Source organism: Melopsittacus undulatus, chromosome 5 (genome assembly GCF_012275295.1).
Source record: "Melopsittacus undulatus isolate bMelUnd1 chromosome 5, bMelUnd1.mat.Z, whole genome shotgun sequence".
In the NCBI taxonomy this organism is placed as follows: Eukaryota; Metazoa; Chordata; class Aves; order Psittaciformes; family Psittaculidae; genus Melopsittacus; species Melopsittacus undulatus.
The window spans coordinates 49856464-49999052 of NC_047531.1; the positions used below are offsets into that span (position 1 = coordinate 49856464).

At 40.6% G+C, this 142589-nt stretch overlaps 7 protein-coding genes across 16 annotated transcripts in view; 3 read left to right on the forward strand and 4 right to left on the reverse strand.

The window, feature by feature from the left end:
- Positions 1 to 3904: 3904 nt before the first annotated feature.
- On the reverse strand, positions 3905 to 42620 carry TXNRD1 (thioredoxin reductase 1). Of its 2 annotated transcripts, XM_005150431.4 has the most exons (15): positions 42517 to 42620; positions 31652 to 31761; positions 29321 to 29443; positions 25697 to 25769; positions 25463 to 25582; positions 24658 to 24800; positions 24414 to 24529; positions 22371 to 22596; positions 20584 to 20676; positions 18936 to 19012; positions 17113 to 17269; positions 14211 to 14318; positions 11119 to 11214; positions 8786 to 8920; positions 3905 to 5568 (listed from the first exon to the last, which is right to left on the reverse strand). In XM_005150431.4, exons 1-15 carry the CDS (start codon positions 42584 to 42586, stop codon positions 5506 to 5508), a joined length of 1710 nt encoding a protein of 569 aa, XP_005150488.2. In that variant the 5' UTR covers positions 42587 to 42620; the 3' UTR covers positions 3905 to 5505. The 2 variants fall into 2 exon arrangements, with proteins under 2 accessions (XP_005150488.2, XP_030905777.1); XM_031049917.2 differs by lacking the exon at positions 42517 to 42620 and having other exon boundaries at positions 31642 to 31761.
- Positions 42621 to 52383: 9763 nt separating this feature from the next.
- Positions 52384 to 68479, forward strand: NFYB (nuclear transcription factor Y subunit beta). 4 transcript variants are annotated; one of them, XM_005150432.2, is made up of 7 exons: positions 52384 to 52508; positions 61841 to 61934; positions 62408 to 62538; positions 64377 to 64574; positions 66527 to 66605; positions 67764 to 67843; positions 68036 to 68479. In XM_005150432.2, exons 2-7 carry the CDS (start codon positions 61841 to 61843, stop codon positions 68066 to 68068), a joined length of 615 nt encoding a protein of 204 aa, XP_005150489.1. In that variant the 5' UTR covers positions 52384 to 52508; the 3' UTR covers positions 68069 to 68479. The 4 variants fall into 4 exon arrangements, with proteins under 4 accessions (XP_005150489.1, XP_030905852.1, XP_030905851.1 ...); XM_031049992.2 differs by lacking the exon at positions 52384 to 52508 and adding an exon at positions 52509 to 52536; XM_031049991.2 differs by lacking the exon at positions 52384 to 52508 and adding an exon at positions 52823 to 53854.
- A 14237-nt stretch (positions 68480 to 82716) lies between these two features.
- HCFC2 (host cell factor C2) lies at positions 82717 to 103271 on the reverse strand. 2 transcript variants are annotated; one of them, XM_005150433.3, is made up of 16 exons: positions 103099 to 103271; positions 100858 to 101006; positions 100302 to 100462; positions 98225 to 98433; positions 97657 to 97741; positions 96499 to 96602; positions 95708 to 95896; positions 94305 to 94490; positions 93804 to 93907; positions 92653 to 92815; positions 91466 to 91666; positions 90170 to 90240; positions 88798 to 88929; positions 87246 to 87431; positions 86712 to 86997; positions 82717 to 85660 (listed from the first exon to the last, which is right to left on the reverse strand). In XM_005150433.3, exons 1-16 carry the CDS (start codon positions 103262 to 103264, stop codon positions 85635 to 85637), a joined length of 2418 nt encoding a protein of 805 aa, XP_005150490.1. In that variant the 5' UTR covers positions 103265 to 103271; the 3' UTR covers positions 82717 to 85634. The 2 variants fall into 2 exon arrangements, with proteins under 2 accessions (XP_005150490.1, XP_030905940.2); XM_031050080.2 differs by having other exon boundaries at positions 82717 to 86997.
- A 1737-nt stretch (positions 103272 to 105008) lies between these two features.
- Positions 105009 to 120289, forward strand: GLT8D2 (glycosyltransferase 8 domain containing 2). 5 transcript variants are annotated; one of them, XM_031050031.1, is made up of 11 exons: positions 105009 to 105345; positions 105416 to 105499; positions 107351 to 107395; positions 108839 to 108934; positions 110242 to 110410; positions 111906 to 112023; positions 113605 to 113689; positions 116100 to 116212; positions 116840 to 117006; positions 118919 to 119031; positions 119721 to 120289. In XM_031050031.1, exons 2-11 carry the CDS (start codon positions 105496 to 105498, stop codon positions 119891 to 119893), a joined length of 1083 nt encoding a protein of 360 aa, XP_030905891.1. In that variant the 5' UTR covers positions 105009 to 105345; positions 105416 to 105495; the 3' UTR covers positions 119894 to 120289. The 5 variants fall into 5 exon arrangements, with proteins under 5 accessions (XP_030905891.1, XP_030905892.1, XP_005150491.1 ...); XM_031050032.1 differs by having other exon boundaries at positions 105434 to 105499; XM_005150434.2 differs by lacking the exon at positions 105416 to 105499 and having other exon boundaries at positions 119721 to 120288.
- A 588-nt stretch (positions 120290 to 120877) lies between these two features.
- On the reverse strand, positions 120878 to 131761 carry TDG (thymine DNA glycosylase). The gene is made up of 10 exons (XM_031049951.2): positions 131667 to 131761; positions 128845 to 128993; positions 127201 to 127430; positions 126648 to 126717; positions 125863 to 125998; positions 125701 to 125783; positions 125519 to 125613; positions 123527 to 123698; positions 123100 to 123228; positions 120878 to 122981 (listed from the first exon to the last, which is right to left on the reverse strand). The coding sequence occupies exons 2-10, from the start codon at positions 128936 to 128938 to the stop codon at positions 122848 to 122850; spliced, it is 1143 nt and encodes a 380-aa protein (XP_030905811.2). The 5' UTR covers positions 128939 to 128993; positions 131667 to 131761; the 3' UTR covers positions 120878 to 122847.
- Positions 131762 to 131866: 105 nt separating this feature from the next.
- Positions 131867 to 133448, forward strand: UQCC6 (ubiquinol-cytochrome c reductase complex assembly factor 6). The gene is made up of 2 exons (XM_005150436.4): positions 131867 to 132050; positions 133103 to 133448. The coding sequence occupies exons 1-2, from the start codon at positions 131943 to 131945 to the stop codon at positions 133196 to 133198; spliced, it is 204 nt and encodes a 67-aa protein (XP_005150493.1). The 5' UTR covers positions 131867 to 131942; the 3' UTR covers positions 133199 to 133448.
- A 2462-nt stretch (positions 133449 to 135910) lies between these two features.
- The window catches only part of HSP90B1 (heat shock protein 90 beta family member 1), a 10459-nt gene continuing 3780 nt past the window's right edge, over positions 135911 to 142589 (reverse strand). Inside the window, exons 7-18 of the mRNA XM_005150435.2 lie at positions 142202 to 142318; positions 141483 to 141599; positions 140698 to 140835; positions 140534 to 140611; positions 140383 to 140448; positions 139860 to 140129; positions 139379 to 139624; positions 138969 to 139105; positions 138496 to 138574; positions 138233 to 138388; positions 137604 to 137702; positions 135911 to 137231 (exon numbers count right to left, since the gene is read on the reverse strand). Coding sequence (XP_005150492.1) covers positions 137202 to 137231; positions 137604 to 137702; positions 138233 to 138388; positions 138496 to 138574; positions 138969 to 139105; positions 139379 to 139624; positions 139860 to 140129; positions 140383 to 140448; positions 140534 to 140611; positions 140698 to 140835; positions 141483 to 141599; positions 142202 to 142318 — 1533 coding nt within the window. The 3' untranslated portion in view covers positions 135911 to 137201. The remainder of the gene's footprint in view (positions 137232 to 137603; positions 137703 to 138232; positions 138389 to 138495; positions 138575 to 138968; positions 139106 to 139378; positions 139625 to 139859; positions 140130 to 140382; positions 140449 to 140533; positions 140612 to 140697; positions 140836 to 141482; positions 141600 to 142201; positions 142319 to 142589) is intronic.

Here is a 142589-nt window from a genome sequence, read left to right on the forward strand (position 1 = left end):
TTCCCACCATGGCTTCACCTTCAAAGATACTTCAGAGCATACCCAGCTGATGGATCATGTACATGTCTCCAGCCTAGTCAAGTCTAGCGCTTGCTTTGACAGGCGTTTTTCTTCTTTATCTTCCTAACTGAAAAAGCATGCATACACATACCCCAAAGTGTTTCCCATCTAGTGTCCCAGCCTAACAACTGCACTTTAATTGGTCTCAGACATTAAACTGAGCCCAATCACCAACTGAGCATAGAGTCATGCCTCATATACAATTTCCATTGTTTTCTTTTAACGTCGTGACTCAGCTGATAAATAAACATAGGTTGATACCCATCTGTCAGACCCATAAAAATAACACATTTAATGGGGTTAGAAGAATCTCTGCTTTGTTTCCTCCTCTGGCCCTGCAGTACGAGCTGCTCAGAGTGGTCCTGAGGCGAGGTTATCTATAGAGATAGCCTCAATAGGCTGCCTTCACCTGTGCCAGCCCTGGGACAGGTTCTGCCCATCAAACATCCTCCAGAAGTAACCCACAAGCTCTGTGTACCCCAGTAACCTCAGGGGGCCAGGTCAGTAGCAGATCAAGCCCCCATGGGGCAGGCACCAGCCTGACTTTAGGGCATTTGCATCCATGACTCTGGCCAGAGCACTGGGAGACACACACCTCTCACAGCTCACAAGCTATAAAATCCAGCTCAGGTAAGCTGAGGTTCTTTTTAACTCAGGAAAATGCTGTCCTAAGAAACAGCAAACACTTGTGCAAGCAGTATTACCCATCTGACTCCAGCTACCAAAAAGAAACCTTGAGGAATCTCACTTAAGCTATAAATAGGCAGTAAGCAGCAGCTTGGGTGTGCAGCGTTGAGTGACCAATGACAGTTTAACAGCATTATGCAAACACAGGCCATTAATTTAAGGTGGTTATTTTTAGCAGTTGTAGAGCTAAAAGCGGTACTTGTAGAGTCAAGATAAACACAAATACAGAGCGTGTGAGTGTCTGCATCCCCCTTGCTACTGCCACCACAGCACTGACCTGCCATGCCCTGTGCCACACACGGCTCCATCATGGGCCTCCTGCACCCCGGTGTAGTTACTACAAGTTGTGAGCTTTTACTTTCAGATACAGTGGTGGTGTTGAGACAACCAGGCTCCTCACAAGAGGGGGTTATGCTGCAACACCAAACAGTGTTCACTTATGTCATGCAGTTTCTCTCTTTGAGATCTTCCTTCTGTGATGTAGCAGCCCCAAAGTGTCACTCAAGGGAAAAATTGCCTGGAGAGACCCTAAGTCACCTCATCGCACAGTCCATATATATATATACACACACTTATAAATATATGTGTGTATATATATATACATATATATATAATGGAGCAGAAGCCAGTTTTCTTTTAACTTGGGAAGATCATCTCTGGGTCAAACCCAAATGCAAGTCACTGCTTCTGTTTGCTCTCCATTACACCATGTGGCACATGTGTGGCTCTCATCGTGGATGCCCTGATGCCCTGATTGACATTAAAAGGGAAATCAGATTCTTTGCCTAAATGTGTTACTATTTGGTTTTGAAAGCCAGTGATGGGAAGGGTGCCATTTACTCTGTGCCTAACCTAGAGTAAAACCTACTCTCAAGAAAAGAAGTAGTGGCTGAGACAAGTATACACAGAAGAAAGAAGCATCTAGGGTTTAGCAGCAGATTTTTCACTATGTCCCCAGGTCAGCTCCTGTTAAAGATGGGAATGGACATTTGGCTCAGCCTGTGGTGGCTAAGTGCAGCAGGGGATGGGCTCAGCAGCAGGGAATGCTCATGGAGGGGTCTTCCAAGAAAGCAATCACTTGCAGGCAACCAATGGCCACCCGACACAATGGGGGTCAGAAGTCACCGGTGGTCCTCAGCAAAGCTTTGCTAGGGGAAAGAAAGCCTTCCCTCTCTGACCTGATACATATCCCCCAGTGTGACAGCTTAGTTTGTAATTTTAAGAGGTAAAAATGCTGTGGAAGAACTCAGACAAGTCTGTAACTAGAAGATTTCACAGGAGAAGAGATGAAAAGGGCAGTTGAATGAAAAACAAATTGTATGAGGAAAGTCAAATTCTGCCTAATAAAGGCCCTCCTGCATCTCCCAAGCTCAGCAGTCTCTGGGGAGCCACCCTCCACAGACAATGTGGCAACTGCTGCCCTGCATTGTGCCTTCACCCATGGCCCCTCACATCTTCCCACCCTCTCTGATAAATGCCCAAGCCCCTTCTCCACTCTACTCCCCACCAGCAGCCCCCAAACCAAAACCCTGTGCTGACATTTTGTGCCTGCAGAAGGGAGACCAGTGGTGTGGCACATCCCCTGATGTCTTCTATTTATTAAGGTTTGATTTGTCTCTGGAGGCCAAACAGGCCTTGTCAAGAAAATAGTCTCACACCATCCTATGCAGAGGACAACTGAGCAATCTGAAAAGCCAGTCGTCAAAGAGATAGGCCTAGTGACACTTCCCTCTAGGCAAGGCTGCCGTATTACCACAAACATTTACACCGTATTTTGACCTGAGGGAAGACTATCAAGTCTTATGTATAAGATTCAGCCATCTGGCCCCTTCATCATCCTCTTGCATTTGCATGGTGTGCACCAGCAGTCACCCACCAGCTGCCACGTGGCATCACAGAGCAAGGGTCAACCTGCAGTGGTATAGCCAGAGACAGAATCATTAGAGAGCTTTGTGAGTGCAAGGTCCTCCCACAAGGCACAGCAAGAGACCTGCCCTACTGTGAAACCTCCAGCACCCACAACATCCTCAGGAGATCCACCTTGTCTGAGAGCTGGTCCTGCACCACGGCACAGTGCTGACACTACAGAGTCTCTGGACAGGCAGCAGGTCTTAAAGGAGGGAAGGCAGGATGCAAGCTGGGATACAAGACTTACAGGAAAGTTCGGATTGCTCCAACAACCCACACAGAGGGGACAGAGGTAAAATGGGAATGATCAGTGGCAATGGAGTTCCTTAGAAAGAGAAAAAGAAGAATTAAAAACCAGTTTTTGAGCTGTCCATGAAGTTCTAACTCCCTCCTAAAATCAGTGAAATTTGCTGCCTTTGCATCTGTAATTCCTTCAGGTGATTCTCACTTAAACTTTGATTAAGTTCCAAAAACTGTTAATAACTAATGAATACAAGCTGAATATAAATACCCTTTAACTTAACAAATTTTCTTGTATATGCTTCCAAAGCACAGATTACCCAACGGATGCTTAATTTGATCAAAGCATTAAATACTTTGCTTTGGCATTCAATGCATCGTGTGATGTTGTAATGTACTATGTATCATCATGCATAGACAACACAGAAATACACACCTGAAAACATTTTCCTTCTGGAGAAATAAAAGCTCTACACAAGAAAAGACTCACAATTTTAAAGTAAAAAATAAAAGTAATTAAACCCAACAATTACTGAACTACAAGCCAATAGGGTGAAAACACATGTTATTAATGATGACATGACCCACACGTGGGTCCAACCTTGCAAAGCCAAGCTCATACACGTCTTTAATCCCTACACTCCAGGATCTGACTAGCCTACAGGCTTGTCTGGAAATGCTGCTATCCACATGCTTGAATTAGAGCAGCTACCCAAACAGCTCAGGAACCCCTGGGTATCCAGAAATTGTATAGATGGCAGCCAGTGCAAATAGTGGAAGGCTGGTTTCCTGATTAGTTTCCTATTGTTAAGTATGCCCTTTTCAAATGTTTAACATGCAAAAATAAAGCACATAACATAACCCCAAGCCCTGCTTCTCAGAAATACCTACCTTTAAAATCCAGTGCAGCTGGGTTTATCAAGGTGCCCTCTTCTGGCCTTTAAAAACAAAAGCTGGCTTGCTGTCACCTGTTTTCTTTGCTTGGAAGAGCCATAAAAATGAGAATCTGTTTGTGCAAATATTCAATTTATTTAAGAAACTGGCCAGAAAATTGCTACCACAGACCATTCTTGATAACATACAAAACACGTTTAACAATCCTTCAGTTATGCATGAGTTTATAAAAATAACTTACAAGACTATTCTCAAAATCTCAGTAGAAATACAGGAATTCATTAACCAGGTAAAAATTTCGGCATAAAGCATTCTGCCCAGAGGGCCAGAGAGCTCACCCTCTATTCACACCGCCCGCACTAGTAAACTCCTGAGAACCATTTAACAAAAGTAACCTAAACCTTTCTGCTAAAACAGAGGGAAATGAAAGACCAGATCAATAAGCCCATTCATTTCCATTACAGAGAAGCATTTTTACCATTTCTTAATAAATATGTACGCAAGTTTATCCAACACAGGAGGAACATTCAGGAATCTGTTATTTCCCATGGAAACCTGTTTTGAAAGTCTTTTTTTAAATATAAATCAAAACACAAATGGAACTAAACACAGATTTTAGCCTGTATCTACATAGAATTTTCATTACAGGTTTTTGGAGCTGGGGTGGGAGGTTTGCTTGTTTGTTTGCTTTGGGGAGTGTTCTTTGGTTCATTGTTTTAATTCTACTGGCCCACTAATCTGAGGGGAAGTTTCAATACTGCTGTGCGCAAAGTGGCCAATTTAGAGCTGGAATGGTGCAACATATGATAGCTCACCCAGAAAGGAAGGGCTTATTCAGATTTAGTAAAGGTGTACAGAGCTCTTGGAAGCACAATTCATTCCACACTGGAATTGTGTCAGTTCCAAACTGGATTAATTATAATCACATAAGCTGCAAGATAAAGCTAAGGAGATCACGTCTGTGTTATAGGCATGGCTGCTACTTCCAGAAGGAAAAAACACAACTTTCTATATAATACAGCCTTAGTAAAAAGTATTTTCCTTCCTCACTAAGAACATTTTCACAAATAAATAGTTCTAAAATAAAAAGTCACAACTGAGTCAGTTCGAAGCCAAGAAATATGTTATTCTAAAAGGCACTAAACTCTCTTCCAAGGATATTTTCTTCCATAGGATCAAATATGTAGATGCAACTTCCCCTCCACAAGCATGTAAGCTGATAAAACACATGCTCACAAGGAGACCTTGCAACTGCTGTGTTATAACCTAAGTACACAAAGGCACTATACAACTATCTGAAGTTGCGGTCATTTTCTTGAGTCCAGAAGTTCTTTGTTCAAGTAAGAAACTAGAGAGGAATAAAACCAAACCAAAACAGTTGGGGTCCAGCTGTGCTAGCAGTTGTTCCATCACTGCCCACCAGACAATGCAGGCTTCAGGCTGTGACTTCATGAAAGCATTTAAATGCTCTGCTAAGCATCAGCTTGGCAGTCAATATTCCCATTGCATTGCTAATTGCCAGGCGATCACCGTAAGTGCCCAGCTCCCACAGTGCTCTTCTCCTTTGGATGACGCTCTGCTCAAGATCCACACATTTCTGCAGGAATGTCTAAGGACAACTTCTTCCAAAATCTTTCTTCTGAATTTCACAAGTCAAGTCAGACACTACGATGAAAGCCAGCCTCTGGCAATAACAAGAATGGGAGGTCTTTAACCTCAGCATCCAGACAAAAGGGTATTTTCACCAGAACGTTTAGTCACGGTCAGGGTGGTGAATATCTGAACAGAGAAAAAATAAAGAGAAGACCTTTAATATGGCTAAAATTTCTCCTTTTTTGGAAGATCAACTTGCACTTAATGCTCAAAATCACTGTCATTTCTTAAGGTAATAAAATAGGAACAAACCCAACACATTTAGACTCCTTGCCACTGAAAAGCAAACATACAAATACCCTTTCTTCTCTCAATTTGCTTTATAGCCTTCCTGTTACAGTGGAAAAGAAAGAATTAAGAAAATCACATGGCTTTATACCACCTTTTGTTTTAATGCTCCTAAGTGTTTACAGTGGGAATGAGCTCAGAAATAATAAACTCCACTCTTTACACCTAATGAGTAAGTGTCTTTATGGCTCAAAGATAACTTATTTGGAGGGAAAGTGAAGTTAACCCAAGGCTACAGCATTTGGAGAGAACATAAATTTTGTCTTTGTACCTTTCTAGATATTACAGAAATGTGAAACTGATTGGTGATGTAGGTATTATGTGGTATGATGTGGGATCTGTATCCTCTGGACAATAGTTAAGAAAACACTCAGTAAATCTATTTGGAAAAAGTCCAATCTTTACTGCTTTCAAGTCTCATTAAAGAAAACAACATATTCAAGAATAATTATTGTAAAATTGAAAGGTATCAAAATTCTAGAGGAAGAATTCTACAAGAACTTGTTTAATATTAGACCTTTACCATGCAAATAATTGCATAGCTTTGCATAGATATAATATAGAAAGGAAAAATTGAAATCAAAACCACATCTATCTAAATGGTTCAAAGTTGCAATAATTAGCTCTCATCAAAGCCATTAGGAAGAATAAACTTAGCACAGAATGAAGTACATACACATTTTAGTTATGCAAATAACACTGACGTATCTAAAGATAATGGGGATCTGAAAGCCCTCCAATTCTCCAATAGAAGCTTTGCTGCAGTAAGGCTGCTAGCAGCTCTTCAGAGAACATCAGTAAATGATATACCTATTCCACTTTCTATAAACAGGTAAAGCACTAAGCACTAATCAGGAAGACAAATACATGTCTAATATACATGGGAGAACAACAGCAATATATTCAAACTATACTGCATAGCTTGAGACAGTGTTTCTAACTCTTCAGTTCTGATCCACAGACTGACAATGTACGGGAATCTCCATTTATTATTATTTCACTCTGAAAGACAAAGATTAAAAAGTGCAAAATTTATCTGCTTTCTTCTTGGCCTGACTGCAAGCTCTGGGTGTGTTAGCCAGTCCAAGTGCCTGTAAGAATCGTACAGCTCCCTAACTCTAGGAAGCCAGCTGGTAGTCATTTCATAATTACTGGAAACATGAGGGTTTTGACAGATTTTCTTAGTTATTCAAATGAAGACAAAACCTTAGATCCAATGGGTGGAAAGCCATCATTAGCTAACTTGAAGAATCATCCCAGCTTTCAGAAGACACTTTCTCCTCATCACAGATGGTTGATTATAAATGCCTGTATTTAAAGCAGCGCAGTACAGTCAAGGCTGAGAGGTAGTTCTCTGCAAGGCTGAGCTCCTACCAACTCTGTGCTTACAATTATTTGTACTTTACCTTGCAAATATTCTGTTCAGAACTCGTTTTCTGCGGAATAAAATGCTGGTCAAATAAAAGAAGTGAAATCTGGACCCAATTTGTAAGCAGTGAGAAAAGGGACTCTCAAGTCTTACAGTCTTCTTCTAGTTGAATGATACCATGTTTCACAGGAGACTTCGTGCAACAAATTAGTACTTATGCCAGTGAAGATGTCAGCATCTGACCCTGCAACACTTTCCCTTTCCAGCTCAGGTCAGACTTCCTTTTCCTTAGCTTTTACATGGCCTCAAGACAAAAAGAATGCTGATAATACCCATCATTCTATTAATCCAGATATGTGCAGTCCTCACAGATTCCAAGCAATTGAAAAGCATTTTTTAAAATCAAGGAATACCATGTTGCACTTTGATTTTTGTTTACTGCTTAAGAGATTAAATTAAGTAACAGGCATAAAAAAAACCTTTTGAAGACTGGCACTAAAAAATGATCGCTGTTCCCTGGAGCTTTTAAACAGTGTATTTCTCCTGAGCCAATTTCTTCCTCCCCCACTCAAACAAATATGATTATCTGAAATTACCTCCCTAAATTATGTCTAATCATCATTCTATTCAGTTTCAATTTTAGCAGCTCAGATGTCCAGAATAAATTATGACTATCATCCTCTCTTCACACTGCATATGCTAATATCCCACTTGACTTCACAGGTTTGAATGCCTCCCTCAGAGTTCCCCCTACACAGGGCCCCTGCTAACATAAGAACCTGCTACCCCTTTTCAAGGGCTTCTAAGAACACTGTTAGATGATACTACAAAAAAACCCCACAAAACAGAATCTATGTTGTGGATGCTTTGAAGATGATTCAGATTGTTAGCAGTCCATTCCATTAATGCAGTTCATATTCTATTGCTTATACTGTATCACTCTGAAACACAAGAGAAGCAGACTTTGCTTCTGCAGAGCAGCATCCTGGTGAACTCTTGCAACACTTTGTACCTAACACAGAGATTCTGTACAGAGACGTACAAAGATCATAAACAGTTTGCAGGGATCCTCAGCTAATATAAACTGGTCCTAATGCTACTAATATCAGTGGAGCATCTCTGACTGACACCTGGGAGGAGTTGTCCCCCACCCACTTCAGAAAATTAAGCTCTTCATTAATGAGGAACAGCAAGATAAACACAAGAAGAAATGTTTTTGTGTGGCCTCATGTCTTCACTTCGAAAGTAAAGGAGAGATCTTTAAAAGGGCAGAACAGAAAAACTGTCCCCTTCCACAGCACCAGTTTGTGAGCCTATTTTGAGCACACTTATCTAAAAAAAATTAACTTTGACAACCACTTTAACTGAAAAGTATTTAAAGCCTTCCTAAATGGATCTTTTGAGTGGAAGGAAAATTCTGTACTTCCCAGCAGAGAGCACAATGGATTAGGGAGATCATAAACATCTCACAAATGAACATGGTAACAAAAAAAGCTTAAAATAATCCCAGATTAAACGTAAATGTTAGATTTCTAAATATTAAAACCAGATCCTTTCCTGTCTTTACCTCTCCCCTGCCTTCCCCCAGATTGGGAATTCTTTAATAGAGTTCTGCTATTTAGATTTCCAGCACCTTACTTCAAAACAGTAGCAAAGCTGGGCTATGAAGTGACTTCATATACTCACCTCTGCACACACGGGATGAATTCCTATGGTGTTGTCCAACTGTTCTTTTGTGATCCCACATTTCATAGCAGCTGCAAACCCTTGGGTGACTTCTCCAGCATTTGGACCAAGGACATGGAAACCAATGACTCGCTCCTGAGTGTCAAAGATAATAAAATACAAGCACAAGTCATGCATTCAGTTCTCTTTAGACAACATGTCAGGTTTTCTTACTCAGACTATATAATTTAATCAGCTCACAAAACATACCACAAATTAATGTAACCACACAAATGTGAACTATCAATTATTAACACCAACAGATGGGAAATTGTGGGTATAATTTTGTTCTCTGAAAAGGAAAAGGTTCAACTAAGAATCACCAACCAGCCTCCTTACAGTTTTGTGCAGAGGTCCTCCATTTACATCAGTGGCATACAAATTAAACACACACCATGTTCTATGCTTCATTATTGTGCATGTCCAAATTTCAAACCTGCATTTAAATTTTGCTCAGGTGAGCAATTCCACTCATTCCCACAGGCTGCTTGCCTAAGTATGGATGAGCACTTTGCATAAAGGTTTGCAACAACAGTGCCTATGTTAGGTGTGTATCTACTGAAGAACTTTCAGTCTGACAGGTGATTATAGGAGAAGGCCACAAGCTGAAGTTCTCGGTAACCAGATGTGGCAAGAACTATATTATAACTAAACTGATGTTTGCCCTGTGTTCCCTGTCATTAGGAGATAATATACCTAGAGACTGGCAAAGCAAACTGAAAGACATCCATTCCATTACAAGGAAGATACTATTGCTTCACACTTCTCATCTCTATACCATTGTTAGATTGAAAAATACATCAAATTGCATGTATATCCTCAGCAAACACTCAGCAGAACAAGCTGCACTGACTTGACCTGCTTTTCTTAAAGAAAAGCTTGCTTCTCTAAGAAAATCAAGTGTCTCTTAACAAATGCCAACTGCTGCAGGCTTTAGTGGCTTTCAGAGCATTAATCAGATTTTGCTGAGCATAGGTGTAGCCCAGTTGGGTATCAAGAGTTATCTGCTCTTCCCACTAAACATTACATGTAACAGAGTGTGGATATTCAGTACATCGAAAGGTTATTTTTCTTTCAGTAAGCCTGAGGAATGAGATTTACCACAGAGCTTATTTAAATAGGAAAAGCTATAATTAGGAAATAGCTAAATGGAATTATCCTTATTTTCCTTTAAAAACATGGACGTATGTAAAAATGAAACCATAGTAATGAAACTGAGGTAACTGCAGTTTCAAATAGTTACTGAACTATTTTTCATTCAGGGTAACTTTCAATTCTACCCCTAGATGTTCCAAATTCTCAGGTCAAGAAATGGAAACAAATTAATGGAACACTTTAAATCAACATTAAACCTTTTAGTTTTCTTCAGTAACTTTGAATTAGAAATACAAACATGGGTTGCAGACTACTCCAGAAAGAGGACATGGGCAAATCAGACAGGTTTGAAAATCTTACAAAATGGTGACATGTTGCTTAGAAAGACTGGAGGAAGATAAATGTATATCTAACAATAAAAAAAAAACCAAAACATAAAAATAGGTAAAATAGATCAAAATCTTTTTTAGGACTGGTAACTCTATGCCACTATCTTAACAGGAATACATTTTATCATCAAATTATGCTTCACAGTAACTGATATGATTAAAATCAACTGAATTTTTATTAAAAAGATAACGATCATTCAGAGAGAGGCACACCAATTCTTTCAACCAATTAGTGATTTTGCTTGTGCTTCAGAAGGTATTGTACATTTCCACTGCCAGGAAATTTTATGCTAGTCCAAGAATAATCCTGGCATTATCACCTTAAATGAGATTTGTGCGGCAAGATACATTAATCCTGTTAGAACGAACTCAAGAGTTTTATAGACACGTATGGATTTGCATAGGTTACAAGTTGTGATGGCTTCTGAGAGACCTCAATTTCAGAATCTCTCAGTCAAGGATGTTCCAGTTTGGTGAGGGAGAATAAGATAAACTTAAAACTTCTAAGCATTTTTACATGCATTAATTCACTCAATTTAAAAGCTAATGAACCATCTTAGACATATTTCTTACTTTACACATGTGGAATAAGTATCACATACCAACAGCAAAGGCAGAATTTTCTGTTTTACTAAGCATCATTTTTGTATCAACAAAAGTATCTCTATAAATATTTATCATATTTCAAAAGGTAGGAAAAAATAAATTCATGTTAATTTGTTTAAAATAGCATATTTATAGCTGTGGTACCAATAGTCCCTATGATGAACGTATAGCTGCTCTTTTCCTTGGAATAAAGGATGCACTTACACTGTCTTGAATATTGCAAATTATCTTTGCGTAGCATTTGTTGTTGTCTCTGGATGGCACAGTCCATTCCAGTGGCCAGAAGTGACTATGGTACACCTGTAAATACAACACAGGTTAGAAAAACAGTTGAGTAATTTCACAGCAGAGAACACGATCTTCCAAAACCCGCCAGATTATCTTAAATAATGAGCCATGCACATAGCATTTGGAGTATCTGACATAAGGGTGAGACTCCTTCCCCTTGACGAATGTCAAAGGAAACCTCTACAAAACAGGCACTAATGTCATCCAATAATTAAAAAAGAAGAAAAAAGCCGTAAGCATATTACACTTCCAGGATGCAGTACATCATGCTCTCATTAAACTAGACAATTACAAGCTTTCCTCAGAGAAGGCTGTATTGTGTCTGCTTCTACCTGGAACAAAGGCAAAGATACTTCTCAGAGCAGAAAAAGGGAAGAAACAGTCTCTGAGCCTGGGTTTAGGACAGATGAGATTATGTATCAGTGCAAAATGGAAAGCACATTAGAGAAACACCACCGCATATCCCTGTCTGCCCCAGAAAGCATCACTGGACAGATTCATAACTGCAAATAAGGCTGCTCGTACACCTGTACGGGATGTATCTCAGTAAATGATGGGGTGTTTTAAGGCACAGTTCTACCTGGAACTCCAAAGAGCTCTCACTACAAGCTAATCTCAAATTGATAACTATCTGAAATAATTTTTTAATTGCTCACAATTCCAGTAAAAAATAAGTTCCTTCACAAACCAGCAGAGCCAGTTTGATGTTTATCCTCATTAATGGGTTACAAAGCATTCATAAATATCATTATCTGAAACTGAAATTCATCAGGTCTGAATGACAGATGCAACTCGATAATCTTACTGAAGCTTGCAAAAGCCAATATGGTGACATGATAAAAAGGTCAGAATAAACTGAGTAAGTTCTTAACCCTCTCTTAGACACAAATGCTTCTGGATGCACATTTCGTAAAATGGCTCTGGAAATTCAAAGTGCGCTTTCTACAACAGAGTCTCATGTTTCACAATGTAACAGCAAGAATTTGACTTGGTTACAAACATTGGAATGGGTACATACAAACTTTGTGGGCAGAACTCAAGCCTTTTGCCCTGTAGTCAGGTTAATGGCACTTGACATGCTGCTGTTTGGAGTTATATTTACTTCTTTTCTCCACACTGCAATTTCAAAATGTAAACTGACAAAGCTAAGAGAGAGGCAAATTCTCAGCTTCACGAACCCCAACTTATCTGTGTATTTCCCCAGATAATTCTCCCCAGGTGATCTCTACGGAGCACAAAAGTTCAGTTTGTTGTCAGACGCCCTCTCCTCATGCTTCCTGTAATTTCTGTATAGTGCTTTGTAAGAACAGTCTCAGGCACTAAGTGCTTACATATGCCTAATTTCACTCTTGACCAGCAATGCCAGTGAATTAGAAGGGATTACTCATGTGAGTAAAATTAAGAACACAGAATCACAGAATCCCGAGGGTTGGAAGGGACCTCGAAAGATCATCTAGTCCAACCCCCCTGCAAGAGCAGGGTAACCTAGAGTACATCACACAGGAACTTGTCCAGGCGGACCTTGAATATCTCCAATGCAGGAGACTCCACAACCCCCCTGAGCAACCTGTTCCAGTGCTCTGCCACTCTCACAGTAAAGAAGTTCTTCCTGTTGTTAACGTGGAACCTCCTATGCTCCAGTTTACACCCATTGCCCCTTGTCCTATCACTGGATATCACTGAAAAAAGCCTAGCTCCATCATCCTGACACCCACCCTTTACATATTTGTAAACACTGATGAGCTCACCCCTCAGTCTTCTCCAAGCTAAAGAGACCCAGCTCCCTCAGCCTCTCCTCATAAGGGAGGTGTTCCACTCCCTTCATCACCTTTGTGGCTCTGCGCTGGACTCTTTCAAGCAATTCCCTGTCCTTCTTGAACTGAGGGGCCCAGAACTGGATGCAATATTCCAGATGCGGCCTCACCAAGGCAGAGTAGAGGGGGAGGAGAACCTCTCTTGCCCTACTAACCACACCCTTTCTAATGCACCCCAGGATGCCATTTGCCTTCTTGGCCACAAGGGCACATTGCTGTCTCATGGTCATCCTCCTATCCACCCGGACCCCCAGGTCCCTTTCCCCTTCACTCCTTTCCAGCAGGTCAACCCCCAGCCTGTACTGGTACATGGGGTTGTTCTTCCCCAGGTGCAAGACTCTACACTTGCTCTTGTTGAATTTCATCAAGTTTCTCCCTGCCCAACTCTCCAGCCTGTCCAGGTCTCGCTGAATGGCAACACAGCCTTCTGGTGTGTCAGCCACTCCTCCCAGTTTAGTGTCATCAGCGAACTTGCTGAGGGTACACTCAGTTCCCTCATCCAGGTCGTTGATGAAAATATTAAACAGCACTGGTCCCAGCACCGACCCCTGAGGGACTCCACTAGCCACAGACCTCCAGCTAGATTCTGTGCTATTGACCACAACTCTCTGCCTTCTTCCTTTCAACCAGTTCTTGATCCACCTCACTACCTGATCGTCAAGCCCACACTTTCTTAGCTTATCTATGAGAATGCTGTGGGAGACAGTATCAAATGCCTTACTGAAATCAAGAAAAACCACATCTACCGCTCTATGGTGATTTTAGTTTATAAAGCCAAGTGTTATGCTAATTTTTCCTGTTTGACTATACAGGGAGGTATGTGCCATCACCATGGCAAGGAATTTGCCACACTGTAGCTACAAAAAGCTCCACCCATTTTGACATTAAAGCCAACGCATTGCTTCCAGCACATACACAGCTTTAATTTGTCCTTAAGTATTTGCAGACACAAAGAAACTGCCTTCTATTTTTAAACCAAATATTCCACCTTCAAACCCTGTTTGCTAAAAATGGAATATATTTGCAATTAGAGCCATCGGAACTGGGGGCTATTTTTACAACATAGGAGATAAAAATGTACCTAGTCACCTCCTGGCTTACATCAGAGCACAGAATGCTGTTTAAATTGATTCTTGACGTTATTTTAAATTACAAATTGGGAACTTCAAATCCAGATGAATCGAAGGCATTTACCTCAATGTTTTCCTCCCCAAACTTCTCCACCGCAGCCTCTTCAGTATACCCACATGCTCCATACTCCAAAGGAGTGAATACAGTAGTTGGAACATTCACATAGTCACACTGTGTGGCATTTGAAACAAAACACAACACAACATCAGTAATAAAATCAGCACACTGGGTAAAAACTCAGCAGCCTGAAAGACAGGAAGGGAAGTTGGAACATTCATAATTCCTAAACAGAAGGACAATTTAAAGCCACACTGACATTAGTATGCATAGATTAAAGGAAGAAAAAATCCAGTGCCCTTTTTAAAAATGTATCAGATTGCAGGTTAAACAGGAGATAAAAAGTAGACTGTTAACTGCTTCTACAAAGCATGCTATTTTTAGCTGGGGATGATGCAAAGAAACCACCACCATCCAAAAAAACATCTTTTACATGAACTGTAGTCTAGGCAAGACCAAAGAACAAAAGACATGAGCTACAGCTATCTGGGGGCACAGCTAGAACTAGAGCTGATAGTGTGTGCCCAATCACATACCATGAAAGGCAAACACTGACCCTGACTTCACTGGGTCTTTAGAGTGTTCTAGAGGTTCCTTCTCTGGGCAACCTCTGGGCCTGACCCCCCCTCACTGTAAAGAAGTTTTCTCTTATGTTTAAAAGCAACTTTCCTGTGTTTCAGTTTTAACCCATTGCCTCCTGTCCTTGCATTTCATACTGTTGGAGTCTGGCTCCGTCTTCTTTACTCTATACCATAAACACACATTTATATAAGAGCCCCAAAGCCATGTCTTCTGCAGTGTATAAAAATTCCCAGCTGAGTCAGCCTCTCCTCTTATGTCAGATGCTCCAGTCCCTTAATCATAGTCATGGCCCTTTGCTGGACTTGCCCTGTCCCTCCTGTGCTGGGGAGCCCCAAACTGGACACAGAATCCACACTTGTTTCATCAGAGCCAAGAGGAGGAGCAAAGGTCACTTCACCTCTTCACCTGCTGGCAATGCTCTGCTAGGGTGCATCTGCAGGATGCAGCTCAGGATGTCACTGTTTGCCATGAGGGGACATTGCTGGCTCATGGTCAACTTGTCCTCCAGGCCTCCCTGAGGCTTCCTCTGCACAGCTGCTTTCCAGCTGGTGGGTCAACAGGCTATGCTGGTGCATAGGGCTACACCCCTGCCAGGGGCAGGACTTTGCACATATCCTTTCTGAACTCCCCAAGATCCCTGTCAGCCCATTGCTCCAGCCTGATGAGGTCCCTCTGAGCTGCAGCACAAACACTGGCTGCATCACTCATTTACCCCGAGTTTCGTATCGTCTGCAAATCTGCTGAGGGTGCACTCTGTCTCATCATTAATGAAATAATGAAGATGCTAAACAGTACTGGACCACGTATCCAACCCTGTGGTGTGCCACTAGTGACTGGCAATCAGCTGGTCTTTATAATGCTGGTCACAGCCCTTTGAACCTGGCAGTTCAGCCAGTTCTTAATGCACCTCACTCCCCACTTACCTCGCCTGTACTTCATCAGTTTGTCTACGAGAATGTTGTGGAGACACTGGCAAAAGTCTTTACCTGAGTCAAAGTAAAGAACATCCACTGCTATCCCCATATCCAGCCAATTAGTCATTTTGCCATAACAGACTAACAGGCTGATCAGCTCCATTTCATTTCTAGTAATTTTAATTTCTACAGATTTCAACTCTAATTACTTCCTTTGTGACTAGGGATCAACTAAGATGCTACTTACTATTCTTTCCCACCTATCTGTAACACTTCATTATGTTTTGTACAATCACCCTTTCCAGAATTGTTACAACAGCAATGCAAGACAGGTTCCTATCTAAGTAATTACTCATTCGTGGATTCACAAAGAGATGATGTTTTCTTTGGCAGCATAAAGATTTTCATACCTTGAGAGACAGTTATCTGGCATAAAATGTAAATTAAGACATATGCATAGAATTGCAGCGAGAAAATAATCTGGCTCCAGCTTAAATTTTGCCTGGCTGACATAATGACATTAGACACACTGATGCAGGATTCTGTTAATGCAATACCTGCCAGCCTAAAATAAACAACTCAATCAAGCTCTAAATCTGGCCAACAGCTGAACTTCATATGAATACAGCAGGCTCTAAAAGAGGAAAACCTTTATGCTCCTGCCCTCTGGTTATGACGGTAAAACAAGCTCTCACATCAGTGGTGTCCACATAACAGCTCTTTAAAGGCAGTCTTCTCCCAGTATAAAGTTAAGATGTAAATGAGTACCCATGTTACTCCCATTTGGACTAGCATAACTTGACTGAAACCTGCAATTGCACTGGTATGAAACAAACACTGAATTGATGAATTCAATCTCTCAGGTATAAATATCTGCTGACTTATGGGTACATTTCATCTTCCTTTGTGTCCCCGTTCAATTATAAGCAGAACTATATACTCTATTGAAAACACATGGATGAGAACTGAAAAAAATTAGTGGCAATAACACTGAAAATTAAAAGCATCACAAATCCCCATTGCACACTATTTAGGGACTGCACGTAGGTTTAGTAGACTGCCTATGAATTAGAGTTAAAGCATTTAGTGCGATGGCAATGACTGCTGACTTCTAGGGAAGGCAGTAGAGTTAAAAACAAGTTAAACAATCTCAGGTAATTTTATTACTCAGAGAAAAATAAAGCCTCTTAACAGAAAAAAAAAAGAGACTACTGCTTAATCCAGTAAGGTATTACTTTCTTCCTACACAATTAGCAGAACATATCTGCAGCAATATCTTTGCATGGGGAAAATTAAAGTGATCAAAGCTAATCCTTAAAAGCCTACTGAGTTTTTTATAAACAAGCAGATTTGCACACTGCACTTAGAAGTCCTAGAGCAATGACAGCATTTTGTGGCAATTAGGTCCTTACCTTAGTGGTTGCTCCAGCATAAAGCCTTCGAACTAACAATCTCCCTGCCTGGATTGCCACTGGTGTGAGCTCCAGCTTGTCCTGCAGTATATCTCCAATTGCATAGATATATGGCACATTTGTTTGCTCCTTATCGTTGACAGGAATTTTTCCTGTTCTGTAATTTGAATTAACAAGAAAAACAGTCTAAGTGTTCTGCTGTGAGGACTGGAGGTATAAATAACTCCAGCTAGGAGCCAGGCCCTACAGCTTTAAGAGGAAGACATGTATCTGAAGCATGAAGTAGAGAAGTCACATTCTCAGTCTTACAAACTTGGGAAAGAATGCAAAGCAGTGCAAATTTTAACAAAACTACAGGAATCTACACACTGGATAAGGCAGTAGCCTGTGATGTTGCAATTAATCTCCTGAATCAATTCTCTGGTGAGGTATAAATCCTTTCTTCAAACACCCTCTACTATCAGTTGAGCTGTGTACTGGCAACCTTGAAGAATGACAAGAGGAGACATTCTCCTGCTCGAGCTGTAGGACAAAAGAATTTCTCTACCACTGAAATTCCAATCCAGTAGCTGAAGCAGTTTCTATCAACTTACCCTTCAGGCTTTTACACAAACACAGGTCAAGCTGTTAGACACCCTACTTAAGGGACAGCCACCAAGCTTTTTAGCTGTAAGTGTGCTGACCTAATGGAAGTTTTAAATTATTAATATTTCCTACTTCATTAATAAATGAGATAGTGCTGTAATCTCTGCAGGAAACACGTGTAATAGGGAAACCTAAACAGACAGGCAGAGAAGCAGTCACACAGTTACATAATGGACCAGCAGCAATTCCTGTACTAAAATCGAACTTCCTCAATTTTGCTCTTGTTAACAAACATATGGTTTATGCTAATAATTTTATAGTTCATTCTATTAAGCTAGTAATAGGTGTCCTGATGTCAGAAAGGTGTGTACTGTAATACAAGACAAAATGGGTCTGCCAATTCTAAGTGGACCAAAATATCCACTTCAGAATATCTCAACAGTTCCCTTCAGCAACATCAGTCCCTGTGCTCATATATAAGCTACCCTTTACACTGTTTTTCCATAGACTACCAATTCCAGTTCACGGTCCTGTGTCTTTTCTTCAAAGGGAAGATCATCTAGGCCTCACTTGCCTAGAAGATGCTTTAGTTACTAATACTGAAAATATTACAGATAGCTCCACCCCCTGGTGCAACAGCCTCACTACACTGAACATAAAATGCTCCTCTAAAGGAGATGGGTATTTCCCAAAGCTTGCTCTAAGACAAGAAATAAACTCCTCCAAAACCTAAAACACATCACAAACTCCAACTGTGAGTTTAAGTAATGCTACTTCGACCTTGCATTTCAAAATAAGCATATAATAGCATTTTCATTAAAGTATAAATGAACCCCACCACGCCAAAAGCCTGTATGAACAGATCTCTGCCCCAAGAAATAGTAGACAAAAACAAGGAGATAGGATTAAGAGAGCACAAGGAACATCTGACAGATTCTAGAAAGCCCTGTCACTGAAAGAAGCCGAAACTGCCTTGTGAGCCTGGACAGAATGGAACAGACACTTTTGACTCCCAGCATTTAGGAATTAATATTTCAGTATCAAAAAAGCAAATGTGGAAGTTCTATGGCAGAAAATGCAGCCACCTGTTACACAGTCTCCTATCCAAGTCTATGCAAACAGGAAACAAATTTTTCCTCAAGGCATCTGAATGTCTATGCACCAGTACCATTGCACCAGTACCACTGCAACAGTGACACAAGCTCAGCAGTGAGTGGTATACAGACATCCGTTCTTACTTTTCATTGATAATCACTCCAACTTTGTCCAAACCAATTTTCCTTGTGCATGCATCTCTTCCAATTGCTAGCAGCACCTGCAAAACAGCAATGCCTGTTACTGAGTTTTTAAAACGTCAAAAGTGCATTATTTTCATGTGGCTATTATTTTCATTATATACTAAGGATTAGTATCTAAGGCTTGGTCACATTAAATATGAGTATGCTTATGACCCATTGTACATTCACAGACTTCAAGACAAGCCACACCACCACCATGACTTAACAATACCAGGTTTTAATGAGAAGATTAAATACAGCCAAAAAGCTTTTCCTGGAAAAACACCCTAAGAGTCTTCTAAACAAATTGGTTAGGGTCAGATTCTTTATTTCCTCAAACTTTTATACCATCGTGGTATTCCAGAACAGGTAACCCCAAAATGCTCTGTAAGGAAGGGTCTCTCAGCCAAGTCACTGCCAAAGAATATTATCTGTTGAATGTTATTTGAACATTTGCTCAGAATGATGACAGACCAGGTCAGATCCTTATCCATCCTGTCACCTTGGCTACCTTAACAAGCAAAACTAGTTCTAGCCTATACTGTCATAAGGAAAAGTGTTATATGCTTTGCAGCCTTGGACAACCGCACAGGTAACTAAGAACTGTGCTGAAGGACTTAAGAGATCTGTGTCGTCTTTTAGATAACAAAGTACGCCAGGTCTTCAGAGCTGAAGGTCTTAAATGCATCCAACACAGCTCATGGCTTCTATGAGGAATGACAGCACTTCAGTAAATAACAAACCAGATGTTTCCTTAATGAAAAGGATTTGCTAGCTAAAAAGCTTTCACTACTATGGACCAGGAAAAATAGTATTGCAACACTATGCAACAGCACTGCTGCTATTGTAAACTTTCTCATAATACTGTCCCTTAGATGCACTGGGGCATGTCCTTGTTTTGGAATGACTGGTGCTCTATACGGGTAAACGAGGCCACTGGCACATAGTATTTGCAATCTGAAATCCCAGGCTCACAAATGCTTGTCTTTATGTTTTATGCATATTTCCAAACAATTTATTTACATCTTACTTTCTTCTTCCTTTCATCATCAAGGTCTATAGGAATAAGTGGGGCGAGGGGTGATGGAAACAGTTGACCAAACTTATAATGACATCTCCATCTGCTGCAATTTTACTGTTTTAAAGTGTGCCAGGACTGACTTGCCACTGGGCTTTAGTTGTTTTAATGAAGATGCTGTGTCAACAACTGGTCTTAAGAAGACATGACAGCTGTTTGTTTAACTCTTGCATGGACCATTGTTTTGTGCTAACTCTAGAACATGCTTTAGTTACTATGAAAGCCATTACAAATCATTACTTCTGTTTTACGACAAATACCCCACTGGGGAAAAATCCTGCAACTGATTCCACATGACCAAGCTCATCAACATACCTAAGCTAAGAAACAGATCGCAAAAGCATGCAAGTGATCCAGCACCCGTGGATTCTGGGACTTTTGTCATATTAATTACCTATCGATTGTGTCCAATAAGTATACTGTAATGATTAAAATAAATAAAATTTAAACTATGGATAAAAACACCCCACAAAAATCTCAGCGTTAAATGGAAGGACCTTTTACATTCTGACATTTATAGACAGGACTCACAGTATTGTATTCCCCTTCAATTATTTCATTCCCCTTTGTGGACTTGGATGTAACTTTCAATATTCCAGGAGTTCCTTCCTTAATCTGCTCAACCTACAACGTTGAGAAGGGCAGGGCGGGACAAGAGGGACAGACAACAGGAAAAAAAGGAACAAAAGGTTTAGTTTCCAACAAATATATACAAACGTATCTTTCTGAAGCTATATAGGTGAGTTATATTTTGTCCTCATTACTACTGTCCTCAGCTACAGTCCTTCCCTTACCCTCCCCCAGGAAACAGAAAGGTGCCCACAAGCTTCCTACAGCTGGCTGTACATGTAAGAGAGATGAAAATGTGCAACACATGTCCAGGAAATTTTAGTGCTCTTTCTACAGATGAAAAAGTACTTTTCAACAGCTTCCCCAGTTCCTACTTCATATTCAGTATTCAGAGACGGAAAAAGCAAAGTTTCTGACAAAGTTCTAGTTTTCCCTGTCCTTTCTATATTTTTAATTTTAAAAAGCCTTCTGTACCATCCTACTGACTTTAAAGGATCACTGTTTTAAATGGCTCTTGTTCAAAGGCAGCATTATTTATAATAATTCATTTTCTGTCTTCAAGCATCCCAAGGAAGGGTTTTAATAAGCACAACATGCAAAGTTCCAAAACAGTGTTTGAAAGAGACAAGAAGACCTACTAAAAATATATCCAGCAATTTAAGTGTATGGATATTCTCAACTAGAAACAAGGCCATGTATTTTATTCCCATTGAAGTAATGTAGTGGAGGCACAGGGCAAACCACACAAAAGTGCATTTTGTGACTAGGGTGAGAGTGCTTTTTGCAAGGCACACCTGGAGAAGCCCACCTGCCAGTTAGTTGAAATGACCTGCATGTAAAAAAGCTTCCTTCTTTCTCATCCCCCATTAGAGCCTATAAAAAACTATGTCTGGAAGAAAAGCTAGATAATCATTCTTGCTTTTCATACAACATGGGATTTCTGCAATGTAAACATGAATCAAACCAAAGTCCCTTGAAACATCCACTTTCACACTCATAGAGATGGTCGGCCCCAAAGCGTGGCAACTGGCAAGAGTATTTTTTAAGCTCCTCTTGATAGTGGTAAGGGCAAAAATGAACAGTCTGCACTCAATTTAATGATTTAATCCCCAAAGCGTTAAACTCCATAACATGCTGGCTTAACACCAAATTGAAAATGGCTTAATACATTATTTCCCATTTCATAATAAATGAGCAATAATTATTGTGAAAAGACATTAAGAAAAATAAGCACCCTCTGAAGTCTTTGATAAGGTAATTTTACATTAGAAAAGCTCCAGAATTTATCTAATCTGCTTTTCAAACTGAATTTGCCTATACATAACTAGCTGCACGAGTACTCCTACCACATTCAACAAAAACTGAGCAAGTATTTAATTACTCTGCCAAGTAAAGGATACAGATGGATACTTCTAAACCCCATTTACTTCTCTGGATCGCCCACTGGTCCTGGGCACATAAGCAGTATTTGCTGGTTGGGAATTTGAGACCTAGCATGAAAGATGTGACTATTTGTGATGCACTGGCCCTGATCTTACAGGAAATTATATATTTGCTTAACTATGAGCCTGCAAGAATTCTCACAGATTTCAGGACAACTTTTGAATTTAAGTATATTCAACATTTGCAGGACCACAATAAGCAGGAGTAACAACGTTTTGAAGGCAACATATACTAATTCATCTAACAAAAGCAATGAATTCTGGAATCTCACAAAGATACAAAGTCATGCGACACTTGGAGCCTACCTTGATCGGCACAAACTCCCTAATAAAGTTGATTCCATGTTCTTCCATATATTCGCCAATTTTGTTTGCCATATCCTGGTCAAATCCTCTTAAGAGAATGGATCTCACCATTACAGTGACATCTAATCCAACACCAGCAAGGAATCCTGCACATTCCAAGGCAACATAGGAAGCTCCAACCACCAGGGTTTTCCCTGGACAGTAAGGCAGAGAGAAAAGATCATCACTGGCAAAAAAGGAAGAAGGGGAAAAAAAAGAGAAGAAAATTAGAGACAACCAAAAGGATGCATTGTGCTTCCTATTTATCTCATTTGTTTTCTGTAAGAATAGGACTTTATTCCTCTTACCCCTCACTAAAGAAACTAACAATTTAATTCTGGGGGAATTCAGCTGGAACACAATATCAGTATATGACAAATTATAAAGTTCTAATTAGGAGTGCACACACACACAAAAAAAGGAGTATGAAAATTTTCCATTGCCACAGAAATTGTCCTTTTTTTTTTCTCTTCCACAGAAACTTAGGACAAATTGTTAAAAAAAAGATAGGTTGGTTTCCTTGGGTTTTTTGAATGTGAGTCTTGCTTAAAATATATTTTCCTGCAAATTTTAGCTCCTAAGAGCTAAAAGGAAGAGGAAGGGGTTCACCTTTACGGTAAAAATACCATCTTCACTTCTTTGAAGACTTATCCTTTTGCTAAAGCATTATAAACAGTGCGAAATATGTACACACAATAAAGGAAACAAATGCAAGCTGCAGTAACAGGCAGACACAGAACTAGGAAATTGTGGAAAACATGTTTATGTGCTTGTTTTCCATTTTTTTCAACTGCTTACCAGGCTATGACAGTTCTACCATGCTTTGGACCTAGACTGTAAAGTCAGGGCTTCTCAAGGAAGCAGGGACTCATGAAGGCATCACACTTGCTCAGCAGGTATTTAAGCAGAGGTTAGCAATGCAGTTCTCCAAAAATTTCAGTCTAAACCAAGTGTCTCTTCTCAGCCCACAACAGCAAAGGCTAAACAAAGATGCTCTCTTGCAGTGTTGTAGTAGAATAAAATGTGATTGCGTAATTAATGGCTACATTACAGTTCCTATCCCGCAGGGAACGTAGGGACGAACACACAGACTGTCTCAATCTGATAGTTTAACTCCTGCATTTGTGACTCTTTGGCTTTAATGCTTTTCTAGCACCACTTTGCAGGCAATATGTATTATCTTTTACCTTTCATTTCAGCACTACTTATTAGAAGGGAAACATACAACATAATCCTTGTGAAATTAAAACACCATGCCAATTACTTATTTCATTGCTATAGGTTTACAAGCCCATAATTCCAATTTCTGATTCTGCATTAAGCAGCTTAAAAGTTAATCTGATACAAAAATACATTCCGTCTGTACATAGCTCTTGTTTTGTCAAAATCGTGCAAGAACTGATTTGCCTTAACAATTATGCAGACATTTGAAACCAGTTTTCCCAAAAGCTGAATTAACTTCTCTAAGCAGCTGGAAAAAAGACTGGGTTGAGTTTCAAGACTGCCCCAATGCATAAAGACAGATACATTTCTACTGGCTTCACAACATTCCCTGCTTTGCAACTCCTCCTTTCCTTGGTGTTTGAGCAAGGAGATTTCTTCCAAGCAGACTGTGCTCTTCATTATCTAAAAAACCTTCAGGATGTGAACTGAAAGGCCATAAGGAACAGAGAGGAAGTGGGTGTAAGGGTAACTGGGACAGAGCTGATGAATTAGTTTTATAATGGACAGGCACATGATTCATGGTCCTCTCAGTTACTGCTATTATCAGTCAGAGACAGAACCATCCTGGCCAGCCACCCACAATCCTGTGGTGTCTACAAGACACTAAAATTTTCTGTACCTTAAAATCTGTCTACAGCTGCTCTCCTGTGCTTACTTTCCCCTAAGTTACATAGGAAAGAAAAGCAGCAACCAAGCAGCCCTGCTCATGCTTCACCACTTTCTCTTACAGGTGAAGCATTTACACATGGTGAATGACTTCATACTCCTTCCTGGTATTACCTGCTAATGCAGTATTCCTTGTCTCCAGGTATACCCAGGTATCGTGGTCGTTCACCAGTGGCAATGAGAAATCTCTCAGCTGTGTACAGCTTCTCAACTCCTCTTTTATTTGTTGCCTGTGGACAAAGTATTAGTCCAAAGTAAGTATTTCACAGTCCTACCAAAGGAAAAATGATTTTATTTTAAAAGTATTTCTACTCATAAAGTACCACAGGAAGACCCAACAAGCATGGTTAGGGAGTACCTTAACTGTGTGTGGCCCGACAAATTCTCCATATGCATTCTCATATGTGACTTTTTTCTCTCTCAGAGCAACCCGATAGCCCCAGTTCAGTGAACCAACGTAATTCTGCACAGATTCTGTCATAGTCATCCAGTTGTGTTTGACTGTTAGAAACAAAAGAGAAAGGTTCATCTTTCTGTCTTCTTTTCAGTTCTTTTTGGCATATGGATTTTTTTCCTGGCCCAGTCACCTTTGTCTTACTTTCTTTTTCCATGGTAACTACTGAAATTCAAATAATTACACCAGTGTAGACAACATGAGAGGTCACAGTGTAACAGATATGACATAAGCCATGGAAAATTAGACTTACTGCATTATCTATAGTTTTCTATTGACACATGCATATTAGAGCCAATATAAAGTAAAATTCATCTTCTTATATAGTAGTGACAGCAACTGAGGGCAGGGAAAAGAAATTCTTGCCTGTAGTTATCAGGAAGTTTTAACAGTGGACATTCTGGGGTAAACCCTTAGATGTTGTGTTACATTTGAAACAGAGTAATACCTTACTGTTTTTATTCACACAGCAATCTTACCAAATACTAATGTGATCAGAAGCTATTAATAAATAGATCAAACGCTGCAAGGCAATGAACATCATGGCTTTAGACTTGAGAAGCACTTTGTTTCTCTGTAATCTCTCTGAAGTTGCCTCACATTGTTAAAGCCAGCAGATGCTGAATTGCAATGAGGACTTGACTGATTGTGGAACGAGCCTCTGTATTTTCAGCACAAATGACAAAACTGAAGTGTTCTCCTCCTTTACCTTCTTCTGGGAACTGCCATCCAAATTTACGCGAATCTTGCAAGGCCTGTCCCAGTAAAGCTGCCTGGTGCATCAATTTTTTAGGTATACAGCCCACATTCACACATGTTCCTCCAAGACCTGAGAGAAAGGAGCAGAATGTGTTTTTCATATCAGTGTTGCTTATCTCAAAGGAGAATCAGAGTCTCTGAGTAAAGCTCCTTTTTAGCAGGTTTACAATGAAGAGAAATTTACCCCATGAGTTTCCCAGAGGTGTAGGCGTGACAAAGTCCAGCACCATCACTTTCTTTTCGTATTTGGCAGCCTCCTGCAAAACAAATTAAGACACCTATCTAAATATTAGAGGTTAAATTTGGAGTAGATGATAACTTCATGCATTGCTGAAAAGCTTTGTGACTTTTAATTAAGTAATAATGAATGATTTGCAAGAACAGCCAGACAGTCATTAATCTTCTGAATTAATCTGTACACTCAGTAGGAAAAAAAGATGAAAGAAAAAAAAAATAGGCATTCAGTTTGCTACACAGCATGGCACCAGTGGATACGCAGAATACTCAGGAGTCAAACCCCCTCTTCTCCATCCTTTCAGTTCCTTCACACTACTTCCCAACATGCTATTTACTTTTTACATATTTAACCAATTCTTCATTAACCCAGTTTTCGCTTCAAAGATGGTTTCTCAAACATTGGTTTGAAACCACATCACACAATGACATGAACAGTCATGTGGTGAAGCATGACAACTGTATTCATCCAAACTTCTTTTCTTGTAGAAGGGAACATCTCATTTTAAGTACAATCTGTAGTTATCAGGATCAGCTTTTGCTCTTCAAGCTAGACGACCTGTGGCAAGTTTACTGCGCAGATTTCATCCAGACTAGAAAAGTGATAAGCTTATTTCATGTTACTTCTCCTGAGAAGTTTCATTAGCAAATCTAGAATCAATGTGTGTAAGTGGTACTGAGAACTGGGATTTTTATACTGATTCCATTGTTCTTTGTGCTTTTAAAGGAAAAGGCAAAAATCAACAGTAATAACTGGTACCAGAGAAAAACACTTACGTACTACATAGCGGAGAAACAATGACAATGGATTCCCCCGTGACATGCAGCAAAATAACTTTAATACCTAGATTAACCACAACTTTGCTGCATCACATGATGAGTTCTTAGACATGCAAGCAATGACAAGTAGAGGCACAGCATATTACCCTGAGGCCTTGGTTTGGGAGGAGCTAGGCAGCATTCAGCATTACTTTACCAGTAATACTTGTTAATCCAAACACCTGACAATCAGAATTTCAATTTGAAATGTATCTTACTTCACACAAAATACAAATCATATTTCAAATAATGCAGGTTGTAGACACCTTTTCAGTATGACACCTGCAGCTTTGTGCTGGATCTGCTTCTAATAAAGGTCAAAGTTGGTCACAAAGGTAACTTTTATCCATCAGTAGCACCTCTGAGAAAATCCCTCAGAAAGGTGCTTAGGGGACTGAGACATGTTATTAATGCTCCTTTATAATGAAAACTCTTACACACAGCTCAGAAGAGCTTTACTAGTGTTAGATAAGTTGAATGCATGGATTCTCAAGCTTACACTCAGCTATATGCTCACATAATACAGTACAGCATAGTGTTGCCACCTCAGCAGAGATCACAAGCAGATATAACCACTTCTGCAGAATGATATGCCCACAGTAACAAAACCTGCCCTGCAGGCTTTCAAACCTTACTGGGTTAAGTGCAGTGCTGCATGAGCACAAAAGGATTGCTTAAGGCTGAAGATGTCCTGTGTGAACTGATAGTAAAAGCCTAGCACTTCAGCCTGCCTCTGGAGTGGGTTGCACAAAGTCAGCCTGGCAACATTTGCACTCACTGTGGAGACACGCCTCCAAAATAACAACCTTGAGCACAATACAGAGAGGAAAAGGAAGACATGCACACAATGCTGCAGGTGGCATACTGAAAAGCACACATTTAATCAACCTAGATACACTGCTGCACACCTCAGTGTAGATATTTGGAAATTCATAAGAGTTGTGCAGTCATTGGGTTTTTTCCCCTTTTCATTTTTGCTTTTCAAAGCACTGTTTGTTAATTTACAAAAAAGATTTGAGTAAGTCTGAAGTTTATAGGTGCAAACCAGTTTCACTTCAGCTTCATGAAACTGATTTGAAATACACATATTACTCTTATAGTGACTTTATTGCTCTACCATCTCCTGCTCTACTCTACAACCACTTGAGAACGCTAATAAGCAATATACTTTAAATTCAGAACTGAAGGAATAAGGCATTTATCTTCCTAGCTACATACCTTTTCTGTCCCACAGCTGAAAAATGATGCAATAAACAACACTGCTGTAGCTGCATAACCTATGTATACAACAAAGCAGAGCAGTCTCCTTATGGAAACATCAACAGATGGCTTTTTATTATTGCAGACTGGATTTGCACGACTGCAAGATCCCTTTTACTAATAACTCTGTTCTGTGCTAAAACATCCCCATTCTCTGAAAACCAGTATTTGCCTCTCTTTGCAGGATACCAAAATTTTTATACGTCATAGAATCACAGAATGGTTTGGGTTGGAAAGGACCCTAAAGATCACCTAGTTACAACACACCCCCACCATGGGCAGAGCAATCACCATCCACTAGAGCAGGTTGCTCCCAAGCCCCGTCCAACCTGGCCTTGAACACTGCCAGGGATGGGACAGCCACAGCTTCTCTGGGCAACCTGTTCCAAAGTCTCATTTCCCTCATAGTGAAGATCTCTTCCATCCTACTCCATGATAACAGTGTGCCTATTGATGTGAAAGAAGTAAATTACTGGAATAGATCATGGACATACGGCATATTACAATCCACCACTCAGCACCACACTTTTCCATTATAATAGTTATTTTAAGGGACTGAGGTTTGGTGTGAATCCAATTCTATGCTGAAATAGTCTCCTCATTTTCTTTCACTCCTAATTTACTTCCTTCACTTCTTAAGAACAAAATAAATGCCTCCTGTCTATCTGGAGGAATAACCCAGCCCCAAGTCTTGAGCAAAAAATAGCATTATTTCTAAGAACACTGAATTCACTTCTGAAGAGCTCATTCTGCCACAGCAAGAAGAGGTGCAATATGCCTAACTACTGATGTAAAGGAGAGTTACTGTCTTACATTAAATTTCAGCAAGTTTAAATATCTGGGATAATGACAACCCTAAGAACTGGTATATTCTGCACTATTCTGGATTCTCTTAATTAACTCTAAATATGCTTCTAAAAGCAATACCCTAACTGAGAATCATAAATTATTTGGCTACAGACACGGAGTACCAGACCCTAGAAATGAAGGGTGAAAACCTAACTCTGCTGAAGTACTGGCAAAATCTCCATTTATGCAACTATATAAGCTCACAAATCACAAAATTTCCCTGGTTGTCAAGAGCTAAAACAACATGCACAACTATTTCTGAACAGCTACTGCTTTCAGATAAAACTAGAAACCTCCCAATGTTAATTTTGAATAGTTTTTAAAACTTTTTCAATTATGAGTTGAATTCTAATTCAACTACTAATAAACACTGTTGAGATACCTACCTGCTGTTTTCCAACAGCATCATTCCCATTAGTGGGGACAAAGTTTCATTCTATTAAGAAGTATACCATTTTTATGCTTTCCTTCTCCAAAACATAAGGAAAATACTACTTTAAAAATGGGGCTAACCTCAAAAGAAATCCCACTGATCACGTAGAAACATTATGTCCCTACAGTGTTAAAGATACCCAGATCCAAGATGTTGCAGATGTCACCCACCTACTTATAAGGCAAGTATAAATCTGTATTTTCTTTCTCATACCTTGGCAGCTGCCAGACCACCAGAGCCTCCACCAATGACAATGAGATCATAGTCGTAGGAATGCGGCACCACCGTATGCCCGTTCATTTCTTGCTGTTTTTGAAGACTGCCTTCCTTATATGCCTGAACACGTAAAATAAAAAGGATTAGGGAACAATGAAACACTACCCACAGAGCTCAAAAACTAGTATTTTCATCAGCAAATATTGTGCTAAGGGAACATAAGTGCATCTGAATTTACTGAGCTCTAGTTTTAATTAGCTTTTAAAAATTTCATCTTCTTAATTCAACCCTGAATAGCTCAGAACTTACTAGATACTAAACTATGATTTTTCTCAACTGTTGGAGCCCTGGGTTTCCTTGTAGAGCTTAGTTTTCCACATCAATGCAACTCTAGTGCCTCCTCATACTCCGTACTCCAGGTTGAGGTACATCTCTTCTGACACAGGCGTTCTACCGATTTATTTTGTTCTTTTCATCTGGCCTGGACTTTTCTAATTACTGGTTTTCCCCTCTTCCTGCATATATTAGGATGGAAACATGACAATTGTATACAACACTGTGATAATCTGCAATTACCAGTCTTACCAACTGAATAAACAGAACTGGATGAAGAAGGAAATTTCTGAAAACTACGTGTTTGTAACATGCCTGTGTTCCTTAGCGTGTTGGTTTAGCATTGTAACTAACTTCGGCATCAAATGGATCAAGTGTGATCACTACAATTTCACAAGAGATTTATTTTTTTTAATCACACGACTACCAGAGAAAAACAACCCACAAGTGCTAAAATGCATTTTGACAACTATCTGCCATGAAGAACACGGCACTGTCTTTCTTCATATACTCTTTCCAAAATGAACCTTTGTACTTAATTTGTGAAGCTCTGGTTTATCCGGCTTTTAGACCTTCAAGCCTTTGGAGTGGCTCTCAAAATTCTCAGTGCCTCTTTAACTGAAGGACAAGATTGGAATGAGTAAAAATCAGACTCCTCAGTTGGTGTAAATCTGTGAGTATCAACGAAAGCAATAACAAAACTTTCAGGACCAAAAAAAGTAAATTAAGAAATCCATAACTTAGTCACTCCACAAATCTGCTCATTTTTATTCAAGTGCTTCTATCTGCCTAACTAATCAAGTAGGACTTGATTCAGTTCTACTGGAATAGTCACGGCAAAACAAAGGAATGAAAAAAAAAAAACCACCCAAAACCTCAAAAAACCCACTGAAGCTTCCTTTCCATTTTAATCTTATTTTTGTTTTGCATTAAGCAACTTGGTGCTTAACCCATTCTACTGTCACCTTCCTCTGAGGTTGGATTATTCCTTCCTTCTCTCTAAGTATCTACCCTAGAGACTACTGCTAGCATAGACAAATATCCTCTATCCCTCCAGCAAGTTACACAGCAATGCCAGCAGAAGTTCAGTCTATGCATCTGCCTGTAGAAAGTTATATTTTAATAGTAGTTCATAACGCTGGGTAGGATGTTAACAGTAGAAACAAAACCTAGAAAACACCTGTGGCTGTTTTGAAAACCTCCAAAAATACCTCATCTTCCTTCCTCTTCTTTCGTTCCACCACCCAAACACATAACCCTACCACTGAATCTACTCTGCACTCAGTTCCCCTTTTTTCTAGTTTTCCAACACAGCCATTGGCCAGGCTTAAACTTCCTACTGAAGAGTAGGAGTCAAAAAGAAGCACATGTTGTATTATGATATGCAGTTTCACTTTATTCACATTTAGGGGCACAGAATCAGACAAGGTGTGCCATTCTTTCCCAATGCACATCTTGTTTGCCCAACGGCAACATCATGGTGTGAAACTTTAGTGTTGACTAAGTCCCATACAGTCATTAGACCCAACTACTAAGAATGGGATCTTTATGATGCATATAGAGAAACCACAACATCTACTCACAAAATTTGCTTCGATCACTACTTGTATCACGCTATTTCTTTTTTTCTTTTGAGAAAAATGCTTCCTGTTTTCACATGGATTAAGAAACTTCAGCTTTTATTCCCTACTGTTGGTTCATTTTTCATTAGCTTTTCATAATCATTCTTCATGAAAACACATTTACAGTTCAGATCAAAGTACATTACAGTCTTCCCCTTTGAAACCACCTCCCAGAATCCCGCTCCGGAGTGGCCACAAGGACAAGTTCCACGTCCCATTTACCAGGGAAAGTCGTTCATGACCACGATCCCATCCCCACCATGGATCTCCTCCATTCTTCTCCCAAGAACTACAATTTTAAAAAGAAAGCCTACAGTCTCATTATTTTTCAATGTCAAAACTAAATCAGACTTTAAAGCATACCTCCACCTACCTTTAAAGTTTTCTCATCCTCTTCTATTTGCTCCTCCTGTACAAAACCAAATGGCTGTGAACCTTCTGCCGTTACATGCCACTGCCCTTCTTGCAGCTTCTGTGCTCCCTCTGTGAAATAAAGAGTAAAATAACGTAGTGTCTGGACAGACTTCCCTTATAAAGACTGTGCTCCTCAAGGGAAACTGTCTGGGGGAGTGGCCTGGCACCTTCATCGTTTCCTCTTCAGCAGCATGCCTGTCTCGGGGAGCGTTTCCTAAGGCTACTGATGAGTCATTTGCAACGTTAGGATGACTTGCTATATTTTTCTTTTTAATAGAATCCCATACAAGAGTTGGCTGGAATTTCAGTACTTTCTGCCAATCTAACAGGCCTGGAACAAAGCAAGGAAATAAGATTTGCTGGGGCTAATCCTGAAACTTCAGTCTTAAAGCAGAATTATTGTTTATACCTTTCTTGCTCAGAAAGGGATTTTTTTTTTCATGCTGATCTGCTGTATTTTTTCAGTACTGTACTTTTTAAACCGAATTAAAAGGTTTTATTTTTCTCCTGCAATTAGCTCCCTGCAAACTTCTTCCTGTTCAATTTACTGATATGACTGTTTTTTCCATGCACTGTCCACCTAATTCCTGTCATACAGTATCGCTCATACTATGAAATCCTCTAAACAAATGTATTCCAAGTCTGCAAAAGATCTGTTTTGCCCACTGGTCATAGCTGATTTTATGTATGTATTGGAGGAAAGCTTAAGCATATTAGCAGAAAGTACATCTTTACACATAGAATCACAGAATGGCTTGGGTTGGAAAGAAACTTAAAGCTCATCAAGTTCCAACACCTCCCACCAGACCAGGCTGCTCAAAGCCCCATCGAACCTGGCCTTGAACATTAGTGACACTTTATTTGATATGGCATGGAAAAACAAAAAAAAGAAGAAAATCTAATATTTTATTGCAATCCATCATCATCTCTGCCTTCCTCCAAATAACTCTGAATTATCTTAAGCTGAATTTCCAATAAATGGGTCAGTACATGCTTGTACTTAATCACATACATACTTTGCACTGCACAACTAGCATCAATGAGCAAACTCTGGCACGTGCACATACTTAAACAGCCATACTGAATGCATATACATTCCTTGGGCAATGAGCCCGCAAGCCTGAGGAGCATTCACAGACACACACACACGCAGAAGCCTAAAGGCAGTCACTGAAAACTGTGCTGCAATTTCATCGTCTAAGATTTCTTCTCTGAAACTTGGTGATAAAATTCCTTTATCTTACAAAGGTCCTGGGAAGGGTACTTTGCTGACATTGGTAAAGGGGTTTGAAGATGAGAATTGTTATGCCATAGTTAATGTTAGTGACGGATAATAACTGGCCTATTCTAGCTTGAGGAAGGGATGTAGGAATTAATCTGTGTACATACACGTGTATATAAAGAGAAAAGTAAGGACACAGGTTTTGAATGCTGGTCACAATCTTCACAAAGCAGAATGTTTTTCTTCAGTATATTATCAAATATACAGTCCTGCATGTACCTGAAGCAACTGAAGCCTTGTATTTTTTTTTCCTGTAACAAGTCTGAACAACCTCAGGAATGTTCACCTAAAGCTGCATCTTCAGTGAGATAAAAATCTAGCCTTTTTCCAGCAAAGGTATTTATATAAACATCTCTAATTATTTTCAGGTAGGTCTGTGCTAGAAGTGCCAAGCTTTAATAATAGCCCCAAAACTCAAAGGCAACCTCAGGCAGATACTTGAAAGAGTGTGCATGCAGGTGCTGCAAGGGGCCTCTCCCTTGCTGGTTTGGGCAACATGCCACAGGCAGGATGACAAAGCAGAAAGTGCTCTGTGCGTCACATACTTGCTCTCCATAAAATTCTAGCCATTAACGGCAATTACAATAACCCGCACTCCTGATGAATCGATACTTCCCAGAAATCAATCAACAGACACCTTTTTGTAGTGTAGGAGAACCTGGGCCATGGAGCCATTCGGGATAATCCTCAGACATAATGGCAAGGGCTTTCTCTGTCCATAGGCATCAGTGTTACTTAAGCACATCTGCAGGAATTCACAACTACTGCAAGAAGATCCAGTGAGGCTCTTACCCTGCCCTAGCACCACCTTGGGTTTTGTTTATCGCAATCTAAAAGGTGGTAGCTGGTGAGTGCTATCTCCTCTATGACCTGCAAAGTGTTCCTTGATGTGGGGTGAACCAATCTAATCACTACTATCAAAAGAGGACAAGCCTAGCCTCTTCCACCACACTGGATTTTTAATTCGTGTTGCTATCTGTGTACTTGGCACCAGCTCTGGCAGCCAAAAGACCCTTTCATGAGCTAAACCAACTCACTAACCTAGGAGAAAACTAACCCAGGAGAAGAAAAGATGTGGAGTTTCCCACCAGCCAAACAAGCTCAGGGAAGGGCCCTGTGAGCTCCACAGCTGTTGTCAGGCAGAAGGCATATCCATACCAGACAGTAGAGAGGAAGGGGAGGCAGCAACATTTCTCTTCCTGGTAGCAGCAAAACTCCAGATTTGCTTAGCAGCTTGTTAAACCAGTGGAAAACCCCACCTATTTAGTATTTACCTGAATCCATTTCTGAAGCAGACTACACTAAGCCTCACTGACCCTTCTTGAGCAGGGAAAAACCCCAAAAACCAAACAGTGAAACAACTATGGTATTTTTAAACCATATCCTTCCTTATTGGGAGTGAGCTTCCTCACAAATCAAAGTCCTCCCTGGTACCAAGGCCTCTGAACTTTTGACTGTTGGTTGTGTAACTTTTGTCAGAGGGTCAAAAAGGCACAATCTATTTCAGAAGGCCTTGACCAGGCAGGAACATGACCAGCCACAAAAGCATAGAATAGCTTCATGAGCAGAACTGCTCCAGGATAAGAATTGCTTCACTCTGCAAAAACATCCACACAGGGATCCAACAGGCTGCCAAGACACAATGTGGGGAACCATGAAAAGCACCTGCCCTTCAACTATTTATCATGAAGGTCTGTAAGTGGCACTTCAAGGCAAATGTCTTCACTGATTTATCTAGATTTTCTGTACAACACAGGACACTATCAACAAGAACAAACTTCACATTCTTTATGTAAGTAAAAAATAGCTTTGTCTATTCCAGTAGTTCAGAAGATGTCCCCAAGTTTGTAATGCTAAGGAACAAGCATGTAATTTGCTTTACACCCTTACCTTCAGGCACCCAAGAAGTACCAGCTATTTCATATGATGATGAATGTTTACCTTACGCTCAAGTGAACTTTTTAGGTGGAGAAAGTTTCAGAAAGCTCTTCCTTCTCCTAGATTTGCTCATTTCTTCCTTTTCAACACAGGTCACTATTCCCTCTGTTGCATAAACTTAAACATTTGGAATTAATGGTATCAATTTGCCATTATATCATCCAGATTACAAGGGGGAAAAAGCCAAGCCTTTTAAATACACACTTCCAGCCTGGATCATGTAGACATCCATGCCAGAAGCTACCTTACAATCAGCTGAACTGACAAACCTGTGAAGGAATGGAAACCTGCAGCTTTGCTTACACACACAGCTCTTGCTTTGCCTATTGAACGGTCTTCATCTCAACCCAAGTTTTCTCACTTTAATCCCTCCATGCCACTGGGGGGGGAATAAGAGAGTGGTTGCATGGTGTTTCGCTGCCAGCTGGAGTTAAAACACAACACTCATCCTCAAATTCAAAAAAAACCCACCAAGCTTAAACACTGACAAGTAAAATAGTAAAGTGCATTTTCCTAAGAAATTGTCTTATGTTATTGCTTACATTTATTCAATGTGTTGCTGCAAAGTGCTTTAGTTTTCATTGCAATCTTGTTAATCCGCTCTTAATCATATCTAAGAGCTTAAGACTTCTTCCATTTAAATAAAGCATAGCTTGAATGGGATCAAGATATAATGCAGAATAACTTAATTTTGCCCTTACTTGAAACAGGGTATGCAAACAGAAATTGGTCAGCTCTGCTTTGGCACAGATTTCTGTTAACACAGTCCTGGACTGTAGTCCTTGGTGTTACTCCAAAACATCTATCTTCATGAAAACATAAATTCTTTTTTACCACAACTATTTGCGCATAAAAGGCATTTAAAAGCATTTTTATAACTGGCAACACATACAAAAGATACAAATTTTCTTCTGGAAACTTTTAATCCTAAGTGTCAAGCTCTTCAAGTCAGAGCAGAAAAACAGCCTCATCATTGTCAGCAAACCAAATGCAGTTAACATATTGAAAAGGCAGAAAATAACAGAAAGCTTTACAGTGCTGTTTTCTCAAAGGACTTAAAAATCTACTGAGAACTTTTAATCTAAGATCTACATAGCAGGGCAGGAATTACAAAACCAAGACAAGCCAAAAAAGAAACACTGAGGAATGCCAGATCAAACGAAAGGCAAACTTTCAAGTGACATTTGAGGGCCTGATTCAAAGCTCTCTATACTCAATGGAAAAGCTCCCACTAATAGGCCGTAAGTGACAAAATTCACACCTTTCAGGTCAATCTTCTAATAAACATATGACTATGACTAGGCAACATCCTCCAACCTGGAGCCCAAAACACAGTCTTGAGTGAAAAGCAATCTACCAAGCACCCTTGCATCCAAGAATGAGATTTGCTAATGTAGGGCAAGCAGCTCAAAACTGAAATACCTCATTCTCAGCTTCTATACAACCAGGCACTAAAGCTTATAACCTGTTGCATCTTGATAGTCTGCAAAATGGGTTCTGAAATTGGCCTCAGTTCCTAGCAAAAAAAGTAACTCCTACTTCCAGACTTCTTTTTAATTTTTTTTTCCTTTTCCAGGTATCCCTGCAGCTACCATGAAAGTCCAATCATAATATGAAAAGGTATTTTACTTCACTGATTTCAACCAGGGTATCACTGTACTCTTTGGCTTGTTATGAAAAGTCCTATAAGACCTGTTTCTGCCATAATAATTATGGAACTTGAGACCTCACTGCAACAAGGCCAGGCTTTCTCACAGACCTTCCTGGTCGTCCTATTGCCACCAAAGTCCTTAGCAGTATCAGACAATTGGTACTCGCCCTAGAAAGTCTTCAGCCATTACTCTTATGTAATTGTTTACAGCAAACCATATAGGAAATAGCCAGGTTGCTCTAATTAGCACTAACAGGGATGCATAACATCACATGCTGACCTCAAATATTTCTATAACATCTACGGTACAAACTCTATTAGCTTAAACAGATCAGGATATGTAAATTAAAGGTGAACTTCAGGCAGGTAAGGCTAAATTATTTAGGTATGTTTGACCTCTTCCATTTTTCACTTTATTTCATTGTGAACTAAGTTGACTAGGTTATGGAAAAACTTTAAAGTTTCTCTGTCTCTGGACCTGTAGTAAAAGCTGTCACAGCTCACACAAAGATTTAACTTTATGGAAAACATCATCTTACCATACTGATAATTTTAACACGGATTGTTGTCTATTCCCTTCAAAAGCTGCTGTTGCTTTTGGATTTACCCATATTATTATAATGCTTTGTCTAACCCAAATCAAAGCAAAGGAAGCTGATTTCTGGTATGACTACCTGTAGGTGTATCATGCTCACAGTGCCTTCCATACTGGCTCACCCTTCATTTGGGATGACCTGAAAAAGCCGAGCATCCTGCTAGTTTTTCTTCAAATTCCTGTGGCCAACACAAACCTGTGGCTCCCACAAACTGTGATTAATACTCTCATTATACATTTTTTTTTGTCTTTCCTGGTCAGCAAATAAACAACTCTCTGACAGAAGAAGGAAGTATCAGCAGCCACAACTGAACAAGTGTGGCACCTGAGGCACAGAGAGGTGAAGCAGTACTTAGCAGGGATGGAACAGGACCTCCTGGTGCTGGTGCCATTCATTAGTCCCCACTGCCGCTGACTACACCTTTATTGTCTCTTCCACAACTAAAGCCATTTACTCATTCCCGTACATCTCTTTGTAATCAGGGTTGCATTTGAGTCACAGAAAACATAAAAAAAAAGGTGGAAAACAGCTCTCACGTGATCATGTTTTTTGTCAAACAAGTCAGTATTATAAGAGAACGCAGTTAAAAGAAAACAAGCTTTTTGCAAGTTATCTCCAAGAATGGGCATGAAGTTTAAGGCAGGTATTGCACCATGGAAAGTACTTGGATACTTAGCTCAGAAGCCTGTGACTTTTTTCCCTGCTCAAGCAGGGCTTTTTTAAGGGTGAAGGAAAACCCACTCATTTTAGTCCAGAGTAATAAAAGTTCCTTGTCTCTCAAAAACAAAAGGATTTGGTCAGAACAATTTAATCCTGCTTGTAGTATCCCAGCAAAGAATGACACACCATTTCTATGAAATGAGCAAAACAGGGTAGCCTAACAGGACACACTGCCTTAAAAATTGTCTTGCCACTTCAGTGATACAACAAACCAATCTGGTACACACAGGTTCTGACAAAGGTCTAGCTGTAAACAGTTGTGAAAGATGGGTGGAAAACAGAAAATAATGCTACACTTCTGCGAGCGAGAATTGGAGATACACTTGCTTTGTGTCAGGCTGTGCAGTGGAGGAGTTAAGGAAGTTAAGAACTTCCTTGCCATTGTACTGGGGATGAAACACCATGGTGCAGGTGAGGTGACCATGGCAAACAACACTTTCTTCTCCAAGCAGCTGACTCAACAAGTAAAACAGGCAAGTTTGCTAGAGTAGAAGATGAAATGAGATGGTATCTCAGTTCACTATGTAAAAACCAGTTCATTAGCAGATCTTTAAGAAAAGCTAAGATAACACTAGGTGAAGCTATTATTATTTTCTATGGAAATATAAGTATTTGCATGCTTTACTTACTTCCTCCCTTTGCATTTGTATCTCATATGCAAATAAAAGTGCTAGGTCAGATACTGTCTTAACAGCCAAAAATTACCACCCAATCAACCAGTTCCAAAGGGTTTACCACAAATGAGTCCAACTACATAATCAACATTACAAGGCACAAAGAGTATATACAGGAAATGCAATATGCTAAGAAAGCAACAGTTGTGAGCTTTTTGGAAGAAAAACAGCAGATAAAACCAAATTGAAGATGAGGAAAAAGAGACGGTGTCAGATATAGCTTGGCAAGTTCGAGTATGGCTCTGTGAGGAAGACCTACACTGTGACACCACATTCAAGAAAGAAGTTACTTACAAGGACAGATGATGAAAAGCACTGGAAAGGAATTTCACAGGAAATACGAAAGATGCTACAGACTGGAAGGCAGCTGCATTACAACTGGCAGGTATAAAAAACATCAGAGGCGGCATCAAAGATAAAACTTTCTCAGGAGACAGGAGTGGTAAAGTGTACTCATTTTAAACCAGTGGAAAAAGAAGTTACCAATTCAGCACACTGAATAAGCCACAGTGTACAATTTTATCTGGAATTTTATCTGGCATAACCAAAACAATAGCAAGACACCCTATCAAAGGATGCCCACAATGGGCTTAACTGAGGAGCAACCTTCAGACAGGAACAAGCAGTGAAGTTTTATCTTCAAGGAAGTCTTGAAAATAGTGAAACCGTAACAATGGACTGGAAAAAGGGAGATGAGTACCATACACTGTTAGTGATAAGCACTGTTCCTGTTCACAGGAGAAATCAAGGGGATGGCATAACTGTGAACAAGGGCAGAGGAAGGACATGGGCAACCACAATGCCACCTCCAGGAGTCAAGTCCACTCTACTGGTCTCCACAAAGAGTGATATGACGCATCTGTTATTGTTACACCTGAGCAATTCACGTGCAAATTATATGGTCAAAACATCTGCAGGAAATACTGCAAAAATACAAATATTCGGGGCCTTATTACTCAGATACATACCTAAATGTCAACACAGCTTAATTACCACTGGTAATTAAGGACAGAACTAGGATCACCAAAGTTGAACCCTCTGTTATTCTACCTCACAGTTACACTGTTTTCAGAGGCTATTACATATAAGCACTAAAAATAAGGAGAGGTGATTTTAACAATGCTTTGTTAGCTCACTTTGCAGAATCCAACCCAAATTTAATTCCAGGCCCACTAGCGAGCATGTCCCAGGTGCCCAGTCCTGAAAGGAACAAAGCAACTTCATGCTTGAAAGTCTACTTGAACTTAAAACACAACTGCTCTTAAAATTTAACTAGTGTGAGGATCTGGAGGGAAGAAAAGCATCACTTGAGGTTATACCAAGGTCGAGTCCCACAGAAACAAACAATATGTTTTATTAAGCAAAAACTGCAACCTAGGCTACCTTAATTCTGCAGTAAAACACATCCATAATACTGAAAACCAAAGGTGTGTGGAGATAAATAAACAACAACAAAAAATAGTGTAAGCATTATGTTCTGAGTTATTACCAATTTTCATACCTTTACAGCTAAAAAATGTCATAAATACTGCATACGCAAAACGTAATTGTTGAAGTAAACTGAATGCTATTAGAAAATTGTAGGAAAACCTTTTTGAAAGCACAAGCTAAGGACAAAAGATCATATTTAACAGTTATGCAAAATATATGCAAGTACTTTATCTTCATGTTTTTACTTTTTCCTGTGCTAGCCACCATTTTCCTTGCCAGTTTTGCTCATTGACAGCTTCCCACCATTTGCCTTTTTAAATATTCTTAGATCTCACAGCAAATTAGTAACTCTGAATTTATTATTCTCATTGACAAAATGATGGAAGGGTGGAAATAGACCCAGAGAATAATTAAAACATTCTTACAGCTAGGAACAGACCAATTTCTTCCTTCTCCTACACACACCAGTTTAAATATGCTTTGTCCAAAAGATGTATGCAGATATTAAACAAATCCTACTGTCTAAATATGGAAAGGGGTTAATTTGAGATTGTCCATGTTTAAAACTCTGTTAAACAATGAGTGACTAGTTTATCTGAATTATATTTCAGTTTTAAAGTAAATTATGTATGTCTATTTGCATTTCTGTAATTATTTGGGTTTGTCTATTTAGCCTCTTCCATAGCACCCACAACTCATCTCTTGTTCTTGATGGATATTAAAATTTTTGACTTGTTCCTTCAGGGAGTGGGCGTTGGGTTACAGATAATAACCCACTGGTACGCAACCACCCCAGAGGCACAACTGCCTAGATGCTGAAATAAAAACCTTGACGTCACAGTTTAAACCAAGCTTCCTGGAGAACTACTTTAAGACGCTGCCAGAGCTATAGAATGGGCAGCAGCGAGTTGTAATGTCTTAAACTGAAGAACCAAAGATACAGCAGAGCATATAAAAAAGAACATATTGTTTGGACTTTGGTTTAAGTCATTTAGCCTAAATGAGTCAGCTTCACAGGGCTGAAAAAGCTCGTTAAGATGCAGGCTTCAGTTCTGAGTTTGTGTCAGCAGCATATCATTGTCTAGAGGAATCAGGTTTGGGTATAACTCCATTGCCAGATATACTGCCATGGAGCTCTGCCCCAGACTCTGTGCTCCCACACCTGCCTAACTTTCAGCATCTGATTTAAAGCTAAATCAGGGATTCCTAAATCATAAGGAAGCATTAGGTAAGGGGACTGTTGTGGGTTAACCCTAACTGGTCTCAGGGCTCTGCACTGCCCTGGAAGAGCAAGGACAACTGGCCTCTCTGGACAATTGTTTGAGAGTCTTCTTTTTGCCCAGTCCTTCCTGTTAGGGTCAAGGAACACCCAGTGATTCCCATGACAAGCTCCTGACTCAGGCTGGAAGATTTTATGTTGGTATAATTAAAAGATACTAAGCAATATGGAGCCATAACAATAAGCCTATTTCATTAGTTTTAACTGTTATAAGCCTCACCTTTGTATTTGCAGACTCCTGCTGTGCTTCTGCCTCACACAAATTCTTACTGCACAGGCATCTTTATTCTTTGTTTGCAAATTCTCTGACAATTTCCATTCTGCACAAGATGACTTAGAATATTATATCATACCTTAGAGCTACCAAGGTACTTTAGCTCAACGTTTTCAAATTATTTCATATACAAAAATATCTTTAAAAACAGACCCCATTTCCAAGGATCTTGTAGAGCTGAAAGCTACTATTCCTTCAGTAGTAGATACTCAACGAAATACTACATCCTGAGTGTTTTCACTTAGACAGAACTGCTGTACACCACCAGATGTAAGCACAGGTTAACATTCTGATATTCATTACTTCAAACTCATTATTTCTCTTTTTGTGCTGGGTCTTACAGAGCCAGTGAGAGCACAGTTAATACTATATCCAAGGAGCATCAGAGGCTGTTTTGACTCTAAAGTGGTGCAAAGCAGACAGATGAAACACAAACTTGCCAATTGCTGTTGCAACGACGTCTCGATCTTGGTAAAGAGACTGCCTGCATGCAGAGGGTCTTTCAGTTCCCACCTAACTCCCGATATTCTTCCCTCCTCGGCCATTGTCTCCCTCCAGGCACCCACTGCACAGCCCGGCAGAGCCCCTACCCTGACCCACACCACGCAGCACCTCCGCTGGCTGGTATCCGGGAGATGATCCGCACAGCCCTGAGCAGCCCCGCTGCCATCCATGTCAGCCTCAAATCAAGTTAAGTCAGGAGAAAAGACACCATCAGAGGTTGTGTTTGGGAACAGGTAACTAACACACAAGCTCGGGTCTGCGGTCACACCACCTTAAGACACATGAAAGTTGTTTTACACTGCTGTACTTCCATACCCAGAAGACTCAGGGGGCGGGCCGGCTGCGCCCTGCGCCGACTTCCCGAATGTTTTCACCGGGAAACTAAACTCTTCGTCCGCCCTCCCGCACCCGGAGCCCACCGCCCCGTTGCCAAGCACCACAGTCCGCCGGCAGCCATCCGTCCGCTGCCGCCTACCTGCCGGTCCCCGCCGCGCCGTGCCGGGAGCCTGCTGCACGGCTTTGCCCTTCCTCAAGACACTGCCCATGTCCCGCTTCGCGCACCGCCGCACCGCGCCCGCGCAGCCGAACCCCCCCTCGGCGGCGCCCCCTCGCGGCAGAGGCCGCCCCTGCCGACGCCCCCGGCTGGGCTCTGTCGCGATGGCAACGGACGCGGGAGGGAGCGCAGCCCCGGAACCGGGGCGACCCCTCGCGGTTGCCGGCGGCGGGCTAGGGCCGGCGGCGGAGCCCTGGCGGCACCGCGGGAGCGGAGCGGATGAGTTCTGCTGTCGCCTTCCGTGGCTGTGCCGTGAGGCGCGCAGGGAGGGCGGTGGCGGCGGTACGGGCGCTTCGGAGGGAAGGAGCCAGCGCGGAAACGCCCCCTGAAGGGAGCATTTTCTGCTGAGGAGCCGGAGCGAGAGACTGGCCCTCGCCGAGCGGACCTGCCTGCTGCTGGATGCTGGAGTTAAAGGAGCACCCGAGAGGTGGTTCAGAAATACTTACTTATCACAATTAATGGTTCCTACTATGGAATCTCTCTAAAAGAAAACACCCTAACAGAAGGATGCACTGTGTAAGACAAGTGCCTGACGAAGCTTATCACACTGCTCCCTTCTGGGCTCGGGAAGTTATCTGCACCCTTATTTTCCAGCGCTGCCCCAGTGTGGTGCCTTTCACACGAGGACATTGCGGTGTGCCTGCCAAGGAGGGTTTCTGATCTACACTGAAATGACCGGCAGGATAAGTGAAAGCCATGATCCTGTAAACCACCAACAAACTCACACACAAACATCTGGTGTCATTGCCAGCTCCAACTTGGGTGTTCCTCACTCTACATGTAAGTATGTGAGCTGTTATACCAAACATGGCAATCTATCTGATCCATATTCTCACTTATGGCAAATACTGACATTTGATTGAAAGGTTTGAAAAAGGCACTAAACCAACCATTACTGGTTTTGGTGGGGTTGTTCAACTTGGAGAAGAGAAAGCTCAGGGGAGACCTCATAGCAGCCTTCCAGTGCCTAAAGGGGCCTACAAGAAATCTGGAGAGGAACTTTTTACATGGGCAGGTAGTGACAGAACAAGAGTGAATGGATTTAAACTGAGAGAGGGTAGATTTACATTAGATACTAGGAAGAAATTCTTTACTGTGAGGTTGGTGAAATGCCAAAACAGGTCTGCCCAGAGGAGTTGGAAAGGACCTTAAAGCACATCCAGTTCCAAACCCTGCCATGGGCACACCTCCACTAGACCAGGTTGCTCAAAGCCCCATCTAACCTGGCATTCAACACTGGCAAGGATTGGGCAGCCACAGCTTCTTGGGGCAGCCCGTGCCAGTGTCTCACCTCCTATCCTACTAATGCTCTCAGTACAGGACCCCAACCACAGCAACTCTCGGTACACTGCCACAGAAGTAATAATGAGCAACAGTGGAGGAAAGACAGAAAGGGAAGAAAGAAAATGGGATAAGAACCTTGAGTCTTAAGGTTTAAGAGGTGTTGCCTCCTGTCGTGGTTTAAAACCAAGCCGCACAGAGCTCGTGCATTTGCTCCTCCCCTTGCTCCCCCAACTCCCGGAGAGTTAGGAAGGAGAATCCAAAGAATGTAGCCCCCACGGGTTGAGATAAGAACAGTTTAATAACTAAGGTATAACACAAATCACTACTGCTACCACTAATAATAATCATAGAATCACAGAATCATAGAATAGTTAGGATTGGAAAGGACCTCAAGATCATACAACATCTCACCAGCCACCGACCCATAACTCACCCCACCCTGCCCAACTGAGCACCGACCGATACCTCCACCAACCCCCGGAGTCCCAGCCCTTCCAGGTAACTCCCAGTTACATCCTGGGTATGACGTGCTATGGTATGGAATACCTCTTTGGCTAGCCTGGGTCAGGTGTCCTGTCTCTCCTTCCTCCCCTCTGTCCCTGGCAGATCATGAGGCTCAGAAAAGGCTTTGAGCAAACCAAACACCCAAGCAGTAACTCAAAACATACTTGCTATCAGCAACCGTTCTCAGCCCGAAAGTCAAAACACAGCACTGCACCAGCTACCGAGAAGGAGAAAAAATGACTGCTACTGCTGAACCCAGGACACCTCCCAGTCCTCAGCATTTTTGCAGAGGACTTCAATTCCAGTTTCTGTTGCTATATTAATCTTCCACTTTGCAGTAGCATCTCTGGTATCAGCTGGTGTTTCTAATATCAAACAAAACCCAAAATAACTGAAGACTGTAAGTGGAAAAAGTCTCTGAACTTACTGTGGGAATGATCACAGTGATTTTTGAAGTTACATCTTCAACACAGATATCTATAATAGCAAAACTTATTATGATAATTAAGATTAATAATTGTTATGGCCATTCAGAAACTGTTAGAGCTTCAGAAATAAAGTCATTGAAATAATCTGTTGAACAAGCTTAGGGAAGGAACTCTGTTCCACCAAACCCCATCTCAGCATTTTCATTACATGCAGACTACCAGCTGGCAATGCAGCCAGTCTGAGAAAAAACAAGTTTAAAAAACAAAGCACCTTGGAGTCCTGTTCCTTGTTCATAATGTTTCATTTTGCTTATTGTATTGCAATTACGTTCTAAACACATTTCCTTTCATTTAGAAAAGTATCTTAGACTGCTGTAGCAAAGATTCCCTGAAGCAATGGAAAAAATTAAGTCCTACGTTTGAGATGCTTCCTAAGTTTGAAAACCAGTGCATCCAAACCCCAGAATTACCCGGTCATGTAAAAGCACAGTCTTTCAATGCAGAACAGAACCTTAGTGCTGCATCTTCTCCTGAATCTCGGGTTCTGATCAACTTCAAGGGCCTATAAAACTTTCCTTTGTCTGATTTACTCCTATTATCTCACCAGATCACCCTTTCTCCAGTTATACATACTCCTTTATTTATTTTCTCCACAGAGGTCTTTTGTCTGCTCTCACACTATTCCCCAGATTAATTATTTTCTCTGGGCAGATCCCCAAAGTACCTGCCCTCTTTTAATTTAAATTTTGCCCAGAAATTACACCTTTTATGAGGCTTATGAAAAGCCAAGTACATCCATTCATCTTATGATTTATTCTAAGTTGTCTGAACCACATGAGGTCCAGAGCTGGACCACTGAAAAGTAAGCAGAATATGATCACAAGAAGAATGGAAAACGTAAGGAACAGGGTGGGGAAAAAACAGTGTATTCCAGTAATAAATAATGTGATCTCCTGATGCTTTCTCTGTATGTTACATACTTCTTTCTCAATCGGTGGCTCCATTTCCCTATTTAGACTCTTTGGGAGAGAGACTCTCTTCCTCTGTGTTTAGAAAATGCTTAGCATTCCAATTTCTGCTGCTGTTCTCCTCATAAATAATCATTATGCCTCCCTTCCCTGGTAGCAAGGACACACACAGAAGGGCAGTCATCAGGGTCATATCGTTGAAGGACATGCTGGATCCTCCAGTATCTTCCTGGTACAGATGCTAACTGGAACCCCTGTTGGGGTTAGAGACAAGTCTGCATACTGAAGTTACAAGGAGACTGAAAGCCTGTTTCAGTTGTATACCAAAGCACTGATTTAAATATGCTTTGGATTTGTTTGTCTGTTTTGCCTGCTGGTTCCATCTACATGAAAATTTAGTGCAGATCTTCAAAACTGCTGTGTTAAGAAAGAGGACAGCAAAGGCTGTCTCATTAGAAATACCTGCAAAGTCTTGGAAGCCTGTCATATTCTGTCCTGTTTTTAAGACTGGACTATTCTAAGGCACAGACTGCTACCAGCATCAGGATTAGGAGACCAGCTGTGCTAAATTCAGTGAATGTGTAAAAAGTCTATAAAATACCTGAATTACTAGTAAGAATAGTAATTAAATTAAGATATTCATTGATAATGCTCTTAATAAGATAAAATGTAAGGTGTTCTACTCTGTCTTGAAATATTGATAAAGATATTTAATAGCAAACGTATTTGGTGTGTGGTTGATGCTGAAGAACCCTGTAAGAGCTGCAATAACCCAAGCGGTATGTCAATGAGACCAGTCCCTCTGTTGTTTCTGAGATAACTGATTCCCAGCTCCCTGTGTCTATTATTAGGAGTGATCATTAAAGTAGTGTTAGATTTTCTTTTCCCACAAAGATTTCTATACATTCTTTCTTTGTATAAACTGGGAGGAAGGCTGTCTCAGCAAATGAAGAGCCCACAGTGACACCTTCTTATAAAGTACAGAATTCTTGGTGCTGAATGCAGAATCTCCTAAATATTAGCATTATTAAAGCTGACACAGTCCTTGCATTTTCAGACTATAATGACATTGAAATACCTCCAGTCATTTTTGCACACTTAGATTCATCTTGCCTTACATCAGCCACCTAAAAGCTCTTTCATAAACTTTTGATCTAATCTGTTTCTGTAGCCAACAGAGAAAGACAGGCATGTTCAGATGATCACCCATCTTTCCAAAAACAGGCACTTCTGAAGAGCGAGCCTATCCTTACCCCTTAGTTTGGACATGTTCAATTGGGAATCCGAGCTCTCATGTTTAAGTTGACAGAAGAAATATACATCTCTGCTTATACTGCAAATGTGATGGTGACAGCCAGTACCTTAGTGATAGCTAAGGGGCACAGTTAAGATCCACCCAGTTTCAGTGATGCCATTGAAAAAATGGTAACCTACACAGGCCTTTGAATCACTGCAGTTTGGAATTCCATATTATCACTTCTGCAGGAAGGAAACTACAAATACTGACAAGTGCCAAAACTTCTGGAAACCTGTCATACTTCCAGAAAAGTCCTGAATTCCTCCAGTCACATCATGCAAAACTAAGGGATCAAATCTATTGCCATTGTGCTATTCAACCACAGAGACACAATGTGACAGCATAGCCTTTACGAGAATAAATTTTCATGATACAAAGCAAACTTAGTTCCGTAGTCTTCCAGAGCCCCTGCTCTGTAACTCCAGTACATCAATGCTGACAGCCTCAGGCATAATCAGAATTCTCTGTAATCAGAACTGAACAGGCAATAGTCCACATTTCCTCACTCCCATCTTCATCTGACCTGCCTTCTGCTCTCCCTCTGCAGTACCCAAAACAGAGCTGTAATGGAACCCAGCTTCCCCACCCATGGGACATGTAGGGTTTCACTGCATTGCCATTAAGCAGCTGCTTGTCCTCCTGCACAGAATTAAGTAAGACGTCTTTCACCATACTTACACTACTGAGAAATCACAGTCCCACATGGAGCCAATGACCGGAGAAAATCCAAAACATAACCATATGAATACCCATGATAACAAATGAATCCATGTGAATAACACTTGCAAATATGTCATAATTGTAGCTACAAATTTAAGATAAAATTTTAGCAAAGCTACTTAAGTTTTTCATTTTAAACATCGTATTACTTAATAGAAGGTTTGAAAAGCTAAATGATTTAATCCTTTTCTATTTAAAGTGAGCATTGATTTTGTTCTCCTGTGTTTCAAAAAGAGCCAAACCCAGTGGAAATATTTTTATCCAGGAGGCTGTAATGGCACAATTACAAATCAAGCCTCATGTCAGATTGCATCTCAAAACTGTGGCATTGCTTTGTTGAAAATAAAGCAGAGAAGATAGTTATAGTTTCACCTCCAATTGTTGCTGTATTATTCATGGACAAGTTAGACGCTTCTGCCAAAATCCCTTCTAATCCTTCAAATGGTTCTGTCTGGACCATCATCTTGCATGTGTACTTTGAAGTTCTTTGTTGTTCTTGTGGAATGTTTATACTTGATATTTTAGACATGTTTTAACATATAAATTACCTGATTATAAGTCAGTTCTGCTCCAGGTATATTTCAAAGGGATTACTGCTGGCCACATTTAACCCCACCTGGCCAAGATTAACTAGGATGTCAAAACCTCGAGTAGTATCTTTGGATATACTTGCTTGATTAACTGTTCCACTTGTAAAAACAGTAAGTTGATTTTTCTTTTATCTAAAGGAACAAAGCTTAGGCATTCATGTACTGTCTATTCATCTTAGTTCCCCCCACTACCTTTTGAAATGTTGGCCAATTTTAGTCAAATTTACTTGGAGGAATCTGCCTCAACACATTCCATTTCTGTATGTCTTGTAAAAGAAAAGCAGTTGAACAGTGGCAAGGAAAAAGCTCAAAAATGAGGTCAGCTCTTATTAGAGATGGCACACAGCAGCTCAGTCTCATGAAGTCTTCAGGAAATGGCTTCATATGTCATTTGTTATATGTGGAACCCTTTTACCTCTCCTGTTCTCCTAGCATCTAAGCCATTCACAGTTCAGCTCAAAGTAAGGAAGAAATACAGCTACTGATTCAGCAGATGGGGAATTGAGGCACAATATGATTCAAATGTAGACTTCCAAAGATATTTATGCACCTCTTAATTGAAATGTGATGGCCTGGATCTACAGTAATGTGCCCAAGGTCATACAAGAAGCATGCAGTGGAGCTGGGAGTTGAATCCAAGGTTGGACGTTGCTCTTTGGACCATATTTCCCAAAAGAGATGTAGTAATTTCAGAATCACACTCTGCCCAGCCTCTGATTTGGCTAGACACCAACGTGCTGTGAATAAACACATCCTTTGGTCCTCATAGTGTGGATGTCAAAGCTGGCTAATACTGTAGCTCTGCTTCTCAGGTGTACTGTCACAGTACAGAACCTATACATGACTCTTTCAGAGATGTGGGACCACGCAGCATGAAGGCCACCCCAGCATCTAGTTCCTTCCAAGTGTAGTAGAAGTATTACTGTTAATGGGGCAATACTGTCTATAAGCAAGGTACACTGGAGTAACTGAAGAATTTTTCAACACAACTAAAAGCTACCAATCCTTGGAAAAATAAAAATGTCCAGAACTTCAATTAATTTCATCTGATCCCATCCTACTGTGACTTCCTTAATTACCTGTAGATAAGTTCTGTATTTCCACATCCAATTAGCATTGCCTTCTTAGTAGCAGCCTCCAATTATCTTTAGGGTTGTCTAATACAAGTAAGAATAATCTAATCTACCAAAAAACAACCAAACAGAAAGAGATACCAACTGTTAGAAAGATCACTGTGAAGAATGAAAATAAATTCCTGAAACACCATGGAGTTCATAGGTTGACAAGAGACCCATTTCCAGTCTGTTACACTCAGAATTTCACAGTAATGAGAACTCTGGAGAATGTTAGATGAACTCCCCACTACAACCAGTGCTATTTCTACAAAAACTGTAATTTCTTATTTCAGACACATACTTTTCCAAATGAGAGAGTCCAGACAACAAATAAGGCACATTTTGGAGCAGGCTGATATATCTGTTCTGGTTTAAAGCAGCATACTTGCTCACCTTTGACAGCTTTCTTAGCTAACACCTCCTAAGCAGAACAGAAAATATCTGAAGATTTTGATTTCCTTACTGAAAATTTCAGAGACAAAATGACAAACTCACCAAAGAGATCACAACCTCATGAAACTTTCTCTTGCATCTTACTGCAGTTAACTTCACTTGCTCTTGAACATTCTTCCCCTCTTTTTGTATACATAGAATTTAAGTTGATCTAAAAGGGGAGGTTGACTGGGTACAGAATGTAAGGAACACACTGCATACTGGAGAAATTATATGTGAACATGGGGAATATAATACCTAAATGATATTATGAGGAATTTGAGACTGTAACTGATAAGCAGCTAGATAACAAAGCAACAAGCATTAAACTAGATGATTTATCATAGTTCACACAAGACACCCCTGATATTGTCAAGAGGGGAGATGCAGATTAGACATGTTGAAATACACCTTTTCAGATATATGGTATGAATGAAGCACACGGCAGTGCTGCAAATATATGGAGGCTGAGAAGGTACTTGGAATATGGAAAAAATAATACAGCAATTAAAGACTGCATGATAAATGTCTGACAGAAAAAGTCACCAGTGGAGGAACACAAGATAAAATGGATGTAAAAGGGAATGCTGTCTTGGATTCCCTGGCTTCAGTTGGCTAACAAGTTTAACCAGTGAGTGCTGTTCTGTCACCAGTTAACACTTGTTCCCACTATGCTATCCTCAAAAAAAACAAGTAAAATAAGTGGACAAAGAGTTTTTCCATCAATACAACACTGATAAAGGCTAACAAAAATGCTGTGAGAGAAACAAACAGTATTTTTGCTATGAGTTTGAAAAACATGCAGAAGAAAGATTTGAGAGCCATGCTTTCTAGAAGATTCAAAATATCGACTAGCTGCTCAAAAAAAGGACAGTGTCTGCTCTTGTGCCCTGAAGAACCTGCACACTGGTCAGAATTCATCTTTCTATTCACTTGTGAAATTCTAGGCTAACATGAGAGAATCCATCCAAAGACCTTAAAACTGCACAGCAAGACGAAGAGCGGATTGTCATGGTATTATATTTAGTGAACAGAAGCAATAAAATAAAGGGAAAAATGCGTTCCCTAAGGCCCCAAAGTTAGCAAATATTCTTGCATTATTTTACATCTTCTGGGCATTTTTTAAAAAAAAACAAACCCAAATCTAATTACTGCTCACAGTACCCAGGAGGCAGAATCAGGCTGTATGTAGTATTTGCAGTAAAAACCTGAGGCCATGCAAAATTTGTCTCATTTGATGTCTCAGTTTAAACTCAGAACAATCCAAATACACTGACATTTTGAGTGAATCTGAATCTTTGTGATATATCAAATCATATGAAACTAATGTTGTCATGTGAAACCAAGTGGAAATGTGTAAGGCTTATTGATTTTTGCTTTGTTTAAATCCAAATGCTAGAAGAAAGCTAGGAGAGGAATGTACTGCATTTATCGGGTAAACAGGACTTTCATACCAGTTTAGGTAAAATACTTAAGATCCTCAAGTAATAAAGAATGACTGTAAGTTATTAAGAACTGCACAAACCAAAATTATTCTTGTTACCTCCATTGTGGAGACTGCACATACACATAATTGATGGCAGATGTATGGAGTGTCTTTGGCTGCCTTCTCCTAGAAGAAAAATCCCTCTCTCCAGTTCTAGCGAATGGCAGGATTGGTGGATTACGAAGTGTTTCATATCAATGCTTCATAAAGGAGGTTTATAGATCTCGGTGGAGAAGTCAATCCAACTATCATCTTCATCCTGTATTTCTTCAGAACAAAGCCTAAACACAGAAGGGAAACATGCACTTTAGGCCCTATATCACCAGGGGGAAACAATCCTTCCAGGTTTGCAGTGAGATTTTATTTCTATAGGGGGAAGAGGTAACACTGAACTGCAGATCCTCTCACCCAAGGTTCTGTTGCTGCTTGGGGCCTAGGTCCCATGGGCCATCCTCCTCCTCCATTGACCTCCTCTTCATCATACTTTGCCAGTCTAAGTCCTAGAAGCCACTGGGGGCTGTAACTTATTTTCCTCTCAACTGATGAACCTAGACACAGGCGTAAGAGTGCTTTGAACAGAGCTGAGGAACCTCTTGACCCTCTAAAGAAAGTGCCTGCTATACTGACTGCCAATTAAGTGATGGTGAAGCAGAGAAGCCAGCTGGGCACAGCCGGGATGCCCACTCTCACCCGCGTTCCCCACCTCCCACAGTCTCCTTTACCACAGGGGAAGAGCTGCACCTGGTCAACCTGACTACAGCAACAGCAGCAGCAACAACCTTACCCCCTTTGGCTGGGAACAGCCGGTTTTACCTCAGCCGGACCTCGAACGAGACGTCCCCGCTACCACCCCCAAGCCCGCCACCACCGTCCGCATAAAGGCTGGCGGGCAGGGCCAGGCCACAGCCACCAGGAGGGAGGGAGCACGCTGGGGGGAAGAGCCGGCGCGCGTGTTGGGGAGGCGGCGCGGAGGGAGGGCAGCCGTGCTGCGGGAAGCGGTGCTCCGCGCTGGGACTGGTTCCTTCGCAGCCATTTTCTGTCCAACCAAACAGCCGATTTGCGGAGGGAGCCAACCAGGGCCGCACTGGAGGTTTGTGCCTGGCTCCGGCCAATGATTGGTAACCGGTTCCACTGCAGGCTCGAATGAAATGTCCGTCTCCCTCCCCGGGCTCCGGCGCTGCCGCCGCGCCGCCGCCGCGGGGACCAGGAAGTGGGGGGCGGCAGCCCCCGGGCCCCGCCAGCGCCCGCTCGCCTCTTTGTGCGACCGGAGACGCGGGGGCCGCCCGGATGAAGGAGCGGAGGGGGGAGGCGGCGGAGCGGGAGCGGAGGCGGTCGTAGCGCGGGGGTCCTGGCAGGGCCGGCGGGGCGGTTATCCCCGTTGGGGTTCCCCTTTTTCCGTGGGGCCGGGTGCGAGGAGGTGCCCCCCTCGCTCCGGCTCCATTTTGTGGCCTAGGCGCGGGGGGGGTAGGAGGCGGAGACGGGAGCGCGGCTGCCCCGCGGTCGGTGTGTGGCTGCCGGTGTGGGGTCAAGCGAGACTCCCGGCGCCCCTCACCGCTCGCTGAGGTCACGGCGAGGCAGGCGCGGGGCGTACGACTTTCCGCCGGGCAGGTCTGGCGGTCGCCGTGACCCTTTAACAACGGCTTCTCTCCGGCCCGCCGGCCGTGCTCGGTCTGCCCCGGAGCCTCCGCGGCGGCATGGCGGGCCTGGGGGTGGCTTTGTGGCAGCCGAGCCTCGCCGCCCGCGGGCGGAGGGGGCTCCGCTCTCTTTTGTTTTTGTCCGGCCGGCGCCGCAGCCGGCTGAGCCACCTCCCATCGCCGCGGGAGTCGGGGCCCGGGCCCCCAGCACTCCCACGGCCCCTTGCCGGGCCGGGAGCCGGGCAGCGGGCAGAGAGCGAACCGGCCCCGCCGTTGTCGTTGGGACCGAGATGGGGTTGGAAGGTCCGACGGTGTTCGGCAGCGGTAGGGAGCGTAGGGTCAGGCCCCAGGATGTGGTGAGAGCAGCCGGGTGACCGTGCGGGCAGCACCGACCGGGCACGGCGCCCCGGGGAGGGAATGCTAAGCGGAGGTCTGCAGCAGGGCTCCGGCGGAAGGCTCCCATAGCAGGCAGGTACAGGTGTGTAGCCTCTGCAGCCCACCGGAGCCGGAGACTGCTACCTTCTGCACGGAAATCACGGCTAAAGTGATTAACAATAAAGTTGCTGAACTGGGGACGCTTTGGTTTGCTCGTTCTGGAAACAAGGAATCGTGATAGATGAGGTTGTCTAACAAACGTAGTCGAGCTAGGTGCAAGGGAGATTCGTGTAGGTAAGGGGCTTCTCCCTCATGCCCCTGTGCTGGCTGCTGTTGCATCATTGAAGGACATGAAATCAGGAAGTGAGATCGATCGGTTGGCACAGCCGAGCAGCGTGGATGACTTGTCCTGTAGCACACATGGCAGGTAGGAGAGTGATGGGACTCTGCCACTTGCAATGTCTACACAACTGTTGGGTGTTTGGCAAGTGTTGTTGGCCATGCCTGTGTGTGCCAGCCACTGCTCCATCCAGAAATTATGTAGTTGGTGATTGTAAAGAGAGTTGGGTAGGTTATTCACAGATAATCATATTGGAAAATTAACCCCCCACATGCGTTCTAGTAATGTTTCTGCAGTTACTAAGATACACTGGTTAAAGATGCATTCCTAGGTACTACAGCAGTAGAAAATCAGTCAATTTCTAGCTTTACCAGTTTCTTTGAGGCTTAAGAAGATTAGTTCTGCAAAGAACTGTCATGTAAAAGCTTGTAAAGTGTGCTTGGATTGATTTTTTGCAGGCAAAATAATTGATAATAATGGCCTGACTGTTTCTAGCAGTGAGGGATGTAGAAGTCTGGATTTCAGTCCTTGAATGGGCTGTCTTGCATGTAGTAACCTTTGCCTGTGTTGCTGGTAGATGGAAGTTATTGCCAATTAAAAAAAAAAAGTAATTGCAGCTTTTTCAGAAGACACTCAGGCAAAATAGTGAAAAGCAAAATGGAAGGAGCTGCTTTGGGCATTATTTGCAGTCTGGGTTTAATTGGCTTGTAGGAGTGGAGAAATAGTGTTTATGCATAATCATTAGCATAATGTTCCTAAACAATAAGCTCAGTGATTACTTTCTGTCTTTGCTTATGCAGCCTATATGACTATGTAGCTTGACAGTTACAAAGTTAAGGGAGAACCCATCTGTAATTCTCTTGGGGACCCAAGATGGTTTAATCTGAATCATTATTTATGAGGTCTGTGTGAGCAGCCTGTGCTTTGTATTGGGCAGGTGATATATATGGCCTTGGCTGCTAACATTTACAGCTATGAAATTATATTTGAAAAGTCAAGAATATTGGGTATTACTCCTTAGACTTTAATATTTGACAATTAGGGCAGTTCAAAGTTTAATAGATTATCTCTTATTTGTGGTAATTGCATGAAGGGAGGCAGTGTACAGAAATGAGATGAAAAAGATCGTTCAAGATACTGTGCAGATATGAAACAGTAAATACTATGAAACTTGAAGCCAGTTATATTGACTTTTTAACGTTTTAAAAAGGCTTGTAGGGCTCTTCAGTGTTTTCAGATTCAAATATCTAATGTCACTTCACCTTTAAAATTTTACTTAGAAAAAAAACTAGTCTTCAGTAGTGAATTTTGCAGTATTACTTTAGAAAAACATGTATTTGGAAATGGGTGTTTTAGTGGCAGGATGCTTGTAAAAAATAGAGAATGTGACTCCAAATATAGAATACTAAACAACGTGTAAATAACATCGGTAGAATAAAAGTGCCAGCAGATTTGATAATGCTGGCTGAAAATACTGGCCTGGTCTGAACTAGTTTTGTGTAACTCTTACTTGCCCTGTTGCTTGAGAGCAGTAAGCTTCTTGACATATTTGATATACTACCACAGTGAAAGAAAACCATAACCAACTTACTGATGTTATCCAATTCGCAAAAGAAAGGCAGGATTTATGGACTGCCGTTTTAATAATTGAATAGCTACGTTTCAGTTCTTCACAAAAAAAAAGGGGCATAAAAAAGTTCATATGGAAAGGTCATACAGGGTTTTCAAAGTTGCGGGAGGGTGGAGGTGCTGGTGCAGTCTGTTCAGCACTGCTGCCCTCTTCCAGCTTCTGCAAAGGCAACAAAATCTCTCTGTTCATCTCCGGCTTCTCTTACTGCCAAAAAAGAGAAGGCATGGAAACTCAGTTTCTCCTGCCTGTTCTGTATCACTGATCCACTCCTACTTGATGTAAAAATATATACATTGTTAGTCCACCCATATAAATTGCAGCTAACCATGCTTGTGAACAGTTAGCCTGGTAAGGAGGCACCACATACTCTAGCACAGCTGGATCCACGCAGAGGAGACTTGTAGCTGGTGACATCATGGCTTGCAAGATGAGCCAGGAAGTTTATAATACTGGAAAGGCCCTGTTCAGACTTCATAAAGAAAGGGTTAGCTTCCTTTGGTCCAGGGAAAGGAAGGAGCCTGATACAGCCTAGATGCTAACAAGCCTTAGTGATGCTGTCAGGTCCTCTCAGCCTCAGTCTGCTTCTGCTAATGCTATTCTGCTGTGGGGAACACACTGAATGTGAGAGATGAGAAGACTCTGAAATAGAGAGGGACAGTGCAGCACCTGTGTTCTAGGCATGTGCTAAGGGGTTTTAACTTGGTTATTTAATTTCATTATTTTAACTTCACTATATTCCATCTGCTGGAATGATGTCCCATGAGTACGTTTACCAGTCAGTGTTTCTTGCTGCAGGAGACACTGCTTTGCTTCCAGGTGAGAATTTAGTGGGAAGTTACATTCTCCAGAAGTCATTGAACGTTGAAGGAAATAGACACTGTTTTTTTCAAATAAAAATTCTTTCTATTTCTGTTTAGGAACAGCAAGTGTGGGTGCAGAAAGCTCAAATAAAACTTTGTTTCTACTGTTATCTACTGCTTTACATCTCATGTAATAAGATGTGGTGGGAAAATTAATCTACGATGACTGATGTGGTTACTACGTACAGCTACATTTCTCTCCTGCTTCTGTGGCAGGGACAGCTGGTATGAAAAGTGTACCAAGTGCTTCAGATCATTGCATGGAATTTTCTGCAGTCCCTCTTGCTGGGTAGCAGTTTTGGGAAATAGGGTGGATAAATGATGTGTGAAGTACTTAAATCATACAAGACTTTTAGTTGCCCTTGGGAGATCAGTTTTGCAAATCATTCCTCACTCTGAAGACACAATCTTTGATTCTATTACTGCCCTTTTTACTGATCTAAATTTTAGACCCTTTCTCTCCTCAGTGCTAGCAGGTCTGGGCTTATGTTCTTTGGTTATCATTTAGGTGGGCCACTGATACTGCTCTTTTTAAGAGAGCTCCTCAGATTAAACAGGGTGCAAGATTTACTTTAAGATACTAAGGTTTTACTAATTCAGTATGGATGTGTTCTAGGAACAGACTGGGTTGTGGGTAGCAGACAGGAGCATCTTTCTTTTTTTTTTAAGCATCCTCCAGAAATTTTTCTACCAGATGTCCATGTAAAGCTGTATGTTCATTCACTTGCGTCTTACTGCTGGAATTTTTTTTATGCCCTTGATCTGAAAGGTTTCTATTTTAACATATTTCTCAGGTTAATTTCCCTGGATCTATACATTTGTATATTCCTAGCAATATTCTTTTTCATTAGAGATACACAAACAAAACAAATCTCAAACCAACAACAACCAAGCAAACCCATGAACAAACAAAAAGTTACTACCAGATAACTTTGTGCTGCTGCTCTGAATGTGGATGCTTTCTGCTGGGTATTATGGAATATTTGAGTTTTCTGTGCTTATTCGTTTTCTCTCCCTCATTTTTGGTAAAAATCAGATGGTGTCATGGTCACTTTAGAGAGTAATTTGTTGTCACTCTTGATATGCTTAGCATTCAGTCTTGATTCTGTCAACACGTGTGCATGGACGAGAGCTTGAGTGTTTTCCTAGTCTTGAGGATAATATGCAACATGCAGTAAGTGCTTCTTGCAGATAAATGTGTGCAGTACATGCTGCTAGACCAGCGTGTTGGAAGACCTCTTCCTCGTGTAATTCGGTCACTTTACATGTGTAGGAGATGCTGTCTTGATTAAGAGATGGCAGTGACTGCATGCTGAAGCTGCTGTGTGAGTGGGATAAAGAATCTGCAAATAGGTACTCCAGGGACTAAAGCAAAATCTGAGAGTTCTTGCCCATCTGAACCCTGTAGGACTAGAAGGGCTCTGCCTCTTCATGAAATTTAGCATCTAATTCTCTCCAAAGAAGTAGCTTTTCCTACTAAATATGCTAGTTAAAGAGTTGTCCTTCACTCTCCCGGTGACTGCAGTTACTGTAGGCAGGATGTTGTTTCTATGCAACATTGGACGGCTGCATTTTTTAAGTCACTTCAAGGACATTGCAAATTTAGTTGTTTCAGAGCTTTTTGTTTGTTTAAAGTGGTGGATTAATTGGCAACAGTTTATCAAGAGCAGTGTTTTCTTATTCTCTAAGTGTTGTGTTGTATGGATTACAGGCTGGCTGAGCTGACAGTCAGATATGTGGTGATTAGCTTGAGTTTTGAACATGTAAAATTAAAACCATAATACTTGAACGTGTAACTGGTCATTATGAGATGAGTAGGATGGCAGCCACCACAGTTTTCAGCAGGCTCATGTTTGTGTCATCCATCAGGCTCACAGAAATACTAGTAGGCTGACTAGGTGGTATATTAATTACAGTTGCTATATTCAGATGCCTAGGTATACATTCAAATTAAATGACAAATCTGACTGAAGTTCTTCAATAAAACTTATTTGGATTGCAGTGTTATGTATAAAATGCCACTCCTTTCCTCACCACGAGGCCAGCCAAGCTGTGGAAGGGGGCTTGCAGTGTGGCTGGGCAGGCTCTGTCTGCAAAGGTCTTCAGGGCTGGATAAAGCCTGAGCAGCCTGCCTGGAGCTGGCCCTGCTTTGAGCAGGGGTTGGACGAGAGATCTCCTGAGGCCCCTTTTAACCTGAATTATCCTGTGATCCTGGATTAGGACTGGGTTATGTTAAGCATTATGCAGAAAGGTGTTACACTGTCTGTAATCCTCTGTCCCAATGTTGTTCTGGCAGTTAAAAATCTTTCTTAAAGTAATACACATAGAATTTCAGTTGATGTCAAGCTGTCAGTGCCTGGATTTTTTTTATCTGTGACAGATCTGCCTTTTTCTTTTGCAGTCCTTTTCCTGTTGATTTTGCACATCACTCTTTTAATTCACAATAAGCTTCTACTCAAATTCTCACTAATTGTGAAATAACACATGTTGTAGGCAGATTTGGAAATATGCACACAGAAAAGGATAAAAGCAAATATCATACCTTGAGGATACATCAGTCTAACATGGCCAAAACTGTCTACAGATGCAGCAGAGGTTTAAAAGATATTGGAGCAGGAAATGTCTTTTGAAGGTGAGCTGAGCTAATGAAAGCAAGATCGTTTCTTCGGTAATACTGCTGGGTCTTGGCAATAAAGATTCAGATGGGGTAGCCTGCAGAATGGGTGAGCAGAAACCAGTGAATTAATCACATCACTGCAGAAATTGAGGAGGAATATTGCAATCCTGGAGAAAGAACGCATTTTGGAAGATAAGGATTCATAGAAGACTGAAAAATGAGAGGGGAAGAAACCTTAAGGCATTTAAAATAGTGGGGCTGAGTATATTTAACAGTTACAGTTGGAGGAGACCTTAATTCCAAGTTAAATTCTAGTAGGGATCAGACAGCTGAGATTGAGAGCAAGACTGCCAGAAAATCCTAACTTGATTTTGGGATTTATTGGGCTGCAGCGTATTAATTGCTTCAAAAGGGAAAGAGAGGCACAACTCTTAATGGTGGGTGATGTCCGTTTGGGTGACCTTGACATGCAGAATTTTGATATCCTTGCCATTACAGTGAGCTGAGTAAGCAAACTGCAGACCCTTTGGAAAACTGAAAAACAAAGTTAGATCCCCAACAAAGAGTGCAAAATGCAAGCAGCAAATTTATGTGAAAATTGGTACATGTCTGAAACATTCCCCTTCCTTTGGACAGAGCTGGTCTGGAAGAAGTGAAACTGATTTACAATAGCCCATCAAAAGGGACCAGAAATGATGGCAAAAAAAAGCACTGTGTGTGTAATAATTTGTATGAAGAAGAGGTGGAAGATGTGGAAGAGATTTTCCTTTCTCTTAAGTAGCTCCTAGGGCTATCTCCAGCTGTCGTAGTATCACTCTGAATGATGTGAGTAGTGCTCGGGTTACTTCTGCATCTGTGGCCATGTAGCCACACATGTGTAGTGCTGGGTGTTGCCTGAAGGTTTGAAAGTAAAACCCAGCCCTGTGGCCACAGACAAAGTGCAGAGTAGAGAGAGGTTAAATTGCTCATATTTCTATGTAGGTATAAAAATAGCACGAGATTGGTTTCCCTTTCTCCCTTGCTCCCATTTGCTCTTCAGGCTAATGGTTGTGGAAAGAAGCGAGCTACATGGTCTCACCGGCAGTGGCCATGCGACCCTTTGGGGCAGAGGTTGCTTTACAAAGACACCAAGGTACCTGCATAGCCAGTGTAAGTTAGGGAGTGAATGGAGTGGGGTGTGGGTGCAGCTTGTCAGTGAGGCTGCCTGCCCTTGTCAGGAACAGCTGGAGTGGGAAGAGGGAAGGATGGGAAGGGCTTGTCCAGAGACAGAACTGTATGAAGTGTAGGATGGGAAAGGAAGAGGTGATTTGCTAGCCAACAGGTAGATAACCATGTTAGTGGAATTGTTTGATGGTAAACCTAGGCAAGAAAATTTAAGGCAAAGGTGAATCTGGTGCTGTGTATCTAAATGCATTAAGAATATCTTTGTATTTATGCCCCAGTGTTGGAAGAGCTTGTATGTGCTGGGAACCCCTTCTGCCTCACTCATTTTTGCAGTATACCTTCTCTCCAAAAGCATTTACTAAAGCACATGACTGCCAGGATACCACCTTACATGAAAAAAAAAAACACAGGAGCTAAATGTTCTACAAAAGTTTGTTTTTAGTACACTGATTCTCAAGACACCTGCAACTGGAGAAAAGAGCATTGTCTGAAAGTTTTAAAAGACTGGAGACTTGAATTCAGGTTTACATTAGCACTGCTAACATAGCCTCTTGGAAAGTGGAACTGTTGTTTGCCATGATTTTTATAGGTCTCAGATTTCTACCTGCTGATAGTGTTTAGGGAAATCTCTTACTTTTGTAAAAAAAAAAGACTTTCATATGGTAACACATTACATGGACTGAAGCATTTGCTCTTCCAATAATGCATGTGTATCTGTGTGTTGTGTATGGTGGCAAAATGTGGATGCTAAAGGCATTGATGTGTTGGGTTGATGTTATGGGAACTACTCACTGAAGAGGTGTGAACTTCCAAGGAGGGTGGGAAGCATCTTCACGTCATTTACCTCCACAGAATGAGAAAGTACAATACATGTGATGTCTCCAAGTGTCTCCAGCAGGCTGCTGAGGAGCCTCTGGGCCACAGCCCCTGTTTGGAGACCTCTTCTTCACAAAGTAGATATCCTAGAAAATGTTGATGCGTAACCAGCAAACCCCTGCTGGTTTTGCTAGTTATGTCCTATTTAAAAGGGGTAGGCAGGCTTCTTCCAGACCTCTCTAGCTGAAACCTCTCTAGCCTCCCAGGACAAAAGGTCTCTAAGTGGGAAGGGAAGTACTGGCTATTTTGGCTTCCCTCTTTCTCCTGGCATTGAAATAACTGTGACCCTGTCTTTAAAGCCTGACAGAAAACATTTATTGGCCGTTATGTCAGAACATTGTGAGAGGATCACTGGAGGATGCCCAGAGGAGCAGGGCAGGGTGGGACCAAGGAAAACAAAGGAAAGCACAAGTCAGAAGGTGTCTAGGAGTGGCTAAGTGCCTCAGGAGAATGAGGATGTGGATACAGGTCTGGCTAGTATAAGCTTGTCAGTGGGCTTGACAAAAGGTGTTTTGAGTGGAGGGCGATGATGAGTGAAGGATGCAGTCTGTAATAATTATAGGTAAAGCATTCAGTGAACAGTGGTCTCCTATAGGTTTTTAGGGTTGCTTGGAGAAACATGCCTCAACCTGTTCATGTGACTGTCACAGGAACAACAGAAGATTGCTACACACATGCTGCATGAACCACATGTTTCTGTGCATGGCTGATTTTCTGGGGAAGCATCACAAAACAGTTTCACCATTTCCACTGTCAGTAAAGCTTAGTAATGAGAGAGGGGATACTGTTCTCAAATGACAAAATATTTATGCTTTGTGTTAATTAGTCTTACAATTTTACATTGATCAGAGTGCTGTTTTTTAAGCAATAGCTGCACTTATTGGTGTAACAAACATACCTGAAAGGTTTGTTTCTTCTGTTTGTAGATGGATGGTGATAGCTCCACAACGGATGCTTCTCAGTTAGGAATTGCTGGAGATTACATTGGTGGCAGTCACTATGTGATACAGCCTCATGATGGTAAGAAATGTTACAGTAAACACTGCTATTTCTATGTGCGTGTGTATATATGCCTCTAGTTCTTATAGTCTATCCTCTCAAGCTAAGAATTTGCAACTGTATTCTTTATGCCTCACTGTATAAAGCATTTTTTCTGCAGTCTAAAAGTGGGGGCTGGATTTTTCAGTGTTGACACACAGTCCTTTGAGGTCATGACAAAAAAAAATCTGTTCTAGGGAACAATTCCTATTTAGACATAACATTAAGAATGCTTGGTGTTCAGCCATGTGTACTTCTGTGCATAATGTGCTAAAGATGATACAGAACAACCATGAAGGTATCGTGGTGTTCAATCTATTTTTAAAACTATTTCTACAATGCTAATACACTGCTTTCAAAGGTCTTCATTCTTCAGTGTAAGATTTTAAACTGACTTAATTATTGCTTGCTGTCTGTCAAATACAATTTCTGCTAACTTTTCTTTATTTCATTAGACACAGAGGACAGCATGAATGATCATGAAGATACAAATGGCTCAAAAGAGAGTTTCAGAGAACAAGATATATATCTTCCAATTGCAAATGTGGCAAGGATAATGAAAAATGCCATACCTCAGACAGGAAAGGTAATAGCCTTGTCTGTAAAGAAAGCATATTAATGAATTTTACTCCTTCCTCTGCCTGAACTTGAGCTAGTAAAACAGTATATTTTTCCAAATGATCCTGGTTTATTGGAGAAAAGCCTTACACAAAAGAAAACAAAAATCTGAGCAGGAGGTGATTGAGACCAAGTCCATTTTTCTTCGGTTTCTGAAAGCTTTTAGTAACTGCAGTGATTAATCAGAATAGTGTTCTTGATAGGGCTTTCAAGGGCTTTCTTTTTCTAAAATGTGTTCTCTGAAATTGTCATAATGGGTCAGACTTGGTGACTATCCTGTATCAGTAAGAGTATTTTCTATGTGCTTATCTCTTATGAAATTTAATCTGCATTTATGGAGATGCGTAACATTTGGAATAAATGAACCATTTGGTTCACTTATCCAGTGAACCAAAAAAAACAGTCCTCATCGTGAAGAAAAGAGAATAGTTAGTCTTTCATCACCCAAATCTTCACATATATCCAAATGCCAAAATGACTTAAGAAGTCTGCCTTATACAACATAGAACATAAGGCCAGATATTGAAGGACTTGTTTTGTATTTCCTACTGCTAAGAACAGGCTTTTTAATCCATTCTGTTGAGCTGGTGGATTGTATAAGCGTTTGACTGTTCTACCTGTTTATCTGAAACCTTCTCAGGGCTCCTGTTACTTGCTGTTTCCCTATTGTATTCCAATACAATTCCTGCCCCAGTAACATTTCTTCTAGCTAAAGCTGTTTTATTTTATTTTTTTTCTTTTTTTTTGAGATCACTCTAAATAGAAGCAAGACATAATTTACTTGCATCTGCTTGTACTTTCTTAGTGTTCAGGGCTCTCTGGAGATCTGCATATTCCATTTATATCTTTGCTGTGAAAATCTCTTCCCCAGTCCATATTGTCATAAATTTTTAGTGATCAAGATGAGGTTTTTCTCAAGAATTTAGCATATGGGATGTCAAGCTCTCTCAAAATCAAGGAGGGTTTTGTCAAAAACTGCAAGGAAAGCTGCTGGCTGATAAGTACTTACGAAAATCTCGCCCTATGTGTCTGAAAATACCGGAGGAACTAGTGAAGATTCTACATATGATTACTGCTTCATTATTCTTTTTTAAATACAAACAGGTTCTTCTCATGTGAAGAATAAGAATCTTAATTATTATAATCTTTTAGTTGCCTCCTGTCAGCTTCCCAAATAATCATGAGTAATGCTTGCTGTTATTTTAAGTCAAGTAAATTAATTTTTTCCAGCTGAAAACCATAATAAAATTTACTTATTTCATTCCTGCCAGGGCCATATGTGTTTCTTCATTTGAATTTTCATTTGGAAAAATTATACTGGAATATTAAAGCATTACAGAGGCTTGCTGCTAGGCGTATATTTTAGTTCTTGAGTCTGGTCAGGATACAAATACTTGTTGCTGAATTTGTGGGAACATACTGCAAGAGGGTTTGGTTGGAACCATTAAAAGGAAGATGGAAGTGGGCTATGGCATTGTAATGAACAGATTTAAAGACAAGGTGTAGGTAAGCAGTACTGAGATTCATCTATGTATAAAAGCTTGTAAAGAACATGCATACAACTTCAGGAGACCCTGAGAATTGGCCATGCTGCTTGAAATAGTAAAACTTCATGTTGCAGCTCTGCTTACATAGAGCAGTGATACCATCCAGTGGTTCCCTCACATGCATGTGTTGCCTAGCTGGGTATTGCCATCAGGTTTGGGGATGTTTCCTTTATTATCTAGTATATTCTCTGCGTTTTGCTTTTTTAATAAATTTTCTTGCATCTTGATTAATCATTTTATGATACTGTTTCCTTACTAGATTGCTAAGGATGCAAAGGAGTGCGTGCAAGAGTGTGTAAGTGAATTCATCAGCTTTATAACATCAGAAGCAAGTGAGAGGTGTCACCAAGAGAAAAGAAAGACCATCAATGGAGAGGATATTCTCTTTGCCATGTCTACCTTGGGGTTTGACAGCTATGTTGAACCTTTGAAATTATACCTCCAAAAATTCAGAGAGGTTGGTATATACTTCAGTATTTCCTCATTTATTTAACCTGGTTGTGTTTATCATTAGCTCCTTATCACTGTAATAGTATAATGGTTAACTTGTATAATATCTCACAGCTATTGTCAAGGACTAATGTAATGTTTAAAAGCATTCCAGAGGATATATAGAGAAAAAGGAGTAAGTAAGCATTTTTATTAGACTTGCAGATTCAGAGTTCTAAAGCTTTCAACTGAATAAATGCTCTAATATATTGCTGCTAGTAAATCACTCTTTAAAGGTGCCTATTTAGAGTACTTAATTCAATCTTTGGGTTCAATCAATAAAACTGTTCTAGACACCATTCTCTGAGGAGCTAGGCTAATGCCTGGTGCTTGTCTGGGCTTTGTCTGGGCTTCAGATATGCAAAAGAAAAAGCAGTTTTTCTCATGTTGGAATAATGATTCACATGGAAGCCTCTCTGTCTGTAGCAGAAAGTGACTCCCCTTCTAGCATTTTAAACTTCTTCAAAAAGAAGTTGCTTCTGGTTGTGTTTTTTGTTTTGGTCTGCCCTCCACCCCTCACCTCCTGTCTGGAGACCGAAGACAATTATGCTTACTTGCTCCTCCACTCTGGTGTTGTTCTAGCTCAGAATATCAGATTTAACCAAAGAAATCAAAGGTATTTTTATCCAGGGACCTCTCTTCTTCATAGTCCCGAGTGAAGATGTTGTTCAGATATAAAAAAAAAATTGGGGTGTATATGTGTGTGTGTAAAAATTAAAGCAAGTGCTCTATGATTCTATTAATTTTGTTTTTAATGTGGATCACTTTTCTGGTATGGCTGCGTGGCTCTACTGAGTGAAGCAGGCATGTCTCAATTGGCAGTGCTGTAGATAGAGATTCTCTTCAGACTTTGTTCTGTAAACTGAAGTTGTTTAATTAATGGGGTCAGACTCACTAATGATGTTTAATTTGCTGATAGCACTTGAAGCTTCTCCCTTCCCAGGAAGTCATCTGCTGTGATAACTGACTAGCAGCAGGTGTAATCTCTAAGTTGGAAGGACTGCCTTGTGCTGTCCTTTTCCAGTTCTGTATGGCAGTTGCACATGACATTAAAGTGCTCTATGTGCTTTCATTAAAAAATGTAAAGGAGTGCCTGACTAGTTTCAGTACTTCTGGAGAAGCCTGAAGTGGGTCTGTAAGTGACCATATTTACAGATAAATATGCCGTAGTGGCAGAGTGGCAGGATTGGGATTTAAATGGATGGATGGATTGGATGGTTTTGCTCATCAGTTTTAAACCTCCATTCCAGCTAGTTCTCTCTTCAGAGTACCATATATAGTGAAGTATTCCTGATTTGTAGTATTTAGTCTGCATCAGTTTCAGAGAATACTTTTTATGCTTGTATTATTTTCTTGGATGTTCTTATGTAATAGCATAGAGCATCAAACTTTATGCTTGTAAAACTGCATGCAGATGACTGGAAGCCTTGGCTTACTGTGCCGATATCTTTCCTGGCTGTAGTCCTTGATGTGGGAAAAGAAATCCAGTATCTTGGTTTTAAATGCCAACTGTTAGTTGTATGATGATGGCACTTGCACGTGGCTGGTAAGCAAATGTTGCACATTATCATTAGTACTGAGATTCTGTGATTTCTTGTCAATGCTCCTAACTGCACCTTCTGGACTACTTCAGATACTTGACCTGCCTTAGAAGGTGAAAGCCTTTCTTAGAATCTACACAATCCTCCTGTTTCTTAGGAGTATGGCTAAGATGAAAACCACCCTTCATACATCCTTGTTTTCTGCATATTCTTAAATCTCAGAGTTTCACAGGTCTTGGATTTCAAACTCCAGCTACTGCACAGTGACTCCTCTGCATGTTCCAAACCTTGGCTTAGACCTCTTGGGGTTTGAAAACAATCTCAATCCAACTGTACTGTAACACAAACTCTTTCTTTCACTATTTCCCCCCCTCTCCAGGCAATGAAAGGAGAAAAGGGAATTGGAACAGTTACAGCTGGGGATGGTCTAAGTGAGGAGCTCACAGAGGAAGCATTTAGTAAGTAATACTTTTTATTATGTTAGTACTACGTCTTTTGTAAAAACAACAGTCCTTTTAGGCATCAGAACTCTTACCTGAGGAATCCGTCCTGGACTTGCCACATGTTACACCTTTGTTCTGTTGAGGTTTTCATTCGAGATGTCTGAAAGATAACATGTGCTCACATAAACCCCTCCAAGTCGGTAGAATTTATGGTCAGCATGAGGAGCTATAGTGGTAAGTGATGCCACTCTAGCAAAAGCCAATGTCAACTGTGGAAGATAAGTGCATATATTAGTGCCAGTATTTTTCTCTACAGTTAAATACAGGTTATAGTGAAAGTTGCAAACTCCCCCCACTCCCCACCTCTAGTAGCTACATATTTAAGCCACATTTGTTCTACTTGCAAGACTGTTGGGGGGGAGAAGTAAAATAAACTCCATGACTTGAGCTTGTCTTTGATAAATGAACTGGAGAAGAATGTAATTTTTGTATACTTCTAAGACACTCAGTATTTCTTATATTCAAAAGACTGCACAGATTGGCAAATAAAAGGTGTAGGGCAAGTAGCATCATATGCATTCACTGTAATTTTTCTTCTTATACTGTGAATGAAAGCCTGACAGATGTTGGGACTTTGCGTTGGTTTTGTTGATGCTGGATTCTTGGATGTAGTCTTTGCCTTGGCTTTTAAATGTTATGGGCTGGTAATCTTGAAGCCAATCAATGCAAGAAGAATTAGGATGTGCAGCTCTAGTCATATCTACTGAGAAGATTTAGTTTTTCAGACATCTGATAAAAGATGAGGCAATGCAAATAGAAAACACTTATCCAGATTCACTTACGTGAATCATCGTAGAATCATAGAATGGTTTGGGTTGAAAGACACCTTAAAGCTCATCCAGTTCCAAACCCCTGCTATGGGCAGGGACACCTTCCACAAGACCGGGTTGCTCTAAGCCCTGTCCAACCTGGCCTTGAACACTGCCAGGGATGGGATGGCCACAGCTTCTCTGGGCAACCTGTGCCCGTGTCTCAGTACCCTCACAGTGAAGAACTTCTTCCTAATATCTACTCTAAACCTACCTTCTTTCAGTTTAAATCCTTTCCCCCTTGTCCTGTCACTGTATATCCTGAAGCTCCCATCTAACTTCCTTAAAATGCTTTTTCTTTCAGCTAACCAGTTGCCAGCAGGCTTAATAACTACAGACGGCCAACAGCAAAATGTTATGGTCTACACGACATCATATCAACAGGTACTGTAATCCTGTCCTCTACTCTCCCTTCTGCTGCTGAAATTGCAATGCTAATTCAGCTGCTCTGCTCTGAAAGATGAGAATGAATTTAATTTAGTCCCTTGGTGGTGGCTGTCATGACATTCCAACACTGTGATAATTCAAGCAGTGCAGTTTCAGAAAATAATGTAAGCCTGCATTTTCTTTCTCTAGATCTCTGGTGTTCAACAAATCCAGTTTTCATGATCTGAAGAAAACTTTGTATCTGGGAACATGAGACAGAAAAGCTGTGCAACTCTTAATGAAGAGGCAGGTTTAATGACTGGAAGAGATTTATCTCTTTGTATATTAAATAGCTGTAATGTAGCTACCGGAAGCTTGACTAATTGAGGTGTGAGTTCTGACTCAAATCTTTTTCATGATGATTTAAAAAAAAAAAAAAAATTGGATTTTAAAGGTATTAAAGTATTTTTGTTTTGTACAAGAGTTTGTTGCTCTGTATAACTCCTGTATGCATTGTATATTGCAATTTATTACTGTCAGAGATTTGTAGACAGTTTCTTATTTTCATATTGAATCATGTTACTTTTGTAATTCAGGTAAACAGCTGGGTTAATTCATGTTTACCCTTTGAATAAAATTGTAAGGGTAAAGTTCATTTTTGAATGCAAGTTGCCTTTATTATAAAGATTGAGTTGGTCTAGGTTATGTACCTTGTCTTGCATGACAACCTCAACTAACTTTACATGTCAGCATATTTATTGAGATTTTGAAAGGGACGTTTTCCTCATGAACTTAGGAGTGCAGAATTGCTACAACTGCTTTTTGTTTTGTTTTTTGTTTTTAATGTAACTTCAGAATTAAAAGTGAATCAAAACCAACCAATGCTCTACTACATTTAGAGACTTAGAGCTTATCAACAGTGTTGATGAAAACACTATGTGTGATGCAGGTCTTCATGTATTACTTTTCTCTTCAGTTGCATCAACTCTCTTTAGACTTATTTGATATATTTAAGGTAGTCTTTGTGCTACTGAAATAACTTTTCCTTTTTTATGTATAATTTTTAGAATCCAGAACTTTAGAAATTCATGGGGTAGTGGGGGGGAGGGAGGGATTTTATAGTCCTTGTGGTAAAAGATCTCATTTTAACTTTTTACTGAGATGTTTTAAGGGTTCTTGCGAGCCTATAGGAACTCAAGTGTGTTAGCGACTTTCCGTGTACAGGCTGCGTGTGTGTGAGCGACTGAAACCTGAGCAAGTGATACAAATCCAAAATGGAAGACAGACTTCTGGTTTCTGGTTTTGCAATAAACTCTACCTAGGTAGTGTAGTTCTGTATATTTAGTGAGCTGTTCTTAGTAACGTTACTGTTTCTTTAATACTTGGGAGGGTAATTTTGTTAGATGCAATGTCTTAGCCTGGTAGGACAAGGGGTAGTGGTTTCAGTAATATATCTTATTCAGGATGAATTTTGGGACCTTTGATATTTTTACTGTTTGCAGTGAACTGAAATGTAATATAATAACTATCCACATATCTGTCATTAATTTAAGCAACCACACCTTGAATCTGTTGCCATTTAATTTCTTGCTGGTTATGTCTTCTTTTTTTTTTTTTCCTTTTCTAAAGTAACAGTTTCATATTGGAAACACAGCTTAAACTAAGGCATCCTGGAAGCCTGGAATAGCCAGTTCTCTACTAAACGCCAATTTTATGTATGTGCAGATTTGAACAGTGTCTCTTACAAATCAGCATCATGCTGGCAGAGCCTCTGGAGGTGATGCAGTGTATTCTGTGGCAATCTGGACAGATGTTTGGGTTTTGTGGCAGTCTGTCACTCTTCAGCAGCTATGATTGAACAACTGAAGTTTTTATTCATTAAATGTAAAAATGAATAACACCATCCCTACATGAGCCCCTTCTGTTTGTATTCTGTGACTCTATTCTATTTATTTCAGGCCATCATACCCTGTTCTCAATGCTCCCGGATTTGCAATGGAAAAAAGCTGTGATCTTGGCTAAGGAGAAGCCAGGAGAGACTTGGCATTTGGATGTGCAGAAAGGGGGCTGAGATCATCCATTGTACTTGCTTGGAGCAAGCTGCATGTTTCAGAGTGCCACCTCCTGTGGGTCTGAAGTGTTTTGAGTTTGTGGTTTACACACGATTGATTGGGAGCAAAGGAACAGATGCTGCTTTGACTTAATTTTGTCTTCTCCCTCTCACCCTGTGAGGTTCAGGGACAAAACTGCAGCCAACTCATTCACTTCCTGAAAACACGTATATAGAAGTAATAGCACGACTATTGATCTCTCTCTGAAGCCATTCACCTGATAAAGATCGCAGGGTGTTGTAGTGCTGGCAAAACAAAACAAATACGGTCTGAGGAAATACTTGCTGTCATTGGTTCTCTAAATGTTTTATTTGAACTAAGATAACCCTAAATTGAGCTTGAGCTCCAGACAGCTGTGACAGTCTATGCCAGAACTTGGAGAAAGGCTGCTTGAAACAGCAGTGATATTCAAACACATTTTCCCAAGCACAGTGACTTTTTTTTCAGGTATTTTCCATGACATAAGCAAATTTTACTACTTTTTTTTTCATTAATTTCTATGTGACTTGATCCTTCTGATCTTTATGGAGTGCTTGTGGTGCCTTTAAAGGCAAAGAAAGGCTGTTATCTCGGAATGCAGTGATGAGAAAAGCTATTTTAGATGGACTTCTACATCTGTTTTCACTACAGGCTTAATGGTAGCTGAAGCTCTACCCTTGCCTCATACATACGCAGCTTCACTGTTCTGATCTCTACTGAACTCTAAAACATGTGGCTGGAGGGTCAGCGCAGAGAGGGAGTCTTGGTGTGAGGAGATACATCCTAAATACCTACTGACCCATGCTCAGCTGCCTGTAGCTAAAAATCAGTCTGATTATGTGGGCTGTGCTTTAAATAGCCACCTTCCTTGAACTGCACCCTGGTACACTGTGAATCATGTCAGATTATAGATGCAGTGTTCCAAGATGATGCTCATTAACATGTTCTAAGCATACATAGGTGACGGCTCTCGTGCCTTTGGCAGGAGAGGAAGCATATGGGCAACTGTGCATGCACAGGAGATTCCTCAATGTAAAGCACCAAAGGGGAGAGCCAAGGGCTAGTATTTTCCCAAGCACCTGGCTGTCATGATAAGAGCTGGCAGCAGCCTAACTTAAAGCTATGAAATTCTTCATTTTGCAGAGCTTTGAATGTGATTAATGTTCTAGTTAAGTCACGTACACATGAGCTTCAGCTGTATCTACAGTGATGAGACAACTTGCTTTAAAGTCACTGCATTCCCCAAATGGTGCACTCTAGACTTTTTTTCAGCTTTGACTTACACGAAGTAGAAGAAAGGAAGTTTTCCCCTTATTTAAGTGAATTTTATTACATTCATAAATTAAGAAGAAAACCTGTATCTACATTTTAAGATGAATAACAGTACAGGGAAACTATATTTTAAATAGGGCCCAGTTACATATTGATAATGTGGACAATGATAACTGTTACAATCTCTTTTCAAATTGGTTTGATGGAAGGATGCCCTTTGGCTGTGGTAAGACATAGACCTAGCTGAAAACAGACCAATTTCTCCTCTTTGAAAACAAGGGCTGTTGCTCTGACATAATCAGTCACACACCTTTTAAAAGGCTGAAAAAATTGTACTTAAGCAACTGAATATCGATCTGTTTACGTATTGATTTGTGAAATTGGCATGATAATGGCCTGCAACATCACCTCTGACCTTCGGCATGTAAAAACTTAATGGAAGGCTCTCTAGCAGCTTAGTGCCAGTTCAGCTTGTGCTGCCGTCCAAGGCCAGAGGCTCTGGGGAGGGAGGGCAGTTTGCTCCTATGCACAATAGCTTCCAAATTGGTGCCAGCTGCAGCGAGCTTATTGAATTGCAGCCTCCAAGCACGGCTGTGGAGGCAGGGAGAGAAGGAGTCAGCTACACTGGTTTAGGAAATCTTCCAGGCACATTGCCAGGGTCATTTCCTGGAATATTTTATTGCAGTGCACTGGGCCAGAGGATCCATTTATCAGGAGCAGCAGCACCTAGATTGCTTTTGTATGGAAGAAAGCTATTGAGGATCTAAGTCTGCAGGGCAAAGGAACATCCTTCAGGCTGCCCATCTAATCTAATCTGTGGGTGCCTCATCTGGCCCAGCCTGTACAGCACCAGGGAAGGCAAGCTGCCTGCAGGAGAGCTGCCTGAAAGGGGCTGGGTTCTGCTAAGAAACCACAGTAGTGTGTGGCTCAGTGCTCACCCCAGAAGGCGCATCAATGGCAGCTCATTGCAAACAAAGTTCCAGCAGCAGTTTCCTCCCTGTCAGACTCAGCCCAGGTTTTTGGTCCCATTCAGAGGTGCAGACCGCTCTTCCCAGACATCACTGGGTGCAGTGTGAGCCCTCCCTTGCCACAGGGGTAACAGTGACTAAAGCACTTTCCTGCTGCTCCTAAGCTGCTGTCATGATGTGTCTTAAGTGTGTGCAATAAGAAGACAAAAAAAAAAAAGGGGCTGTTTATAACATAACAAAGCTCCCTGCCCTGTTGGGGTACATAGCAAAGGAGCTATGAGGGTAAGTACCCAACTGAGGGTAGGGCATGGACCCAGCTGTTGGCTGGAGCTTGTCCAGTGACAGCAGAAAACAATTTCATTCTTAGATGTATTCATGCCTTTAGCATGGCACAAATACAAATGCTGTGTCACTCAAAACCCAGCTGAGGCCAAAATGTGGTTACCGTTTTATGCACCAGCAAAGTAGGAGACCCCCACCAGCAGTACTGGAGTCAGCTCTGGGGCCCCAACACAAGAGGGAAGTGGACCTGTTGGAGTGAGTTGAGAGGAGGCTCAGGAGGCTGGAGCACCTCTGGAATGGAGACAGCCTGAGAGTTGGGCTTGTTCAGCCTGGAGAAGGCTCTGGGCTCATCTTACAGCAGCTTCTAGTGTCTGAAGGGGGCCCAGAAGAAAGCTGGAGAAGGATATTCATATGAAGGCATGTAGTGACAGGACAGAGGGGAGATTTAGATTAGGTATTATTAGGAACAAATTCTTTACTCTGAGGGTGGTGAGGCCCTGGCACAGGTTACCCAGAGAAGCTGTAGCTGCCCCATCCCTGGCAGTGTTCAAGGCCAGGCTGGACAGGGCTCTGAGCAGCCTGGTCCAGTGGAAGGTGTCCCTGCCCATGGCAGGGGGTTGGAACTGGGTGAGCTTTAAGGTTCCTTCCAACCCAAACCATTCTGTGATCTTCCTGACTTTCTAATAGTGATGCGCGGATAGACTCCACAACTAGTTAAAGTTGTAAAGTAGGTATGCTTTTATTCAGCGCTGAGGTGCATGGGGATAGCTCCTGCAAAGCATGCACACCTCAGGGTTGTTCTCCCTTTACACTTATTCTCTTAAGGTATACATAGACATGAGGTTGCTCAATCCGCCTATACATATTTATTATCTATCCCCGCTTCGTATTATAATGAGCCGGAAGGTCCTTTGCACTTGCGCAGTGCCCCTTCTGGTCATGGGCAGGGGTCTCAGGATGAAGTAAATGAGTCTTCCTCCTGTGGGCAGGGGTCTTCAAGATGAAGTAAATGAGTCTTCCTCTTCTTAACCTTTACACCTTTTAATCTTCAGACATGGATTTAGGGTTAGTCGGCGCCCAGTCTGCTTCTCCTGCCGCTTATCAGTAGGACCCAACACCTGTGCTTTTGTCATGGTCTTAAGGCTTGGTCACCCAGTCTGCCTCTCCTGCCGCCTATCAGCAGGACCTTTCATCTGCTTTTGTCAGTAGAATTAGCATCTGTTTCTCCCCCTCCAGCAGTAATCAATGCCTTGGCAAGATGGCAATGGCAGGTACTTAGGACAGACAATACTTTTGTTTAAGCAAAGGAATTCCTTTAACTCCCTTGTACAATTTCTCTGTATTACCCCCCTGTACATTGGTTACCCGTGTATCAGTCCCCCCTTTTTCTATAAAGTGAGTAAATTCTTTTACTCTATTATTTATGACAGACCTATCCATGTTAAAATTATACCTGGAGAAGGCCTTGGTTAAGTATATCTCTGAACCATTCAGTAACTCCTCATCCAATCCACTTCCAACAATTTTAAGCTTTTGCATATTCCCCTGCAGTTTTCCCAGCTTAGCATGGATTGATTCAGAATGGTCAGATTACGTTCATGCAGCACATACCTTTGAAATCCTCAAAACCTTTTCTACAAGACACCCACTGTATCTTGCAGGACTCAAACCACCAGATGCCTGCTGCTTAAAAACCAAAACTTTTTCTACAAGACACCCACTGTGTCTTGCAGGACCCTAACTACAAGATGCCCACTGCCTCCTGTGATTGTAAACCATAGGACGCCCGCTGCCTCTTGTTTTACACCTAAAACCTTTTTGTACAAGACATCCACTGTGTCTTGCAGGACCCTAACCACAAGATGCCCACTGCCTCCTGTGATTGTAAACCATAGGACGCCCGCTGCCTCTCGTGCGTAAAACCTTTTGTACAAGACATCTACTGTGTCTTGCGGACCCAAACCACAAGATGCTCACTGTCCCCTGTGACTGTAAACCACAGGATGTCTGTTGCCTCTTGTGGGTGTACACCAAACGGACACTAGCAGCCGGGTATACACCTAATTAGGCCAAGCTTCATGTAGTATGTGCAGCACTTGTACTGCCCTTCTGTTATTACCGTTCGATGTGATTTTCCAGGGAGCTTTTGGAGCCTTTTTGAATCCAGACGCTTTGTTCTCTAATTTTGATAGTAGTGAAAGTTGTGAGTAATACTTGGAACGGCCCCTTCTACCTTGGTTCGAGATCTTCTTCCTCTATGGTCTGAAAGATTTTATGTATACATAATCTCCAGGTTGTATATTATGTACTGAACTCTCCAGTCCTCTGCTTCGAGTTCCAGCCACATGGTTTTCTTCTCCCACTTGGAGAGGCACTCCCTGTTGGACCCCATATGGTCTTCCATATAAAATTTTACATGGTCTAGCCTTTTCTTTCGACCGAGGTTTAGTTCAAAGCCTTAATAGAGCCAGTGGTAAGGCTTGGTACCAATATTAATTTATTTCCTGACATATTTTACCAGTCTGATGTTTTGATCAGATGAATCATCTTTTCTACTTGCCCACTGACCTGGGGCCTGTATGGTACATGTAGTTGCCAATCAGCTTCTAATTTTTGCTAGTTTTTTGTAACTATTTTGCTCTAAAGTGGGAACCTCGGTCGGAAGAAATTGCCTCTGGTACTCCAAAACAAGGTATATCATATAACGATGTTCCAATTACTTGTCTTACATTATTTATTCTACAAGGGAATGCTTCTGGCCACCCTGAAAAAGTATCCGTTAACACCAACAAATATTGGTAACCTGTTCTCGGTAACTCAGGAAAATTTATTTGCCAGTACTGTCCTGGGTAGCTTCCTTCCCAGTTGTATCAATTTGATTTCTATTTTCTCCTTCCTACAATTTGCCTAAGTATTTATACAAAGAGTTGCGACCCCAATGAGTTTTATTAGGTTCCTCCTGAAGTATCTTCCAGAGTTGATTACAGGGAATTATAATTCGCCCATCATGTATCTGAACCCAACCCCCTTTTTTCCTGTCCTTTGAGATCTTCAATCAATTTTCTAACCTCCTTTGAATATCTAGGTTTAGATTTCTCAATTGTTAGTTTGCCATCAGGGATTCAGCTTCTTGTTTGGCTTCAATATTGGCCAAATTATTTCCAGTTTCCTGATCAGTCACCAGCTTAAATTTAAAAACCAAAAAAAACCATGAAGGAGATAACCAGTGGGCTTCTTTCTGTTCCAGAACTGCTAATACAACATGAGACACTAGTACAGTAATCTTTTGTCCCAAGGTAAATTTGCAAGCCTCTTCAATGTTCATGACAACTGCAGCCACAGCCCTTGGGCATCTGGGCTATCCTTTGCTTGCTTCATCCAGCTGTTTTGAAAAATGCACCACTGTCTTCTTATAGGGTCCTAGTTTCTGAGCAAGGACCAAAGCTATTCCCTGCTCTTCATAGGAATATAGCCAAAATGATTTAGTCACATCCGGAAGTCACAGAGCTGCAGTTCTCATTAGCTGTTTTAAAGCCCTCCTCTACAGAATCAGTCTATTCCAAGGAGAGAGGTTTCTTTTAACAGTTCATATAGTGGTCTTACCAGAACACCATAATCATGTATCCATGTCTGCATCATCCAGTCATTCCCAGGTACGTACTCCTTGATGGCTGATGGTCATGGTGTTTGATAAATGGCTTCTTTTCTAGCAGTTCCAACTTCTATGTTCTCCTGTTGTTTCATATCCTAGGTAGGAAACTCAGGTTTGAATTAGTTTGGCCTTTTGTCTGGATACCTGATAATCATTCAGTCCCAGAAAATTCAACAATCCCACCATTAACGAGACATATTCTTCCTTTGTTCCTGTACCAATTAATAGGTCATTCACATATTGTAAGAGAGTCCCTCTGAGTGGTGGATTCCATGTTTCTAGTTCCAGTGTTAACTGATTTCAAAACTCGTCGGACTGGTTTTAAACCCTTCAGGTAGTACTGTCCAAATTAGTTGAGTTTTCCTTACAGTGCCAGGATTTTCCTTATTCAAAAGCCAATAAATTCTGGTTTTCTTTGGCCAATATTAAGCAAAGAAAGAGTCCTTTAAATCCAAGACAGCAAACCATTTGATTATTATTCAATTTAGTAACAAATGCCTATACCCCCCTTCCTTGGCAGTTCTGTAAAGTCAATCTGCCATTGTTGGCCTGGTCCATTTGTTCCCTTTTAGATTTTTCCAGACCGCAGGGTCACTTATATTACTCTCCATTGCCTCCCAGGGCCATCTCTCTCCCCGGTTAGTTCCCCCAAAAACACAACAGTTACATTCAATGCTTTACAAAGAGATTTTTTTAGCAACTGTGGGAATTTCATATTGGACTCCAGTTTAATACATGATGTTGTATTGACTCTTTATATTTTTCTTTGATCTTAATACTAATAATCACATTTGGGTCTTCTCCAGTTTAAGTCCAATTTTAGTTACTTTTTTTTTTTGTTTCCAATTTTTCAGTTAAATTTCAGTTAAATTTACTGGCTTGCAGGCACGGGTTGTACAGCTATTCCTGCTATTAAATTTCATAGAGTCTTACATTGATAGTCATATCTCCAGCCTGCAGTATTCCAGCATACACAAGACCATCCTTTTCTTCCACAGAGGTGTGATGACTGATATCTAGCCGTTTGACTAGGTACATCATCAGGATTTATGTGACATTGGTATCCACCTGGGCAAATATATTTTGGTTGGCTACTATAGTACCACCTCCACTCTAAACTTCCACAATTAGTATCTAAATTATCATCTATAATATCACATGCATCAAAAATTATTGACAGTGAGGTACTCAAATTGGCTATAACTTAACTTATTCCAATTAACCTTCTTTCTTCTGAATTTGTTCTCACTGAGTTTGATTATATATATACAACTGCCTATCTTTGTTCCTTTGCATTCAATAAACAGTGTGATAGACCAAGGTTTTAGAGGTTATCCTCCTTCTTCTAGTTGTGGTAATGCATTCAACTACAGTTGTTGTGAATGTTTTTAAAAGCCACGGCATTTTCCCATATGGTTCCTATCAGAACCGACACCAAAAGAGGTCCAGTCAGGATCATAGTGCTCAGCGGTCACAGCCCCAGGGGTTGCAGCCCTTGGCAGACCTTTTCAGCTGCAGCACCGACTCCCTCCGGTCTTGCCCTCTCTGGTAGGTTAAAGGTATACCCCACAACAACTATTCCAACGAGGTGGTAATTTCACACCGAATGCAAAAAGAACTGTAATTGATTTCTCAAAAACTATTCGTGGTCTCCCCTACCAGTAATAATATACTTCAAACAACTGGGACACTTGGCTCTTAAAATAATTTCAACTATATCTGCATTTCCCATATCAAATTTACAGGAGTCAATATGAATTCTCTCAGTTACTTATCCAAGTCCTCTTGAGGGTCAGCTTGGTGTCTCCGGGTTCAGTCACAACTTTCCATTCTTTTATGGATCCTTTTATCCATGACGCATGTGTCCACCTTTTTCAGCAGTTCTTATCACCGTTTCTGTAGTTAAAAGAACAAGAAATGGTCCCTCCCAACGAGGGGATAAACTCTCTTCTTTCCAGCTTTTATGTCACTCTAGTTCTAATTCATTCACCGCAGCCACCCCATGGCACTCCCCTCCAGGGCAGTCTCACTTCCAGGGTCCAAACTCCCCATAGCACACACACAGATCCGGTTCCACAGAAGAGCCTATTCCCCCACGTCTGCTCAACATTCCTTCTCCACCAGTTTCAAAGCAACCGCTTTCTTTTTATCCACTTTCCATGTTTCCTCCTTTACTCCCAGTCCGCATTTATCAACATGTCTGTTTCCACTTGTTTGTCTATCCCGGCACCCATCCCATGCTCAAACACAGGAGCTGCTCCAGCTCCCTCCTTAACTTTAACTTCTTAACATCTTTCCCTAGTATCACAATCTGAACAACATCTCTTTAGCTTTTAGTTTTTCCTGTCCTTTTCCAAAGCCAAAATTAAGGGATCAGGAAGAGGTATATTAATTTTGCACTCTGTCACATCTGCATACATTACTTCATTCCATTTTCCTTGTCACCTCAAAACAACATTAATTATAACAATATATCATAATTCAAAGTTCCATTTTGGGCCATATTCCTTGATCTTCCAAAGTATACCAACGTTTTCTTGTTTACAGAGGCCCCAGAAGACCCTCTCAGTTCTTTCCAATGTGCCAAAATGTAACCCAATGGGCTTTTCCTCAGAATTTCCTTGTTTTGACCGGCTCCCATTTCAGCCAATCTTTTACAAATCTCTATAGCTTCTTTCTCAGTGCTCTGCAAATGCACTTATGAAAAATATGAGAGCACCTACACATAAGTTTTACGATATTAAGGGGATCAGTACAATATCTCTGAGTTCTGCAGATCAGCTCCCCTGTTGTTAGATCATAGTTTCAGTTACAGCAAAATTTCCTTTGCAATCATGCCTCTTAATTTTTTTTTTTGACATTTTTACAATTTTTTTTCCAGTTTGTGTTTTTTTCTTCTTTTTTTTTTTTCTTTTAATCTTATACACAGGACAGAGACAGGACCACAAAACATAGACACTTCGTCCGTCTCCGGCCGCTCTCCTCGCGGAGACACGGAACCGCGGATTGGGACTCCACACTCGCTTCGTAGCTATGCTACGTCTCAGTCACACAGAAACACAAAGTTACACATGGGATCCCCCACTCACACTATGGTTTCGCTTACCCTCCTCACGGTTCTCAGAATTTGAGATACAGCAGAAACCTGGTGGGTTCGCTTACCCTTCACCTGCCCCCCTAGCAGGTCCGTCCTGGCTCCCAAAACTTGGGATACAGCGAAAACCCGGGCTCACCCGATCCGCTCCCAGGATCGCTAGCAGCCGCTCTATCGGTCGGCGAGCCCCCCGCTTGCAAGCCATACCAACCAAGGGGAACTTCGCTGTGCGCCAGACGTCTCTGCGCGCCTTACCAGCAGCCCCGGGCCACGCGTACGCCTTACAGGCCCCCTAAATTACCAAAACCTAATTTACCAAAACCCAAATTACCAAAACCCCAAGCATACCGTTTCTCCGCAGCCGGCACAGGTTGTTGTCTGTCCCCGCAGTGAGCAGACGAGAAGTGGAGGTCCTCCAGGCAAACGGCCTGTGGCGCCGAGGATGTCCACCCCTTGGCCGATCCTGCAGCCGGACAGAGGTCTCCTGCCTGGCTCGCCAAATTGATGCGCGGATAGACTCCACAACTAGTTAAAGTTGTAAAGTAGGTATGCTTTTATTCAGCGCTGAGGTGCATGGGGATAGCTCCTGCAAAGCATGCACACCTCAGGGTTGTTCTCCCTTTACACTTATTCTCTTAAGGTATACATAGACATGAGGTTGCTCAATCCGCCTATACATATTTATTATCTATCCCCGCTTCGTATTATAATGAGCCGGAAGGTCCTTTGCACTTGCGCAGTGCCCCTTCTGGTCATGGGCAGGGGTCTCAGGATGAAGTAAATGAGTCTTCCTCCTGTGGGCAGGGGTCTTCAAGATGAAGTAAATGAGTCTTCCTCTTCTTAACCTTTACACCTTTTAATCTTCAGACATGGATTTAGGGTTAGTCGGCGCCCAGTCTGCTTCTCCTGCCGCTTATCAGTAGGACCCAACACCTGTGCTTTTGTCATGGTCTTAAGGCTTGGTCACCCAGTCTGCCTCTCCTGCCGCCTATCAGCAGGACCTTTCATCTGCTTTTGTCAGTAGAATTAGCATCTGTTTCTCCCCCTCCAGCAGTAATCAATGCCTTGGCAAGATGGCAATGGCAGGTACTTAGGACAGACAATACTTTTGTTTAAGCAAAGGAATTCCTTTAACTCCCTTGTACAATTTCTCTGTATTACCCCCCTGTACATTGGTTACCCGTGTATCAATAGCAGCACAAGTACCACAGATGTATCTCAGTAATTTATCTTCTGAATAACTACTAAACAGTCTGCATTTACACAAAACATTTATGCTGTAACATAAGTAGGTGAAACCTCAAACTGTTGGATTAACATTTCAAGTCTTTCCAAGACAGTCACTTCAGGGAGTTGCTCCCAGGCTCCGAACATTTTCTTCTGGGGGGGACAGCATGGAAATCAACATAAATAAGTCCCCTCCTTCTTCAGGCAATGAAGTGCAACAAAGAAATAATCACAAGGCTGCTACTAGAAAGCAAAATTTGGGGTACTTCTTAATAGTGCTCAAAGTCACTTGTGCCTAATAGCTTTCTGTTAATGGAGGATTATCAGCACTGCATGTGAGAGAGGTGGTTATGCTAAATGGTACTTAAGAGTGCCCAGCAAGAGACATTTAAAGAATGCAAATAAAAGAGAATGCAAATGAAATCAAGGCACTGGAGGGTTTGAATCCCCTATGATGGCAAGTACCCAGGATGCCTCTTTTAAGTTGCACTTGGAATTAACTGTGTATTGATAAATTCCATGTGTGCCTAATAGTATTCAGTAACATGGTCAGATACAGAAATAACTCTCTGAACACTACATGCCATTTGGGACGCACGGAAACACTTTGTCTCTTTCTCTTTGAAGATACCATATCTAAGCCTTAATTTTATTTTAAGGAGCTGCTGTACCAACTTAGCAATTATGTCATATATTAAAAGCAGATGCTCGTGCGAGGCAAGAACCCCCTCTGTAAAACAATGACAGCAAACTAAGCCCAGCCCCAGTTCTTTTTGTTACTGCCAGGGCTGTTAAATTTGACAAGTAACATGGAGTACTTCAGGCTTTTGAAGGATTTTGGGAATAGACCAAAGAAGCACTTTACCACCTTTTTAGATGCCAGATTTTCACAGCTGTCTGTTAGGCACATGTGGACAGAGTTAGATGAACAGAGGTCTCTTGGGCCTTCCTCCCATCCCTTCACATCCCATCCATACTCTTCCCCCTTTCCCACCCATACAGCCCAGTCCTTCAATTTCTTTTGCTCTGCTGCTTCTGTCTCTTTGCTGAGCTGATGGCCCAGCAGAGCAAATTCACACCATCTATCATACAACCTGAAACTAAACTGGGTGCTTAAAACACATTAGCATCCCTCCACCTTTGCCTTCCAGGTATGAGCCTTCTGTTTTCGATTCTTTTCCTCCACACAGCAATTCCCATGGCTCTCTCCAGCAGCATGGCCAAATGATGACTTTTGTGTTTTGACTGGGGGATATGCAGGCATGGAGAGCAAGGGAGAAGGAGGTCACTCATTCTTGGAGCAAGGGGAGCCATTTTAGCTCATCCTCCTGCTACTTTCAACTAACTTGCAGAAACACTAATAGAAGGGAACTCTGCTTAGCTTCAGATGAGCGGAAAACGTACCAACATGAAGATTTCACAACTACCAACAGGAGGAGGAACACATTAACTGCTAACACAATGCCAGCAGCCAGTGCTCCACCCCTGCCCAGGGAATCTGGAAATGCTTCAGCATCAGAAATGGAAGCCAGAGTAAGAGCCCTGGTCTTTATCTCACTAAACGTTGTGAAAATACACCAGGAACCAGCTAACGCGACAAAAAAAGAGAAATCCCACGTTGTTTCCAAGATAAATTCAGAAACCAAATTCAAGTCTGCCTTAAAGAGAAGGTAATTCCTACTCAAAGAATCTTATTAAGAGGAAGTAAAAAGCACAATGAAGGGAATTCCTCTCTGATTGCTTAGGTTTTTCCATGTTTTCCACTAACTCAAGGATCACAACATAACTGAAAATATGACAACGGTTACTCTACCATAATAGCTAGGAACACAAGAAGGAATCAGTTTGCAGCAGACAGTTTTTAGCAGTTTCTTAAAGAGGTCTAGAAACAATCCATAGACCTTCCCATTCACTTGCTCCTCTGCTTCTAGAAACATGTACTTATTTCCCAAGGAGCTCCCCATAGTCAACTGCCATACCAGTTTTGCAACTCACCCTAAGACTGTGATATTTTGTACAGAGCTGGACCTGCACACAGTTCATATCCTTACTAGAAGCTGCCTGAGCATGAGAAATGCTCACTCATATCCTATTGTTTTAACAAACAATGCAATACCAAACTCTTTTGTCACTCAATTTTGAACAGTAGCAACATAAACACACCCTCTCCTCCCCCAGCAAATGTACTCACTCTCTTCTACCATCCCCTTTTCTAAAGATGGTCAGAAACGTGGAAGTTTGTGCATGCACACCTCTGAAAAACACAGACGTACACCTCAGTGTTTACAACGTGTTTGATAGGACAACCACTTTATTACAAAGAACAAACAATGTTCTGAAATAAGACTGATCAACTTGAATAGTACAAAATGTCAGTTTCCTTGTAGAGGTCATTAAGTAACAGGCTGTAAGACTAAGTTCACGTCAAATCCGCTACCCTGAAATATCAGGTAACAACAGTAATACTTATACCTTCAGAGTTCATGGCATGATCATGTGCTCTATTCCAAACTACATTCAGAAGATATTGCTATAATTACCTTGAAAACACAAAGTGTAGGTTATTGTTCACTTCATTTCCATTTTCACAAGAACATTCTTGAGGTGAAGCTGTAGCTGTGTCTGCCGTAAGTGGCATGACAGTCCTCTGCTTACAGTCACAACTTCCCTAAGGAGTTTAGTAAACCTAGACACGTCTACAGCGTGGATACTGTCATCTGATAGATTCAGCTTCTGTTACAATGTCCTTTAGCAATATAGGAAGTAAATGGCTAACATGGACTCCCAAAGAGCCAATGTCAACAGTCTTCTGAACAAATTCAAAAATCAAACAGTCAGTATTTGTCTGATATCTACTTGATAGATAGGCAAACAGGTGGGATTTAGACGTTATAAATACAGTTCTGAAAACAGAGCACAAAGTGTATTTTACAGTGTGAACCACAATTTCATCTTGAAGTAAAGCTGTGAGGAACTGAAGATTTGCGTATGATCACTATTCAACGTCACCCAACTTGGACAAAGGAGAGAAAAGTGACATCTTATGTCAGGGCAGCTGGAGAAAGCACACTTACAAGGAAATTATACTTTCATTGAAAACGCCACACTTTTACCCTTTGGTAGTTGTGACATACCCACTGAAAAAGAAATTGTGCAAAGCATGTGAAACCAAGTGCAAAAAAACTCCACCCAGACATACCCAACAGGTTTTATTCTTAAATAACAACTCTACAATCACGGCTACCAACCAACAAAATCAAAGCCACAAGTGTTTTCTCTAAAGGCTTCTTTCACAGTACTAATGAGAAAAACCAAGTTCTATTCTTCTAGTTAGCAGTTCATGTGTATGTTATTTCAGTTATCAGACAGTATTGGTATTGATGAAATGGACCATTAAAAACACAAATATTTTAAAGCCAGTTAACTTCAGGAAAAGTCCTATACATTCATACTATAAACACTGTTTAAAGTGAATGTGGGGCATCTGTCGTTGTCATAAACACAACATTTTTCTCTGGAGCAAACCCACGTGTATTACTCCTGTGCCACAACTAGCACTATTATGGCGATTTATGGTCCCCAGCACTTTTTATATGCTATTATAGCATGTGATGTGTTGTGACAATTAAGGCTGGATCAGCACTTCCATCACAACCCTGATTTTCAGGGTAGCCAAAAGCTGGCTATTAAGTTAGTTCTGGGATACTGGAGCTGTTAAATCTCTACTATTTTAGTGATCCTTCTCCCACCAAACCAGGCACATCATTTGTTTCAGTTTATATATTTACAAACGCTCTTAAGACAAATTTAAGTGGCAGAGGCAAGAAATTCTACCTTGACATATAGTCTTTTGGCATTTGGGGCAAAATTAAAGTGCAAAGTATAAACTTCATTGCACAGTACATAATTTAGATTTTCTTTCAAAATAAATCTTATTTAGGTGCCTCAATCTATTCACCTAGTGACCTTGTCCAACTCAGCCATTTTCCTCTACGCTTTGGTAAACATAGGTTTATATAGAGATACATAAATAGCATTTAAGATGTTTACCTTTATTTCACTACTGTGAACACTTTTTTCCCTCTTAGCATAGGAATGGATCAACCTATTCCTAGAAGTAATGCTTGTTGAATTCATCAGCTAGCTACTTAATGTAAAATGATGCATAGTAAAAAGGGAGATACTGAACTTGATTGGTAGAATATACTGGTAAAGCAAACAAGCACTTAAGAAGATTAACTGGAATAAATATGTTGAAAGTTGCCATATAATATGTGCAAAATTGCTTACCATGTATTCAAAACTTTGGTTAACGTTTTCCGATTGAAGTCTTACAGAAACATGATGGAAGCAACACAAGTGATTACAAACACAGGAATGAGGTAAGTTATTATTAGTGCAAAAAGCAAGCATATGCTAAAAGCAAAGCATATGGATTTAAAACAAAAACAAAAAAAAAGAAAAGAAAAAAAGAGAATGAATCTCATGGAAGTTTTAATCCAAGACCAGAAAGGTCTCTTGTAAACATTGGTATTTACAAGTTTAAGATTTGTACAACTACAAAAGGATAGTTCTAAATAGTAGCAGTGCATTTACAATGAATTTTCGGTTTTCTTAATAAGAGAAATGACTAAGTTTTATATTTTTCCTTTTAAATCTTCAGGGGCTATTTTTCAAGATTAAGATATTTGTTACAAATAGTAGAAAAATCATTTCTTTACAAAAAAAGTATATATTAAAATATTTATACATTTTAAGTTACTATATAATAACTGGAAGTTTTTGCCTTGTACTCAGGCACTGCAACGAAGAATGTGCTATAAGGAACTGAAACCAACAGAATTTGCTCATATACCAAATCTTATGAATTACCTATGCAGGATCTGTAGCAATCATGGGGATTCTACCTCAATACTACTGCATGTGCCAATTATTTATGTATTCATTTTCAATCTGAAGCTCTGTCTTTTTTACATTTTTAACTATCACTACCAAAAAGAGCTGCTGGATAGAGTACGGTCCTCCAGCCCACCATCCTAAATATACTTTCTATATGGTACTCATACCTGAGCAAGGCTGTATAATGCTGATGTTCTAAACGTAAAAAAGGTTATATATTTTTAAGATAAAAACAATGCAAAAATAAAATATTTGTAGCATTTACAAATAGTACAAGAGTTACATTAAACACTGCATTCGAAATCTGAGATTTATCATGTTGTTTCTACTTGGAGCTTGATGTTTTCATATCTGCAAAACGAAGGAGACATTGTTAAATGTTTCATAATTTCACATTGTACACAGGGTCAAACACCTCCAAACAATGACTATTTCAGAGTTCTGGGGTACAGATCAAGGTCAAAACCCTTGCCAATTAAATGGTTAAACCAGCATTGGAATACTCCACATTACAGAAAACAACTTCTTCATTGTTGCTATCCATCTTAAAAAAAATCATCAGAAAACAAGCTGGCTTTTAACCACCTCCTGGGGATCACAGCCCACAGACTGAGAGGTCAGCTAAACCCATACAACAGTTCATTGCTCCCCAAGGGGGTGTGCACACTCCCCTTACTCTGCCCTTCCTAACCTTACTCCATGCTCACAGGACCTCTGGCTGAGCAAAACTAGCTCCCAGCTACCAGAAAGCTAAGGTAGAATGAGGAAGGAGTGGCTTAAGAGGCAGAGCAAGCAAAACTTCTTGTTTTCAGCACCTTGATTTGCTTGCTTAAAAAGGTGAGCCAGAACTGATCAGGCTTAAAGCTAATCTTTATTTTCAGGAGATCCATTCCCATCCCCAACTCATCATGAACCTGTACACATTCAAGCATAGGGACATAGGGTGACAAAACCTCTTTTGGCTGTAATATACACTTTAAAGTGTACCTGTCCCACAAAAACACACCTTACAATATGAAAGATCCTTCTAATGAGGACTAGGGAAAGACTGAAAAACACCCTGATTAGACCCATGCATGTAACTGGATTGCTTCTTATTAGAATAAAAAGCTTTTGAGCTGAAGTGATGCCCAAGGAACTCAGAACCATACTGGTCTTTTATTATTTGAGGGGCTGGGTAAGACTCGATGACCAACATTCCAGTCCTTGCTTGTCTTTGCTTGTGAACAAAAATGCTTTTAAAATGTTATGCCAAATTCAACAACTGAATTCTCTTAAAACTTCTATAAGGAACAAAACAATATTTCAAGAACTTTACATGTGTTGCTCAGAGAAGCATTAGCTCTAGAGACGCAATACACCACTTCCTCCATTTAAATACTGCGCCTGACACTGACTTTACCTTGAAGCCATCGAACTTGCGTTGCTGGCCCATATCCTCGCTCATTCTTTGCGGAAATCCTGAACACTATAGCAGGTCGGGAAGTGTAATCAACGTGAGCATTTGAAAGCTGGGCAGCAGTCACTATACATGACGTTTTAAGACCACAGTATATTCGCATAAACACAAGCTGACTTGGGTTTTCCTGTAACTGTGTGGAACGGATTGCTAAGTAGGCAGAATATTCCAAAATATTTCCAGAGGGTGAAGCAGGAGGCTCCCAAGAAAGATGAATACAGTCTACGCTCTGAAAAAAAGGGACAAAATGGGATGGTTGTGGAGGTAACCATTAGATACTATAATATATATTAATAATATTTACATATATTTTATTTTTTTACATATAATAATACATATAAAATAAATTTACATATATTTTAATATATATCATGTATTATATATAATACAGAGAGCAATACAAAATGCCCAAGTTTTCAGATTTAGCTTGTGATGAGAATTTTATCCATCAGAACCAGAATTACTTGTATTTCTCACCTTGGTGATTTTGACTGTTGAAGGAGCTCCAGGAAAACCTGGAATGCAAGTCTTGAATTCACTGATTTTACTGAAAGGCCCAACACCACAGCCATTAATTGCAGCAACTCTGAACCTGTACACTGTGCCTGGAAAAAGATCCTGTTTCTTAAGTAGTCTGTAGTCTGGTGCATCTGCACTTTCCATCTGAAAATAAAGCAACATCTGTATTAATTCTTAAAATATTCTAAACATAATTAGTCTCCAAAAATATAAAGTGGGTAGTGATAAATTGAGATTAGTACATTCAACTGAAGCTGAAAATCTAATACTTTTGTACTTAAATCAGAATTTACAAAAAAGTTCTGACTGAAGCACTAACTCACCTTCAAACAGCTGACCTAAGATGCAATATGAGACTCCATCTCCAACCAACCCCATTTTTCAATCGTTTAAACTGAACTGCAGCTCTTGGCTATTTTTACTTGGGAAAGTAAAAGCAAAGTAGCATTCCTAACTGTACAGATTATGATTTAATTAGCAGACTTGTCTGCCCTAAAGAAGTTTTTTTTATTTCAAAACCAGTTATTCCTCTGGTTAGGAGCTGCAACATAGGTAATCAAAATGTTTTTGAAGAAAAGCACTGTAAGTTAGTATCAAATAGGTTTCTGAAGCATTACGTGCTACTGTAGTTCTATGTTTAAAATATGCATTGATGCATAACTAAAACATTCAACAGAAGTATTTTCCTTCTGAATAATGTATAAGAAATCACAATTGGTAAAACACTGTAAAATGTACTACCTTTCAAAACTAAAAAGTGCAATATTTTTAGTGAAGTGTTTTCAAATAGTGTTATGTTCTTTTGTTTCTGTCTCAAGGAAATATATAACCACCAGTTTTCATTTCTAGTTCAGTAGGATATCATTAATTTAAACACCATTAAAGCTGCAACATTTTTCAAGTTTCACACATATAGCATTTTAATAGATAAGCTTACAAGTGCAACAACATTAAGTTAGAGAAATCTAACACAAAACCCACTACAGTTCCATATCTGGTCTTTTTAAACAGCCTAGCCTATGTCTTATTAGTATCTCTAACAACTGGTAAGCAAAAATTCATAAAACAAAGAAGAAACTTTGAAATATTTCAATGCTGTTCTGAAATAACATATTTAAAAGTTGTGGGTTTGTTTTTTTTTGGGGGGGGGGCTGGGTTTTGTTGTTTTGGGGTTTTTTGTTTTAAGAATTTTTACTGGTTTCAATGTTTGCTATGTTTAAAATTCTTTACTAAGGCTAGAAATCAAAGTAAGTAAAGAATTAGTAATAGCAAAATAAGATGTTCTGTATTATCATACAAAAACAATATAAGAAAATTCATCTGTTTTACGAAATATCAAACAAAAGGTGAGCAAAACACATGAGGAACTACTGGTCACAAAATACAAGACTCCTATAAGCATCTGATCCTGTTGCAGTATCAGGAATCCTACATTTTGTTGTCAACCATATGAGCAACAGATTCCGAAATACGTATGTGCAAGTTATGTCGGAGAAGAGTCAACAGCTACCTTGTTAGAGATGTTCAGTGTTTCCTCTGGCAGCAAGTAGAACTGGCTCACCACGGCACTGTTGTTCTTAAAAATCCCAACGTCATACCACTGTCGGTCTCTTGCTTTCACCAGTGGTCTTTGTGGAGTTTTCTAGTATTTGAAGAACACGTTATGTAGACAAACCATACTTCAAGGTAATGTAAAACCAAAATGTTAAGACTAATATGTGTAAGAAACAACCCCCTTTTATACCAGTGTTACTTTCTTATGCTTGAATATGCGTGTGTTAAAATACTGTTCAAAACCAACTGGTTGTAATACACTGACAGACACAATCCATCGTTTAAAAACCCACAAACAAGCAACAGTTGGGATGTCACCTCTGACATCTAGTTTAAACAGAGATGGGAACAAGTTTAAAGCTCTACGTAGAACCAGGTGTCTGTAGCAGCATGTAGTTGCGAGTTAATTACACTCAGAGGTCAAGAAGTTCCACAATGTGGTCCAACATCAGTAGCTCTACCTGGGATTCAGCTGTACCTCAGCCCTAAACACACTCTCTTTCAAGGTGCTGCTGAACTCACTTGCAGCTGAGAACAGAGCCTCTGCTGTGGCATGGGGTGATGGTGGTGGATGGCATGTGAACTATTCCTGACTGACCCAGAAAGACAAACTATCTTTCTTGCTTGTCTCCAGGCACCAGGGAGGGTGCTGGGGTGGTCAGTGTGCCCTGCACAGCCAGGCCATGGTCCTGCTAGCATGGAAGAGGGGCAGGAGTGGCAGCTGCTCTTGGCAAAAAGCACCCCAACCCTTTAGTAGCAGCTGCTTCTTCCCATCCTTAGCTCCTCCCTTTTGGTGGCAACAATGGCACCTTGGTTTTGTGCATTAAGTTGTAAACAGGTGAAATAGGAAGCATTTACTTTTTCAGGCAGTATTTACAGCTTGCATAGCCAGTCCCCATCTCCTCTAGGGAAAAACATCAAGATATCAGTTTAGTAATGTTTCAAGCCTACAGATCATCAGCTAACACTAGTCTGATGTAATACATACTTCACTTTAAGTCCTGCTGTCCATACAGAAAAAACATTTTACATTTGCACATCATGCAGCAGAGAACCATACCACTGTGCCAGTCAATAAAAATGATTCAACAGCTGAATACATACTTGGATCTCCTCCCAACTACACAACTGCTGCTTAGACTCAAATCAAACCCACACAATGCAATTAGTTTTACAACAGAAATGTTTACTCCTGTATTATTCACTTCAAGCCCTAAATATAAATTGCTTTTCTTTCAGAGAGATAATATGAGGAAAACAAAAGAGCCCTTGCAACTAATCAACAGAACAATAAATACAGCTATTTAATTATACTTTTTCAGACTTACAGAGGAGTGTGAATCATTTGTCTGTCCAGAGCTGACCCTTGTTGAAGGCATGACATACGCAGTTTCAGCAGCTAGAAACAAAAAGTTACGTTTAAAAAAGCTTAAGTGATAGGAAAAATTTAATACAAAACCCACAGAGTATTGAAAGTTGACCTCGATAGCCATTTACAAGTATCTGTTGCAAAAGTAGGTCTCAGATTCCTTTTGCATGCAGTTCTATTTATAGCATGGATAGCTAATTCTGGCTTGCATCATTATTTACAGAACAATTGTAAGAGCCTGTAATTGCAGGCTGCTACAGATAATAGAAACAGAAGGCAGGACTCATAAAACACTAAAAAGTGATAGAATTATGAAATCAATATGAAATATTTGTGAACAAATAAACTAAATTCTAGATTGAAGCACATGCTGATAACATTGTATGAATAGTCTAAGCATGAAATCTTAATTTGAATGCACTCTGACATCAATACAGTCTGAATGCTGAACATGAGCAAGTCATCCTTATACAATCCTAACAAATGGAAAAAGAATATTTATTAAATTTAAAATGGAAACTTAAAAGAATTAAAAAGAAATCAAAGCACATAAACACATGAGCAACATATGGGAAAATCAGTGTTCTATACTTCTGTTTCTGGGGTTTGCTTTTAAAATAGAATATACTGTTTGGTAAAAATTCTACTACTCACACAGCATCAATAAGAGAATACAGTTCTTAACACTCAAAACAACAGCAAGCACAGCCTGTTGATATTTTCGAAAAACAGAACCTGAAAAACTACTAGTATGTTTAGTTTCTGCATCACTGCTTATATTGGCTATTTCTAGCAGACTGAAGAAGTTACCACATCCGACTGGCAGTGAGTGAGGCATGTGAACTGGCAGTATTTGTTACAGAGATCAATTGTTTAAAATCAGAATCAGAGATTACTAATTGTAGTCTTTTGCTGACTGAATAAACAGACAATCACTGAATAGAGCAAATGTGCTATGGGCACCAAAACTGGCTGCCTCTGCTGTTCAGAAAACGGGCTTCTGCATAAAGGCAGATTTAACAGACTTTTAACTTACAGGAAACAAAGTGGTTTACAAAGGTACAAAAGGAATATCCCGATTTTAAAAGATGTTTAAATCATAGCAGAGATCATCCAGGCTGCCCAAGGTCCTCAATGCCCAAAGCCCTATCTCAGTCCCAAGACAGTCAAGATGGGAATCCCACCACACTAGAGGAACTCTGATGGCCTTAGATATATATGGCTCAAAATACAGTATGTGAAACACATTTCAAACCTTCAGATTTTGAATTGAATGTTGTTAGTGAAGTTTCATCTTTAACAACTGCCCCATTTGTACTTGATGATTCAGTTTTAACAGCCTGCTGGGTTACCATAGTTTGTGTGCTGGAGACAGTACTGGATACAGAAGCATCAGGATTTACAGTTTGTTTATCCAAGTCATGCAATTCACCTACATTTGCTGAAGTTTGAGGACCTTAAAAAAAAAAAAAAAGAGAATATTAACGAGAATTCAATATTAGTAACACCAAATCTCAACTTGATCTAACAGCTTCAGTTTCATTTAAAACTAGCATTTAGCTCAGATTCAAATTAGAACAGATCTGATTATGTTAATTGGTTTCTTTAGGTCTATAACTTAACAAGAGTCTGTCTGCATGCTCATAAACAGATATATGTAAACAGTTCAATTAAAACAGTGATTTCTTTTGTTTTCAGCCTGCTATTCTGTATCTATTTGGTTATAAAATTATTAATTCGAAAAAAATCTTAATATAAAGTATCCACACAAATCAGTACCAGATTTTAAACCATCAACTGAAGATTACTACTGTGGAACATTTGTTTCTAACTTAGCACTAAGATTCAAAATTTCCACATAATATTTAAATTAAACTATGAAGAAATAACCTATAAATTACATGAAAGTCAAATATAAAGATCAGGTGATTCTGGATTCACCACACTGAACTTAAGGTACTTCAGTACAATAGCTGTATCAGTGCCTATTCATCTTCTATTTCCTCTACAGTCAAAAGGAAACATGCTCATCCCCATGTTGCCTAAAATTTTACATCAGCTAATAGCTTTTCACGATTAACAGACAGAAGTAGTGTCAAAGAGAGCCCAAAGTCACTTTTACCTTAATGCTGTAAAATTAATCTGGTCCTGTCAGGCTGTTCTTTGATGTTAAAACCAGCTATTTATGTTTAAAGATATGCATTTGCTATCATAATAATTAATATATTGAAAATTTCATGTCCCTTGCAACACTTCAAACAACTTAAGATTTCATTTTTCCTCGTATCATCTAAAAATACATATTGTAATAAGTAGCACAATCTGGGGTTTATTTAAACTACAAAGGCCTCAAACAAACTGCAAGACAGATATAATCTTACATTTATGAGATGAATTTTAACTCTCACTTTTTGATTAATTTTTAGTCTATAGTCATCTTACTTGAAGTACAAACAGGCAAAAGAGAAGGGGCATTTGATTCTTTGAATCCTGTAGCATCTGCATGGTTTTTCATAGTCTCATGTGTAATCTTGCTTTCAGGTGCTGCAACCTTTTCTTTTCCTTCTACTTTTAATAATGAGTTGGATGCAAGGGAAACTTGGACCTAACCAAAACAACAAATTTGTTAAATGTTTAACTGCAAAGTTCATAAATGTCAGTTGCAAACATGGCATGAAAACGCTCAAGAACAACAAACAAAAATCCTCCAACAAATCTCTCTAGCAATTTAGTCAAGAACCACCCTCACAACCCACATCATCTTAGCCAAAACAAAGACTCAAACTGTTAAGTCGGCCTGGAAGTGTCCCTGACATACTAAATTTTACCTGAGAGTGAGCTCACCTTCTTAGTTTATTATATAGAAGCTCACTGGTGCACACATTTAGTCTATTGAGGGAACTTGAGGGAACTTGAGGGAATGGGGAAAATCATAATTACTGAGGTTTTCAACCTTTGCTTTCCTGGCACATGCCTAAGATATTTCTACTGTTAGTAAAATTTATAGTACTTCTATGTGTGTTTTCTACAACAACACATTATGAATCCCATACAGACCTGAGGCCTTATCCCAATTAAGAAATGATATACATCTCTAAAAATGTAATCCTTTAGCCAGTTTGTCCTCCCTCATTCTTTTAAATCGGCAACAGTGGAACACATACAACTGCACAACTAGAATAGGTAGTAACTGAGTTTATTCTGTAGTAGGAACATACAACTAAGCAGGCTAGCATAAAAACACTAACAAAGAAGGAAAATGCCTTTTTGCCTCCCACATTAATTTCACCAACACTGAGAGTGAATTATGTATCTATTGATAACAGGCTTCCAGTTACCATTCCAGAAGTCAATACAGTTGCATTTTTCCTTTCTTCATTACATGGAAGACTATCTGCCAATCATAAAACTAAAAAGGACATAAGAAAACAGACATAGCTACTTCAGCAGGTGTCTTTTTTTGTTGGATCTGGATTTTTTTTCTAAGGCCTGAGAAGTATGCAGGGACTTATAAAAGTGAGAAAGTGTTCTGGCAGTTCTATTGCTTCCCATATTGTTTTGCCATGTAGAAGCATTTTTCAGTTTACACTTACATTATTAGGAATGACATTATTTGTCTGGCTGGGATGATCTGCCTTCATTTCTGGATAAGGAACATTAGGCAATGATTGTGGACTTTGATGTAGAGAAGAGCCACCTTTCAGGTAAACAAAAGCAAATTCCAATCAGTTACATAAAGCTTAACATTATGATCATTGGAATCTATTCCAGTATGCAAGAGGGAGACCCAAAGCTGCCTGAAGGAAGACTTGGTAGTAACACTAATATGAAACTGCACGGCCAAACAGTCAGATAAAATCTTTTCCTCACTGTTTCCTTTCTCAAACTGTGCCCAGCACTGTACAAATACCTTCAGACAGTGGCCGTAAGTGACAAGGAGAAGTTAAAGCTGAGACTTCCATAATCATGATGCTCGCATTTAGGGAATAACCAAAAAAACAGGCTGTCTCTCAAAATCGTATTAAAACAATTTGCTTATTTGTGCAATCCTCTAACTCTGCAGAAACATTAGCATATTATGATCTGACTACTACCTTGTGGACTCAGCACTGATGTCTCAGGAACCCCAGTACCAGGTATTCCAGCCGCTGGCGGCACTGGTGAATCAGCATGTAACTGAAGAAGATATCCTTCAACTGTAGGTACTTCATCCCATTTCACTTGAAAAGAGTTGGTTGTAGCTCTAATCAGCTGTACCTGTGATGGTGCTGGAGGTTTCTCTACAAAAAAACAATAAAACACATATGGCACTTTTAAAATTGCCCTCTTTATCAGTTTAAGAAATACCTATATAATGCAAGCCAAATCAATAGCCCCTTTTTTTGAAATGTACAGTATATACCATGTTCAACAAGAAACAGTTGTCAAAGGTAGTAAGTCAAGTCAAAGAATTGTAAGTCTTCAAAAATGCTTAAGTTTTAATGCTTTTTTAATGACTCTTCTGCTGCCACTAAGTCTTTGTTTGTATATACATTGTTGTAGGGATTACAGAGAGAAGAGATCCTTATCCCTTCCTAAAAGGCTGCAAGCAGCTCTTTGCCTCCTAAAGCTTTATGTATTCCAGGAAGGGATTCACAGAAGATTGTGCTTTCTTTTTTCTTGCTCTCAGGAACTAAAGTGAACTTTCCCTTAAAACTTCTCCTGTAGAGGCTGAAGCCTAGGCATAATTCAATACCTATGACCTGCTCCTCCCACTTGCCTTCAAGGCTGACTAGGCTGCACTCTCAAGCACATACCTCCCCTGGTATTATTTTTTCGTTTTCTGACCTCCCTGAGGATTAAAAAAAACCCAAAACAAACATAAATCAAACACCAAACCCAGTCTCCTAAATGTTTCATAATCTCCAGTAACTATTCTCATGCTTCCACTTGAGCAAGCAACAATTCCCTCCCAGAAGTACTATTCTAGCTCCCTCTCTCCTAGTACCATTTCAGTGTTCTGCCATCAAGCCAGCTAATGAGTGACTGGTGCTCCAGAATTCTCTTATGCCCCAGGAACAATTTGGTCCTTTCTCAGATTTGACAGTATCTTTTTGTAGTCCAAAAGATGAGGAAGCAGCAGCAGCAATGATCCCAAGAGAAGCAGGGGTTTGGTAAAAAAATAGAAAGTAGCAGCAGAAAAGATCACTAAGAAGAGAGGCCAGGAGCCCTGAGTTTAGATAAAGCACTCTTTAGCACCTTGTATCTACTATGACATACAATGAAGAATCTAGCCACAAAGTTCTTTCAGAGGCTTTAAACAAGCCTTCCTAGTTTTCAGTTTGAGCTGGAGCCTTCAAACAACACTGAAGCATGGTTCATTTAAATAACGTTTAAGATCTAAATAATCTTTGAGTTTGCTACAGCTTTAGATGTTCTGTTCATCAATGATGCCAGCTTCCCATATAATAATAAAATTTGGAACATAGTAGAAATCTCTTACTTATTTCTGACTCACCGGTATCAAGGTACCAAAGATCTTTGCAGCAGACTTGATTGTTCCAAGCTTTTCTGTAACCATCTCTACCACTCCAGATATACAGACGAGTGCCAACTGCTACAGCACAATGTCCTGCTCTTGGCCCTGGTAACAAGTTACTTTTGTCCTCCTGGCAATCTGAGATCAGACCTATCCATTCTGTGGTATCTAGTGAATGAAACTCAAAAGATTTAGTTTCTAGATGTCTTCCAAAACAAGCAAAACACTCTGTTAATGTTAATACACTTAACTGCGCAGAGAAAAGGAAAACAAATCACCTCTGGTTTTATAGACAATTGCATTTAAATTTGCAATGTTACAATGAGAAGGTCACTTTCCAATTAGTTTGCAAAATAGAATCAGTTAATACAGGATACATTTCTGACCTCTGGTTGTCTGTCTCAAACAAATACAAGATCAGAAGTTGAGGATTCAGGGACAGTGCATTTAGAAAAAACTCATTTCAGAATCTGTCTTTTGTGTTCTTCTATAAATGAAGGATGAGTATTTATATTACTATTAAAGTCATATTAAAGATTTGCAGAAGCAAACCTGCTGAACATTCGAAGAAAATTATTACTACTTAAAATAACAATTTCTTAAGGAAGATGTAAAAAAAAAAAAAAATCAAAAATGGCATCTTCTTTAGTCAGCCAGGATTACAACTGTGTATCCTAAACGTTTTCTCAGGATATTCAAAATATTTACTCAATTCCATTATGAAAGTATTAATTCCAAATGCCCACTCCCAGAAAGGCAGAAACACTAACCCAAATTAAGATAAGAAAATGAACCGGTACATTTCCATTCACCATCATGAGCAGAAATTTCACCTCCTGCTGACTGTGGAACCCATCCACCAAAAACATACATTCTGAAATAAAGGAAAAGAAGGAAGAGGGGAAAAAGACAAGAAAAGCCGATTAACAGCTAGATCTGCTGCATGTGCTCTCTCAAACTAGGACAAAACAGAAAATATTCAGTGCTTCACAGTTCTGGTTTACAGCAGATTTTATTGTGTCTACTCTCTTTAGAAAGTATTGTTGCAGACATTCACCTTCTGAAACTTTTGAGTAAGTTAACTGATTAAAAAACCCCAACCAAATAACAAACAAACCCCAAACTACTCCAATGATTTCCCAGAAACAGAAGTTAATACAGTGTCTTCTTACAAACAACCAAACTGCCAATACTCTCCAAAAAACACACATGTACACACAGGATTTCTACAACCCTTTACTGCAGACTTCTAAATAAACCCTTCTAAAATTAGAGGACCAGTATCTAAGTCAGATATCAAAATTTAAAAACATAATGCAGGCTACAAACTATTAGCATCTTAGTAAATAATAAAAAGAAGCTATTGGATCATAAGATGGAAAGCTTTCATGCTTCCTTCCCCCCTTGTATCTCACTCCTCATACCAGTTTGTAAACTAATACAAAATGGACTGAAACCCATGTTTAAAAGCCCATTTTGTCAATGCTATCCACCAAACCATAATGGCAAGACGTAATGAGAAAGAATACAGAAAAATTTGCCCCAAAAAACATGGAAAGGTTCTACTGAGAAGTAGTTTCGCCCTTTAGCATTTTCTTTGCGTAGCTATTTCACTGTGTCAGTCACAGAGGGACTCAAGTTGTCTCCTGATAAGAGCCAGCTCAGGTCCAGCTGAGACTGCTCCAGAATGCACGAAGAAGCCAGGAAAGCTACTTGCAGGCTAGGCAGATTACCCTGTTAAATGGACACTGACAGTTTGATACCCTTAAGTTAATAAGGGTACTTTTAAGTTTCCTCTGAGATAGCATAATAGAAACAGAAGAGTACTCTACAGGGCTGATGGTTTATACTGAGCAGTAGTGGATAAACATCATCATTCTCCTACTAGGTGTACCTTTCTAGAGCTGAGCTTTTAACAACAGACATACTTGTTTCCTATTACATTGGCTGTATGGAGACTGCGAGGAAGTGGTACTGTTCCTTTAGTTTCTGGTCTTGACCAGGTCATGGTTTCTAAAAAAGAAATAATAAAGCTATTCAAAAAAGTGTTGCTGTGTATTTCACTATCTGAATTTTAAGATGAAACATACGTTCAACATTCAATAAAACAGAACTTCACCTTCTTCAAATGGTGATTTTAAGAAAGAAGGTGCAATAATAAGCACTTTAAGCTTCTTTTAAAAATCACAGGAAATACTGACAAATCGCTAATCAATTTATCAAAAAGATACGTTATGGTTTCCTTATGGTTATTCAGCTTGGTTATCATACTGACAGTCTTTAAAGCACTATAAGGAAATAATTTCACAGTGTAATCAAAACCAGTAAGGATAATATATGCAAACAATGCTATATATATTTAATTCCAAAAACTAACACTATGTGTAAATCCCAATAATATCTGCACCATGTCATGCTATTAATCAGTATATGCTATCACTTTTTCTCTTAGCCTGTAAGGCCTTTGCACTGACTACTAGTGGCTCATCAACTTACCTATGTCAAGTTCCCAGAGATCATTAAGCCGAGAGCCACACATCCCTCCAAAAATATACATCTTTGGACTTCCCAAATCTTTTCTGCAGTATACGATGGCTGTGTGAGATTCTCGTGGGGATGGCAAGATCCCTTTGGTCACAGGAATACTCCAGCCGACAACGCCAGAACCATGCTGCAGCTCCAGTTCATAGAAGTCATTCAAATATCTAGGGTATTATTGTCAAAGTATAAAGAATTCACTTATAAGCAAGATTACAAGTGACCTTTAAACCCTGACCCCTTACAAGTATTACAGACTTCAGTCTTGAGGGAGTGTAGAATTTAAAAATCCCAAAACATCTGATGGCATTGTGGACACTTCCAAAACTAAATGGATTTATAACACAAAGTGAACCACCATAACTTACAGCCTCTAAGAAAACATACTTTCATATCATACTTGATATACTGTATTACATTAAAGAAATATTAAATATTGACAAAAACCATTCGTAGCAGAAATTGCTATATATGGACAAACCTGGAATAAACTGCAAAGTTGTGAGAAGTAAATGATGATGTGGGACATTAGAGATTAATTTCTGCAACTCTAAGGCAACAAAGGTAAAAAGAAGCTGTTTCAGATTTCTTCAGGCTGGCCAACAGACAATTAGCCATTTGTTGATGAATCTATCAGCAAGTTACTTTTAGATAATGGTCACTGAATTTTGGCATTCACACCAGATACCTCTTGCTTACTGAGCTTAAAATTAACAGTTTATAGCTCAGTGTATGTAAACTCTCTGAACTGCAGGTGAATGTGGATATAAAACTTTATCATTATCACAGAATAAACTGGAAGGGACCTTAAAGGTCACATAGGTCCAACCTCCTGCCACAAGCAGGGATACCTCAAAGCCCCATCCAGCCTGGCCTTAAACACTTCCAAGGATGGGGAAGCCGCAACTTCTCCGGGCAACTTGTTCCAGTGCTTCACTACTCTCACAGGGAATAATCTGCCCTCTTTCAGTTTAAAGCCATTCCCCGTTGTGCTGTCACTACATGCCCTTGTAAAAAAGTTCCTCTCCAGATTGGAAGGCTACTCTAAGGTCTCCCCTAAGCTTTCTCTTCTCCAGGCTGAACAAGCCCAGCTCTCTCAGCCTGTCCTCATACGAGAGGTACTACAGCCCTCTGGACATCTTTGTGGCCCCCTCTGGACTCACTCCAAGAAGTCTATGTCCATCTTATGCTGGGGGCCCCAGAGCTGAATGCAATACTCTGATGGGAGGGTGCCTCACCAAAGCAGAGTAGAGGGGCAGAACCACTTTTTGATTCTTTTGTTCCTTTTGATGCAGGCCAGGATACGGTTGGTTTCTGGGCTGCAAGTGCACACTGAAGCCAGCTCATGTTCAGTTTCTCACTGAACAACACCCGAAGTTCTCCTCAGGGCTGCTCTCAATCCAGCCTCCATGATGACCCACATGTGTCTGGGACTGCCCCAACCCACATACAGGACTTTGCATTTGGCCTTGTTGAACTTCATGGGATTTGCACAGGCCTACCTCTCAAGAGTATCAAGGTCCCTCTGGACAGCATCCCTTTCTTCCAGCATGTCAACAACACCACACAGCCTGGTGTTGGCAAACTTGCTGAGGGTGTACTGTTATTATCGTGCTGTTTGCCAAATAAGGGCAACTTCAGCTTTCAGTTTTAAAAAATTCCAGAAGAATTCATGACTGTTTTTTACAGCATTATAGAGGAAAATTCTATTGTGAATTCCCTGGTGATTTGTAAGACTGCTGATTTAAATAATTCTAACAAACAAGCCATTCTTATAAACATCACCCAAAACACTAAGAAAAAGACCAAAGTCTACTCAGGTTTCCCTCCTAAAGTGGCAGGGCTGTCAGTCAGTGTTGTGGGATTAGCAGAAGAAATACATAAGCTTCTTAGCATGTAACCCCTCCATTGCACATATAACCCAAATGTGAGTATTTGATAGGTAGGACAGCCTCCCTAGAACACTCCTCTTTGAAGTTGTCTATCTAGTAATTTATTTTTTTTAAGACATTGAATTCAAACCAAATCAGCATACCTGGGAACATTATTATTTGAATCCTCACTTTCATTTGCCAGGCCACCAAATAAATAGCACTTGTTACCATATAAAGAAAAGCTGTGGCCAAGTCGAGGACAAGGTGGTGATCCAGTGGAAGGAGGTTGAGGTTTTACTTTTTTCCAGAGCCATCGACTTGCCTTAAAGACAAGAAAAACATATTCAGAAATACCTTCATTTATAGTTGTTCATAGTCAATAGAATACAGATAATATTAACATTCATATACTTTCTGAATTATTTTTAAGGTAATGCTGGGCTTTTCTTAGGATATAGATACTAAAAGGGACAAATAGAAGCTAGCCTTTATAAACCATCAAATATTTTATACTTTATTCATACTAAATGGACATCTCTTTTTCAAAGTTATTTATATTTTCCCCATCTTCAGAATCTATTCAAAGAGTTTATTCTTCCCGGAGCACAGCAAAGCTCATCTAACTCTCCTCTGCAGCTGGCAATACAAAATTCATTTGCTCATAAATATATAAATAAAGTAGTCCTCAGAACTGAAACATCTTCATACATTTCATACCTGCAATTCATATAAATCATTACTGTATCTTCCATATTCAACCATTCCTCCAAAAACTAGTATTCTGGTGCCATCACAAACAAATCCATGTGCTGCGCAGCCTGGAGGAATATCTCCCCTTACAGCAGGAAGGAACCACTGATTTGTAACTATAGTAGAGAGGGGGAAAAAAAAAAAAAAAAAGGGAAAGTATTTTTAAACACCTCTGCTTTCTAAAGAATTACCTTTTACCTATAGATAACTGTGAATGGGCTGTTTAACACTTTTTAATTAAAAAGTAATTCTATTAAAAGAAAAGCAAATACCTCTATGAAACCAATTGGTAAATGAGCACATGAGGTCTCTGCAGTAAGTCAGTTATCAAGGGTCACTCAGCAATTTTAATAGACTTGCCAAAAAAAAAAAAAAACCCAGAAAAGAGGCTAATGGGGAACCTAAGTGCAGTTCCACACAAGAGAGATAACTACAGTAACTCGGAGGGAGCAAGCCCTAGAAACAGAATTATTAGAGCTACAGGAGCATAGCAATGTGCCTGGACTTAACAGCGCTATTGAAAAGCTAATTACAGTGTTCTGGGACCCGTGTTAATATCTACAGAGCACTGCGCTGACACATGGGAGAGGAGAGGCACACAGGCAAGAAAGAGCAAAGACTACTGCCTGATCCAGCATGTTGGTGTTTAAACTGTTCTGGAATTAAAGAATTACAGGAGACACTGCCTCCTTTTTCCTAAGCCTTTTGCATGAGCACAAAGAGGAAAAGTGTGAAATTAGAAGCTATGAGTGAACATTGCTTCAAGGGATTAAGATGCCTTCACTGTGTGCCAGCTCCTCAGAAGTCACCACACTCATAGCAAGAGCAATGATGACATCCCAAACTCAAACAGCTTAGGTCATAACCCTGCATCTTAGCCACCAGAAAAAAAAAAAAAAAAAAAAAAAGGTCAGTTTGGGCCAAACACTTGTCTGGGAACTGGAACAACCAAGTTGTGATGCTTTTTGTCACTGCTGCAAATAGGAAACATCTCCTTATTTTTCCTGGGCAGAAAAATAAAGTGATGTTAAGATTCACTCAGAAGGCACCCATCAGAACCTCTGTTCCGTTAGACAGCATAACCATCCTATCTAAAAGCTTTCTTTAGATTACTCATCAAAACAGAAAGGCTAAGAGATTTTTCTTTTTTCCCCCAAAAACGTGACTGAGTGCAGCAGATCTTTAATCTACATGGAAATACCTGCTTGGAAGAACTCTATCAGTAAGCATTTTCCACTAATAAATTACGCCCAAAACATGTTTGTGCTCCCAGATTTTACCTCAAAAACACTCAGCAAAAATGCCGTAACTTTTTTTTTGAGGGGGGTGGGGAGGGTGTGGAGGGGAGAGGCTGGGGATGGAGGGGCATATCATGATAACAATACTTTTAATGTTCTTATAAGCTGGCAAATTAAAAAGCTAATTAACATGGTCTCACTTTCATGCTTTTGGTACACTGCACAAGCAGCTAACAGCAGCTGACTGAGAAGCCCAGATCAGTCACTTAACCATCCCATCTAAGCCCAAGCTCTGAAATCACACAGAAGTTTTCCAGCCTCATCCAGTATCCCATACAGTAAGTACTTAGGCATCTAATCTTTCACGAATAAAATCGGTCTTGGGCAGCTTCCTGTTTGGAAAGGCTCCCAATGCCAACATGTTCGCTTTTCTAACCCAGATTTGTTTCAGCGCGTTCAGCTCTCGTAAACTGCCACCAGAGGGAAGAAGAAGGGGGCTGTGGACACCCATGGGGAACTAATCCAGCCTGCAGTCATTTAGCCGAGACCTGCCAGCTGAGGCTCTGCACCCCAGGACGAGGGACTAGGAAAGCAGAACAGACGCAAGGCACACAGAACAATTTTCCAGGTTCCCGTTCTCCAAGAAAGGGACATCATCCCCGCAGCATCAACCAAGGCGCTGCACAACCCCGGGAGAACCTTCGCCCAGGCGTATTTCCCCGCTATCCCCTCCCATTATAGGCTACAGGCAGCTCTTCAGCCCGCCGTCCGCTCAGCATCAGCAGCTCAACCGTCCACGGCAGCCCTGAAGGATGGCAAGAAGCTCGGAAAGCGATCGCCCCACTGTGAGGAGGCCGGTGCCAGCGGCGGCGGCTGAGAACATGACAGCCCCGCCGCTAGCGATCCCCTGCCGCCTCAGAGCCCCGGCTCCGCCCGGCGCTCTCCATGCCCGCCGCCCCGCCCCGCGCACCCGTGTTGTAGACGTGCAGCTCATCCGCGATGCCCTCGTTGCCGCCCCCGAAGATAATGACCAGCTCGCGGATGGCGACCGCGCGGTGCCCGTGACGGGATCGTGGCACCGGCCCCGTAAAGGAAGACACCCGCCTCCAGCTCAGCCCAGCGGCGGCAGCCGCCATCTTACCGCCACTCCCACAATGCACCGCGCGGCGGGGGTAGGCAGGCGGTGGGAAGGGGGAGCGGCGGGGTGCAGCCGTGGGTCACGTGGTGATTGTGGCGGGGCGGATGCCCGTTAGTCGGTTGTCCTCGTCTCTGAGATGGAGCTTTTATCGTGGCTCTCTCCCAGGCAGTGGGTGCTGGCCTGTGCCCCCTCGGTGCCGGGGCCGCAGCGGATTAGTTGCCTCTTGTTACCGGCCGAGGTGGGGACTCGGAGGCTCATCCCCGGGCTATGCCGCGGCCGCCTCTGCCACAGCGCTCTCTCCGCCCCTCAGGAGACTCGGCCTTGCTTCGTTGGAGTCCTGTGAAGGGCCCCTGGCGGAGGCGAGCCTGCCTGCAGGGCACCAGCTTCTGAGATGCTCGGTCACCACGGCTGTTCATTTTAGGACACCCAGCTGTGCCTTCAAACCCTCAGAAACGTGTAGCGTTTTTTGTCTGTTTTAACTTGCTGGTGGTAGGTGAGGTGTGCTGCCAGCGAGGTACGCATATGAGAAAGAAAAGAGTTGCCGTTGAGAGCTGAGAATAGAAACGAAGGTTTCAGTTCTACAGTTAACGGCGAGTAATCTGAGTAAACCTGAAGATCTCATTCTGCAGGATGGATGGAAGCTACTCTCTTTCCTGTGTGAGGGGGGTGTTAAATGAGAATAAAACCGGCTGAGGCTGAAGGAGATCTAAAGGTGCTACTGAGTAGTCAGTAGTGTAAGCGTTGCTGCTAGGTAGTCCCAATGCTGCAGGCTCATACACCCGTGTGCTTCTTGGGTCTGTTCAGATGCAGAGAGACACGGATGGGAGGTAAATAAAACCAGCAAGGGTGGATTTTTGGTGAACACAAGCTGAGGAGTTTAAACAAAATAACGTAGTACAAGCAAATTACTAATCGTTGTGCCCAGCTACATGAACCCCATAGCTGCATGTATAGCTCTTCATTTAATTTTCCTTAAGGCAGCTCTGCAAATCCTGGATTTCTGTACGAAATCAGACACAAGTAATACAGTTCAGCATGTCTGAGACATGCAACTGAAAACCCACTTTCTCAGTTCCTGCAAATGGAACAAAAAAATTCATTTAAAATATTTTCAGATTTTTAAGACTGGCTGAATGATTTTTAAGTTTTGCACTGTCTCATGCTAAAATAGTTTAGAATTGAAGATGACTATTACTCCTTCCTGTATTCATTAAAGTCTTGTAAAAGAACTGCATTATTGTATAGAAGGGAGGCTCCTTAGAAGAGAGGGAGAAAATCTGAATGAAATAAGTGGTGTAGAAATAAAACCACAACAGCATTCAGGAGAGCTTAGGAGGCAAAGTATCAACATGTGCTGGTTGCCTTTATCTAAGATCCCTCTGAATCTAAACCAAATCTGTGGATTCAGGTTCCCCTGACTGCTCAGGGATTTGGAAATTAGATGGTTCGAGTAAAAATGCATGTGCAGAGTTGAATTTTCCAAGTTTTAACTGGCTTTTGGCTTGCAGGAACTCTGCAAACAGACACTGTAAAAACTTTGGCATACTGTTGTTTGGCTCTTGCACACTAGTGATCTGTTCACATTGACCATAAAATAATGACTAGAAGGCTAACCTGCAACTTAAGCTGTTGAAGTAACTTCGGGAAGGTTTTGTTTCCTTCTCTTTCCTCCACCCCTTAAGACAAAATGTCTTAAGGGATTTGTTTGCAATCTGCTAGCTGAAGCTCTGAGGCAAGTTTGCCAGATCTGAGGCTGCATCATCATTCTACACATCTGGAAGTGGTTTATGGGCTCTCATTCCTCCAGTGCAGCGTCTGGACCCTGTGCTATTCCTCAGCAGCAGAGAGAGAAAACCAGCACAACTCCAAAGTAAACTTTGAAGAGTCTGAAAAAGGAATTGAATCTTAAAACTGTTACTGTGCCCTGTAAGGCCCTTGTGCGGGGGACTTCAAAGGAGGTTGATGGTCAAGAAAGCTTTGGCAAGAGTGCTTACATCTGTGGGCTATTTAGGATCCCAGTAAATAGCTCTACAGCTCTTCAGGAGAGAGGAGTCCCGAATACTGTGCTGCTTTGAAGAGGTAAAAAGACTAATTAAGCAGGAAATATCTAAGCAGTAATGTCACTGTTTCTGAGCTTTCCCTTCTGCAGCCCCTCATTTTGTTACAGGACTTGGCAACTGAGTTAGGGGCTGCCAGGTTCCAGGAATTAATGTCTACAGTCAGGGAAAAATGAGTAAGTATTTGCAGGGGAACAAATATTCCTTTCTTTCCTTAAAAATCAGTGGGTAATCAATCTGAGTTTCTGAGACTTAGGAATGCTGTAGTTTTAGAACTCAAACTTGTATGAGAGTCTGTCTGAGTTTGGATCTTAAAGTTTAAAACATTGTTTAGTTTATATTGATTTAATAAGTTCTGAAGGTATCATGAAGCTGTGACTACCCAACTTTCATCTTGCCATGATCATCAGTACTGTTTGTGACTATCATTATAAGTGTTAACTAAAAGATAGTACTCAGCTCTATGCAAATCAGTGGAAGATTGTGATTTGCTAAAGTGGGGTTAGAAAGTTTCTCCGAGAGTATAGGGGATTCTGCTGTCTCTCTGCTTGCCTAAATGAGTAAACATATACAATGAATAAGAAGACAATACTTATATGTAATGCATGAGAGAAAGGCTTTCTCGGCAATGGGGTTTGGGTTTTTTTTGACCAATAAGCTTGATTTCCTGTCTGTGTAAATTAATGCCACATGAAAAGAATGGGCTGCTGCAATGTAGATAAGTGCTGCAGATTCGAAAGAGCTTTAGAAATATTCCTCTCAGTATGATTTAGTTATCTGTTACCTAAATATGTGCCAATACAAGTGGTGTGGAAACAAAGGCACATCTTAGCTTTTTAATGTATTTTTATTGTCATTTAACTTTTTAGTCAAAGTAGAGACTAATTTAGGATGCTGCCTGATCTTGAGCATTAACCATTGAGAAGCAGTCAGTTTCGTGACTCAGGTTTCAAGAATTCTTGCTGTTCGTCTGCTTTCTCAGGGAGTCTGAATAATTTTTATGTATGCATAGAAACTGCTATATATCCTTATGTATGCTGTGATGTGTCCATATCTGGATGTATGGAAACAGGAAAAATTGGCTTCTCTCTTATATACAGCTACCATTGCATAAGGTTAGATTACATAGTTTCATTTCCCCCTCCCCACACCCCCTGCACCAACTTCTGGTGCTGTTTCTTACTGTTGAGTTGCTTGGGGGTTTTTTGGTCTGGTGTTTGGTTTTTGTTTGTTGGTGGGTCAGTTTTTTGTTTGTTTGTTTTGCTGGTTTTGTATTTTTTGTTGCTTTTTTTTGTGGTTTGGTTGGTTGGTTTTTCTTTTTTTTTTTTTTTTTTTTTTGTTAACAGTAGGTTTGGGTTCAGAATTCCAGTGATTTTAATTTCTCTTAACCCTGTGTTTTAGAGATTCTGTCTTGACATCTCAGGCAGAAAGTCATGGGCACCCTTGGGCCTAGTTTAGAAGTACAGTTCTGGGGAAGGCTACCTCATTTTCTTCAGCATCACAAATAATGTGCTTAAATGCAAGCCACATTGCATAAGCTCTTCCCCCCCCACGCCCCCACCTTCTGTTAGTGGAAGTGTATTGCTGTTAGAAAGTATTTTCACTATTGCTCTGCAATTTTATGAGAATCTGAAAGATGCTGCTGCAGTATAAGATTCCCATATGTTTGGAAACATACTCCAGATTAGCATTTATCACTATGTTTTAAGTGAAATCAGAGGTAAATGTATTTACAAACTACACCAGTGGAGTGTTTTAATACTTCTTTGTAGGTGATTGGATGGGTTTATTAAAATTACGTTCTTTTCAGCCTGTTAGTATCTTAAATTAACATACATAATAGTTCTAACCCAGAATGTTAGTTATTTGTTTAGATGAGTTATTTACAAAGATAGAGTTCAATTTTACCATGTCAGTAGTAAAATTTGGTGGTGCAAACCCTTGTCCCTGATATAACTGCTAGTATTCACGTCTGATGTTAATGATTTTTTCTCCTTTAAAAATTGTTTATTTTTATTTTACCACAGATCACAGTTCTCATCCAACAGGACACATGGCTCTTTTAAAGAAAAGTAAGACAGATTAAAAACATTTGAAATATCTATTTTTAAAAGAGGACAGAGATGTCAAAGGCAATTTCTCATGCAACTGTCGTTACAGTTGCATGCAAATTTATACTACTAGTTTTGCTATATTATGCTTACCTTTCAGTATACAGATAAGACTTTTCTTGTTAACTAAGTCAGATCATTACAGCCATAAATCCCATTAATTTCAAATTACTTCTTGCTTTACTGCATGACAACAGGGGTCTGCAGTTTCCCACTAAGAGTGCAGATAGCTCCTGGTTTCATGTGGGTTGTGCCCATAGCGCTGAAGCTGTGTTTTTTTTTTACAGAACTCTGCACATTAACACTGCTCATACTTGCAAATGAGGTGTGGTCCCAAGAAATTTGGTGCTTTCATCAATTGTCAGGATCAGTGACTGAAACTGGACCAGTGTGTGCCTGCAGTTATGCACCCACATTTCTCCAAAGGCAATGGGCTCTTTCATCAGCTGGCTTAAATGGGTGCGAATTTGGTGACATATGTTTACCAGTTTCAGTTTATTCTCATGCCCAGTTCTGGCCAGTTGGCCCTTTTGATTGAAGTAGTTCAAAACTCTGTTCCCTTTGCTCTTTTATACACCTTAAAAATCCTTTTTATAGTGGTGCAAAAGTAACAAAAGTGTCCAATGCAAAAAAACCCTGACAAACCTCCCATTATCAAGGTAACTGCTGATGATAGCAATGCATTCCTTCCCTGTTGTAGTCAGTGAACTGTTCTGGTAAATGCTTATTGTTGGTGTATGTTGAATGACTTAAACTTGTACAAGACAATGTGGTAGGAACTGCAGATCACAGTATACAGCAAGGTCTTTGCTGTTGCATTGTTTTGATTTTACTAATTAATCACATCAAAATATTTATGTTTTCAAGTATTTTGGAACATTTCTGGCTTTAATAGCATGCTGGGTTTCTTTTCTAGGTTTTTAGAGTTTTTTTCTCAAATACACCTTGAAGATCTGAATGTCGATATTGGAAAAAAAAATCTCCTGTGTTTGAAGCTTTATCAGGGAAGCCTGAGAGAGGGAAAGGGCTAGCTAAAAATAATGAACTCCTAAAGTCCTGTGATGAGAAACAGCAAGCTAGTCAAGAAAAGAGAGTTTGGCTCTGGTAAAACTCAGAAAAGTGTGAACTTCCTAGTATGGATAACCCATATATATTAGGAGCTTGGTGATTTTAGTAAGTTATTCATGGAAATCAGATAACTGGAAATTATTGCAATGGGGGAGATACACAATTTTTTTTTTTACCATAATTTTTTTTAGCTTGAATAATGAGAAAGCAGAAGTTGATAAACACTGCAAACACAGGTTATGTTATGTGCTGGTTACAAATTGGATTTTGGTTTTAAAAAGATGCTTGGAATTAGCTATAATACTGACAGTCACCAAATTCTCCCTTTTCTTTCAGTTAACCAGATCTTACTGTTACTTCTTGTCTTAACTGTATGTGCCATTCTGTATAATAAAGTTCACCAAGTGCCATCTGCATTAAAGAATGAAACAGGTAAATGACTTGTACTTCTGTTTCATTTATGCTCTTGGTTTATATTCCTTTTTTCCTTATTTGAACAGTGCTTTTTTGTCTTACTGAATCCTGTTTTCCCTGCAGTAGATGAACTATTCACACTATTGCATATGGTCTGGGATGCAGAATTTTGTCTTCTGAATTACTTGAATAAAATAGTAGGAGACTGATAGTGATGACTAAGAACTCTCATTCTGATTCAGATTTTTATCCAGATGTCACTGATGTAGATGAAAGCTGGAGTATATCCTTATTTGTTCTGAAGAGCATTGCAGTTGTTGAGCGGTAATAAACTTTGATCACAACTTGTCCCTGTGGGAGTGCTCTTAGCCTAGCAATTCATTTCAGATAGATCATCAGATCTTGACATGACTTACAGCAGAAGTTTTTGCTGGAATTTTTATAGTGACATAAACCCACTAGGGTTGATGTGGTTGGTCTGGTGGTAAATCTTTATACTAATAGCTTATTCACTGTTCCCAATATAAACAAACTCTGTCTTGCTATAAACTATTTTTTTCAGTGTATTTCTGTTGTATATCAACTGTTAAGAGTTTAATGTTATGTTTTAACCAGTATAAATATATCCATATAAGTTCTGTAAGTTAATCAGTGCTAGGGATAAAAACCTTTCTTAGCAGTAATGTGAACTGATTCAAAAACCATGTAGATGGGGCCCTCAGTGACATGGTTTAGTGGTGGTCTTGGAAGTCCTGGGATAATGGTTGGATTTGATGATCTTAAAGGTCTTTTCCAACCTAGTTTATTCTATGATTCAATTTTGTCTAGACTTTTTTTTTCCCTTTTTTATCATTAGCAACTTTCTGCTGCTATAAAATTCAGCACTATTTCTTTCTGGCCTGCTTCCCAAAGAAGTGGAGCTCATGCAATTACACCATCTCTTTGACTTACCTCTTTCCTTTGATAATTTTGGAACCTATTGTTCACCTTATATTGTATATAACTGAGAAGTAGAAGTCTCAAAGGTATTTGAACTTCTTTGGGTTTCATGTGAATAAGCATCTGCATGGATGACAGGCTGAACTGTGCCTCTGAGTAGAAGGTGCCAAGAACTCTGTTATATATTCTGTTTGGAGACATCCAACAGTGAAAGCTCATGCTGTATGTGTTGCCAGATGTGGATGTGTATAGGATGTGGTAAGGAAACGGGGTGAATGTGATATGATTCAGCTTCTTCTGGAACTACATACTTGTTCCTGTGATCCAGATCGGATATAAAAAGATTCTTAATTTTCTGTTATAATGCATAGTTTTGTTTCTTGTAGTTGATTTGGAAAGTCCTGAGGAAATGGAAGAAGAAATCCCGGTTGTAATCTGCGCTGCTGCAGGGAGAATGGGGGCAGCTGTAGCAGCAATCAGTAGCATCTACAGCAACACAGAGGCTAATGTTTTGTTCTACATAGTTGGGCTGAAGACTACCATCCCACATATTCGGTAAATACCAGCCTTATTTTGTTTCATGCTGTGGTTAGAACCAGGCTGCTGTGTTCCTCAACATGCATGTAGACTTTGGAGGACTTTTCAGGTAAATGTTTCTCTCTTTAATTAGTGCTATACTAAGCAGTGCTATATCCAGTAGTATCAATACCCAGGATTCTCTATGTTTAGGAAATGGGACCGTTTTGCCCTCCGCAAGGCACTGCCTGGTGTAGAAGGGTGTGAAATAGCCAGCTCATGTCTGTAACTGCCTGCTGTAGATCAGCTGCAGAAAGTCTGGAGTATATAAGTATATACATGCTTGTGCTAGTCCCACTTAGTGACACTGCACTATCATCTGTCACTGTCTTCAGCTTAAGTGTAGAAAAACTTGATGTTTAAAGCTAATTTCAGCTGAGAGGGTGTATTAAAAGTTACAAATAGAGACACCAAAAAGCTTGTAATGAAAGCATTGGGTGTTAAAATTTGAAAATATTGTTTAAAAGAGGAGGAAGGTGTGAATCAAAATTAAAGCAGTTTCTTACCAGTGCTCACCTCTGGCTACTCCACTTCTGTAGCCTGTGTACCCACATTTTGTGTCAAAGTGAAAAGCTGTTATGAGTGGAGCTCCGCAGGGGGTTTTGCGTTTTAGTTCATCAGTAACCTAGATAATAATGGAAGATGTTCTCTATGAATCTTCAGTTGGCATGAAGCTGGAAAACAGACAGCAGGTATATTGAGAACAAGAGCTGAAAACAAAGTAATTGTGATGAATTGGAAAAATGAACTGTACAATGTGATCAAATTCAGTAGAGGTAATGACAAGGTGGGAATAGCTGATTGTATTTGCTCGGGGTGAAGCAGGAATTGGGTAGCATTTGTTTGAAAAACTGCAGAATTATATAAGGTGTGCATCATAGTGGATATACATGTCAATATATGTGATGACAGGAGACATGAGGAAACTTTCTGATCTTGCAGACGTTATTAATGCATCAGAAGAAATGGGGTGGGTAGTTCTAGGTGCTTTCAGGAAGGATTTAAAAGAGAAGTCAGAAGAGAAAATAAGCAATGCTGTCAAGAAAGCTGACACAACAATGGAAAAATAAGTCTAAAGACAATGTTGTTAGGAGCTAATGGGACAGGCATCTTGATGGATGTAAAACTGTGAAAGGGAGAAAACTAACCTCTGCTTTAAAGACATAGATAGGATATGAAAAAATGGTCTTTATAGGAGGAAAGCCTAGAAAAATAGCATTTGATGCTAGTGATGGTGGAAGAGTTGTTTGGGCAACAGGTGGAATCTGGTTTTGGCAGTGGGGTAGGATGTTTTGGGGGGTGTTTTGCTTTTTTATGTATGTGTGCAATAGCTGTTGACGGAAGTGATTCTGTCTTTGGACAGAATAGATCAAGTGAGCTTTCAAGTTTTGTTCTCCTATGAGTCTGCAAAATTAATACTGGAAGTACTTGCTACATACTCAGTATTTCTTTTACTGCTTCTTTTTTATCACAGAAGATGGATTGAAAATTCTAAACTGAAAGAAATAAAATTTAAGGTTGTGGAATTCAACCCTATGGTACTAAAAGGAAAAATCAGACAAGATGCATCACGTCCAGAGCTACTGCAGCCTGTGAGTAAATTAATACCACGTAACAAATTTTGAGTGTTCTTAATGCTTATTAAAAGCTTTACAATGTACCAGAAATTCTGTTCCGTTACATGGGGGGTGGGGTGTAAGTCAGAGAAGCTACATCTAGTCCAAAAATTATGCCCTCACTCAAGAAGGAAGAGTGCACTATAGCAAGCTCCTTACAACTTAGCTGTCTTGCTGGGACCTCAGTATTTGGTGGCATAAACCAGATGATTGGAATGTGTCATATCTTTAAGAATATATTTACAGTTTATTAGAGAGAGAGAACCTAATAGTGTTCTTTGTGCTTCCATGATGCTGAGTTAGCTGCATTCTGCTCATGTCCATGGGTAATTCAGAAACTAATGACTAATCCAAATATTACTAACTGGCAGAAAAAGGCAAATCAGCTGGTAGAAATTATTAGGAAAGGAATATGGATTAAAATAGAAAATATTATTATAACACAATACAAATATATAGTTTTCCTTCATCCTAAGTACTATGTGCAGTCTTTGTCCCCTCATCTGGAAAAGATGTAGCACCACTGGAAAATGTTCAGGTCTGTTCAGAATGTTTATTCTTGCTGCCCTTCTCTGAGCCTTTGACACATTTAATTATAGAATTTCTTCCTTCATGCAAGGAATCAGTGGGTTAAAACTGTTTAGCCTGGAAATGTGACCTCTAGTGTGAAAGTAGAGGTCTGCAGAACTAAGTGACATGGAGGACTGGATGGGGGATGATTGCTCACTATCTCTTCCCGTGCAAGAGCTGACAGTCATTGGATTAAATTAGTAAGAGTTACAGTCAGAACAAACAAGAAATGTTGCATTATTTTCACACAGTGTGTCCACTTCTGAGTTCCCATGTACAAGAAAGTTACAGACTTACTAGGGTCAGTCTAAAACAGGGCTGCAAAGATGACTCAGGGACTGGAGCATCTTTTGTATAAGGAGAGGCTGAGAGAACTGAGGCTGTTTAGCCTGGGGAAGAGAAGACGCAGGAGGATCTTATCAGCGCATAAATACCTGAGGGTGGGACAAAAGGCAATGGGCACAAACTAAAACACATGACATTTCTTCTGGGCACAAAAAAAAACCTTTTTCTTTCTTTTTTCTTAATAGTAAGGGTGGTCAAACACTGAAGCAGGTTGCTCAGAGAAGCTGTTGAGTCTCCATCTTTGGACATATTCAAAACCTAATTGGGGATGATCCTGGGCAGACTGCTCAGATGGACCCTGCTTGAGAAGAGGGCATAGATAATATGAACTTGAAAGGTCCCTTCCATTCTAAGTGATTCTATGAAGAAGCAGCTATTTTGGGCTGCTTTGCTAGAGCCATAGTAAATAAATGAGGGTAAATAATAATGGATTCAGGATACTTCTAAAGATACTGCTAAAGCTGGGGAGGAGAAAGCAAATGACTGGTGGCTAGTCCTCAATGAAGAGAGAAATTTAATTTAGCTTAGTTAGTTTAATTACACAGTTAAATAACAGTTTAATTGTTAATAGAGACAGAAATGTGAGGCGACTTCATTAAACAGCTTTACCACTTAGCATTTACCTTTCTTTCTGTTTAATAGCTCAACTTTGTTCGATTTTATCTTCCTCTGCTTATCCAGAAGCATGAGAAAGTCATATATTTGGATGATGATATCATTGTTCAAGGTAAGCTGTCATCCAAAAGACAGTTTCTGGTAAAATTACAATTAGAGTTACTGCTGCTTTTACAGTCATTTGGAAATACGACATATAATGGAAACAGAGGCAGCTGCTAGGAATGTTGTGCTCAGGGAAGCTACAAATCTCCTTGGTTTTAAAGGAAAGTCTGTAGAATGTCTCTGTTGAATTGTTGATTCTGATCAAAGTTGTATGCATGGGCTTCATTTTAACTTAATCTGGTCAATTGCTGAAAGATACGGATTTCACTTAGATGCTGCCATATTTATGAAGTATGTGACATGCATTTCCTGCTAGCATTTGAATTCCCACAAATGCTAAGAACATTAAGATAAGTGAATTTTTATTCTCCACAGCTTCTCTTGCACCTTCTTACAGTTTTTTCTCTATAGTAGCAGATTTCATAACATCTGCATTTAAAGGGGCTGATACTGGTCACTTCATAAAACCAATCTGCTCTGCCCATCTCATTTTAATTTGCAGTAGGCTTCAAATGACAATTCTTCAACATGCATGTTTCCAGTGGCTATCTCTGCTTTTTGGTTTTATTGTTCTCTCTTTCACCAATTGGCAAGAGCAATATTTGACTCTCTGAAAAGTTCTGAAGTCTTCATTTATGTTCCAATTTCATGAGCACTGCAGGCTGAGCCCACCACTTCTGGATCTCTCCTTGCACCTACACAGGCATTCACCAGAACTGTGATTGCTTTCAGCCTGAATTTGTTCCCTGGAAGGAGTCAAGGCAGTGTGGCTGAAAGAGGGGTGGTAGGGCTTTCCCTTTCCTGAGGGGTGTCAGCTTCTGTCAGCTGATAGTGTTTCTGGAACCACAGGATAAAGCTGCACCTAGTTTCATCTTACACCTCATGGCAGGCTGCTGCCTCTCCTGTCCCCTGCAGCTCCTGTTACTCGTGTCCTATCTACTGTTGTGTAGCTGCAGAATAGGCTGATTCAGCTGCTTGACCTGGCAGAAGAGTAGCAGTACAAAAAGAAAGAAAACCCAACCCTTTATTTTCTTCTCCTGTTTATTTTTCCTTGGCTTCAGCCAGGCTGTCTTGCTCACCCTTGGGTCACGCAGTCATAGGGCCCAGAAGAAGGGAATGAAGAAAGACATCTGGGAGCCAGGTGGAGGGAGGAAGCCTCTTCTGGCAGCTGCTCCCCATGTCTTAGCTCTAATGTGAGACTGTGCTCTCCGTCAGATGTCTCTGTAGTGGAAGTGAATGGGGTTCTGGGGGCTTAAATCTGTGATCACTTGTTGGTCATTACTTTCTGCAAAGCAGTAAGAGTGAAACATGCTGAACTTGGGGCTCAGCCCAGAATTGATTGGTTATTTATTTTTTTCCTGCTTTTCTCTAAAAGCTGTTTTCCTTTTTTGTTGCTTTCTCTCTTTCTTTTGCTTTTTTGTTTTGAAAAGCAGAAGCTATTTAGAATCAGGAGAAAATTCTTGGTAAGGCATGTTGATCTTTAACAATTAAATGCCCCGTTAGTTCAAATTCTATTTCTTGGTGGGACATGAATCCTAAACCAAGTTTTCCACCCAGCTGATGAGCTCAGACAAATAAGTAAATAAATTCTGCTTATTTCATAAGTAGTAGTTTCATTGTTTATAGTATGGAAAACATTTTTGGTTACTAGTCTTTGAATGAGCTCACCTCAGGCTGCTGGGCCATATGTGGCCTTCCAAGATGATTCTTATCTGTGACCAGCCCATGCCTAGCAGGAAAGCTGGTGGCTGTTGGGAGTTTGGATATAGACTCATTCCATTACTGTTGGAGCACTGTGCTTCTCACCTGCCCCGAAAACTGTTCAGACACATCAGGGCACCTGCTACTCAGGCGATGGGTGAGATGCTATGCACTGTGTTATTTCCCTCCATCAGGAAGCAGCTGGGTGGTCAGGAAGCCAGGGGGAATGGTAAAGCATATCAGGCACATTTCGATTGGCCAGTGCTGGGAATCCATGTATTTTAGCAGGAGGTATAAACACAATAAAATCAGGAAAAGCCTGATCTGTGCCAGAGATTGAAATGGTGCTTTTTGTGAGACTTGAAGAGGTTCAGAGAAGCTGTATATGCCCTCCCTGTCCAAGGGCAAGCTCTGTGAATGCAGAGCTTTGACACCAGGCTTCTTAACAGTGTAATCAGCTGCTGCTGTAGCTGATTTTGGACATTTAGTATATGATATGTTGAATACTGATGATATCTAAAGATAGGCCTCAGACATCCAGGTACAGGAAAAAATTGAAAAATTGTCCCATATTAAAAAATTCAGTCTTCATGAATATCTGTGAATCCTAAAATTGGAATGTTTCTAAGTAACATGCATGAGAACAGAAGTTATCCTACACACTCTGTATAAGTGAAGCAGGTTTCTTCTTATGCTTTTGACCTTTCTGCAATCAGGTGACATCCAGGAACTCTACGATACTAAGCTGGCTCCTGGACATGCTGCAGCTTTTTCAGATGACTGTGATCTGCCTTCCACACATGAAATGGTTAGAAGTGTAGGGATGCAGGTAAGGTGCCAATTTGGAATTCTAAGGGTGAATGTATTGGCCTACAAATGTAAGGTGATTTGATATATTTTCCACAAAGTGAAAGTTATATTTTTTTTTGGTAGTTTTCTAATAGTTTACTATAATTACAGTAACTCTGCAATGCTCTGCAGAGTTGTTTCCTGGAATAATTTCAATATCTATTGTTCTTAAGATTCTACTAAATTATGTTTGCTATTTTGCTGTCAGTAGATCATGAGCACATATGGAACAACTAATGAAGGCAGAATGGATGGTATTTCTATTAGTCAAGTTGGGAATGAGACTTGGGAAGACGAGTTTACAGGCTAATTCCTAAGCTGAGTTCCCTAGAATTGTCAGAATGCCCTGGCATTACAACAGTACAAGTGTGATATTACATCATTCAGAATAAGCTCCCATGGAATAATGCTGTGGAGAAACTAATTCAGTAGCTGGAAGTATCCTGCCTTTCAACCTTGTGTGATGTGGAAATGAAGACAAGTAACCACCTTCTAGAAACTCAGCTCTGGGAGGGCATATTTAGTCTCCATGTGAGTGATAGAGATGCATTTAAGCTTATCTTTATGGAGATTCATAGGGGCTAAACATACTTTTTTTATTTCTTAGAACACGTATATGGGATTTCTGGACTACAGAAAGCAAGCAATTAGAGATCTTGGCATCAATCCCAGCACCTGCTCCTTTAATCCTGGAGTAATTGTTGCTAACATGACCGAATGGAAACATCAACGGATTACAAAGCAATTGGAAAAGTGGATGCAAAGAAATGTGGAGTACGTGTAGAAATCTAGCTTTGCACTTTTAATACTCAGTTTGCAGTTTAATTTTCTGTTTAAAAGCTCTTAAAAGTTTTATAGCAGTCTTTCTTTGAGATCTCATCAAAGTAACTCGTGTTCCAGAATTTGCCTGCTTCAGTCTGACCAGTTGTGTAACAGGAAATGGCCACCTGGAATTTTAGTCTTTAATCACAAACCATGCTTAATCTCTAGGGACATTGAGAACACGTGGTTCTTGTTTTGGGTAACCAACCACACTGGAGATGAAACCACTTAGGATCTTCTCTTTCTGAGGCTTGTTTAAAGGGGGAATGTTTCCCTGTTTGTCTGGAGTCTGTTGTATTGTAACATCAGCCAGACTGACTGGACACTGTATTTCTTAAATACTAATAGAAACCACATTTTTTTTTTCTATACATGAACAAAAATTGACCATGAGTAAGTCATGACACAATGAAACAATTACTTTTTATTTCCTATGTTAGTTCACTGGTGACCTGTACTTGCAAACTTGACATTTATTTTCTTCACAAAGGGTTAAGTTTAAATATAGTAAGGCTGAACTGAAACTGAATAGCTTGTGCCCTTGGACTGTTACTTGTTAGTTTCAGAAATGAGCAGAGGAGACTCATTAATGGTAAGCATGTGCAGGAATGAAAAGCCATGTGTCTTTCACTTACTCTGGTTGTGTAATATATTGTGACAAGCTCTTACCGTGCTTTTTAAGAGTGTTTAAGAGAAAAAGCCCTCCCTGAATATTGCTGCAAATTTTCACTATGAAGTTGATTTTATACCTTAGTAACACATTCTGTTATTTTTAGCTGGATTTCGAAATGACAGTGCAATAAATTGCTTGGCAGTCAAAACCCAGTTTTGAAGGGAAGGTTCACATCTTTTTTTTCTTCTCTGTACACATCTCTCGGTGCTTCCCACATTTCCTCTTCATGGGGCTGGGTGGCAGGCATGGAGCCCCAGATGTGAGTGGCTTCAATCATGTGCCGGCCAGGCCTTCAGCATACTGCTGCCTCTCCTTACAGGGACTGTGCTCAACCTAGCCCTGGATATATCACAGGATTCATAGGGAATGGATGACCTTCAGCTGTTTGTTTATAGAATCAGAATGGTTTGGGTTGGAAGGGACCTTAAAGCTCATCCAGTTCCAACCCCCTGCCATGGGAAAGAACACCTGCCACTAGACCAGGTTGCTCCAAGCCCCATCCAACCTGATCTTGAACACTACCAGAGATGGGGCAGCCACAACTTCTGTGGGCAACCTGTGCCAGTGTCTCAGTACCCTCATAGTGAAGAATTTCTTCCTTATATCTAATCTCTGCCCTCTTTCAGTTTAAAGCCATCCCCACCTTGTCCTATCACTACATGCCCTTGTAAAATGTCCCTCTCTAGATTTCTTGTAAACCCATTCAGATATTGGAATGCTGCTCTAAGGTCTGCCCCGAGCTTTCTCTTCTCCAGGCTGAAAAATGTAATTGGACTTCGCAAAATTGGAAGTTAATTTATGGGTCTAAAAGCTTAAGAGAGGGGAAGAGAGGGAATGAAACATATGGAAACATGTACGTTAAGAAATAAGTGTAAATTATGTTTAATTCCTTTATGTTAACAGCTTTTTTTCTACTGTAAGCTTTATCAGCTGAGTAGACTGTCAGCAGTGAGTAGAAGTGATTGGCTTCAGCTGGGTCTGACTCCTGTTTTGCCTGGTAGCAATGAGTTACTCAACAGGACTTGGAGTTGCAAAGACAAGCAATTGAGAGCAGTAGGAAGGAGTATGCTGAGTCTGTTCAAAATGAGTTTCAATTTTGACAGGGTGCTTCTTTTTAATTTTCTGCCATTTGTACCTGTGTTTGAAATTTTGAATATTTTCTTTCCTCCCTCCCTTCTCCCCCTTTTGCAGGGAAAACCTTTACAGCAGCACCCTTGGGGGAGGTGTGGCAACCTCTCCAATGCTGATTGTGTTTCACGGAAAGTATTCCACTATTAATCCTATGTGGCACATAAGGCATCTTGGTAAGTTTAACTTCCTACTGTTTGCAGTTGGAACTAAATAAAGTGAGTGGTCTGTAGGCTTCCAGCACAGGACCTTATGTTACTTTACGTCAGTGCATTGCTTCATACCTCAGATCCATAATAGTCATTGAGTTGGATTGGAAAAAAAAGAAACAAATACCTAGGACAAAGTTACATGCTTGAAGATCAGCTAACTTGTATTGTCATAAAGTTTAGGAAGAATGTATGAAAGAGTTGAATAAAATGAGGGACTGAATACCAATCAGACCCTCTCTTAGACCCTCTCTTAGAAGGTGTGGTGGGAGATGGTGGGATGCCTGTCAGTGTTTATCTCCTCGGCATTTTGAGAATGTATTTACTTTTTGCCTGGCAATGGTGAGTTATCCTGTCATGAGACAATGGCTCAGCTGCTATAGTAGAATGAATAGTGAAAGGACTTTTTTTGTTTAACCCCAGCTATGCCAAGATCTTAAAATGTTAAGAAGGAGGAAAACTCCTGAGATTTTTGCTGGAGCATTAGAGGCATGAAGCTGAAAACAGCTACTCTGTCTTACAACCAGTTGTCTATTAACAGGTTGAACCACACTAATAAGACTTCTTAAAACACCCACTGAGTATATCTCACTCTATAGGGCCTTCAGTATGAAAAATGGGAATTTTAAACTTTTTTTTTAAATCTACTCATGCAGGGTGGAGCCCTGATGCCCATTACTCAGAGCATTTTCTTCAAGAAGCGAAATTACTTCATTGGAATGGGAGATACAAACCTTGGGACTATCCCAGCGTTCACACTGATCTCTGGGAAAACTGGTTTATTCCTGACCCATCAGGGAAGTTCAAATTAATTCGGCTTGATAGCTAATATGGAAACCATTGCACCGTACCCATGGTCTGCAGTACGTAATAGTTTGAGATGCAAAATGTTGTGTAATTAACTGATTTTTTAGAAAGCTAAGGATCTGTTAACTAGGTGAGTGACCATCAGTTTTGTGTGCTTATGGCTGGAATAACAGGCTTTCATGTAAAGTGAGGAAACAAGTTTACTCCACAGTAATGTATTTTTATTAAATGTTCACAGAGGTGAAATTCAGTGCCAAGTAGTGTGGTTTAATGTAAGGTCTTTATAAGTGAGACTCCAATGTCTGACGGTAGAAACACAGAAAAGACCTTTATCAGCCCCAAATGTTATCCCAAGACTGCCAAGGCCACCACTAAACCATGTCACTGAGGGCCTCATCTACACAGTTTTTGAACACTTCCAGGGATGGTGATTCCACCACTGCCCTGGGCAGCCTGTGCCAATGCCAGTCACACTCTCTATGAAGAAATTGTTCCTAATGTCCAGTCTAAACCTCCCCTGGTGCAATATGAGGCCGTTTCCTCTTGTCCTATCACTTCTTAACTTGGGAGAAGAGACCGACCCCACCACATTACAACCTCTTTCAGATGGTTGTAGAGAGTGCTTAGGTCTCTCCTGAGCCTTCTCCAGACTAACCCCCCGCCCCCCCAGTTCCTTCAACAGCTCCTCATCAGACTTGTGCTCCAGACACTTCAGCAGCTTCACTGCCGTCCTCTGGACCCCCTCCAGCACCTCAATGTCTCTCTTGTAGTGAGGGACCCACAACTGAACACAGTGTTGGAGGTGTGGCCTCACCAGAGCCATACAAGGTATTTTTAGTTGTCTGGCCCGCATTAAACAGCCCAAAATGAAAACCCACACACCAGTTTAGTGAGCAGAGCTCTGTTGCGTGGTGACTATTTTTCAGGGTTTCCATGTGTTATGCACCCTGCAGCCCATGCAGACCCCTGCTAGCAAGATGCAAAAGCATGTTCTGAGACACTGCAATACAATTCCTGATTTTATTGTGAAACTTTTGATAGTTTTAAGACAGGTTTAAGAACTTCTGTATTACTGTAAGGAAAAGAGCACCAGTTCTGAGGGAGTACACACAGAATTGCAATAGTTAGTGGAACAGTCATTGAACACTGAATTCTATATCTAGATAACCTAGTAGCCAACTCCATTAAAGAGAAGTCCTTTCCCTTCCAATCAAACAGGATAGTCTTACAGTAGTGTTACCCTACTGTGCTACATACTCAGAAGTGCTAATTACATGCTTCTAATTTTGTTGAAAAATAAAACTGAATTGTAACAAATCCCTGATGCAAGATACTTTGAGCACCTGTAGGAAAATGTCCATGTAAACAGCAATACATGATACAGTACACTTTAAATAACAGACAAGACAAGCCCCATACCTTTTTGACAGCTTTCAACTGAGGTTAATAAACACAATCAGAATCAAAATGCACACTTGCTTCATTTAAGACACTCAGAATTAAGCCACATCATTTGGGAAGAAATTGTAAACATTGTGCCTGCCCCACAACAGGCTGACAGTGTGTGATCTCACTGAGAGCTGCTACAGCAGGTTCAGAATCTACGCTAACTCATTATGCTTGATGCATGACAACTGTCACTGGCTGTGAAGAAAGGATAGAAGACACGGTTCAGGAATCTGACCGGTGTGGATTGTGGTTATACTGTCTGTATGTTTTTCAAGTATGTGAAGCACCTATTGTCGTAAGATCATCAGAACTTCAGTGTTTTGATCAGCTTATTGCTTTAACTTCATTTCTTCCGCACATGGTAGAAGAGGGAAAGAATATGATGGTTAGACACAAGCAGAGTTTCATTTCTCTCTCAGTCATTAATATTGGCCAAAAAGGTGTATTGTTTAAGCAAGTTCCTGAAAAGAGAGCTGGAGTTTCTACAGATGGCTTCTTGTTCGTGGAACACCTGCCCTTAGATTTAATTCCAGTAATAATGACAACACCCTTCTTCCTAAGCTCTCACAGACTGAAGAGAACCGGATGTTAAAACACACTAAAGCACAAACCTCTTTCACCCTGTGCAAACTGTGTCTGATATAAATGATGCAGCTTTACGTGATTTTTACAGGGAGCTTGATTTTTCACTTCCCTGCAATGGAATCTGTGCAAAGAGGTTGTCTCCTACTAAAGGTCAGCTGAAGAGACTAATCCCACAGATATCACGGAGAGTTAAATGCCACAGAATTCAAGAACCACTGTTGTTCATTTTTTTAAAGGAATTCCAGTTCCTTACATTGGAATTTAATGGGGGAAGAGATGGAGTGCTAGGGAAACTTTACCCTAAAGACAGCTTAGATACAATATTTAGGCCCTGTCCTGTGCAACACAAATTCCCCTCCAAAGTGCTGTGACTTGAGATGATGTCTCCACTCACGTTAATCCTGAATAGACAGAGAGCTCTCTTCCCACCCAAAAAATACACTGCAGAATACAACTTTCTGCACAAAGAAGGTAAAAGTCAGACTTAAAAAGCACAGTTCGCTTAACTGTGCATGATTAAAAATACCATTTCATGTAAGATAAGAGTACACTTCTCATTTTCCCCTCAGGATAGAAAAGGATTATGAGAGATCCCAATATTGAGGCATCAGGATACTGCTGCTGTTACTACTACATTATGATTCATGGAATGAAATTAACGCCCCAAAGAAATCTTCACAAATGAGAAACCCTGCAATAAATGGAATACATTAAATATAAAACTCATATACAAAAAAGGGATAACTTTTTAAAAAGCTCGGAGAGTTCCTTAAAATTCTCTAGTTCATTGATTGGAGCTACCACACACATACCTGGGACTAGAATAAAATAACTAGGGGAGATAAAATCCTATTCAAATGCTTCAGTTGGAGAACCGAGGTACCAATCTTGAGCACTGCATTAAAACTGCAGCAGGTATGCATAGCTGAGAAGACACAGCTCTTACATGTTGCTTCCCTCTTCTTCCCGTGACACACCAGCATTGAACTCTGGAATCTGGTCTGCAAAGGACTGTGTCATCCATTGTCCATTAGGAACTTCACCAAAGGATGGCCCCTCACAGTACTGTGGATTACCTGCAGCCAAACCAAACACAAACAGGAAAACAGAGTTTGTAAAATGCAGTTGATGGCATGAAGTATTCATTCATGAGAAAGGGTTTAGAGACCGAATGCCTCAAGTTCTTCACTTTACCAGTTCCATTTGAAGAGAAAGTACACTGTTCACTTTCATAGGGCACACGGTCACAGTAAGCTCCTCCATACGCTGCTTCATAACCTGGATCGTATTTTTCTTCTTTGACAGCCATCTTTTTAGCATCCTCTGCCAAAAGAGAAGACCTCAAGTATTAATATGCAGAGTAAAAATGATCAAAGAACATTTTTAGCATAGAACACTTGACAAAACAGCCACACATTCTGCATGATAATCCCTGCTCCCTTGCCAGATAATTAAGGCCGTACTAAAAAGACAGTGGAATCACTACACTGCATGCTTCAGAGAACATAGCACATCTTCCCCCTCTCCTTAAATTCTTAATTTCTTTTTGCTTGGGAAACTGCTAGTTGTGGTGTATGGTACACCATGTTTTAATAAAGGATTAACAAAATAAGCACTATACCTTGTGCAAGTTGCAAGTCAAAGGTGTATCGCACCTCCTGCACCTCTGTGTTTGGTGCAATGCCTTTCAGTTGATCCCTCAAGTCTTTCAGCTTTATGTAATAATGAACTTTATCTTGTGCACGGGGAAACTGAGCACATCTAGCACTGGATGATGGCATAACATAGCAGAGCTTGAGACAAAAAGCAAGAGAATTAGTATTAATGGTCCCTGAGCTAAATACCTTGAGTTGGTATTTAGTACATTGAGAATAACTTAACAGTTAACTTGCTGCTTTAACCCTTTGCACTAACTTCAACTAATATACTGGTAGCTGTGGAAGAGGATAAAAGGAGTCTTTCATTTTTCCTGGCCAGCTGGAAGTGTTGCCCTGAAAGGCTGATGACCAGCTGCTGAAGCAGGACAATTTTCACCAGTTGTTTCTGTGCTGCAGGAGATGTAGTAGCAGTATGTTTTATAAGAAGTGCAATTTATAAATGCCGGCGAGTGGAGCACACTGCACAGCTCTGAGCCAGCAAGCCTACAGAGGAGTACAGCATGCAAACACCCCATACTAGCAAGGGACAGGTTCATCAGCTTGTCTTCTTGGCCAGACGCCTCTGATCACACTTGCCAGGGTTTGAAACTCTGGAGTTAAGAGTGGCTGAAGCCAACTTAAGCGTCTCTATCTCTGCCAACTGCGCTAAACTAATGGCATACAGTTAGTTCAGGAAAAAGGAACTGTATCCAGTAGTTTTATTATTATGCAGTATTTATGAACATGTACTAGTAACAAGGATTATTCATCTTTCTTACAAATACATCTACTGCAAAACTCTTTAAGAGCTACTTAAGAAGCAAGCACTTAATCAGCAATGGTTCTTCAGGCTCTGATAGCAACTCTTCACCTTTAAAGCTGCATAGCTTAAACTGAGCTCTTAAACTTGCAGCACCAGTAATTTGGAACAGAAATAAAAACAACCCAAACTTTTGAACAGACAAGGTAATGAAGCTTTGGAACAAGCTACATTGGCAGGTCATGTAATTGCCTTTGCCTTAACTGGTTTATAAGAACAAGTTAAACAAATGTATCTGTGATGAGACATAGCTGATCTCTTGAGATACTTTCCAGCACTAGATGTCTGTGACTAATACACTCTTCATCAAACTGTTCATTTTATCTTAAGTATCTAATTTAATTTCAAGCTACAAATCAGCTGAAGAAGGCTGAGTCTGATGGAAGTGCTTGGGCACACCCAGATCCAGTAATGCTGGAGCTGTAATGTGCAATAGCACCATTGTCATATTTGGTATCAAAGTTCAATAATACAAACATACAGAACATTGGACACAGATGATCAGATGAAAATAGATGACAGTTATGATAAAAGCAAGTATGTTTTGTTCATATTTTAGAGAGGCCTCACAGAATGCACTGTCCTACTAACCCTCATACACTACTTCCCAAATAAAGCCTGTAACTCTAAAGAAGCTGCATTAGAGCTGTGTCTGAAATCTGCACTATTCCCCTTTCTCTGTTTAAGTCTTTCCCATCCCTTGTACTTTGGGCAAACTTTGACGTTATCCAAAGTGTGTGTAAGTCCTGAGACTCTGCTGGTTTTGAGATCATAGAATCATAGAATAGTTAGGGTTGGAAAGGACCTTAAGATCATCCAGTTTCAAACCTTCTGCCATGGGCAGGGACAACTCACACTAAACCATATCACCCAAGGCTTCATCCAACCTGGCCTTGAACACTGCCAGGGATGGAGCATTCACAACCTCCCTGGCAACCCATTCCAGTGTGCCTCACCACCCTTAAAGAATTTCTTCCTTATATCCAATCTAAACCTCTGCTGTTTAAGTTTCAACCCGTTGCCCCTTGTCCTATCACTACAGTCTCTAATGAATAGTCCCACATCAGCATCCCTGTAGGCCCCCTTCAGATACTGGAAGGCTGCTATGATAACCAAAATGGAATCCCTGATTTTGTTCCTCAGCATCAATACTTACAGTTTCTGTATCTGGCACCTTGTGTGGCTGCAGTCCAAATTCCAAGTTCTTAACTTTTATTCCAAAAACTTCTTTACTAAAAATTTCATAAATACCTGAAATGAAAAGAATATAGGATAAATGGGGGAGGGGGAAAAAGAGCTACTGACAAAACAAAGTCATTGGAAAACCAAGGTTCTCACATTTTCCATTGAAAGCTGCTATACGAGGTTTATACTTTTGTAACTTCTGCATCAGAATCCGCCCTCCTTCCCGAAACTCTTTGCTAAAAGAGAAAGTACTCAACATTAAAATCACAACTATTCATCCATTAAAAAGCATGATATTTCTCCTTGTTATCCTACCTGGAGAGGTCTTTGCTTCCAGGTGTTGTCCTTTCAACCATGTTTGTAAATCCAATCCCGTATTTATGTGGCAAGGTGTGGTCATCCATATGGTTCAGCTGTTCATTACTCAGACCAGACATGAACAGACACTTCCCTGCAAAGTAGGAAGATAAGTATTTGCCTTTTTCTAAGGAAAATAAAACAAAATCAAAAACCCCTTGACTATCACAGTACTGGAATGCTAAAAGAAGAATCTGTTAACAGAGCATCCGTTAATTTGGGAAGACTACTGCCCTACTGGAAAAGTTTTAAATAGCCAAAATTATTTTATCTACTGCCAAGAGGATAGAAAATCCCAAGTGAACAACAGGAATTCCTCACTATGATACTGTTTACGTAAGCCAGGCTTTTATCTCTAAATTAAGTTCAGTAGACAGCTTGAGATTTTGCAGTTCCCTTAAGCAGGCACTGAATGTGATCAATATGGATTTTGTGGGAAAGAATGTGGCAAATATCATGTGCCAGCTTTTATACCTTTGCCATTGTTTCTCCTTGCACTAGGCCTCTCTGACAGAACCTATTGACATCTTACATTTGTATATAGTGTATAAAGCTATTGTTTGGGTGATTTAAATCACTCTTGATTGGTTAAAAGCAAAATCCCTTTCTGCATAAAAAAAATAAATAAATCCCCAAAGGGCAAAAAAGCAAAACAGCAAAACTGAAAGCAGTTTAATTAAAATGCCACAAGTTCTAACAAAGTTCTTCACATTCTCTAAGAAGAAAGGAAAATAAAAACGTACAAAAATGGTTTCCAGGTCCAGGGTAATGATGTCCTTTGTAAGCTGCCATCAAGCCAGGGTTTATGCCAATCTACAAAGATACCAGTCAGGAATTTAAGCAAGTTACAGTAAGGATGCTTATTCAATTCTCTTTAAGTTGCTGCCAATAAACAAAACTGTTAATGGTCCCTTCCAGCATTATTAAAAAAAATGTGAAAATTGACAATTCTATAGCAGAGTCTCCTTTTAGATGTGCAATGTCAAAACAACTGCTCACAGTGTGTTTTACAGCCACTGGTTAGTGCTTCCAGTAAATAAAGTGTCAAGTAACAGTCACTCATGACTCTGTATTATGTGTAAGCCTCGGATTTCTCAGAAATGAGAACTATGTTACTACGATTTTAAACAGAAAATGCAAAGCAGCTCTACACACAGGAAACAGTTCATATACTTTATCTTGCAAGATCTTGCCATATAAGAAATATAGATAAGTAGGCATGAAGAACATAAATCATAACCAATGAGTACAGACTATTCACTTCTCTACCCCATCTTGTAACTGTGAGCTACTTACTATTACAATGTCCAGATCAAAGGTCAAGATATCAGGTAAAGTCTTGGTCAAAAGTTCAGCTTCAGATACCCCATTAAAACGGTCCACTTTTCTTTTGACTTTAAATGTATCTGTGATCTTTTCCTGTTTGCCTTTTGACTTGGCTGATTTTTCTTTTTTAGCAGCAGGCTTTTTAGGTTGCTTTGGCTCAGTTGCTTTGGCTTTTCTTTTTCTTCCTCCTTTTTTAACTTCTGAAACACACAACAAACATCCTTTTTGTACATTTCTAATGTTGAATGTGGATATTCGGAAAGACTGAGCTAAATGTATGGGTACCAAAAGAAATCAGACAGCTAAATATACCTTCAAAATTCATTCACTTAAACAATTCTCAGATGAATCTCTGTTTTGCAGGCTCAGCACAAAGCTAGCTTGGGTGTCTCTGTGCCACAGGCACACACACAATTCACAGGCAACTATGCTGACTTGGGATGCAAACCAAGAGGAATCTTAGGACAAGGTTATGTTGTTTACATGGTATACACAACAATCCTTTTGAAATAGTTTCATTTCTTTTGGAGGATATGCCAGAACATTGAGGCTTAGGTTCCATGTTTGAAAGTGCAGTCAAACGGCATACCCATGGTGACATGGGCATACCCATGTTATCTAGTAATAAAACTGCAAAACAAGCCTATCTGCATAGGGCTGAGGTACATCCTAACTGTAGTTAGAATAATATCCTGAATGAATTGTGCAGTCACATCTACTGTAAACTGGAGGGTTTCTTCCTATGATTTCATCTGGCCATATATTACAACTAAAACAACACAAACGTCTCAAAGGATGCACTTAAACAGCAATTTCATTGCATGAACTGGCTGATATGATACCTCATACTGAGAGCTCTGACCTATATGTGAGTATTAAAAGCAAGACAAAACTCAGTGTGTGAATATTGTCTGTAGAATCAGAATTTCAGCCTGGCAGAGATCACTGCTTTGTTACATGGTAAAGAGCAAGCGCAGTAACAGAATAAAGGGTCTTTTCTTGGCACAGTTACTGTAAAGCCTAAACTACTACAAAATCCTAGTGAGGGAAAAGAAAGGCAACACAGAACTGCATAAAGTACAAAATTTGTGTCACCTACAGGGCACTTTCCAGCACTGTTGGTATTTGTTTAAATAAGCCTCACTAAACCCAAACAACCTTTACTGTACATAAACAATTCACTGATTACTACAACACACTAAACCACCATTTAAACAAAAAATATTTCACATAGACAGTATTATACTGTATTTCTCTTGCAGAAATTAAAAGAAAAATATTTTTAACTCAGCCTTTAAAAAGAAAATGTCACTAACATAACATTAAACCCCATGAAATCAGATAAAAATTATAAATTTATCTACTGATACAAGAATCTGCTTCTCCTGATACAAGAGAATTTTGTGAAAGTGAACAACGTGAATACTATCACTTGGGTTCACTTCTTTTCTTTTTAACTGTCTGATAAAAGAATGTCACTTAAAGGCACAGTTCATCAGTACTTCCTCAGACATCATCAAGAAAAAGAAATCCAATAGGCCCAAAGAAGCAGTTTAAGACCAGTAATTTTTGCCCCCAACCGATCACTATCTCAGCACAGCTCAGCCGAAATACCTTTTGGAGGCTCCTGAGCAATGTTTGGCTCTGGGATGCCCTCTAGAGTCGGCTGCTCAGTCATCATTTCCATGTTGGGCACCGCAGTCATCATCTGATGGAACGGGAATGTGTAAAATGCTTGAGCTTGCTGAAGATACGCGTAGTATCTTAAAAAGGGAGGGAAAAAAAAGACACAGTTTATAAACAACATAGGAATGTACTGATACACCAAATAGAGTATAAACATCAATCATTATCACGGCTGGCTTGTATTGCACTTACATTCTCCAACAACTCTATTAACATGGCAGTAAACTATGCAAACGCACTAGGCAGTCTGACTAGGTGATGTTAAACCCAACAGGTACAGTTCTTTAGGGATTACTGTCATGTGGAAAAAACACAACATTCGTAAGCAAAGCATAGAGCTTTGCTTTCTTTTTTCCTGAAAAACAAACCACTCCATAACACACATTATGAAGGCAAACTGTCTATCAAAGATGCCAACAATTCACACCACAAGTGAATTAAAACTCTTTGGACTTCAAGTTTCACAAGTTTTAGATTTTCTTAATGTTATGTCAGTTACTTTAGCTGATACAGCATGGAATGGATGAATCATTCTGGGCTACAAAGCACTATGAGTACATACAGAATTAGTTACTATGCAGATTATTAGAGAGCTTTAACAAATCATGTGGCAGATGTCCAGTTATCACCTATTGAATCACAACACTTATTCTACACAGAAGTGCTCACACACACATTCAGTCTCCTTCCCTGCACAAAGACAATTTTCCATTTACAGATCTGCTCCACACATTTATTAGTCACATACAGCCCTCACACCCCAACGCAAACTTCTGCTTCATACTGTCATTCCCTTCTACCTACAGCCGCCTTCTTGTCCACAGACTCCACACCATAAAAATACATAGAAAAGATTTCATGAACAGCAGATTTTCAGGAAATAATTTTGTCATCTCTAAGCTATTATAAAGCCACCAAATAACTTTTGGATACCTAGAAATTTGACCAAGATTGACTATTTGACTAAGAATGACAGTAACATCCTGGCCTGTATCAGCAATAGTGTGGCCAGCAGGGCCAGGGCAGTGATCATACCCCTGTACTGGGCACTGGTGAGGCTGCATCATGAATCCTATGTTCAGTTCTGGCCCCCTCACTACAAGAGAGACATTGAAGTGTTGGAGCAGGTCCAGAGAAGGGCAATGAAGCTGGTGAAGGGTCAGGAGCACAAGTCCTGTGAGGAACAGCTGAAGGAACTGGGGTAGTTTAGTCTGGAGAAGGTTCAGGAGGTCCTTATCATTCTCTACAACTGCCTGAAAGGAGGCTGTAATGAGGTGGGGATTGGTCTCTTCTCCAAAGTAACAAGTGACAGGACAAGAGGAAACAGACTCATATTGCACCAGGGGATGTTTAGACTGGACTCTGGGATATTGGGTTGTCAGGCACTGGCACAGGCTGCCCAGGGCAGTGATGGAGTCACCGTGCCTAGGGGTATTTAAAAAACGCGTAAATGTGACACAAAGGGACATGGTTTAGTGGTGGACTTGGCAGTGTGAGGTTTACGATTGAGCTTGATGATCTCAAAAGTCTTTTTCAACCTAAATGATGCTATGTATCTCAAAAGAAGGGACCATTCTCTATTATGCGGTGTACCAGGTGATCTTTAAGGTCTGTTCCAGCTGAAACCATTCTGTGATTCTATGAATATTTAAGAATCCCACTGTAAATCAGGTTTACGCTAGAGCAGCCCAGTCTTCTGAACAGGCCACTGATTTTGAACCAAATACCTGCCTTCAATCAAGGAGAGTAAACTTGCACGTAGGTCTGTCAGATTCCTGACCATCACCCCCCCTGCTGGAGGAGCTCCTTTCAACATCAAAGGCTTGAGCACTTACTGAACCAAATAAAACTGATCTTCAGATGCTTTCTTATTTAAAGTATATATAAAGCCTCCTTGCAAGAGGAATTTCCCTTTAAACAGAGGACAATTTGCACCCTGCCATGGACAAGTCCTCTCGACACACAGTAATGAGATGAAAGAGAGCTTTTTACCCCTACCTCCAAGCTTCATATACCTGTTTTTAGGTCTTTATTCTTTCACGGCTTGAGAATCATGATTTTTTGTTATTGATGTATACGTTATGGAACATTTAAATAACTATTTTCGCACCTTCTTGGGTTGCCTCACCCGCCTCAGCACCACCGCCCCGCACACAGGCGGGGCTCACACTGCTCCATGCCACCCGCAAACCTCCCCGCCGTGAGCACCCACCAACTTTCCTCCCTTGTTCCCATCCCACATAACCCCCCGCACCCCCCTGCGGGACCCCACCGCACGTCGGTTCCACTTCACCCACACCAGCACCCGCGGATCCTCAATTGATCCCGCAGACAGAGCTCCTGCCCCGGGCGCTCCTCACCCAGGATGCACACACCCGGCATCGCGCCCCACGCTCCCCACAGCCCAACGCCTCGGGCCTCCCCACCACGCTCCCCGTAGGGCCGTACACGGCGCTGGGCCCATCCTGCCGTGTCCCCCTCTCACTCAAACCCCACCCGGGAGCGCGTCCCTCCCTCTCAGCGGCCTCAGGAGAGAGGAGAACCGCCGCACCCCGGGCCCGGCTCCTCTCGAGATAAGGAGGAAAACGACAGCGGCGCTCGCGAGGCCCCAGCGGGGCTGCGGCCCCCACCGGTACCTTCCCAGCTCCTGGGCCTCCATGCCCGGCGCGCAGCCTCCGCCGCCGATGCGGCTATTGTCACCGGACGCCCCTAACCGCCCCCTCCCCCTAAGCCTCAGAGCCACAACCGACCTGCCGGCCAGACCCGCGTCACGTGAGCAGCACCTGCCAATGGGAGAGCGGAGCCGGGCAGCCGGCCCAGCGAGGGGGCGGGGCCTGAGGGTGTGTACGACCTACGTCACGACGCTCGGCGTGTCACATGCAGTGGGGGGTGGGTTTTGGATCTTTTCATGCCGGTCTGAGCAGCAGCGGGCGGGATGACGTACATCCGGGGCATGATGTCAGTGTAGGTACGTCATGACGTCAGGGGTAGGTGGTGGCCGGTAGCGGTGGCTGAGCCGTGTGGCCATGCCCGCCGGCGTGCCGTGGCCCACCTACTTGAAGACGCTGACGGCCAGCCTGCTGGCCATGTTCGCGGGTGCCGAGGTGGTGCACAGGTACTACCGGCCCGACCTTGTAAGTGCTGCGGGGCCGGTTGCATTACGGAGCCTGCCGGTGGGGTGGAGGGGCTCCTGGGGGAGAGGATTTGTGTCTGGAGAGGGTTTGTCCTCAGGGCACAAAGCGGAGCAGCGGTCAGGGCGTCCCTGCGGAGCTGCCTTCCAGCTAGGGACATGGTGCCATTAACAGGAGAGCGGTGCTGGCTGCTGTGGGGAGCCGGGGTTTGGAAACAGCACGTAGAAATAGCGAGAAGGGGCCATACCAGGCTTAAAACAGACTTTTTATTTCTCTAGTAATGGAAATGATGACCAGAACTTTGCATTAGAAGCAATGATAGTCAAGACTATCAACGTTACAGTCACAGAGCTCGGCTCCACCTGAGACCAGCCACTGGGTCTCTTGGAGACCTTTTAGCTTGTATACTTTGCTTTTTAAAAACACTGTGCTGTATTCAAGTCAGAGAAAGGTTAAAATGACCATGCTTGAGCTGCCACATGAAAGTTTATGCAGTGAGGTTGAAGTCATTGATGTGAAAGTATGTATTTTAATACTATCTACTGTGGCCTTCATAGGTGTATGTATTCAGAGTGAGCTAATGATCTACACCTGTTTCAAGTAGCACACATTTTGAGGAGGTACAGGTCTTGAAACAGCATCTGGTGTCTTTTCCTTCTTTTAAATTTCATCTCCAGTTTTGGTGCTTAAATTTCTACAATAGAACAATAGAAGCAGTAAAACTTTTTTTTTTCTGTGACCAAGAACCTGTGTGGAAGCTGCAGCTGTAGTAGACATCCCAACCAAACTTACTTTCTTAAATGGCAGAAAATTTTGTTCTTTCAAAACAAACCGTCTATTCCTTCTTTTTGTACCTTTCTTTCAAATCATATTTTCCTACTTTAAAAGTCAAATTATAAAAAGGGGTATAAGTTGACTTTTAAGATGTACTGTGCTCAAAAAGGAGGGCAGTGTAATCACAACTTAGCTGTAGTGCTATCTCTTACAGTGTGCTGATTTACTCTTCTGTGAGTTTAGTTTCTGCCACTGTGCTGATGTCTTCCTGTTTTTAACAGAGCATCCCTGAAGTACCTCCTAAGCCTGGAGAACTGCAAACAGAACTGTTGGGTCTAAAAGCAAGATCAAGCAACGTTCAGACTTCACAACAGTGAGCAGACTTTACTTACACTGTGAAAACCAGAACTGATAAAACATTTGTTCAGCTGCCTCAACTGCAGAAATCCATGTGTTAAATATGGTACTCTATAATTTTTTGTTTCCTTCCTTTAAACAGTTACAACCAGTGGTAAAGATAAATGTGCAGCCAATACTGTTGTTACAAGTCAAATCAGTTGTATGCCAAAATGCTTATGATTTCATCTTGATTGCAGTGTATCCTTCAGAATAAAAGATGTAAACTCACGGTGGCAAGTCTGAGGGAATTTGAAACTTTTCAGCTGATTAACAAGCACAGGATGTTTAGTATTTTGAAAACTCAAGTTTTTATGGCCTCTCATTAGCCTCAATAAGCTCTGCTGTTCATCTGCAGTAGAACCCTGCTTACCTGTTGGCATTTCCCCTCTTGTGAAACTGAGTAGTACTGGATATAACCCAGAATGTAATGCAGTAAATGACAGCAGGTACAGGTCAGATTCCTTATGGCAGCACTTTTTGTAGTAGCCTCCTCTTTGTTCTGGCTAACTGCCCTAGCAAAGTTAACATTGGCGTTCTGCCTGTGTCACTGACAGGAAATCTACTTTGGTGTGCTGCAAGGCTGGGGAGGATGTTACAATGTGGTTGTGTTAAAACGGGGTGAATACACACAGATTACACTGAAACTGTGTACGGTTGTACTCCACTGGGACAGCTTCCTCCATTTATGACTGACTTTGACAGCTGTAAATATAGTGCAAGTTTACCTTTTAGTTCTGAAATAGGATTGCTGCAAAACTCCCACAACAGGAACTTGAGAAGACACACAAGGTCATAGTTACAGAGTTATACAAGGACGGTACAACAACCTCTGTTTGAATGGTATGCATTAGAGCTGGCAAAGGATGGGGATTGCTTTCACTTGAGAAAGGCACCAAGACAGGGCACATGCTCAGGTTTAACTCGGGAAAGAAAACCACAATCTGACAAATTACCCATTAAAGAAACAAAAAAGCTCCAAAGTCCTAGTGGCAAAATACCTAGAAGCTCTTTTAATAGCAGAGGGATACCAGCAACAATCACTGACAGTGCTACTTGTACATTGTTACAGCTGTGAAGCTGTTATTTATGTTTAAAGTTGGAGTGGTTTTCCTGAGAAGAAAGGTTTAGTGACTTGCTCCCACAGACTTCTGCAACTATTGGCTAATCTACAGAAGGAACTGAACAGAATGAGAGCCTTTCTTGTTCTTATCTGCCTGTGCTTGCATTACTATATGACAGGTTTGCTCTCTCACCCTTACCAGTGACTGCAGTCACAAATAAAAAGGCCCCAAAGTAAAATTCAGCTGCTAAGCCCAAAGAAATCAAGCAGTGAGAACATTTTACCAGTCCAGGTTAATTTCTGGTGAAACCGCTTTTTCCTTCACTGTTCCTAAGCAAGACTAAGTTGTTTTGCTATGGCCTCAGCATGTTTTTTGAGACAAAACTGAATAGTTCAGCAGTGTTTTGTTCCTGTTCTCGCTACATCAGCAACAGCAGTTTTTCAGATATCCCTTTAAAAAGCCAGGTTTTGCCAATGATTACCCTGGTAGGCAGATATTTTGCAGGGTATCTGTCATGTTGTTGATTTCTGACCTGCTTTTCTAAAGGCTGCAGAGGGAGGTTACTAATTGTGATGTAGCTGGGATTTCTAAGTGTATCTGGCTGCTGATGGCAAGTAAGCAACAGGAAGCATGTTTTACCCCAGCCTTCTCTAGTACTAAGGGAACTGGTGCCCATTTGGAACATCATAGTTGACCGTGCATAGGCTTTTAACAAGTGAGGTGACAACCCCAGAATTGGTGACTGCAGCACTGTGAGAGCCTGAGGCTGACTGGGAAACACTTCTTCCGGCATTGACACCACGTTGCTTCACAGGGCTGATGCAAAAAGCAAGTGTACAACTGCAGTTTGTGCTTATTAATAGCAAACACTTGCCAGTCCAGGGTAGAGGAAGCAGCTGGACCACTGCATGTTGTACATTACAGACTCAGCTGAAGAAGACAAAGCGCAAAGCATGATTCTTGTGTGTGCTCTTTATTATTTCTGAAATTGGGTATGTTATCCTAAAACCAATCAAGGCAGCAAGAACTTCAGCTGCTCAAGTCTACAATTAACAGGTTAAGAACAGCACAGCAAGCAACCCTATGCTTCCAATACTCTGCTTTGTTAGCTGTGAAAATTCTAATCATGCAGCAGACATATGCCATATTTGCTGCTCAGGCTGGTCAAACAGATAAGGAAGGGTATGCATAGATAATATTGAGAAGTGCATTATAAAACTGATACTTCAGGAAGTATGAAATCAAAACCTCATCAGCAGTTGATTACTACAGAGCACAAAAGTTGCACTGCCATAGTAGGAGGACCATGCTTTATGAAGAAATAGTGCACCTGCCCAATTAAATAACTAGCAAAGGACTGCTATTGAAGTCCCTGTTGCTAGCTACTGAACTACACTCTAGTGATAGAATACTGCCTGCATGCCCTAAGAACAAAAGGTTCTTGGGTACATCTAAGATACTATCCACAGCAAGCAAAACCAAAAACAATCCCCAACTCGCTAAAAAACAAAACAACTAACAAAGAACAAACCAAACCCCAAAACTAGGCTCCCCTTCCTTGAACTCTCAGGCAGCATACTTCAATAAAGCCACATCTCTGTATAAACCCTAACACAATAACCACACTGATACATGGCATTTGTGTTTATTGCATGGAAACAGTATTTGGGTGATACAGGAGAACCTAGTAAAGTAAATGGAAATCAACTCCTTCACGTTAGTGTTCAGTACCCTCACCTAATTTGGAACAGTGTATTTTGCTTCAGATTGCAGAACTGCCAACTTCATGAAACTTATGTTAACAGAGAGTGTTTCTGCAGTGAAGTCACTGTACAGAATTACTACTCCTACAATACTTCCAGAGCAAAGCAAAATACCACAAACAAAACACTTGAGCATAAACACTTTCTACTAACCACATGAAGGTGTTTCAAAGTAGAGGCACAAGTAAGAAAATGTAGTGCTTCACCCAACCACCACATAAAGCTAACATAATGAATAGAAAAGAAAGCAGTGCCTCCAGTTTAACCTGTCTACATTACAACTTGGTATCAACAGATTTAGTCTGAGTGACAATTAAGTACCTACAGAACTTTGCCAAGAAACACAGAACAGGAGTGAAAGTTCAGGAACAACAGCATTAAAGGAGCAACAACTGTAAGGGGTGAGTTTCTAACTTGAAAAAATGGGGAAAGCAGCACTGCTGTATCTACAAGTCAAAGGTGGGGCTACCAGATGCCATGGAGGACAGTGTATGCTCACAGGCAGTAAACCACTGCGGACGGTGCATTTAGTGGAAGGAAATGTTTTTAAAAACTACCCCTGCCTAGTCTGTAAGTGGATTCAAGTCATACCTAGTCAAGTGCAAGTTGGCAGGACAGCAGTTCCAATGCCATTTATAAATGCCCTATCTCATCTTTCTTAAGATGTCAGCTTCTTGAATACTTCAACTGAATTTAAGTACAGCTCTCAAGATACTCGTTACATTTTGGCTAAACAGCACAGCAGGTTTGCTAAACCAAAACCTAGCCCCAGTCACAGGCTACAACAGTTAAGTGCAGCTGTGTCAGGCACAAGGACTGCAACTGCCTGCTGTACAAAGGACCCGAACACTCAAGGCAATCAATCCCTTTGTTTCTTTGTGCTAGCACCCAGGAGGAACTTATTATGTATAAATTTAGATTTAGTGGTGTTTGGGAACATTTTATTTTGTACATGACAAGATTTTACACCAAGTCAGTTAAATAATACAAATTTACATTCATGAGGAATGTTTTTAGAAAAGTGAACTTAAAAAAAAATTCGCCTTCACCCTTAAACCCCATTACCATCCCTCAACATTTTACAGTGGAAAAAACCACAACAATCTAATTCACATTCCCTCTTAACTCCCCAATGCAGGACAGTAGTTGAGTGGAGCTTACAGTTCATCTTTCACATCTGTAGATTCCTGTGAAGACAAGAAGAGAGTAAGAATCTTGCTTTTTGAAGGTGGAAAAGGTTACAAAAGCTGTTCCATAAGAACTGAACCTAACCATTGCTGATGCTTTTACAAAACACTCGTGCAACTTTTTGAGGTATTAAAGTCAAACTTCTGTTCAGATGATGGCATGGTAAGACTTTGCTATTAAAAGAAAAATACTTTTTCAGTGTGTTCAAATGTTAGCAGTAGACCTAGTCATTTGTCCCTCCAAGAAAATCTTGGAAAACCTAACACTAAGAACTAGTGTCATGAAAGGTAAAATGAGCACCATTTGCTGCCCGGCAGCACCACAGACAAAGCCACACAAATGTAGGTAAGAAGTTGAACTTCAGACCATACCTTCTGTGTTTCACTGTCTTCAGCATCACCATCAACCTCCTCTTCATCTTGCTCGGTCTCCTCAGCTGCATCTTCAGGCTCTTCAGGTTCCTCCTCCACCTGTATGAAGATCACAAGCAATTTGCTTTATTTGCTTAGGACACTTACTAGTTTGTTCACTAGCTAAATACAGGCTATGGAAGTATTCACTATCAGTTCCTGACACTTGGCCTAAGCTACTTGAAGGAGAAAGCAGAATCTTTTTAGCATTGACACATTAATCATGCCTCCTCTGGCAAGATACCCAGCATAAGTTCTTGCACAGCATTATGAGAACACATATTACTTATACCCACTTACTAATTTATCCATTATGAGATGGGCACACATGCATTTGGGCCCTAATTTACCCCCACAGAAAAACCACTTAGCTAAGAACAATACTCAAGAAGCATTGTAAGAAAGCAGAATCCCAAAGAAATAAAAGGGGTGGAAAGGAGGACAGGAGCATTGAGTATAGACTCTCCCACCCACATACTTGCACTAGGCTCCTGGTGGCCCTCCTAAGCGTAGGAAGCCAGATACATTTCATTTTATGCAACTCTTATCAATTAGTCAATTATCAAGTCCCAAGCTGAAGGCAAACTAACCTTTGCATCCAGGTCAATGTTTAAACTCAAACGAAGCATCCTTTCTATTCTGTCTCCATACTCCTTGGTGTCTGGTAACATATATCCTGATCTCAAAGTTGCGGTTTCAAACAATACCACTGCAAGATCTGAAACTGTTTTGTCATCTTCATTTTCCTAATGCAGAAGAGCATTTAAAACAAAAAAAAAGTGGAACTCTTAGCCAGGTTGTATGCAGCCAATATTGACAAGTAGTCAATATTCCACTACTGTTATTTATTTACCTTGACTCGCCTCAGCATGTCCTTGATCAGTGGATGCCTGGGATTAATTTCAAATGTCTTCTTTTGGCTAGCATAGTAACTGAAAAGAAGCACATTAGTAAGTTTTGAAGTACAGGACCCAGCTACATCTTTAAACCCTTGAATACCAATTACAGCCACAGTAAGCATATTCCTCCCCCCCTGCCCCACTTTAGTACTAGCTCAACTCTAAAAAACATTCAAATTACTAAGAAACTTCATCTTCTCTTGTCACAAATTTACAGATATAGCAAATGCCACTGATGAGTCTTGCTCACAAGACATATTTGGCTTCAAAGTAACAAGGTAAGACTATGAAGGAGACTGCAACTCTGTTGGAAGTGACCTTAAAAATATGAAGGATCATCTAAGCTAGATAGAAGCTTGTTGTGGCCACACTAAGCATGGGAGGTCAACTACAGTTCATGTCTACTGCTATGTAACTGAAAGCTTACTTTGTAGATATATCTTTCCCAGTTTGGTAAGCTTGAGCCTTCATGATTCTTTCCATGTTGCCAGACCATCCATACTGACTAGCCACAAGAGCACATGGAGACTGGGTTAAACGTTGAGATAGCACAGCTTTTTCAATCTGTAGAAAAAACAAAACCAAAATCCAGCCTTAATGTTGGTTCACAGAACTAGTAGCTTATACAGGGAATAAAGTAGGTAACCTCAGAGCCTTCAGAAAATTCTGAAATTTCAAAGACTCATTATTTTCCTGAAATTAACAGTATTAAACATGTATGTTTATTCATAGAAAGAAAGGCTACTCTCAAGTTTATGCTTACATAATCTGCAAGGTGTGTTGTAACAAGTACAGCAGCATTTACCAATAAGCATTACATACAACAGAACATTTTACCTTGTCTTTTAGAGCTTTGTCCTTCATCCAGTTTAAGAGTGGCTCAAATTCCTTTTCCAGGGCTTCCCGACTCTCCTTAGACTTCTCACTTTCTTCAAACTTAACTCCTTCTTTTGCTACATTCTGAAACCTCTTGCCATCAAATTCTGGCAGAGCCTGAATACAGTATTCATCTACTGGTTCAGTAAGATAAATCACTTCATAACCCTTTTTCAGAAGACGTTCAACAAATGGTGAAGACTCAGCCTAAGACAAAAAAAATAGATCAGACGCCAGTTTAACTGCACTGATACCAGCAGCTACTGACACCTGTACAACTATTTGACAGAAGTTGGTACAAGGAAAACTGAACTGCAGTGGTAACACATGCACTGAGTGTTCATATTTACAGAGAATGCAGAGTTCACAATGTTTATGGTACTACTGTAGCTAGGAGCTGTCATATTTTTTCCCTTTCCCTCTTTCTTCCACATTCACATACCTCCTTTCTGCTGGCACCTGCCATGAAGTAAATTTTGTCTTGCTTCTCTTTCATTCTTTCCACATACTGGTCAAGGCTTGTGAGGTTACTTTCATGGTGAGAAGACTGGAAGCGAAGAAGTTTAGCCAGTCGTGTACGATTGGAGTGATCCTCAATAACTCCAAGCTTTACATTAGTGCCAAACTCTTTCCAGAATGTATCATTATATTTTTCTTCAGCAATTTTCTTGATCATATCAAGAGTTTTGCGAACAAGTTTCTTTCTGATCACCTAAAAAAGCAGCAATACCAAGTTATAACAACAAGCACTTGAAAGAACCCTCAATTCACCCTCCTGCAACAAATGGATTCAAGAGACTTGGTGTCCCTGATTTTAAGCAAACGGAAATAGTTTGAAAACAGGAATTTGTGGGTTTCCTGTACTTTAATTTATACACATTGAAATGTAAAATTAATCAAGCCATCATTCTTCTAAATCGTTCTTGTTGTGTTACAATGAAGGAATGCAAGATCAATTAGCTTACCTTTAACAATTTATGCTGCTGAAGTGTTTCACGAGATACATTCAAAGGAAGATCATCAGAATCCACCTAATAGAGGAAAAAAAGCTTGGTAAGTATAGCTAACAGTAGCTGAAGATGGGAAAAAAAAGTAAGAAAGACTTGTAATACTTACAACACCCTTTACAAAGTTAAGATACTTGGGCATCATGTCATGGAAGTCATCAGTGATGAAGACTCTTCGAACATACAGCTGAATTACAGGAGGAAACAGCAGCCACGTTAAAAGTTTGTGGTGTTTAAGACATGAAAACATACCCACACACTTGCTTATCATACCTTAATGAAATCACTTTTTTTGGATCCATATTCATCAAACAGGCCACGTGGAGCAGAGTTAGGAACAAACAAGATAGACTTGAAAGTTACTTCCCCTTCAGCAGTGAAATGGATGTAAGCCATTGGGTCATCATGTTCCTGTGAAGACAGAATTCTTATAGTTGATATGGGAAAAATCAGAGTTAATACATTTCCAGTAAAAACACAAGTTTGCCAAATAAGTGCAATTATTTTACAATTAACCTATCTAACAACAGTATGGCTATTATGGACACAAAAAGTTCCAGATTAGCAAAATTACTCACATAGCACTGACCTTCCACAAGACATAGTTTTTTTTCATTTTATTTTGTTAGTTTATTAAGTTTTGTTTTAACAAGCCAATCACCAACAGCACAGTAACTTAATACAGTATTATCACAGCAGTTAAGAGACTTCCAAGGCAGCATACACCACATTTACACATAGACATCGTTTCTAAAAAGCTGTATCTCTTTCTTCTGTCTTGTACAACACAAACACTACCACTCTCAGACTAAATAAAAACTTCACTGTCAGCATTTGAAAAGACTGGTAAGCTCCATATGAGCTAGAACATAGTACTTCTTAAACCTAAGCTGCTCAACACTTGGGTGGGTAGTACCATATCTCTGGAAAGAATATTAACTCGACTCAAATGCTATTCCTCCTAGGCACTCCACAATTCAGTCTACCAACTGACTGCCCATCCTGTAAGCCTTCAGTTTTGTTTATACTTTGGAATAACCATGAGGCCCAGAGCTTACCTTGGAAAAGGTTTTGTAAAAAGCTTTGTATTCATCTTCTTCAACTTCTTTAGATGGTCTCTGCCAGATTGGTTTTATGTCATTCATGAGCTCCCAATCCCAGACAGTCTTTTCAACCTAGGTATGTGAACACAGTAGTTTGTAAAGATTCAGTCTTTACTTCTGGTTAAGTCAAAGACACTCCACTGAGGCTACAAGGTCACCGAGGCAATGTAATACAATAGCGTGTCAAAGATACATGCTCTAATTTAGAAAGTAAGGGGACATTCTTATTCAAATATACACAGTAGTGTAACACATGAAAACAAAATTCATCTTCACTAGAGTTGTGTCCTATGTACACTGAACACATTCACTGAGTATCAATGTTTTTATTCTACTGTCATTCCAAAATAAGCTTTCCAGCAGAGTGTGCTCAATTTAAGTTAGTCAACAGTCTCAGATTACTGGAGTCCACTGCTGTTCATGTATTTATAGTCAGACCAGGGACCACTGCCTCACAAGGTAAGTAACACTCCCAAGTGCCAGTCATTTGCCCGATTTCAACCAAGTCTGTTTTGCTTATGATGTTCTTTACTGACAAGTTACCTAACTGCACTTAAAACAGGAATTTCTGTTTGAAAGCATACACATGCTACTAAAATGCATCTGGAAGACTACCTGTGAAAGTTACTGAACTGTGTGACATGAGTTGCAAAACAAAGTCTGACAATGCTCACCTTCTTAGTCTTTGGTTTCTTTTCTTCTTCCTCTTCTTCAACTGCAGCTTCATCATCATCTGTTTCTTCTTTCTCCTTTACTTCCTCCTCTTCAATGGGCTCTTCAACAGTCTCTGTCTAAAGAGACAACTGAGAGTGAGGACTTGGACTGCTTGGCTTCCTATGAGGTATGCTCTAGGGTCCTCTCTAACAGCTTAATCTTGCAGAGTACTAGCTTAACTTGTGCTGTTTGCCTGTTGCAAGCATTTCTCTATAGGTAGCTATGGTTTTTAGCTGCATTTTTCATTAATACATGCTCTCCTTCAATACACTAAGTTACTGTACTTAAACTTAAGTTTTTTTATAAATTTACATTTAGCATTACACATAATGCTCATCAGAGTCTTTG

Bases quoted from the DNA above. Each gene is read 5' to 3' on its own strand.
- UQCC6 (XM_005150436.4), top strand. From the start codon at position 131,943: ATGCCCGCCGGCGTGCCGTGGCCCACCTACTTGAAGACGCTGACGGCC. The intron at 132,051-133,102 runs GTAAGTGCTGCG...TGTTTTTAACAG, and splicing joins GGTACTACCGGCCCGACCTT to AGCATCCCTGAAGTACCTCC.
- HCFC2 (XM_031050080.2), bottom strand. From the start codon at position 103,264: ATGGCGGCTGCCGCCGCTGGGCTGAGCTGGAGGCGGGTGTCTTCCTTT. The intron at 95,897-96,498 runs GTTAGTGTTTCT...TTCATTCACTAG, and splicing joins ATTTTCTTATCTTAATTTGG to ATACCACAGAATGGATAGGT. The intron at 88,930-90,169 runs GTAAGTCTGAAA...TTCAAATACTAG, and splicing joins CAAATGATTCACACTCCTCT to AAAACTCCACAAAGACCACT.
- NFYB (XM_031049990.2), top strand. From the start codon at position 58,842: ATGCAGCAGAGGTTTAAAAGATATTGGAGCAGGAAATGTCTTTTGAAG. The intron at 58,890-61,840 runs GTGAGCTGAGCT...TTCTGTTTGTAG, and splicing joins GCAGGAAATGTCTTTTGAAG to ATGGATGGTGATAGCTCCAC. The intron at 64,575-66,526 runs GTTGGTATATAC...CCCCCTCTCCAG, and splicing joins ACCTCCAAAAATTCAGAGAG to GCAATGAAAGGAGAAAAGGG.
- TDG (XM_031049951.2), bottom strand. From the start codon at position 128,938: ATGATGACTGCGGTGCCCAACATGGAAATGATGACTGAGCAGCCGACT. The intron at 123,229-123,526 runs GTATAGTGCTTA...CTCTTTTGGCAG, and splicing joins TGACTTGCAACTTGCACAAG to AGGATGCTAAAAAGATGGCT. The intron at 122,982-123,099 runs GTAAAGTGAAGA...GTTTGGCTGCAG, and splicing joins TTTCTCTTCAAATGGAACTG to GTAATCCACAGTACTGTGAG.
- GLT8D2 (XM_031050031.1), top strand. The intron at 108,935-110,241 runs GTAAATGACTTG...TGTTTCTTGTAG, and splicing joins TGCATTAAAGAATGAAACAG to TTGATTTGGAAAGTCCTGAG. The intron at 119,032-119,720 runs GTAAGTTTAACT...CTACTCATGCAG, and splicing joins GTGGCACATAAGGCATCTTG to GGTGGAGCCCTGATGCCCAT.
- TXNRD1 (XM_005150431.4), bottom strand. From the start codon at position 42,586: ATGGGCAGTGTCTTGAGGAAGGGCAAAGCCGTGCAGCAGGCTCCCGGC. The intron at 17,270-18,935 runs GTAAGAACGGAT...TTCAAATTACAG, and splicing joins GGAGTGATTATCAATGAAAA to AACAGGAAAAATTCCTGTCA. The intron at 11,215-14,210 runs GTAAATGCCTTC...TTGTATTTACAG, and splicing joins TTGGGGAGGAAAACATTGAG to GTGTACCATAGTCACTTCTG.